At 40.1% G+C, this 116,917-nt stretch overlaps 9 protein-coding genes across 15 annotated transcripts; 4 read left to right on the top strand and 5 right to left on the bottom strand.

Annotated features, from left to right (window-relative positions):
* Positions 1-5,162: 5,162 nt before the first annotated feature.
* On the bottom strand, positions 5,163-5,462 carry RB195_013726 (uncharacterized protein; the record flags this gene model as incomplete). The annotated part of the gene is made up of 1 exon (XM_064203684.1): positions 5,163-5,462. The coding sequence occupies one exon, from the start codon at positions 5,460-5,462 to the stop codon at positions 5,163-5,165; it is 300 nt and encodes a 99-aa protein (XP_064059565.1).
* A 20,438-nt stretch (positions 5,463-25,900) lies between these two features.
* Positions 25,901-32,508, top strand: RB195_013725 (uncharacterized protein; the record flags this gene model as incomplete). Of its 2 annotated transcripts, XM_064203683.1 has the most annotated exons (13): positions 25,901-25,918; positions 25,990-26,029; positions 26,646-26,791; positions 27,850-27,947; positions 28,057-28,189; positions 28,276-28,361; positions 28,887-29,167; positions 29,990-30,074; positions 30,178-30,256; positions 30,415-30,564; positions 30,643-30,738; positions 31,169-31,254; positions 32,406-32,508. In XM_064203683.1, 13 exons carry the CDS (start codon positions 25,901-25,903, stop codon positions 32,506-32,508), a joined length of 1,401 nt encoding a protein of 466 aa, XP_064059563.1. The 2 variants fall into 2 exon arrangements, with proteins under 2 accessions (XP_064059563.1, XP_064059564.1); XM_064203682.1 differs by lacking the exons at positions 25,901-25,918; positions 26,646-26,791 and having other exon boundaries at positions 25,970-26,029.
* Positions 32,509-33,989: 1,481 nt separating this feature from the next.
* On the bottom strand, positions 33,990-34,718 carry RB195_013724 (uncharacterized protein; the record flags this gene model as incomplete). The annotated part of the gene is made up of 3 exons (XM_013438527.1): positions 33,990-34,071; positions 34,259-34,334; positions 34,634-34,718. 3 exons carry the CDS (start codon positions 34,716-34,718, stop codon positions 33,990-33,992), a joined length of 243 nt encoding a protein of 80 aa, XP_013293981.1.
* Positions 34,719-41,208: 6,490 nt separating this feature from the next.
* RB195_013723 (uncharacterized protein) lies at positions 41,209-41,598 on the bottom strand (the record flags this gene model as incomplete). Its single annotated transcript, XM_064203681.1, has 1 exon — positions 41,209-41,598. The coding sequence occupies one exon, from the start codon at positions 41,596-41,598 to the stop codon at positions 41,209-41,211; it is 390 nt and encodes a 129-aa protein (XP_064059562.1).
* A 13,165-nt stretch (positions 41,599-54,763) lies between these two features.
* On the bottom strand, positions 54,764-72,937 carry RB195_013722 (uncharacterized protein; the record flags this gene model as incomplete). Of its 4 annotated transcripts, XM_064203679.1 has the most annotated exons (57): positions 54,764-54,933; positions 55,033-55,184; positions 55,338-55,507; positions 55,972-56,089; positions 56,590-56,640; positions 57,719-57,721; positions 57,788-57,918; positions 57,985-58,149; positions 58,221-58,336; positions 58,614-58,722; positions 58,816-58,921; positions 58,976-59,133; positions 59,221-59,286; positions 59,379-59,493; positions 59,619-59,753; positions 59,929-60,065; positions 60,185-60,319; positions 60,445-60,522; positions 60,572-60,752; positions 60,807-60,898; positions 61,166-61,249; positions 61,380-61,536; positions 61,598-61,705; positions 61,814-61,959; positions 62,383-62,574; positions 62,659-62,787; positions 62,848-62,943; positions 63,115-63,237; positions 63,303-63,460; positions 63,528-63,682; positions 63,901-64,002; positions 64,074-64,117; positions 64,171-64,287; positions 64,530-64,622; positions 64,734-64,807; positions 64,870-64,939; positions 65,052-65,150; positions 65,285-65,342; positions 65,445-65,552; positions 65,815-65,957; positions 66,163-66,244; positions 66,463-66,585; positions 66,702-66,773; positions 66,828-66,928; positions 67,024-67,102; positions 67,217-67,318; positions 67,443-67,552; positions 67,682-67,745; positions 68,228-68,321; positions 68,427-68,532; positions 68,643-68,753; positions 68,991-69,081; positions 69,246-69,383; positions 69,733-69,806; positions 70,245-70,381; positions 72,778-72,874; positions 72,935-72,937. In XM_064203679.1, the coding sequence occupies 57 exons, from the start codon at positions 72,935-72,937 to the stop codon at positions 54,764-54,766; spliced, it is 6,228 nt and encodes a 2,075-aa protein (XP_064059559.1). The 4 variants fall into 4 exon arrangements, with proteins under 4 accessions (XP_064059559.1, XP_064059561.1, XP_013295781.2 ...); XM_064203680.1 differs by lacking the exons at positions 72,778-72,874; positions 72,935-72,937 and adding an exon at positions 70,630-70,705; XM_064203678.1 differs by lacking the exons at positions 54,764-54,933; positions 55,033-55,184; positions 55,338-55,507; ... (1 more) ...; positions 56,590-56,640; positions 57,719-57,721 and having other exon boundaries at positions 57,784-57,918.
* A 318-nt stretch (positions 72,938-73,255) lies between these two features.
* Positions 73,256-81,517, top strand: RB195_013721 (uncharacterized protein; the record flags this gene model as incomplete). 3 transcript variants are annotated; one of them, XM_064203677.1, is made up of 19 exons in its annotated part: positions 73,482-73,604; positions 74,294-74,390; positions 74,469-74,524; positions 74,742-74,857; positions 75,209-75,361; positions 77,737-77,819; positions 77,967-78,083; positions 78,498-78,614; positions 78,692-78,804; positions 79,319-79,387; positions 79,472-79,537; positions 80,011-80,147; positions 80,218-80,379; positions 80,431-80,542; positions 80,601-80,699; positions 80,899-81,036; positions 81,096-81,161; positions 81,221-81,328; positions 81,413-81,517. In XM_064203677.1, 19 exons carry the CDS (start codon positions 73,482-73,484, stop codon positions 81,515-81,517), a joined length of 2,037 nt encoding a protein of 678 aa, XP_064059556.1. The 3 variants fall into 3 exon arrangements, with proteins under 3 accessions (XP_064059558.1, XP_064059556.1, XP_064059557.1); XM_064203675.1 differs by lacking the exons at positions 73,482-73,604; positions 74,294-74,390; positions 74,469-74,524; positions 74,742-74,857; positions 75,209-75,361 and having other exon boundaries at positions 77,741-77,819; XM_064203676.1 differs by lacking the exons at positions 77,737-77,819; positions 77,967-78,083; positions 78,498-78,614; ... (9 more) ...; positions 81,221-81,328; positions 81,413-81,517 and adding an exon at positions 73,256-73,385 and having other exon boundaries at positions 73,474-73,604; positions 75,209-75,362.
* Positions 81,518-85,019: 3,502 nt separating this feature from the next.
* RB195_013720 (uncharacterized protein) lies at positions 85,020-89,239 on the top strand (the record flags this gene model as incomplete). Its single annotated transcript, XM_064203674.1, has 14 exons — positions 85,020-85,098; positions 85,381-85,497; positions 85,720-85,836; positions 86,321-86,433; positions 86,690-86,758; positions 86,842-86,907; positions 87,456-87,592; positions 87,651-87,812; positions 87,912-88,023; positions 88,090-88,188; positions 88,406-88,543; positions 88,613-88,678; positions 88,940-89,047; positions 89,135-89,239. The coding sequence occupies 14 exons, from the start codon at positions 85,020-85,022 to the stop codon at positions 89,237-89,239; spliced, it is 1,488 nt and encodes a 495-aa protein (XP_064059555.1).
* Positions 89,240-91,508: 2,269 nt separating this feature from the next.
* RB195_013719 (uncharacterized protein) lies at positions 91,509-96,463 on the bottom strand (the record flags this gene model as incomplete). Its single annotated transcript, XM_064203673.1, has 7 exons — positions 91,509-91,598; positions 93,775-93,839; positions 94,632-94,722; positions 94,795-94,883; positions 94,960-95,079; positions 95,185-95,238; positions 96,328-96,463. The coding sequence occupies 7 exons, from the start codon at positions 96,461-96,463 to the stop codon at positions 91,509-91,511; spliced, it is 645 nt and encodes a 214-aa protein (XP_064059554.1).
* A 5,734-nt stretch (positions 96,464-102,197) lies between these two features.
* On the top strand, positions 102,198-102,494 carry RB195_013718 (uncharacterized protein; the record flags this gene model as incomplete). The annotated part of the gene is made up of 1 exon (XM_064203672.1): positions 102,198-102,494. The coding sequence occupies one exon, from the start codon at positions 102,198-102,200 to the stop codon at positions 102,492-102,494; it is 297 nt and encodes a 98-aa protein (XP_064059553.1).
* Between the last annotated feature and the right edge of the window lie 14,423 nt (positions 102,495-116,917).

Genomic DNA, 116,917 nt, shown 5'->3' with positions numbered 1-116,917 from the left:
GTGTACCAAAATCCGTTACAAATTAGTTCGTTGGGACGAAGTTGGGACACGAGTTGAAAGAGATGTTTTATGTTGGCTCAACCTTATTTTAAATTAAATTATAAAAGCTTTGTTATAGGAGAGGAAATTCGGTTGATGTGGGAGCCAATATCGTCTTTGAAAGCATTGGAATAAATTTGATTCTCATAACAAATAAGAAAACCTAACAGTGTTATTGAGGCCTAAGGATTTATTTGCAATTCATAATTCACCTGTTATTACGCAAGAGCCACACCATCCACCTTGTTTTTTTGCCTCAGAACTTGACACCAACGATTATACCAAGCGATAAACGTCATTACAAAAGGGAACAGTCACGGAAAATCTTGTACAGTCAGAAAAAAAAGAAATTAGACGAGTGTTTAAAATCGTACGATGTAACCGCCATATTGCACTATTAATTCGAACTTCCAAACTTTCTCTAGAGCAGCATGATGCCAGACGAACTCCTTCATTAATTTCCAAAAATGTGATTATTCACTAGATGACGTGACGTACTTCTCAAGAAGTAAAAACATGGAACCTTACGAATGTGTAATCTACAACTACCCATACTTATCGTCCTCCTGATCAATTTTAATAATGTGGTCCAAGGTGAAGTCCAACTGATTACCAACGATAAGATTAGAGATTCGTAACTCGGCGAAAAGAATGAAATCACTCAAAGAAAAGCTGAGAAATGGAAGGAGAAAAACTATTAAATCAACAGAGACGGACTTCACCTCGATTTAGCAAAAACGCGTAATCATTCGAGACAGGCGTAAATAGTAGGAATGCAATTACCAGTTGTTCTGTGTAGGAAAAATGTTCATTTTTGCTCACGAAAACGAAGTCGTCATCATCTGAAACAAACTCATTTAATGACCAAAGAGAAGTTCACAAAGAGAACATTTTCTGTGGTGAAAATCATCAAAGGTGAAACACATGGAACGAAATGTCACAAAAAGTAGGCAACGTCCAAAAGAAGAAAAGGAGAGCTTAAGTATGTAGAAATACTAAAAATAAAGTGCAGAAAGCCCAAAGTGCCTGACAAGGGATTACCAAAAAAAAAAAAGAAATTCGAAACTAAACTGGAATATATATTATCGAGTTTGATAAGCTGTACACGAGGTTGTTAAACAAATAAAAATAAAATAAAAATAAACAATGCAAATAAAACAAGGCAATAAACTGGAATAATTACTGAAGATTGAGATTCGCTTCGCTCTATGAACAGAAAACAAAACACCTACAACACATATTCTTAACAATTTCTAATGATCACAAGGCGACAATTCCAAAGAGTAAATAAAAGAAAAAAACTACAAAAGTAAGAGTAACATATAGTTCAATACTTCAATTACAATACTTCTTTCTTCATCATTGAAGTAATCACCAATAAATGAATACAGAAATTTTAGAAGACATGAAATTCGTAGTGGCTTCATACATACATACACTACGAAGCATTAGCACCAAACGCTAAAATAAATGTTCCCACCAATTTTTCTGGAGATTTCACAAATTTTAGCTTCTTTTTTTTTGCTGATTGCATTTTTTTCAAAGAGACAGTGTAGTTGGTAGCAAGAAATATTTCGACGACATTTAAGAAAATATAAGTGACTAAATTATAGTTTTAAAAAATATGAGAACGAGATGCTGATGCAATCGTGTGAATGGGAATCCAAATTTTCTTTAAATTCCTATAATTACACCAGAAACTCACTGTCGATTAAAATTTTTAATTTTAAAAGAAATAAGTTTGTAAGAACTGGTTTCACTTTCCATACGACTTTTTTTAAATCCAGGAAATACATCATAGCGAGCAAACATTACCGACGTTTTTATTCTCGCTTCTTACCTTCTTTCTGGCAAATAACGACCGATCGTAAGAGTGTTCACGTGTCACGCAACCAAGTAAAATGACAAGTGCGAATAACAAATTGCACGTATCCTACCTAGTGATGGATGACATGTTAATAGCCTGAATTCTATGCCTCGCATACGGAGCCAATCCTCCTACAATATATATATATGTATATATATATATATATATATATCAAAAAGAATACACCGAGAAAACACACAATGCCTTTATCGTCCCACTTTTTTCCCCAAGGGCTTTATCTTGATTGCTCAATGATTTCGTGGTATTGCGTTGTTGCTTGGAAAAAACAAGCACTCAATAAAAGATAGAAATAATGGAAAGGCGTCTAGCTCTAGTAAAACTCTCTGAAAACTTATAACACTAGACTCAGAAACTGAGGTAGAAAGAGATTTGATAGATTTGAGGTAGAAATGATTAGACGCAGAGCTGATCATCAAAAAATGTTTAATAGATTCTAGTTCTAATTTGTTATGGTAATATTGATATATTGTGTTATAGAGCGGCTGAACCATGAGAAGATCAGATCCTATCGTCAAATTATAAAAAAGGTAAATTTCAGGTCTTCAGCCACTCACAATTAGCTAACATGCCACCGCCCCCGCATATTTAGCCTTAGCCACATCTGCGAATTTTCGAGCACATAGCAGAGTGACTATTACCTCCACACCTGCAGTAATTCGCGATTGGTGGGGATTTTCTAAAAGGTTTGTGATGAGGTTGAAAACTTAGGTAGTCTCATGCATTCCTAATACGCCCATTAATTTATAATCGTTTCAATCTTACCACCTGGAACTGACCAAAGGTTTTATACTGAAAATTACTAAGCATTCAACTTCGGAACGTAACTAGGAATTTGTATTGGACTCAGCGAAGCCACAGCGAAACAGCCACAGCCATTCGTGAGCCATGAGTAATTATGGATACCCTTTTCTACTACCGACGTATAAAAAAAACGTTGAGAGTGCCAGAGAAACGGTCTCAACAATACTCAGGATTACTTATGGACCAATAGCAAATCTACAGTTAGACTGTGATAAATCACCCAGTTGGATTTTCAGCAATCCGTAATTCTATTCCTTTCAACATTCTACTCATGAGAAAACCGTTTAAAAGGAAAAAGAAGCTATCCGAGCAATTCTCAGGACTACTCAGGAGAATACATGAAGCTTTCCATTAGCAAAACAGTAGAGCAATCAGCGGAATGTAGAAAACTGAAAAAAGAAGCCCATAGAAAAAGTTCACTTCCCGATTAGAAGTAAAACTGTTATTTCCAGAAAAAATGGAATTTCCTGACTAGCTCCTTTTCCTAACAAACAACCACTTCATTTTATTCTTTTCGATTTATTTTTATGTCCTGTATTTCTAAAGACACTTGTTTTAAAAAACCATGAAATCGAGAAATCTACAGAGAGGAGAAAAGAGAAGAGGAAGAATGAAAATTATAATCAGTACAGCAGTTGTGGTGCGAGAAGGAAAACCATAAAAGATAGGGATTTTCAAGGTTTGGTTCAGAAAATCTCTTGTATTCGATTCAGAATAGAAAAGAACAGAAGAAACGACGAATAGTGCAGCGTTCGAGTTGGATAATCTACGTGGATATGCATGTTCTTACGTGTCAAGCATGCATAGAACACAGAAACGCAGTTAGAAACTAAAAAGAGCAAGATGGGACATGTCTAATTTGGTAGATTTCTTGGATTACCAGGTTCACACATGTCATATCACGTGATCGTAGCTTACGTAACCTGAGAACGCCAAAACACCTTTTTGTATAACAATATTCATAGAACCGCGTACATCGTAAATTATGCAGCAAAAATGGAAGAATGGGAAATGTCTTTGTGAAGAGAGATTGTGTTTTTTTTTTTTGCAATCTTTAGTGACTTCAAGAATATTCGACTGTATAAATTCAAACTCATGAAATCATTGAGAGTTCAGATCACTTCAAAAATTTTCGATTTTTTTTGAGTTTAAAATCCAACTCAAAGAGGAATTGATATCTTACTCACACAAACATTCTCTTTGAAAAATGTTAGCCTTTGCCGACATTTTCGCAATCGTTTTTCTTTTTTTAAGATTCCTTCCCTAATGTCGATCTTTTCTATTTCGTAAAGAACGAATTTTCGTACTTATCGAAATTTTTGTTTCTGTCAAGTTTTGACAAACACTTGTGAATTCAGTAATGTAGCACCAGGAACCGGTGAAGTACCCCAGGAAGTGCTGGCGAAGTCGTTGAACCTCACGAGGTAGAGAAGAAAGCTTCGTTAAAGAAATTTAAAATTACAAAATAAATGTCCGAAAATAATGAGAATCACAAAGTTGTCTCTTTTATGTGCCCTTCAGCTCCTTTTTTTACCACGAAGTTTTCGAGTGCAATACTCCAGCATAATTATGGTAATTTGCTTCTTGTCGGAATAAAACTACAGCGTACAGCCCGGATAGCGAACAAGTTTCCAGAATTTCATACAAAACCACAATTGATGTTAACGATAAATATTTTGCTTGAAGTTTATGGAAAAAATTACTGAGACAGGTGCTTTTAACATAAGCAAAACCGCATCACTTCCGTCGCTACAGTACCGTAGCGCGCTCGGAACGAGATAAACAAAGGCGAGAATTTATTTATTGACACCATCGGCTTCCCGTAACGAGAGCAGAAGAGTGAATAAGCAGCTACCGTTAAAGCAGGGTAAAGGAAGGGAAAAATAAGTTTTATTTTTTCTCACATCTTTTGGAGAAACATTTCACTAGTGCATGAACAAATAGACGATTGACTATGTGGTGCCTCTGAAGGGAAGAACAGCACCAACATAGTGGGAGGGAGATTACCGGGAACTAAAACGAAGTAGCAATGATCCTAACACAAAGAATAATCCGTGAGAGTTCAATATTAGAGTGTCATCGAATGCACAACAACAACGCTTCTCACAATCCCCTTGAATTACAGAAATGAGAAATTCGCAAACCTTTTTTTGTGATTTCAGTCTCGCAAAAATTAAGTTCATAATCATCGAAGAGATTTGTATCCTTTTGAAGAAATTGATTAATAATTGAATTCCTTCGGTTTTTCTCTCTTTTTCAAAAGGTTCCTTCTTTGGAACCGTATCTTAAGGCCGAGAAGAACAAGACGGTGATGGGAGTCGAAAGCAACGTCCCAACAGCTCTTGATTTTCGGATATCCGACTGAAGGATGTTTCTCGCCAGGACGAAGTCGAGCTGAAGCTTAAGAGTCCTCAACTTCCGCTTGCCCTGCTCTTCAGGCGTTAAAACGGTCACCGTTGTCCGGCCTGCGCTCCGCTGCATGATACCATTTTCCTAGCACATCGGATTGCTGTTCGAGTCCCATCTTCGCATTTGCGTCGACTCCGACAATGACCACCTGCTGGCTTGGTATTTTAGACATCAACGCATTGCGTTCACCATCGAATTCGTCTTTACTGTTGTCCTCAGCGGTTTTCGTAGGTGCGTGAGCACTTACGATCCAGAAGTTACGTCCTCTGTGAACCCGTAGTCGTACGAAAGCGCATCTAGACGATGCTGAGCCAAATTCCTCCATCAGGTCGTTGTTATCGTCCCTCACAGCTATCGCTCAGCCACCTACTTTCTTCTCATCAGCATCGCCGTAGTATATGGTGGGATTTTGATGACTGGCCGATTTCTCATGCGTGTTTTCTACAGTGCAGCAAACGGCACAGAGATATATCGCAGAAACCTAGACAAGGCGGTTTGGATTTCATTCGATAGTGTTCGGCAGTTCAGCGTGATGAAACGAATGGTTGTTGCCGAAGATTCCATGCTCCCTTCGGGCAGTTGACCTTTCAGCTTGTGGGCTTCGGAAATGTGCTGGACGACAGCATCTTTCTGCAATGCATGGGAATATTTCGCCATATAACAGAGCAGGTACGAAACAAATGTGTCCACATATATACAGATACAATGTGACAAAAGAGATAGCGAAAGACTGTCGCTTTTGCTGGAGGTTAAAACATTTCGAAAAAAACAAAAAGTTGAATTCAGGAGAGACCGGGATTTCAAGATCAAAAATTAACGCCCCGGCAGCAGTCATTCGATTGCTTAATGAAGTGTGGAAGAAGGGCCTAGGATGGCAAAAAGTCACAAAATCCAAACTCAGTTATCCAGGCAAAATATTCGATTTGAGGACAGATAAATTCGTCGCATATGTACGCTAACATTAGAAATCAAAAGTATACTGCACAGCAAAAACCTAATGTGTGCCCAAAATAAAAGCACACATGCAATTGAAGGAAAAAACTCTTTTTCCACAGAAAATATATCGAAAAATATGATATGAATATGAATGTAATATAACATATAGGATAAATAAATGTGACAAAATATGTTAAGATTGCAATGAGACTGGTTTGTATTGTACGAGCAAGGTTGTTATCTATCTTTATTTTTATGGACCTGTCTCTCAAGATTCAGCGTTCGACCACGAATTAGAAAGCCACAAGAAAGAAAGCAATCTCTGCCGACAGCTTAAACTACCTGGAGAAAAGTGTATTCATCACATCACATAACTTAAAGAAACTTTAATATTGACACTTCCAGCGACAGAATTTCTAGGATATTTCAGGAAAAAAAATCAGCGCTCCCGCCGCACTTACCCCTTTTGCCACAGGTGTGCGATCAACACATCTGGCAAGGCTATACCACACGACCACACACATGTGGGCAGAACTTTTCGGCCATAACATATTAACTGCTATGGAATAGTGCGATTCTCATCAAAAGTGAAAACAACGTGATCCCTACAAACGCATCTTTCTGTTCTAGCACAAAATTACGGAGATCAACCAATGAAGTTACCAAAAAAAACTAGTTAACTAAATGAATAAGCAGACAAACGAATGAGCACCCGAATGAATGCATGATTGTGAACCTAACTATCCGAATTGTGTTTTTTTTTAATTTAAAGAAGTAAATTAACGGAAGGATGGTGAAAGAGCAAGTAAATTAATGAACGAATAAACTATTAGGCAATTGAAATAGTATGCACATTAGTCAGTTAGTACACGAATGAATGCATGAACGAATAGATGAATAAATAAATAAGATGGATGGAATGAAAAAATATATTAACGAGTATGTGGCAGCGATAAGTTGTATATCAGATGAACAACCAATGTTTGAAAAAAGTATTTAAAATTTAGAAGAGTAGAACTACTAAATATGGATTAATTTATCTAGTAAAATGGAACAGAGCGGAAAGAAATGGGTGATGTGATGATGAATGGGAAATCAAACGATTTGAAGAGAAGGAAACTTTAGCAAGAATCTTTTCGCTGGCACATCCGTTTTGTTTTTTTTAAATTACGCCAGTCACTTCAAGAAAGAATCGTATCACAAGGAGTGACTTCTTTGTGAACTTGTAGGAAGGACGACGGCCACTAGTCTTCAGAAAACTTAAAACAAAGTCATTCTGCAGATGAAATCAGTTGTTTGAAATTTTCTGCTCCTTTTCTCTCCACATTCGAAAAATATTAAAGTGGTCCATTGTAATGATGGGAAGTAGAGGAGGAACTGAGAAAGAATAGATAGCACCTCTGGACATAGCAAATTAGTTATTTATTTTAAATGAAACAAAAATTAATGCAGTGCACTCGAATTATACTTCTACTTTTGCTTCTTTATCGAATAGAATGATCGTAGTTGGTGCAACTTATAATAAACAGCACAAAACTCTGCGTACTCGACAAAAACATTTGGATATTCTTATCGAATCATATGCAAATTCAGAAAGTCTGGATGAGGGATCGGAGCGACTACATCCCACTTGGTATAAGAAATCACGCCAAAGTATAGCTGCAAAAACCACAACGGAATCTTTACGGGGAGTTCTTCTTTTCTGCGAACATGAATGGCTAAGCAGAAACCGAAGCGGAAATGAGAAGCGATCTCATCGCATAGTCTGAAAGCGCGAATCCGAATAAAATTGCCGTCTCAAGTGCCTCACTCACTCACACATGTACACACGACAACAATAGCATCTACGTATATCGCAGCTAGAATACAAATACGAAGCAAGCACATACAGCTATAATAAGGAAAACCAGATCAATTATGTAAAGAAGGAAGAAGAGAACGTTTTAGGACTCGATCAGCATTGTAAGTCTTACACTAAAAACGATTAGATCTTGCAAAGAACTCGTCAATTTCTCCACAAAATCCCTACCATATGTGAGACTGCTTTCCAGAAATCGAAGTACCATGCGTCAGTGGAGAGTTTTTTGAAATTGGTTTTAAATTCTATTTTAAATTACAGTATTCCAGCAAGATTCTGTCCTAGGTGGATCAGGAGACTAGCAAATGAGATATATATGAGCGACATCTCCATACCACGATATCGCGACGATATCGCGGCGATATCGCGGCGAGAATGCACAGCAGTTGGAAATTTCTTTTTGTTAGCACGAAACAACAAATAAAGAGTAAAGAGGGAGAACCGAAACCAAATTAATTAGCGCTGATTTTTTGTTGATTTCTTCCTTTTTTGTTGTAATTTCCTAATGTTAGCAGATCCACAAGGTGGATATTTCAGGATGGAAATGTAGTTTTGTCTCTACTGGCCCCTTTTTTCATTTTAGAAAACAATATCATTATCTCAATAACTCATTAAAATTTGAGATTTCACTTTTGTTTTCATCACGAGTCGAGAGCTTTCATCGTTATTCTATTTCTGAAGATTGCTGAGTATAATCCTCAGCTGAAAATGACAAAATCTGAAGCAGAGAAGCAGTGATCAGAGCAGCGAACCAGAATTGCCTACAACTTGAGAAAAGTGGCATATTTAAGATGTCCGCCTTCGCCGAAAGATACGTGACTGAGGGCAGTGAACTAGAGCTGCCCTACGCCGGAAGAAAAACAAGGATAAGCCTGTTTGTGATCTCACACCTTCCCTGCTCTAAGCTTTCGCATGAAACCTCTTGGGTACGATTAATGTTTTATCAGGCTATTTGCAGTGGAAACGTAATAGATATGTAACAAGTACATCTAGTTGGCCAGTGCCCCATGATTGGCATGGAGATCTTTTCTTTTTTATTCTTTTCAAAAATACCTAAGGTACAAAAGCTGAATGTTTCTTGTTGCAATGCTAACTGGTTCCACAATATTACTTATTTCAATCAAGTTGTGCAAAAGTTTTTCATATTCGACTTGTTTGACTTTTGCATTGTTTGAAAAATGTTGAAAACTAAGACGTGGAACGAAAATACGCAAGAATAGAATACAGTCGAGTCATGACACGAAAGCAACATTAGATGCTAAAGGATAAAGGATAAAGTCACCGTCGCATCAATCCACTTGAGATGCGCCAACGCCTTTTACTGGAATTCGCGATCGTTGAGGTTTTGCAACGCGTGTTGGCCTATACAAAGACTTGCGGCGGCCAGCTCAGGTCAATGTTTTTATCCCCCCAGACTGGCACCAATTTATCGACCCCGAAGGGATGATGAGCTTGGTTCGCACTAGCGAGGTTTCGAACCCTCCACCGTGTTGCTACAATACACCTCTAACCGACTGCGCCACACCGACAACGAGAAGCTAAGTGTGACGTACAAATCGGATTGAGAACGAGCCGCGATTCATGTTTCTTCGATAAAGTCGATTAAATGTCGAACTGGGTTGCACATTCAGCAGTATGTAGGTGTTGATTGTGAATTTTAATTAGTCAAAAACGTAGAGTTCCTACGGAAAAAAAAATTTTATGTACGCAAATTTCCATTAACTAACACCTATGCCCGATTGTTATTTAGCATATTCGAGTTGTTATCGAAGCAGAATCAGACCGCATGCTAATGAGATTAGAGCCGTGAAAGGAAGGAGATCACATCCTGAGTATATCGGAACAAAGCTGAAAATAACGCCGAAAGGATCAAAGTATCCGAATCTTCTATATGGCAGCAGCAGCTTTGAAATTCGTTCCATTCCCGTCGCGCTGCAAACGCGCACGCACACGCAACCAGAGCTTCTAAGAACTAGACGCTATTTGCCTCACGACGTTGTTTCCGTGGCGAGTGTTCTGGTGAATTAATGCTTTCAAACACTGTTTATTGTTTACCGTCTAGCTGTGCGGAAAGCTTGAACGACTATAAGAAAGCGAGTGTTGGCTATGTGCCTCGGGGACACAACATCTAGCTAATTATGCCGGTTACATGTTTGTTGACTGCTATGTAAGCCAGTCTGAGCCAAAAAAAATAAAGCAGAAAAATACTCGGAAGTAAAATTTTATTGGCGAACTCATCACTGAGATTTTTACATACGAGGCCAGAATCTCCCACTCATTTCCTTTTTATGGATCCCAGGAATTATAAACCGCCATCAACATTATCAGACCGGACGTAATGCGTGAAGCAACAGATTAGTGCCTCACCGTTGCATTTTTATCCTCACTCCTCTTTCATACCACTAAACAGTTCCCTTTTTTCGACGATATGAATCTACGAAATCTCTCCAACTGACATTTCGGATAGTTGTGTTCAAATCATTAGTTTCTGCAATTTCTCGCATTCACCAGGGTTGTCGAGTTAAAAAAAAAGCTAAATCAATTGAGTCATAGGCATAAATCCTACTGATTTGCACCAGTGACACAAATATAATTCCGAAAAAGTCGCAGGATAAAATAAAAAATAAATTTGAATTGCAGCGAATGAATTTTCGGAATGTTAGAAAAAATGAAAACTCAGAGAATGGCTCAAACAGAAATTTTGCCGTTGTTTATATTGCTCGCAGACTTCTTTGAAACAAATGTTGTTTCATCTCTCGGAACTTTCCTCCCGAGGCAACAAATTGCGTGGTTTTGACGTAGCTCTCAGCATTCAGGAACCTGACGACTAGTTAACCGTGAGAACAACGTGGCTTTATGTTAAGTCGATGGGAAAATTCGCTCGACATAAACGTATTCTCACTAAAAACGGAAGGAGACAGCTAGGAGTGGGCAGTCTACGGTACATTTTCACCTGCACACTCGTATTCAGTAGTTCACTCAAATTTGTATCGAAATGCGTAGAAAAACATGTTCATTTTCGGAGCAAAACACGAATGTAAGCTTTCACAATATAAATAAGCACACAATATAAGGCTAAAGGATGAAGGAAACAATACAAAACAAAATTAGGAATGAGAACATGAGATCAGATAAACAAGATGCACTTGAGGCGCACTGAAATTTTATCCGCTATTAATTAGGAGAAACGGACACTGCCGCAATAACAAAGTCTTTGATGCGCAAAGAATTTCGTTGTGAACTCGCGAGGGAGCATAATTTTACACTTATGATCCTTTGCCAAAAATCTTCATGTTTAATTTGTAACCAAGGCGAAAAATAGAAAAATACATTAATAAATTACTCTAGAGTTGATTAACACATTCGTATTTCCTTATCATTTCAGTAACAAACGTAGGAGAAGTCAAAGTAGTTGACGTGGTACAGGATAGGCATAAGATATGAAAACTTTCCGCGTAGTCGAATAATCGAATCAAATTTCGATGACATCATCGGACACATCGACATAATACAACGGAAGTTATCCAAGTAAGCGCTAAATGTTACTATTTCCGACGCGGACAGCTTGATATAGCCCTGAGTATTGCGGGATCCTGATGAAATGGACCAAGCAAAAGGACCCGACTTTAAACGACCGAGTTTTTGGCAGCAGTTGATAGAGCACGTTTGTAGTTTTTTTTCTCAAAAGTTAAATATGTGTTCACGTGAAGGTTAATTTTTGGGAGGGATTAACAAGAAGAGAGACCACAATATCTTAGTTGCTCCAGGTCACCGTTACGCGTCCGCTGTAACTCAGTCAATCTGAACGTCATCTGCTGGTCCTAAACACATCCCCTCACTGTCATCCACTAAACCTGCGTCATTTGAATGCACGGTAATCAGAAGACGACCAAGACAGTTACCTTATACTCCTAGACAACTAAACACCGGATTTTGAGAGGATTTTTCCAAGATCACCCTATTGTTGGGATCAAAAAAAGTGCAACATATAGACAACACAAATGAAGATAGTGAAAGCAAACTTCAGAAAAACAACATTGTTACCACCGAATTAATTCGTAGAACACACTCAGAATAGAATACCTTGGAAGTACTCGTATCAGAATTTATTTGCGCTCATAATAGCATCCGTCGCATAAGAGATCGTCAGTGTGTGAGACAATCCCGAATTCAGTGGATTCTCTTTTGACAAATGACCAACCAGTGAGTGTTGCCAGTTATGTTTGCTCGATCAGCTGCGAAGCGCTTGGTGCAGAGATAGTGCTCGTCACGGAGATAACGTGCGTGAGGCAAGCGGTCCCCACGGCCAAGGATTTTGACGTCAGCTGTATTTTTGCCCTATCACCTCACACAACGTCTCAGCGTTTAAGCACATTGGTGAGGATCCTGTGAGGTGACCGTTGCGCTTCTGAAGCTTCTTCGTTGATCATCAACTATCGTATCTCTATCCCCCAACTGCAGCTGTGTTATAATAATAAGTCAAGTATTCTGTTGCAAGTTGACTTTCCTTCGAACTTCTTTAGATTTTTGCTTCAAAAGAATGGAATTGTACTCCACGTATTTGTATAACTAGTTCCTGCATCCACGTTCTACACTTCTCTACTTCTCCTAATCGTTTGTGATTCGCTGAGAAGATAGAGTTTGTTACAATTCCATGTATAACTAAAAAAACTAACATTCTAACTGAAACACAGCTCAGATGAAGCGTCAGCCGTTTAGTTACGCAAAAAACGGAAACATGCATGAAAAATAGTCATTTTATAAATTACTTCCAATTTTAGACGTTAAGAAACCATAATAAATCAACCTGGGAATCAAATAAGGGGCTTCTACGCAAGGATGAATTTGTTTGTGGAGGCAGAGATGTCCGAATTGGAACAGCACCATGATGGACTTTTTTCAATATTGAAATAAAACCCTTTCCAATGCTAAAAGCACGGACAATTAATGGACAAAAGCCTATGTTCCTCTAATGAACCCTTGAGGAATTAATTCTTTGAGAATGTTTCCTGTCAACGTAGAGAGAATAACGGGAATCACTTTTGAGATCTCTCCTTAGAATCAAAGATAGCAGTCAGGGACCATTTCTCCTGAAGGAGGTGATGTGAGTGAAGAAAATGAACAGCCACTAAGCTGAAGGCAGAGTGAAGAAACTGAGCGCAGGTGGCGAGCGACTTATAGTCCATGACAACATAAATGGAAGCTAGCAGCAAAAAAAAATGCTCTTTGAAGTTTTTTTCACCCAGGAAATGTCCTTTTAGGTAATTAAGCTCCAGGAAATGACTTGAATAAACTAGAACCATGAGAGAGATAACTAAATAAATCTTCGTTGCAATAAAGAAGTATGTCTTTTTCTTCCTTTGCTCCATAGTAGGGATGAAGGATAACGTCCTGGCGCTAATTAATCCGGTTGGGATGCGTAGCCGCGGTGGTTCCCAACTCAGAATCTGTTTAGGCTTTTGGAAGCGTATCTACGTATACAATGAATGACTTCCGAGTGTCGGCCGATATATTTAGCCGAAGTCTTCATCCGTCCAGAAAAGTCTACCAATTTATCGAACAGGGGTGAAGGACTTGGATCTGAACCGGTTTCTAACCATCAACGGTGCAGTCGCAGCATATCCTTACCACTGTGCTACACCCGCCTCCTTCCTATTGCACAAATAATCAAATAAAAAGAATTCTTGACCACCATTTTGATAGAGAGCGACCTGTATTCGGGAAAAGTGAAATGAGGTCAAATTATTTCGGATGTGTTTCGCTAACTGTGAGAAGTGCGTGAAGCAGGGCAAGTATTGGTAGCTCTTCCTATGAAGTACACTGAAGAGAGGAGTGGAAGGTTCTAGCACGAGAAGATTTCAGAAGGCCACCTCCTCTGTTGTCTGCTAATAAGCTCGTTCAACGCGTAGTTAGTTTCATCCAATCACTGGGAGAGCAGAAATTGAGAAACACGAAGAAAACATATAGGAGAATATTCCTGGAATAAATAAAAGAATAAAGAAGTAAGACAGACGATGGACTCTGTTTTTGCTTCGCATACGGCATTCCTCCAATGTGGCGCCACCATGAGGATCACATAATCTTTAACTAAGCTATTTAGGGAACAGGTGTGCAAGAGGATAAAGACCCTAACTTGACACATCGGTTAGCCTCCGCAATTCATCCTATAGGCCATATATTGTAAACCTCAAACGATAGAGAAGGTAAATGCGATGATGTATCTCAAGCTGACTGATTTGCGTCAGGTATTTTATTCCCATAATAAAATATTTAAAGAAAACTATCAATTCTTCCGAAACCTGGTGAAAAATGCGAAATTCTGTCAGTTGATCAAATGTTCTGAAATAGGTCTTCACCATTTCAGAACATTTGATCAACTGACAAGTTCGATTCCGACCCTATACTAACATCCGCTTATATCCTTACTACTTAGATAATTGAGTGGATTTTCCGTCTTCAATGGTCATGATGGCCCAAGCATCCTTTCCAGTCGTTTCATTCCCTCACCATCGACATCCAAGACATTCTCATGTTTTGTGGCTGAAGGTGGCGAGGTTCTTGAGCCGTATGCAACTTAGTTCTCAGCTGATCCATCCGTGTAGCGAACACTTTATTTCGTTGGCGGCTTCCCTCCAGAGCGTTTAGCATCTCTGGCGATCACCATATCTCATTGACGGCCTACCTCGAGATCGTTTAGCAGCGCCCTGGGGATCCACTCTACCGCACTTTCAGCCCATCTATCGTCGGTTCTGCTCTTAATCTAACTAGGGCATCTTTTCTTTGCTATCAGTATATTCCACTAGGTCGCGAAGACATTTCTCTTAAAGGCTTCATCCCACAAATCTGGCGTGATATGGATTTTCGTTGCAGCATACATTATCGGGTCGTAGATTACGAATACAGGAGTGGTTCCGCTCATCTCTTGCTGCATCACTGTAGCAGTGTTCGAGATGCGGTTCCTTACGACGTTCTCTATTGGAATGCGCCACCTTTGCACGCCACCCCTTCCTGGGAATCATCTGAACGGGTTTTGGCTAGGTCCACCAATTGATCCAAAGCTTTCCAAGTAGTGCGAATGCTACCTATGCTGCTCTCAACTGTCTATTCAGCTCTTCCTTTAAGTAGTTCTCCATATTCGTAGAAGATGAAGTTACCAACATTTCGAAGTCTTTAAATTGAATTCTTCCGTCCTCGCAATAGACGTTCTCCAATAGTTGTAGTTTTTCTGTTTATTCATAATCGTCTCTTCCTGCATCACTGTAGCTGGCTTCGGAATAATCCTATTTCCTATAGTGCTCCGTTAGGTTTCTTGAGCATCGTTTTCCAATGGTACTTTTCGAAAAGAGAACGTTGTCGTCGGTAAAAAAAAAGGTTTGAGACGAATACGTATGGGACGTTCTTCCCAATATAGTGTTTTCATTATGCATTGCAGCCATGAACAGCTTTGGCGATATAGTATCGCCTTGTCGTACCCCCTCTCCAATTGGTATGGTGATAGGGCAGTGGAAAAGCTGTATCGTAAGGAGGCATCAATCGTAACAACTGATGTACGAATCCATGCCTGGCCCATAGGATGACTTGCGGAGACTATTCGATGTGTCAAGTCAGTGTTTTTATCCTCTTGCACATCCGTTTCATAAATAGTTTAGTTAGAGATTATGTGGTCCTCTTGGTGGTGCCACACCGGATGAATGCCGTAGGCGAAGCAAAAAATTGTCTATCCTCTGTCTCCGAAGTCCTCACATAAGACGCGTCCACACCTTGAGCGAGCAGCGCTGACCGAATTACAATCGTTTCTTCGCTGTCGAAGCTTTTCTCATAATCGACGTAGCTTAGAGCAAGGGCCAGGCAGTATTTCAGGGAAAAATCTATGACCCTCGACGCAGCCTGGATGTGGTTTATGCAGTTAATACCTCAAGGAAATCCAGTTTTTCTTGAGGTTGGGCTTCATCCAGCGTCCTAGATATGCGCGTAAGGATGATCTTAATAAATACTTCAAACAATATATCGAACTGCAGTTTCGAGGGTCCTCTATGTCTATGGATAAGAATGGTTCGCCAGGTCTTCAACTGGTATGAGATCCTTTCTTTCTGAAGATAGGACGTCACGTGCACCACTAGAATTACATGGAGAGAATATACAAAAGCCCGGAAAAGGTATGCAGATGTGAAATCAGAGTTCGGGAGCTATGCCGAATTCATATTCACAACAGGGAGAAGATGAAAGTACGAGTAATGAAAGCAAAAGAATGTGAATGATGAGAGAATTCACAATAATGGTTGTTGTTCTTGAGGAAGTACCAGTTGTACGTGACAGCTGTTTTGATACAGAATCTTCCAGAAAATATCGGTTGTCATCATAATGGATGACATTAAGGCGTCTAAGGGTGAACCAATGGTGAACTCTGATCACTGAACGTTGCCAAAGGAACAGCCAGGTCAAAACGGCTAGAAGCTAACGGCAGTTATGTTAGCTGCCGCGGCATCGCTTTTACCCGCAAACCGAATGAATTCAGCGATGGTCCCACCTCTATCCTAGCCACTAGCAGCACCGCTACCTTCTGATGCAACCGATCTTCAGGTCGCTTTCATCCGACTGTGGGCATCATATCTGTCACACATTTGAATCACTGGAACAAAGTGTACACAGAGAAAAGCCTAACAGAGAAAGAACCTCCAAAATCTTTAAAACCCTCGGAATAAGCTATTTATTTCAATTCTTTATTTCTACACATCATTTTTTGATAATTTCGACTCGAAAACTCGCTGAGAAAGAATTGTGAAATCTTCAACTGAGAATTAGATATGGGAAATCGGAACCATTGAAAGCTAAAACTCGCGGAAACAGGAGAAAATGCGTTTCAAACGTCACGAAATTACCACAAACAAAAACTGCAGTTACCAATAATGCAGCTTTGCAACTAATCAATAAACTCTATTAAAACTATTGGAATTAAAACTCAAAGAAAATTGTAGGAAGCGCCACACAGTACCTCATGACGGAAAATTTTGTGGATAAAAACTAATTATTGCCTCAGAATTGAACTTGACGATAAGTCAGAATCGTATAAGCAACCGCTACACGATTCGTAACAAAAATTAAACTATTAAACCACTTTTAGGATAAAGATCGGTCAAAAAAATATTTATGATGTATTATTGTGTGTTAGTGTGTGCAGTGTCAGTAATATAAAGCTGTTTTTTTAACTTGTCTTTTCGTAACCGTACATTATTACAAAAGTTTTTTGAACAGTTTCTGAACTAGTATCGTTACTGTATATGAAGGTGCTGGTAGTTGCGATGCAATTCGTGACAGTAAATTATGCAAGAATTTTCAAAATACTTTAAAAATTTGAAAACAATCGATGAGGAATTGGAAAATTAGAACCATACCCCGTGCAACACAAGAAAAAACACTTCGGAGACTCAAAAGAGTAAGTCAAAACAGGAAGCAAGGTTCTTCAACTCGCAAACGCTGCTGTAGGGTAGGGATAAGACACAGTCGAGAAGTGAACTCGATAGTCATTCTGTTTCATCTTAATCATCCCTAGGATTACGTATGTAGCACATCAGAGAAAAAAGAGGATATCTGGATAAGCAAAAATACGGAAGATCGAGGAAAGAGAAGTTGTCGTAAGCCTTGTCCAGCTTTATTTTCGAGGCTGAATATGACACTAGTCGAATGAGCATCACTAGCGCGTGATTACTAATGGGGAAAGCGTAAAACTTTTTGACACTTGCACAGGAACCGTGGATCTAGTCAGAAAAGGAAGTAGAACAGCCATTTCAGCAATTTTCCGCGCACTTCAAATCCGAAACAGAGCGGAGATCTTCAGCTTTTTTTTTCTTTATCTTTTGTGTTGAGAAATAGCGAAATGTGTAGAATTCTGGCGCGGCGAGCTTTAGTGCAGTGTTTGTATGGTTGCCTCAGTTGACTCTCTATGCGGTATAGTGCAGGATGGATAATTGGTTCATTTTAGCGTCCAGCAGTGTCTGCCGACATATGGGAACTTCGTTGGTGCCTAAAAGTTACTACGGTTCAACAAAAAAGGAATAGCCTACGAAAACGTTGACCACCGTCGAAAACGTTGACCACCACTCCCACTTGGTCGGAATTATTAGCTAACTTAAGCTCTTAGTAGCCCCTTAACTCCCGTCAGCTCACTTGCTCTGACAGGAGTTCTTCTACTTACAACGGAATGACACCAAACAGTGGAAATGGAAAGCCTATCCAACTTATCTTTACGATGCAAACGACAATGTCGGCTTTGCTGATGCGAAAATGAAAATGAAAATGACTTGCTAAAATTCGGGAAAAATGTAGTAAATGCAGAGTAAATGCAGTAGTTGTGGGGGATGCACTCAGTGGTGCCCTTGTGGAAGTGAATAACTAAATCAGTCGGAGCCCTAAGGCCCAAGCATCAGTATTAGAAGATCTATGACATGTAAGCTAAAGTTACTAAGAGAAAAAAGTAAGGCAGAGAGTTCAGAGATGAGGGGTCACTGAGTGGCCCTTTCCGCCCCCAAATTTTCCCCTAAAATTCATTGCAATTATGTATCAATTCCTAGATAAGCATGCAGATCCCGGTCCACACAGTGATTACAACCTTTTCCTCGAAGGAATTCCTCACCTCCGCATTCGCTCTTCAAATTATTAGAGAATGTTTGAGAACTCCAAACTGTCCAAAATACTTCACAATTTGTTCTTTAGGGCGTAAATAAAAGTAAATGAAACAAGGAAATACTAACAGCAGTTGAACTTCACCCTATCCAATCCACTACAAATAAGAAATAGAAAAGAAGTTTTGAAATCACTTGATATGGAACTACTACTATACTACTAATGACAATACAAGCCGAACAACATGGCACTTATTTACATTACGAATTGAAAAGGGCAAATGAAAAGTACAACAACAATTTTACGACTAACAAGCAATTTTACGACACAAGAAAGAAAAGAGCAAGAAAGGGTAAAGTGTCGTTGGGAGACCATTCTGCCCTTATTTTCCGAAGCTCTAACTTACTTTTTTCTCTTAGTAAATTAAGTTTACCTGTCATAGATCCTCTAAGATTAATGCTTAGGCCTTAGGGCCCACGCAGTAAGCAAGCTATAAAATCCACAAACTTGTGTTTTGTTTTTCTTAAATGTGATATTGGAACCTACGACACTCGGCACACGGTCTTGCACTACTCAGTGCCTCCCTCCCCTCCCCCAACGACACTTTACCCAACACAAGAAATTCTGATATCAAGAAGTTAGGGAGGATCTAAATAAGCATACGGTGCCCCTATCACACATAATTGCTTGTTTTCGATCAGCATGAGATCAAATTACACATGGCATCGGGCAAAAATGGCTTCCTGACACGACAGTGTCGAGAAATCTGGTATGACTATCAGGGACTTGATTTGAACCGGAAAAGTTAGAGACATGCTGGATCGGTCGATATTCATTACCAGGGGTGTCATGCGCTAGTTCCGTCAGCTAGCTCTGCGATCTAGCTCAACGTACATGTCGGCATAGAAAATTCTTTTCATTCATAACTCTTCGCTCCCTCGTCCGTGGAGTCAGGAGCTAATACACCACGGCACTCGGTCGATGTTCACCAGTTCACAGTGACCGGTCGATATAAAGCTCGAAAAATTCGAACCTATTAACTCCCGATTTATCCGATTGCTTGGGCAAAAGGCTTCCATCATACATGATAAAAAAGTATCCACCCATTAAAAAATTGTGGTGCCTACAAGGTCCAGATATTCAATTTTCGTGCAGTATTTTAGCAACCGCTAGACTTCAAGTACTGATATAATTGAAGAATATGAGAAGATTAGTGGTGTGTGGAACCCAATCCAAATTTCTGTGTGCGGATGAAACAGAGGAAACTACAGACAGAGGATTTGGAATTAAAATGGGAATCTAGGATTTTAGGAACTAGATGTGTTGTACGTGGAGTGAGAGAAAGTGGATTGTTGTTAGAATTCCCGTTAACTTCGTTTAGCGCTTCACAGCGAACGAAATTATTCATTATCTTCCTGAGACTGACTTTGCCAAGAATATGTATAAACTATGTAATAAATATGTATGTCCTCTCTATGTAATAAATAGCTGTATTTGTCTCGAAAAATATTTGTTATTCTGAAGGTTATGAATGCGAGGTACATTTGCAGTGAAGAGTGGAAATAGGTACAATGCTCATTCTCTTCTGTTATCATCAAAATGGAAAATATACGAAAAAAATTTACTGGTCGTCATCTGACGGTTTCTCATTCATTTTCAATTCCGAAATGGTCTACGTTTCTGTTACAGCCCAAGACCGCGGCGAGTTAGGGATAATTTTGAGAAATTCTTTTTTTTTTGAGGCCACAAATTCTCCGCTTGGAGTCAGCATACCACGAATCCGAGGTTGTACGGATTTCAGGTGGTTTGTCCGTATGCGGGGTGGTAGATTATGGAGACAGGGGTGGTTCCGCTCATCACTCTCTGAATCACTGCAAGCAGCCGGCCCTTGAATGCTGCTTTGTACGATGCCTTCTATTGCAGCGCGCCACCCTTGCACGCGTAGCGTCCCTTTCTGCCTATCGGGGCAGTCCGAATTGATTTTCGACGAATCACAGGGCGGAGGCGGCGCACGGGGTGGAGCGTTGCAATAGATGATGTCGTGCAAAACAGCGTTCTGGAGGCAGCTGTCTGCAGTGATGCAGGAAGAGATGAGCAGAACTACCCCGTCTTCATAATTTAGGACCCCATATACGGATACTCCACCTGAAATCCGCACCACCTCAGATTCATGGTGAGGGGATCTGGCGGAATGCTAGAGATGGAGTTGTAGATTGCGGGATCAGGAGTGATTCCGCTCACCCCTCCCTAATCATACTATCTGCGGCGGAATCGCCTTGGCTCCTACGAGGAACGCTAGAACGCTCGTCTATGAATACGTTTTAGTCGCCGCAGCAAACTATTTATCGGTTTCACTTGAATAGGCAGTCGTGGAAACTCATTGGGGTTCGACCGCTGCGCAGCAGGATGCGGCGTGTGTACAAGAGTGGAGCGTTGCAGCTGAAATCGTCGCGAAAAACGGAATCTTTCGTGCCGTTTTTTCTTACAACAATTGAGGAGAGATAAGCGGTACCAACCCTGATCCCGCAACCTACAACCCCATCCCTAGCTTGTCCAGCGATTTCCCTCACTACGTCAGATGGAATGTTGCCTTTAATAAACAGCCTTTCCTCCACTTACATTTATGATCCAAATGCGTATGAAAGACCTTACTCTTATTGCTACTGAGGTCAAGGCAGAATTTACGAGATTCGCGGTCGCGGATTTCAATGCACTCTCTAAAATATACATCTAGTTGCTGAGTGGTCTTATTCACCGATGGCTCTGTTTCTCTCTTTGTCGCCATCGGAAGAATCGCGCCGCACTACAACTTCGTGTGCTACGACTGTCGTTAAAAAAGTATTTTGATAATTCTAAAATGTTATTTGATCATCTATTCTTTTAGAGTGCACTACGGTTTTTTTTAATCTCAAGAAATCTCAAAATGTTTGAGAATTTCCCACGTCAAAAGTTTCAAATTAGGTGTATATGAGAATGGAATTAAAGTTGACGCGCAGATAAAAAATAATTTTTTTTTGAAAAATGTTATCTTGTTATCAATTAAACGGTGCTCCTACATACACATTATGAATTGTTTGTCATGTGCCAAGCGAGACGTTTTCTGATCCTTAGAAATAAACGAAGGATTTACATTCGTGAGTCATCATAAATGATTTCTGAGCGGATTAAGGTGCAAGAATTTCCCCCGTCTAAAACTTAATCCAAGCATCCAACTAAATGAACGGTAAACGACATAAACAGTAGCTGAGAAATGGCAATGAGATTTAATTTCCAGCTGCCCATGCACAGGTGCTCATGGTTTTTCATTAATAGATAAGGTTGACTCATGGGCAGACCTCGCAACCGAGAATGACGAGTCACGAGCCAAACATGCGGCAGTTACGGTGGATTTCTTCGCTTATTGCTTTATATCAAAACGGCTTCCTTATATAGGGTGCCCGTCGTCGCTTTTCAAAAACACGGAAGAAAAATAGCGGCCCTTTCAGGGTTTCCAGCATTCTAGAAATATTACTTGTTCTCACATTGATTGCATTTATTTGATTTGATGTTGATTCCTTCAATTTTCCAATTCGATCGGTTTCAAATATTCGATGGGATTGGCAAGACACCGCATGATCCAAAAACAAGCGTGCTGGTCAGTTATCCACGCAGCATCAAATCGATGTGCACACTTCGTTCAAATTTTGAAAGCCACTCTTTGAGCTTCTTTTCCAATTTGTCATTGATATTCCTGCTTTCCGAACTTAACCTATTGGGAATATGTGGAAATTCGAGTAACCTTATTTCCATGGCTCATGCCTCCAACAGATGACACCACCGTCAGCGTCAATTTAATGGCGTCTATAGATTGACGTCACCGCTCCTACTACTTCGTTGCCTCCGTAAACACCTCAAAACACTTAATCAAAAACAGGAGATTGGTTATTGCACCGTTGAAATTAAAACGAAAGACAGGGATGGCGAAATGCTGTGGACGTTGCTGTGTCTGCGAAGTTGTCGCTGAAAATTTTCGAATTCGCGGCTGTTGACACTTTCGAAACGCGATGGCCGGACGTTGTGAAGAAAAGTCAACAAAAGAGGAAAAGCTGAAAGGAAGCGGAGCGTTCGAACGACGAAAACATAAGCGAGAATTCGTTATCAGCCAGAAAATATCTGCTTTAAAGGGAGTTACATACGTGTGCTATGAGCTGTTTACATGTTTCAAATAAAATGATAATTCTATTATTTTTTTATTTATTACGCTCGCTGGCTTGCCAAAATGATCCGCCAAGGACAAATACAGAATAAATACAACAAATATACGTAAATTTTGATTGATTTTGTTTGAGGTGTAGCTAAAATTGGTATTGACCTTACTCTATTAACTAACACCCAACGTTTCAGCGTTACCGTCCTCGCTAGAACCGGGAAAAATCATCAATCAAAACTACTGATTGTCCTCTACAACACCGCCACTCACTCTTGTCCCAAAATCCGCAAACCGTCGGATTTCGGGACAGAATTAGTAGCGGTGTTGCAGTGTGAAGCGTTATTAAATGCCTCTTAGGTTGTTTTAATCTGCTAGGACAATTAGATCGATTTTAGGGTGAATGCGCTCTTGTGCACCCTTGATGTACGCAAATAACCTTTTTTAATTATATATTTAGTGGCAATATTCTTCTATAGTCTTCATGGCAAGAACAACAAGATCCCATCTCTATATGTTCAGAAAAAAATGCAGCAAGAAATGAAATACTATGCAGATGAGCTTTGCTAAGAATTTTCCCGCTAAGCTATTAGCGAGGAAAATCAGAAGTTCACGATTTGACCAACTGGTGAAAGCTCTGAAAGAAGCGTGCTGGCAATATTATTGTATGCATGACAAAAGAATAATTTTGTTTACAACGGATAATTACACTGATTACATAGGAGAATGATGAATGCGAGGGTTCCGCTTTGGGCTACATTCAAACAGCTCGTTTGAATAATTGTGGTAATCATGATGCACATGTGCAGCACAGCTTTATATCTTCTTGTTGTTTATCGTAAACAAAATGCTCTAGAGTTGCTCATGCGGCTTACGTCCGCATTCAGAAATGGGTATGAGGGCCGAACAGGCTTTCATTCATAGCGTTTCCGCATCGAGGTCGATGAAGTGGAGTTTTCTGGACATGGGGATCTGGCTCATGTCTTTCTCGGTCATTTTGACGTTGAAGAAATTTATCGCTGTCTTTTTTTGAGAAAAGAACTTACTGCAACTCCCGCCTACTTTTTTTTCAAATTCTCAAACACTCGCTTTTTCCAACTGCTCTTATAAAATCGTCTACATGGAGTTACTGGAGTTCTCATACTCATCGAATTATTTTTTCCTGCAAGAAATACAACACTACAAATACAACAAAATACAATACAAATCTCAACACATTTTTAAGGTACTTGAGCACAAACAACGGTTTTTAAAATATTTATTAGAGGTTACGATTATTTGTAAGAACAACTCACCACTCCAGGACAAAACCTGTGCTTAAGGCATCACCTCACGAATCTGAGGTGGTACGGATTTCGGGTGGAGTATTCGTATACGGGGTAGATCATGGAGAGGTAGGTGATTCTGTTCTTTTCTTCCTAATTGCAGTGAAAAATTTCTAAAGGCCCGGAAGATGCGACGTGTGCACACCGCTGGCGCGCTCCAGTCGAACTCCCTGTAGAAAATATTGCGCCAGAACGCCTGAAGCCGTACCTTCCGGGCCGTTTTTTACGGCAATTAGAAAGAAATGGACGGAATCACCCCCCTCTCCATAGTCTCCCATCCCGTATACGAAAACTCCACCTGAAATCCGTACCACCTCAGATTCGTGGAGTGATGCCTTTAACCCACTCAAGCTTTTTTGTTGGTGCTGGTCTGGATTTAAACAAAAATTTGCAAACAATTACAAACAGCAATATCTACGTGACGAATTTATTCATTGATGATGTTTCAAAGCCCACGGATTCTCCTTAAACAATAAACAAGGAGAGTGGCAAGACTACGCTTTCGTCTTTTTTTAAACTGAAAGTAAAAAAAAAAACAAAAGCAACTCGAAGACCTATCGATAGGAGTTCGCAACGGAAGACCCGTAGTAGGACCACTTACTATAAATTTTAAAAATATTGGGATTTACTATTGTCGATATGTGAGAAGGCAGACGGGAAATTGGCCTAACTGTCGTCCCAGTCGCCTATATGTGTGCTTTTTTAATTTTTTTTTCACTTTCATTTCATTTCTTTATTAAAGAAAAAGGCAAAAAACTATATGAAGATTCGAAAATGATTATGGATTTCAGTTGCACCAAAAAAAAAGTGAGTCAATGAAAATTTCTTGGATGTTAATCAGTGCCATGGTCACTTTTTTGTATATTACCAAGCACCACCCAAAAAATGCATTGTGAATGTTGAATGCATGAGTTGAATCAACGAACATGGAGCGAGGTTTAAGAAGATGTAACGTAGAAGTTTCCATCACAACCTTCTCTCATTTTTCCATTTTTCATCATTTTCATAACCCTCAGACAGAATATTACGTGTATCAAAACTGTTTCAAAATCTTTTTGCCCTTTCTCTAATTATAGGAACAAATCCACCAAATTTTATAAGTTGCACGAACAATTCTACTTTTTTTCAGTAGTTTTAAACATCAACATCATTAATCATTTTCATCACTACCAATTTTTACACAGTAATCATACACACACGTAATTTGAGTGTGATAGATAGAAAATTCTCTGAAATTAAAAATAAAATATTCGACAACGTTTCGAAAAAAAGCTTGGATTCTTTCTTAATCTTGAAAACTAAGAGAGAGAGAGAGAGAGAGATGCGGACGTTCAGACAGACAAACCGACGAATGGAAAGGGAGGAGTGAAATTTTATAGTAAAAAAAAACTCTTTAAACCACTGTGCAGCCCTGCATAACCGAAAAATTCCCAAACTTACAGAAATTCACAAAAAGAGATACGCTATTGAAAGTGAGGTGGGTGCTAACCTACTCGAGGATACGATATCCAGAAGAAACTTCTGGAAGGACATATCTAATGAGCCAAATTATTTTAAAAAATGAATTTTTCCCTAGCTCCCTGTACTTAACGATAGAGGTGACGAATATTTTCATGACGCTGAAAATTATTTTTACAGTTGTTACTTGGAATTTACCAACAAAACCATCTGTGAAATGAATCGAGGGTCGAGCTAATCTGTCGCAAATGATGGGTAAAAACCCAGGACGGTGGACGAAAAAACTCTGAAAGACCACGTGGATTGTACAAAACTTGTTCAAAAAGATTTTAGTCGCTTTTAAAATCTCTCACCGGGTCATGTTTTCACCATATCCAGCGATGTTTCCAACACTTTTGGTGGGTACTTTCATTTCGATTCTAAGGAGTGAGATCCAGTTTCCCTTCGTTATGATAAGAAGAGTGTTTAGGTCACCTCATTGCTCCTCGCTGGTGTTATCGATGCCACAGGTTTGTGCCAAGTCAGAAGTTATCTGTCCTTATAAACAAATAAAAAGAAGTGAAACGAATAAAAAACTAATCAAAAGGAGAAGTTTGCTTGCTCGCTGAACTGAAAAAGTAACAAAATAGTAGATGATAACACTCAATCAAAATTCTTTGACAGTTCATGTTATACTTGCAAAAGAAGTGGTTCTTGGATGTAAAAGATAAGTTAAATTCAGAGAAAGAGTTAGTTTAAGAGAAATTAAATATTAGGCATAGCCTAACTTTTTCGCAACGAAAATCAACTGTTTATTGCAAGAACTCTTTTTATAAGGAAGAAAATTAGGTGTTTGAGATCAGCAGTTCCCTAAAAGCTTACAATCAGAAGATTTTTATTCCTCTGCCCTAGATTTCCTCCATAGCTAGGATTGCTACTACTCCAAAGATTGCTAGTACTCCGAAGGAGATTGTACCACAAGGGTTGTTGGAGTAACGACAGCAACTAATTTTTATAATCCTTGGCAATAATTTATTTTCTGAACCGTCGGTGTTTCTTTGTGGAGCGAGAGCGAGTTTTAGTTAATAGATTCAAAAAGAATTGTTATTTTCTTCTTGAAACTGCTGTCACTACAGCGAATTTAAGACTATCAATGTTGGAACTTCAAGTCACAGGACGCGTTACGACAGAAATACATCAGCACTCTGAACACTTATAGATCAGAAATTGCGAAAGGAACATCAAAGAATGCCTCAGGCACATGCCCACAAGGACAGAATGTGTACAGACTGGCAAGTTTGCAATCACTTTAGGTTTTTTTTAAATTTTTAAACCTATCAAGTGGATCACGGTGATAATTTCAATTTTTAATCGTAGAATATGATTTTTGACTGAAGCAGAGAGGTTACTACTTTTTTCCAAGAATGTTCAAAACCTTTGGATCTCTAAAACTTAAAAAGTTGCATTATAATGAATGCCGCTTACCAGATGCCGGAATTAGTGTTACAAAGCGCCAAAAAAGCTTAAAGGTATCACCACAGGAATCAAGGGTGGCATCGGTATCAGGTGGGTTATGCCTATACCAGGTCGCAGATTGTGTGGAAGAGAGTGATTCCTTCCGTTTCTGCTTGTATCAGTGGAAACGGACGACCCCGGTATACTTTTTCTTATGACGGCTTATGTTGCAGTGCGCAACGTTTGCGCTCCGCCCAACCCCGCCCCGCCTGCGATTCGTCGGAAACACTTTTGGACGAATCGCATGCGGAGGAAGGCGCAAGGGTGGCGCTCTGCAATTGAGAACGTCGTAAGAAAAAGCGTTTCGGAGTTGTCCGTTTCCATTGATACAGGGAGAAATGGACAGAATCACCCCCTCTCCATAATCTACGATTCCGTACACAAATACTCCACCTGAAATTCGTACCACCTCAGATTCGTGGAGTGATGCCTTTAAGGTACTTCCAGAAATAATCGTGTATTACTCTTCTTGAGCAAAACAGAGGTTAATGTTGATCTTTATTCTGGCTAGAGTTTCGCCGTCTTCAGCTTTTTCATAGCCTGGAAAGTAAAAGTCGCGTGTAATTTATGTCCTCTAACGCCTCGTCACCTCACAAGAATGAATCAGCAAAAAGATTACTCAAAGAAAACGTCAAAGAAGCAGACTACAACAGCGCTCACCTTGATAACCAAAAAACGATTGAAAGTGAAAAAAACAACCAGTATAGAGATCGGCAACAACCGAATCGATCTGCTCTGAAAAGTAGTATACGATTATTATTAGTATTACTATTACGAGAACTTTATATTCAAGTAGTAGCACTTTAAGAATAGCCACACATAGAATGTGGTTCAGACATGGGATTGTCTTCTCGAAATTCGCGCACAAGAAGCTGTCGATAGATGTGATGGAAAAATAACAGCTCTGCCTGGACAGGCTGCACTCATAAAAACGTAAGACTTCTTCCTAGTTCTCTTATTACGTGTACTTCCTCAATGATTGGAAATGCTATAAAATGCGCGATTTTGAATCTGTAGTGCCATAAAATTGGTTAATTCTTAGAATAGACTTGAACGTTTGCAATGCGATCCCACTTCTCAAGCAAACAGTGGATGGATGGTGGAGTGAAGTCACGACAACTGGTGTTCAGAATCCTCCGCTTTTTACCAGTGATAACTTGAAGAGTTTTGCTACGGTTATTTTGTTTTTTTCCAAGCATCAACAGTTCTCCAGTTATTTCTTCTTCGAATTAGGGCTAACATCGCTACAGTATGCTTTTAGTTGGCCAACGGAAAGCTCACAAGGATTGGTTGTGCACAGAAAAACTGCGAATCAAAATTCTATGTGGCATGTGTGGCCTCCCATGAGTAAGTGTGAAATTGTGCATAATCTTCCCAGCATTAATGCGAAAAAAAGGTAAAAATGAAGCTCTTCTTCCCACCGACAGGCCTACGCCTTGAGGAAACAAATCTGTCCATTGTGAATAATCGTGAAAACAGGATCACTTCTTGAATAATTCAAAGAGAACTCTGAAGAAGTTCCTTTTATCCTAGCTCTTATAACTTCGGCGGGTTTTAGCCACATGGTGAAACCAAATCCGGATCAGTCAAAAATTGCCGTACCCTCCAAAAATTGTCTTAAATTGCACCAAGTCTCCCCAGCGGTTGAAGTTTTTTCTTTCATTTTCACCTCAGTGCTGAAATTATTAGGTAAAAGACTGAAAGACCAACACTGAAAGGAAAGTGCAAGAGAAAGAAAAAGTTCTCCAGTAGAATTTTAGAATGTAGAATGTCCCATTGAAGCTGGGTGGAGAAGGGAATCCACGGTAAGTGGAGAAAATAAATTTTAACGGATGCGGAGGTGTAGAAATAGAAGAAATGACTCATTTTCAGGACTCCAGCAAAAAACACCAATATTTATGAAGTTGGACCTGGTTGTAGTCAAAATTCTGAATGCACGACATACAAAGATTCAACATGTGCGAAAAATGACAAGCTATGTAAACCCGGATACATTGATAATACAACAACAACGACAACAACAACAACAACAACAACAACAACAACAACAACAACAACACCAAATACAACAACAACTACTACTGCTACTACTACTACCACTGCTACTACACCTACTACAACAACAACTACAACCACAACTACGAAACCTCCCGGTGAGTGGAAACCTAAGCTAATTTAGATTTATTTATGAAAAGAATCTTCAACAAGGAATTCTCATTTTGATAAGTGTATGCAATGTTTGAAATTTAGTCAATTCCTTAAATAGCTACACACGCGCAACCTCGCGTTGGCTCTCGAGAGGAACTTGAAATCTGTCACTAACCATAGTTATGCTGGTGAGCAACATCACGATATAGACTTTGCGAACGTTAGAAATGCATCTATTAGAAACAGGGGCTTGAGAAGGACTATATCGTATTTGAAAAAAAAAGTAACAAGAAGCATCACCTTTTTACTTTTCTCCAAGACTAAAGCGCACAGTTCACTTGGCATTCAAATAATTCTATATTTATTGGAAGATTTCAGTATATCCTTGGGGATGGTAAGGATAAGGGATAAAGTGCACGACGCTGATCAACCCCAATGGGGAAGGGCCTACGTTGCGTTTGACTTCAATTCAGAACTGCTTGAGATTTATTAGCGCGTGTGCAGAGTTACCATGGGTTGCGGGAAGCCATGAAAGACACGGTTGGAACCAGTAAGTATTCCATGCATCGATCGATTGTCCAGCCACAACGGAAGCTCCTACCGGGTGCTCTACACCCAGTCATTACACCTCGTACCGCTCCGCAAGCAGCACTGTCACCCACCAAACTTCTAAGTATCGATCATAAAGCGACTGCATCGTAGGACTCCGAGGGAATAAAGTATTATCAAAACACAACAATCAGCTATTGTTACTTACGATTACTAATTCGATTTTACCTCAATTTTTTCGCAGTTTTCAAACCTTATCAGTTCTCCTGTATATTTAGCTCCCAGTACAATATGTCCCAACAACTCTCATATATTGGAAGATTCGATTAGAAAAATATTCGTGGATCTACATAATCTGCATCGGTACGAACATCTATTTTCTTCTTAATTTTGATCAGCAGTAGGATCTATTATTCTATCCACTATCACTGTGCAAATAAAAATTTTAGCGAGTAAAATATTTAAGATCCGAACTGGCTCTAGGGACCACTCCAAACGGAAAAACTGGAAATATGATGCGAAGAGCGTCGAAAATGATGAGAATGGTGAGAAAAAGTTAAAATTAGTAGAAATAAAATCAGATCCGTAGTCATCTTAACAACGAACAGAGTATTTCGGTCCTATAAGCATTTTTCTTTAATTTCAGATTACATTCAAAAGGTGCAGGTTTAGGGGAGTTTTTTTTCTTACAAGCGTTCTTCAGACATACGACTGCAACGCAGAAACAACTGCTTACGCATGGGTGCAGGCATGCTCCAACACAGAATCTCCTGCAAATAATCGCTCCGGTTACGCCGAAAATCGCCACAATTTCCCCAATCTTGTTCTTAATAATACTGTGGTAGCCACAAGAGTACGTTTGCCTGCTTTTTGCGTCCACTTTACAAATGTCTACAACGTTGATTAATCAAACATGAAGTATTTTTTTCAGTCATGTCATAGATGGTGGCGACAAATTGAGTCATTTAGTGTACCGCAAGGCACTAACATCTTCCAGACCAATGAGGGAATATCGAATTTTGCCCAGGTAGGTGCAGCTCTTTTTTTAATCGAATCTCTATGAAATGCATACAAAAAAAGGCTGTCGGACTTAGTTTTCATTGAGATGAGCTCGAAAATAAGTGTTTCTTCAAAAAGAGGGCTTTGGTAGAAAGAAAGAAAAAAGTGGAATTGTTTAAATGTTTAAATGACTAGAAGGTATTGTTTCTTTTCAAATAAAGTCTTACGAATATTACAAACAAACTTCAGGTAATCTTCTAGAAAAGATCTCTTTTAACGAAATCTTTTTTCCAAAAAAGAATCCAGGAAAAGATCCCCTTTAGTGAAACCTTTTTCTCTTTATTCACTCAAAAAGGAACAGCTAAGCAACTAAAACACATCTCATGTAGAGATTTTAAGGATTTAAAGATCTCAAGAAGGAAACATTAAGGATATGAATATTGATTCATCTCATTTAGATGGCTTGGGATACTCACGAGAAGATTGGCTGCGCAATAAAGAAATGTCCTGACTTTATCCTATCAGTATGCCATTATGGACCAGGGTACGTACAACTCTACCGATTTTTCAACAAGAGAAAAATATGCGGTAAATATAACTATTTGAAGGGACTATCCCTGCTAGTTTCCGCTTTTAAAGGCACCACCCACAAATTTGAGGTGGTACGGATTTCAGGTGGAGTATTCGTATACGGGATCGTAGATTTTAGAGAGAAGGGTGATCCCGTCTATTTCTTCCTCATTGCCGTAAAAATGGCCCGGAAGATACGGTGTCGGGCGTTCCGGCGCGCATTTTCTACAAGGAGTTCGATTGGAGCGCGCCAGCCTTGTGCACGCGCAGCATCTTCCCTTCTTTTTTACGTCAATTAGCAAGAAATGGACGAACCACCTACCTCTCCATAATCTACGGTCCCGTATACAAATACTCCACTTGAAATCCGTGCCACCTCAGATTCGTGGAGTGATGCCTTTAAAGACAGCGCATCACAAAATTGGCGTGGTGTGGAAACTTCGTGGAAAATATACGGTTCCGGATGTAGATTACAAATACGAGAGTGACCCCTCCATTTCCGCAAGTTTTCCTCAAAACGAGGTGAGAAAAGGCGTCCGCTCCTATGTAAGTTGGAACGCAGCGTCCTTATATATCCACGAATGACCAGTCGAAGATCAGCGAAGTCTCCTCAGCAGCTTTCTTAGGTGAAACCAAATGAATAAGCTGTTAAAGGAACCAGAGCATGTGCAATGGCAGAACATTTTAACGGACCTTGTAGGGCGATTAGGGGAAATTGAGCGGGGACACGCTCATATTCGTGATTTAGACCCCTAACTTTGTGTTTTTTTTCAAAATATCGTGTCTTCTGTATCATTCGTAATAATTTTAGAGTTTTCATGCCCAACTCCATTTGACTTACGAAAATACTCTTACGAAACGGTGTTCTCCAGTTGAATTGAATCCAAAGAGTAGCTGGTTCATAGCCGCTATAGAGAAATCACTGCCCTTTACAAAACACCACATTCCATCACAAAAGAAAACCGTTCGTAAATACTGTAAACTGGCTTCTCGTTGGTTGGAAATTCTACATTGCATTAGTTGCTGTTTTAGTATGACCACATGTACCGAATGCTTGCCCAAAGGACTACTGCCGTTACAAAAATTTCCACAGATGCCATCTTTAAGATAAAGATTTCCTTCCAGAGCAGGACAACCTGGCAACCAGATTTACAAAATGGGCCCTACTTGCCGTCGATGCCCGGCTGGAACTACCTGTGTTGATGGACTTTGCACTCGCCCTTCATAGTAGTGGACAGTGGTTCAAGCGCTCATCGCAGTGGTGGTAAATCTCTTATCGATCCTCGGCTGTGGAACTGACTTTTTTGTAGGGATTTATCACGTGCAATAAAACATTCGCATTAGAAAAGTCTCAGTCACAAGCTGGCCCTCTCCACTTAAAAAGAGCTCTGATCATTTTCAGAATTTAGGTCGTAAGGATTAATGGCATGCGCATCGCACATTGGAACCACTACTGATCCTAGTAAATTGTTTAGAAGTTTTGAAAGAGCATGAAAAAGTGAAAGAAAGACAGATAAAGGTTTTAGCGAAGGAGAACGGTGTTGGATGAGGATCCGAGGAAAAACGGATAACATTGTATGCGTCTTTACAGGTAGAACCGACAACGAGAAAATTGATTCTAATCTGTAAGAATAGAACCTTATACTAAACACAATGTATACCTCATATTAAATGTTTGGATAAAATAAAACGGGATATTGAAAATATAGTGATTGAAACTATAAATCTGATAAATCCAAAAACACAGCCCACGCTACGACTTTATTGTGTACAAAAATACTTCAAGAAATTTCTGAAATGAATGGAATAGAGTCCACAAAGTATCAATGGTGTATTTCAAAGCCTACAATACTGAGGGATAAGCTCCTCCGTTTCTTTAGCATCTCATGCTCAAGTCATCAATTTCCATTAAAGCTACATAAAAGAAAGAGATTTTTTCTCGCAGTACTTCAAAATTACAAATATCAATAAATAAATATTAATTGTAATATTAAGCGTAAGTGAGTACTGAATTATCCAAGTCACGGCTGACATGTCTCCCTAAACAACAACACTGAAGAGAAAAAAGGAATATCCAAAGGTGAATTGCGCTGTATTTGAATCAGTGAATGCCAAACATTCCTTCTGCAAATAATTTTAATGTAATACGCTTACATAGTAACAACCAGAGAGCTTGAGAGAATTCACTGGTGGACCTCGACACGCCTACAACTGATTTTAACCGTGTAAGGTTGTAGTTCGAGTTGTTTTTGGTGTGATTTTTTTTTTATTTTGTTTTTCTCAAACCTGGATCAGAAGCGCAGTTCTCACCTTCTAATTGCTACCGATAGTAGCTTTCCTTCATCTCTGATACCTAAAACATCTCATCTATTCCATATCCTTGACGTATGTTCACTGAAAACACATTGGATACATCCACGCTTGTGTCCAAGAAACAAAAACATAGAATTCAAAAAAAAAAACAGCGAAAATCGCCCAGAAGTGAAGCTTTGTTTACAACTGAAATCTAACAAGAAACAGAATTCATGAAGTAATTTCAAATTCATACGAATTCAAGTTCATACGAAGATGGTGAGAAAAACGTGTACGTAGGGTACGAGTAATGTTGCCAAGAATAAACCACTGCAAAATGAATTTATTACATTGATGATACATTAAAATAATGCACTGATATTGTAGGGTGTTGGACACAGCCGTCCGAACGGGCAGTCATTTACTTCCCGAACCTTCTGCAGGTATCATTGGTCCTCCAGGATTGATATATGGTCCCACACATGTGGGACAAGGACAACTTAAAAAAACACAAATTTGAACCACAACAATTTTGTCAAAGGAATGGAAGATGCTCGCTTCCGTAATGCATGGATAACTATAGCATTTGTATCAAAATAGCTTCTTCGATCGGGATTACGGCTGCCTCTCATGCCAGATACTTTACCAGACTTCTTATCAAAAGAAATCTGAAAAAAATCTCTCACCAAGGTGGATAGTTGCATTCCGTCTCTTTAAGTACCAGACGTTCACCGAAAGGACAGTATTTTATAGTAGGACAGTCTGAAAACATTGATCTAAGATATACATAGATCCAGGAAAATTGAATGTTATGGAAGTATCCGTGAAAAGCTTGAAAGGCTACAATGAAGAGAAGGGAACAGATTTTCTCTGGATGTGAGGGAAAAAAAGCAGAAGCAACTTTTCTGACCTCATTTCTTAAAAGGTAACCAAAGGACTCGTCTACAGAAGTGACTACTGCTTCTCAATTTTTTTATTGCTTAAGAATCACGTGGATTATAAAAAACAAAGTGGTCGACACTAAATGCTTTCGAAAACTTGACATATTTGAAGCTTCCTACCTTGAGGAATGCATTTTGCTTGACGACATCCTGGGTACCCAATTGGTTCAACGAGAACACATCGGCTCCCGATCACGCAAAGCATGGTGCAAAAATGTAGACCAGCTGCAATGAATCTAAGCATTATTGACTTCCCTTTTTAAAGGAAGCTTCACTTTCAAGCGTAATTCTGATGCAGGACGGAGAAATGGTCACAAAGCATACTGATATGATACATTGAATTCCATTCTTCTTCTACAGCAAAGAGCAAAAAAAAACCAAGACATCTACTCTGTACTTCATAAAAGTGAATGGAGTTTTGCTCAAAAAGGTCTTTAGAACTACTTTACATGAACTCCATACGTTGTATTACATTGTTGTACATTTGGTATTGTATTTTGTTGACTTACGACAATCCATGGCAGGCTCACTCGTACTCGTTGTTGCAAGGACCATGAACATGATCTTTAGTACAGATTTCATCTGAAAACTAAAGTGGCTAATGTTTTTTTTTCGGTTTTCTACCGAATTTTGAAAGGCGTGTAGATCATTTTTGAAGATCTAGGACGGAACGTGAAGGCTGTTTTGCTTTTGTTTTGTTTTGAAGAGGAACATTCAGAACTGAAATACTTCAATAAAACCTAGTGACTATGCAGACGTGTAAAAACGACATGAAGCTCGGTTCAGCTTGTAAGCGACTACGAGACATGAGAATAGTCACCTTTGGACCAATCAATTAGGCATATTTAAGGAGACTCAGAAATTATTCCGAATGCAAAAACATGTGTGTATTTATCGCTTTCCAATGTTTATATCAACCATACGTACACAGTAAACAGCCTAACCATATTTGTTCTTTCCGGATTTCAGTTGTTCTCACGCTCATTTCCTCATAACTCTAACACTAACTTTACTATTTTACCGCAACAATGAACCCACAAATGAATCTAATTCAGCCTATCATGACAAAAAAATTGGCATTTTCTTTCAAATGAAAGGAACCAAGCTCTGTGATGCGGAGATTAAAATTCTAATCCGACTTACTCCCTCAACTCCATTTACAGTCAACAACATGATGTGACACACTCAAAAAGACCAACGACTTTCAGGTCCAAAGTTTTACATTCAAATACCACATCACACTTCCGAAACAAATGTTTTGAATATGAGCAAATGTTCTCATGCCGACGAAAAAAATGTTACAATGACAAAAAAAAAAGTTGGGTACTATATGGCTTGTAACTAAGTGGATAAAAGATAAAGGATAAAGTCTCTTGCGTTAATCAATCCGCTTGGGATGCGTCCCCACGTTCACTTCAATTCAGGATCGTTTGAGGTTTACTAAAGTATAGCTGGTCTATACAATGACTTGCAATGGCTAGCCGATGTGTAAAGTCAGCGTTTTTATCCTCGCAAACAAGTCTGATACCAATCGACCCTGGAGGAAGAAAAGGTTGTTGAGCACTGGAGCGGATTCGAAATTCAGATCGATCGTGCAGACAGCGGAACCTCTAACCGCTACACTACACCCGCCCCAATATAAGTAACTGAAATAAGTACTGAATATTAACTATTATTATTATTATTATTACCAGTCTGAATGTCCGGCTAAAGCAGGACTTCAGACTTTCTGGGATTTTAGCTTTGCTCTATTTCACTGATCAATGAAAGTTTATAATAGTGACATTTTCTGTAAAATCAGAATTCTCTTTTTCCAGCAACGTTTTCTTCTTTCTTTTTTTTACTGTAAATAAAGGCAAAAAATTTCATAGTCTTCTTTCTAACGCATCAGCTCTACACTTTAAGAATATTCGAAATTTAGCTTCAAACACTCCTTCGGTTTCTATATAATATAAATACAATTCTAAAGCATTACTCGAAGTATGGGTGTTCTTCCTGTTTTCCCCAAAGGTTATCAAAGAATGATGTTTTTAAAATAAAATGACGAAAACAGCATAATCGTACTGATAAAGATAAGTTCCACATCGGATGATGTAAGCTGTAGGGTACTATTTAAGCAGCCGTTTGTGTGGGTGTTTCCACTTTTTGAAGAAAGCATGGCACCAAGTTGAGGCAAACGTGCAAAGAAATAGATAGGTGGAGGGTTCATAGAGGTGCAATGCTACATGTGCAGTGGCCATGAATATGGAACGGTTGCCACGTCTAATTTACCTTTCGCGACATCTGCACAAAGTTATTGCGCACAGATCCGACGCCGTGGGACCCACCACACCCCGTTTCAAAGCTATCCGGTGTTGCTGCACCAATCCGACGCCATTGTACCCGTCGCACTCGCTTCTATAGGTATCTGGAGCCGGTGGACCCGTCGCACCCCTTTCCATAGGTATCTGGCGCCGGCGCACCAATCTGATGCCGGTCGAGCCGTCGCACCCCCTTCCATGGGTATCTGGCGCCGGTGGACCCGTCGCACTCGCTTCCATAAGTATCTGGCGCCGGTCTACCCGTCGCACCCCCTTCCATGGGTATCTGGCGCCGGTGGACCCGTCACATCCCCTTCTGTACGTATCTGGCGCCGGTGGACCCGTCGCACTCGCTTCCATAAGTATCTGGCGCCGGTCTACCCGTCACATCCCCTTCTGTACGTATCTGGCGCCGGTGGACCCGTCGCACTCGCTTCCACAAGTATCTGGCGCCGGCGCACCAATCTGGTGCCGGTGGAGCCGTCGCACCCCCTTCCATAGGTATCTGGTGCCGGTAGACCCGTCACATCCCCTTCTGTACGTATCTGGCGCCGGTGGACCCGTCGCACTCGCTTCCATAAGTATCTGGCGCCGGTCTACCCGTCGCACCCCCTTCCATGGGTATCTGGCGCCGGTGGACCCGTCGCACTCGCTTCCATAAGTATCTGGCGCCGGTCTACCCGTCACATCCCCTTCTGTACGTATCTGGCGCCGGTGGACCCGTCGCACTCGCTTCCACAAGTATCTGGCGCCGGCGCACCAATCTGGTGCCGGTGGAGCCGTCGCACCCCCTTCCATAGGTATCTGGTGCCGGTAGACCCGTCACATCCCCTTCTGTACGTATCTGGCGCCGGTGGACCCGTCGCACTCGCTTCCATAAGTATCTGGCGCCGGTCTACCCGTCGCACCCCCTTCCATGGGTATCTGGCGCCGGTGGACCCGTCACACATCCTTCCATAGGTATCTGGCGCCGGCGCACCAATCTGGTGCCGGTGGAGCCGTCGCACCCCCTTCCATAGGTATCTGGTGCCGGTAGACCCGTCACATCCCCTTCTGTACGTATCTGGCGCCGGTGGACCCGTCGCACTCGCTTCCATAAGTATCTGGCGCCGGTCTACCCGTCGCACCCCCTTCCATGGGTATCTGGCGCCGGTGGACCCGTCACACATCCTTCCATAGGTATGTGGCGCCGGCGCACCAATCTGGTGCCGGTGGAGCCGTCGCACCCCCTTCCATGGGTATCTGGCGCCGGTGGACCCGTCACATCCCCTTCTGTACGTATCTGGCGCCGGTGGACCCGTCGCACCCCCTTCCATAGGTATCTGGTGCCGGTAGACCCGTCACATCCCCTTCCATGGGTATCTGGCGCCGGTGGACCCGTCACACATCCTTCCATAGGTATCTGGCGCCGGCGCACCAATCTGGTGCCGGTGGAGCCGTCGCACCCCCTTCCATGGGTATCTGGCGCCGGTGGACCCGTCGCACTCGCTTCCATAAGTATCTGGCGCCGGTCTACCCGTCACATCCCCTTCTGTACGTATCTGGCGCCGGTGGACCCGTCGCACTCGCTTCCACAAGTATCTGGCGCCGGCGCACCAATCTGGTGCCGGTGGAGCCGTCGCACCCCTTCCATAGGTATCTGGTGCCGGTAGACCCGTCACATCCCCTTCTGTACGTATCTGGCGCCGGTGGACCCGTCGCACTCGCTTCCATAAGTATCTGGCGCCGGTCTACCCGTCGCACCCCCTTCCATGGGTATCTGGCGCCGGTGGACCCGTCACACATCCTTCCATAGGTATCTGGCGCCGGCGCACCAATCTGGTGCCGGTGGAGCCGTCGCACCCCCTTCCATAGGTATCTGGTGCCGGTAGACCCGTCACATCCCCTTCTGTACGTATCTGGCGCCGGTGGACCCGTCGCACTCGCTTCCATAAGTATCTGGCGCCGGTCTACCCGTCGCACCCCCTTCCATGGGTATCTGGCGCCGGTGGACCCGTCACACATCCTTCCATAGGTATGTGGCGCCGGCGCACCAATCTGGTGCCGGTGGAGCCGTCGCACCCCCTTCCATGGGTATCTGGCGCCGGTGGACCCGTCACATCCCCTTCTGTACGTATCTGGCGCCGGTGGACCCGTCGCACCCCCTTCCATAGGTATCTGGTGCCGGTAGACCCGTCACATCCCCTTCCATGGGTATCTGGCGCCGGTGGACCCGTCACACATCCTTCCATAGGTATCTGGCGCCGGCGCACCAATCTGGTGCCGGTGGAGCCGTCGCACCCCCTTCCATGGGTATCTGGCGCCGGTGGACCCGTCGCACTCGCTTCCATAAGTATCTGGCGCCGGTCTACCCGTCACATCCCCTTCTGTACGTATCTGGCGCCGGTGGACCCGTCGCACTCGCTTCCATGGGTATCTGGCGCCGGTGGACCCGTCACATCCCCTTCTGTACGTATCTGGTGCCGGTGGAGCCGTCGCACCCCCTTCCATAGGTATCTGGTGCCGGTAGACCCGTCACATCCCCTCCTGTACGTATCCGGCGCCGGTGGACCCGTCGCACTCGCTTCCATAAGTATCTGGCGCCGGTCTACCCGTCGCACCCCCTTCCATAGGTATCTGGCGCCAGTGCACCAATCTGACGCCGTTGGACTCGCCGCACCCCCCTTTTTGAATAATTGCCGTAAAAAACGGCCCAGAAGATACGGCTTCATTCGTTTTGGCGCACCATTTTGTACAAGAGGTTCGATTGGAGCGCGCCAGTCTTGCGCGGCGCCGCATCTTCCAGGCCGTTTTTTACGGCAATTAGCAAGAAATGGACGGAATCATCTCATTCTCCGTAGTCTCCCATCCCGTATACGAATACTCCACCTGAAATCTGCACCACCTCAGATTCGTGGGGTGATGCCTTTAATTAATCATCCATATATTCCCATCAAGATTAGGAATACACTTATAAGCAGAATTATTTCGAGCCGTCTGATTCTCCCGAAATTTAGATGGGAAAAATCCAAAAGTCGAAAAAAATTTAAATTGTGTACCATCTAAAATCCAAAAAAAAACTAGAAGGTCCCAAAAAACAGCGATGTATTTTCCAGGGCATGCCTTCTTCTCTATAAAAAGCTCTCAAGGTATTTGTCTAGGTCTTCTAATCACAAAGTTGTTCGCGATCATCCAGACCTAAGAATGTGCACAGCTTTTTTGGTCATTAAATTCGATAAAATTCACTTTTAAACTGTTCAAAACTATGTATAGATAAATTCTTGATCCATTAAGAGAGGTTTCTAGTTTCTAACTCTTTTTTTTTTGAAAGTTTGACTCAGCGAGGTGTCAAACCCGCGGGGTCTTATTGTCATATTGTCAACACATTGTGCGTTGTCCAAACGAAATGTTGATGCTTCGATGTTACTGTCGTACGCCTGGAACTTGATAAAGTGTCATGTAATGTATGTAATTATTCAATATTATCCAAGGTTGTTTTGTAATGCATGTAATTATTTAGTACTACGTCATGTTTTGCTCTGGTTATCATGCTATCCTCTGCTCACTAGTGCCCGCCGCACATTCACGATTTCATTATCTTGCACCCCTCACCCTTTCTTACGATTCTCAGGGATAGAATCAAGTTACACTCTTGACCCTCGCTGTTACTATACTACACTTGCAAAGGTCCAGCACTTTTTTAGATTTGTCCTCCTTAGTGTTACTTCCAAAATTTTCTTACGCTTTTACTACTCCTGCAAAGCTTTTCTGCAACTAGTGCTTGCAAGTAACCGCTGACCGGTGCATTCGTACAAACGCTCAAATCCTTCTTTCTCACCAATTTGTGGTACTTTTCAGAATTGGATCAAGTTTGTCCTGCATGTCTTCGAGGCACGTTTAGCATAGGTTCCCAATCTTCTAATCAGCAAGTTGCAGTTGGGGTTTGGGTCCTGCTCGGTGTGTCAGTTACCATGTTACAAGGAGTCTTCGAGTGTGCAGTCGATATATACTACTTCTCCACTCCTTCGTCCTTATGTATAGTCTATAGATAGTAGATGTTCTTTCCCATCATGTGAGAGAATCGAATTTTCCCCCGAAGGAGACAGTGAACCGTTACAAAAGGATAATACTACCGAGACGTCAAGTAGACACCACCTCTCAGTGGTGAGTATGTGATCGATCTCCACAGTAGGTGGTGCCACTGGAGGACTCCCATGTCCACCGACTACTGTCCTTCTTCACTAAAGAGAATTCCCATGAAAGAAATGAGCGGCAGGCAACAGCCCTGCGAGATCATCACCGTTTTCAGGTCCTCAAGTCCGAATCTTTAGTTCATGTGTTCCTCCTCTGTGGCGTTTCCTAGTACTGCATTGGGGTCACCGAGAACGAATTCGAAGAAGGAGTTTTCGTTTCAGATCACTTCCTCCAGATTCTCACACTACATGTCCAATTCGACTTCATCAGCTGCTGATGATGGTTAGTAGCAGCTGATGATGATGGGTTTTGCCGCAGAGGTTGTAGACAAAGAATGGCCAAACCACGTGGCAGGAGCTCGCGAGAATCGGCAAGATAGACGTCAGATGGGTGCGCAACAAACCAACACCACCTACATTTTCGCGACGGAACGCTCTCTCCACGAACGACGAGTGTTTCGTCACCATGTTGTACGTCGCTCCTCTTGCTCTTGGTCTCCTGCAGAGCAGTCATGTGGAATTTAATACGCCATACAGCTCCGAGAAGAGTGGGTAGGTCAGCGTCTGTGGACACTGTTTTCGCGTGATAAGAGAAAAGTGAGACAGTCTCCATGACGAGTCGTTCATGTGTCGCCTTTGTTCAGAATCAAAGACGTCCTGAGCAACCTAAGATTTGACTGCACTTCCCCGGTCGCTATACCGCTCAACGTCTGACGCCAGTGTGTGAGGCAATATGTATGCTACAGCTGTATGCTGGAACGGCAAGTGGACTTTCCTCATACTAAGCAGGCCTGCCTTAGCGAGCTTAGCCTTCACTGCAGGTCGTTGCCAACCTATATGGAACAAGGAGCTTGCAACATTTATCTATGACAGTGGTTTTAGCAGTGGTTTACTATTAACTAGGTTTCCTGTTTTGAGAAGTCAAATCTATTTCATTTCTTTAGCATCTCATATTCAACTCATCAGTTTCCACTAAAGCTACTTAAGGAGAAGAGATTTCTTCTCGAATTTTTTCAAAATTACAAATATCAATGAATAAATATTAATTGTAAAGCATGAGTGCTGAATTATCCACCATCACAGCTAACATGTCTTCCTAAGCAACAACACTGAAGAGAAAAAAAAAAGAATGAGTTATATTGTATTCTCCAAAGGTGAGTTGTATTGCATTCAATCCAATGATTGCCAAACATTCCACGTGCAAATAATTTTAATGTAATGTAATACACTTATGCAGTAACAACCAGAGATAGTGGCTTTCCCACATTTCTGAGTACCTAAAACATTTAAGTCATTTTTTCCATATCCTTGATCTACACTTACTGAAAACACACCGGATACATCCAAGCTTGTGTCCAAGATACCAAAGACATAGAATTCAAGCAAACGAGCGAAAATCGCTCAAAAGTGAACTCATGAAGCTTTGTTTACAACTTTACGAGAAGAAACAGGTTTCTTGAAATCATTCCAAAGTTCATACGGAGATGGTGAGAAAAACGTGTACGTGGAGTACAAGTAATGTTGCCAAGAATAAACCATTGCAAAATGACTTTATTACATTGATGATACATTGAAATAATGTACTGATATTGTATGGTGCTGGATACAGCCGTCCGAACAGGCAGTCATTTACTTCCCGAACCTTCTGCAGGTATCATTGGTCCTCCAGGATTGATATACAGTCCAACGCATGTGGGGCGAGGACAACTGGAACAAAGGATAAAAAAAGGAGAAAGTCACTAGCGTATCAATCCACTTCGGATGCGTCAGCGCCCTACTGGAATTAGTAATCGTTGAGGTTTTTGAAACGCGTATTGGCCTATACAATGACTTGCGGGGGCCAGCCGATGATCAAGTCAGTGTTTTCATCCTCCCAGACAAGTCTGGTACCAATCGATCCCGGAGGGAAGAAAGCCTTGGTGAGCACTAGGGCGGATTCGAACCTTCGAAAGTGTGGCTACAACGGAGCTCTAACCGGCTGCGCCACACCTGCCCGTACTGGAGCAAAACATGTTTATATTATATGCATCAACAACACCACAACCTTCCAAGACGATGGGAGGAAGTTTTCTTTCCTTAGGTGTGGATAAACTAAACTGCCGACTAAACTGTCGCCAGACGTCTTCAGGTTCTACTGTTATTCGCATGGATCTTGCCCTGCATCTCTATCCCAGATACAAAAGTAAATCTCCTTGGCGCTAGAGGCGAAAACGCTTCTTTTGCCGAATCTTGAATACAACTTGTGAAGGAGTCTGCATCGTAAAGCTTCTTCCTGATCCGTACTCCAACATCACAATGGGCACCCTTTTTAATGGATTTTAGTGCTGTATCCTTTTTCCTTCAGAACAGCCACGCCAATTCTCGGTTGAAAAGGAGCTCGTCGGTCTCTCTTGCGGAAGCGTACCTTCAAGCTGAAAGGCACTCGACGCTGAGCCAGTCGAAAGCGACATTCCAAACATTCTAGATTTCCTCATATCTGATTGAAGAATCATCCTCCTCAGAACGTCGCAGTGGTGTAGTTTCAGAGTTCTCGTCTTTCGCTTGCCCTGCTATTCAGGAGTGAGTTGACTGTTGCTACGTAAGCTGATTATTCCTCTTGAACGTGGAAGCGATGACGAAGCCCGTCTCTTCGCATATCACTCAGACGATGACCGAGGTGTGTATTTGCGGGATAGTACCCAGTTGTCTAGCACATGGGATAGTTTCTCAAGCCTCATTCGTATCGCACTCGTGCCCATTCAGAAAATGATCACCTGTTGGCTGGGTATCTTGGTCTCAACCTCGGTAGAACCTCCAGGGGGTCCTTAAGGCTCTCTTCAGCAGTCTGAGTAGGTACGCGACAATCACGACCTAGAGTTTGTGTCCTCTGCAGACGCACAGTCGTACGAAGACGCTTCTTGACCACGTCGACCCAAATTGCTCCACATGTTCTTGTAGCTGTTTTTCAAAAATATAGCGCAGTCTGCTTTCTTTTCATCAGCATCGCCACAGTAGCTCGTGTAATCTCCCACACTTGTGACGGGACGGTCACTGATGGTATTCTTCCTACGGTTCATACAGCAAACGACACGCAGAGATAAATCAAAAGTTTAGAGGGGCTGATGAAGTTAGCTGTGGAGTTAATAGTAATAAGGGCTGCTTCACATGCACGACAATTCACTAGAATTTTGATGAAAAAAAATCGGAAAGAAACCTCTCACTAAGGCGGGCAGTCGCATTTCGTCTCTTTAAGTACCAAATGTTCACCGAAAGGACAGAATTTCGTGGTAGGACAGTCTAAAATAATTGATCTAAAATCAAGATCGTTGAGTATGGACTTACGTTGCGGAAGAATGGGCGCAGATCCTAGAAAATAGGAGATTGTAGAAAATAGGGAATGTGTCAAACGTTCCAATGAAGAGCAGGTGAACAGATTTTTTCTCTGGATGTGAGGGGGAAACTCAGCAGCAGCAAGCTTTCCTGATCTTTTTTTTTTTGGAAAGTAAACAAAAAAGTAGTCGTCATTACTGACTACTGCTTTTCAATTTTTTTTACGCTCAATGCTCACATAGGTGGATTATGAAAAGGACGGTGGTTGACATAAAATGACTTCACGCTTCCAAAGCTTCTTACCTTGAGGGATGCATTGTGCTTGAAGACAACCTGGATACCCAATCGGCTCGACGAGCACACATCGTTTCCCCATCACGCAAAACAAGGTGCAAACATGTAAACCAGCTGCAATGAATCTAAGCATTATCTGGTTCCCGTTTTAATGACAAATTCACCTAAAAGGTAAAGGTTCCTAAAGCAAGCAGAAAAAACGGCCGTAAAACATTCTAATATGGCATTTTTAAAGCCAGCATGTCACGAAACCTACGGTGCTTGAGTCTCTGTGCACAAATATAGGGTTCTGAATGTAGATTGCGAAAATGAGCATGGTCGCGCTCAATTCCTCCAAGCCGTTCTCCCTTCGACACGTCCGTTTTTCTCAGCAGCCTATTCCTTGATTTTACTTGGATAGGATGATGAGAAGACCTTACTGACTTTCCTCCACTCGCTCGTGGATGCGGCGCGGACACAAGGATAGCGCTTCTAACACACATCGTAGGAACAAACGTCGTTTCCCACTTTGCTTTTCAAAACGAACGGGGACATTGAGCACGCTCGAGCTCTTAATTCACACCCTAGTTTCTAAACTTGGTCACAGAAATCCCAGGATCAGTTTCGTAGATCGCTATCTTTGATCTCATTCTTCATCTACAGCAAGGAATGAAAGATGACCCAAAATATCCAGTCCGTAATTTGTGAAAATGGATGGAATTCTACACAAGAAAAGTCTTTAGAACTGCTCTACATGAACTCTATACGATGTGCAACGCGTATAGTTTGTTGACTTACGACAATCCATGGGAGGCTCACGCGTAGCCGACACCGCAAGAGCCACGAACATCACGATTAGTACAGATTTCATCTGAAAACTGAAGTGGCTAAGGTTCCCCGCAGGCTAGTCGATCATGTCTGCGCGGGCGACCGCGATACGACCGCAAATGTTCATGCACGTTCTTATCATGCGTCTATTTTCTGGCCTGTCCTCATTTTGAAAAGTGTGTAGGTCATTTCCGAAGATCAAAAGGGAAATTCAAAGACTGTCTTGCTGAAGAGGAATATTCGAAACTAAAATATTTCAGCAAAAAAAGGGAACTATACCACCAGCTGGCTGCCTTTTGATGGTAAACATAAATAACGGCGTTGTAATTACTGAAAAAACTGCATAATTTCACAAGGGATATCACTAATTTTGTCTTTCATAAAAAGCACAGATACGACCACCCAAACGTCAAACCACCACCCACCTATAGTGAGGTGAAAACGACAAGAAGCACGATGCAGTCGCGCAACCGGCTGTGCTCGAAGCGGTGCAGTTGCTGCTAGAATCGGGGTGAAACCCTTCCTTACACTACCCATCGCTGCATTTCGCGGTGATCCCTTTTCGATTCTGACCGCTGCCCTCACTGCACCGCTTCGAGCGCAACAGCTTACACAACTGCACCGTCCTTCATTCCCTTTTGACCCTACAATGCTTCCCAGTGTTACTGTAGGAAAACGATGAAGAAGTATCTAATGAAAAAATGTACTAGTTTGTTTATGAGACTACTCTAAAGATAGCAAACATGCTCTATTAGATTTCTACCCCTGATAAACAAGGATCACAAACTCGTTTGAAAGCTTATTTCTAGGCAGCAGAGGAGCGTTTCCAATGCTTCATTGTAGAAAATGGAACGTTTCACTGAAACTGAAGTTACTTGCGAACTATGTGGTACGTCCTCTACAATGAGGTACTGAACATTGAATCTCTTCCTGAACTCTGATTCTGAACCACGAGAGGGGGGAGATTACGATACGGCAAGAAAAAGGGTTGATCTGAGAATAGCCACATCTGGAGCAATAAACTAGGTATATTTAAACTGGCTCAGAATTTATTTCGAATGCAAATTCATGTATATCTACTTTCCCATGTTTATATCAACCATACATATATGCTAAACAGCCTAACCATACTTGTTCCTTCCAGATTTCAGTTGTCTTCAAAGTCGTTTTCTCACAACTCTAGCTTTACGATTACGGCGCAACAACGAACACACAAATGAATCAAATTCAGCCTTTTATGGCAAAAAAAAATTGACTTTTTTAATGGAACAAACCATGCTCTGTGATGCGGAGATTAAAATTCTAATCCGAATTACTCCCTCAACTCCAGTCTACAGTCAACAATATGATGTGACACACTCAAAAAGACCAAAGACTTTCGGGTCCAAAATTTTACATTCAAACATCACATCACACAACCGAAATGCATGTTTTGAATGACAGCAGGAAGTGTGATGTGGGAAAAACTTGATGATCATCGATAACTCTGAATGGAGAACAGAACATATAATTCAGTTGTTACAGTAGGCGGCATCTTTCATCTCTCACCATACAGGTACTTCCTGGGTTCTGGGCAACTTCCTGGGTTTTGGTTCGACTTCAACTGCCTCAACGGATGCGTACGTAGAGACTTCATGACATTGAAAACGTTGAAAGTACATTAATTAGATTGGTGTCAGTGTAATTTCATTTGCTCTCCTTTACAAATTTGTAGTCGGGTCAAAACGACATGAAGCACGGTGTAGTTGCACGAGCGGTTTGCAGGACAATTTGCCAAATTCTGCCAAGTGACATCACCCGGACGGTTACTCACTGCATTTTTTTTTTGTGTTTTCATTCCTTTTGGTTTTTTTTTCTGATTTTTTCGTCTTTTGTGTTTCTTTTTTTTCGTATTTTTCCTAAGTTTTCTATATTTGCTTTTGTTATATAGATCTATATTGTATCTGTGTTGTTCTTGAGTTATTGTACAGTTTTGTACATGTATTTATTTTCATGTTAATGTCCTTTTTTTGTTTGTAAGGAAGGGACAGTAGGCGAAGAAACAAAAAAAAAACAACAAAAAAGTAAATACAGTTACTCGTAAAATTACACAGTTCTTCATGTCGTTTTGACCGACTATACATATACTTAGTTGGTTTATAGGTCCTGATCTTTTTTTCAAGTTTTGCGTAAAAAATCAAATGTTTTATTCTATTCGTTAAAAAAGGCATGTTCTCCACAAAATAATGTGTCTAATTTAATATGCTTATTTACATTCTGTTCTTTTTAGGTCATTAAAATGGAGTGTCAAATCGACAAAAAAGAGCGTTTTTACGGCCTTCTGCTTTTTGCACTTAATCGAGGTGTCAAAGCCAAAAAAGGTGCTAAAGACATTTGTAAAATGTATGGCGAAGAAGTGATGCCTCTTAAGACGGCAAAAGATTGGTTCAGGCGATTCGAAGACGGGAACCTCAAGAGCATGCTCATTCACGAAGATCCACGTCAAACGACGAAAAAGTTGGCAAAAATAATGGAATGCTCCCACATGCCATAGAGCGTCACCTCCACTCGATGGAAATGGGAAAGGAAAAACTCCCAGAACATGGGCGAACCCACTAAAATTTTTTCTTGATATTGTTCTTTCACATTTGCACCTTTCCTTATCTACTTTCTTCTCACGTTGTGGTATCTTGTTTATTTTCCTTCAAAAGGAATCACTAAAACATCACTCCACAAGTGATTTGGACAAGGGATCTATTCGATCATAAGTTGAAGTACGGGGACCGATGGATCAAACGATTTTTTCGGCCAAGTTTTTTGCTGTGTTCAAAAGCTGAAAATGAGAATCATTTCTGCGACTTTATTTTATAAGAAACGCCTGCACATGTACAAACTACTTTCCCAAATGATCTCCTCCTCTCGTTATACTTTTTTCCCAATGTTTTGGTGAATTCTTCATTCGTTCTAGAAGAATGAATCCTGATCGTTGGTCTCAAATCGCTGCTTCCAGGTGCTTCTGTGAGTGGTGCAAACATGTGAAAATCGCATGACAATAAGTAATGACTCTAAGGCAGATGATCAAGAGTTTTCCAGCGCTGTGTGGGGTAGTCGCGGAGGATCAACTCCGCGCGAATGGAACAGTCTGCGTTGGTACTGATGCGACTTAATCTAAGAGAAGAGCTTTCCAAAAGTATTTGTACATGTACTCATTTCTGCATTCACACAATACTTCCACTTGTAAGGCGAAATGAGACATAGCAGTCTCGTGGGCAATTCAGAGTACAGCACAGTGCTATTTAGACCTGGATATATGTGCTAGAAATATAACACTGATTCCGAATCATAACAAGTAACTAATTTGTGTTTTCCTGTTATGCCACGAGGTTTAGGTGGTTTATTGCAGCTCCTGCTCTCTCCTTGCCAAGTCTCGATATTGTTCTGAGTACATCGCGCAAGACCACCGAAGGGAAAACAGACTGACCACTCTCACCGACCAGCTGGGCTGCTGGACCACCGCGTACTTATAGATTGTCACCAAGGCGAATGAGATCTACGCACAGTGCAGTATCCTTAAGTACTGATGTCTGAATGACGTTTAGGAACTGCATGTGAAAGAATCTTATAGCTCAGAGAATGTGTGTGCATTCCTGATGGAAATCGAGAATGCTTCCAATAGCTTCCCAGCAGATATTTCTTTTTCGTGCCCTAATATCGTACATTTTAATTCAAACTCATTTCCATCATGCATATCATTTTTGTGGCGCCTTAACGGTGTTTCCAAACTTCCACGTGTTTTACCAGCTAAATATTCCTTGGTGCGAAAGTTCAACATCCCTCCAGTTTCTCCAATATATGTAAATGGCGTTGCAAGTTAGACATTCTATTTGGTAGATAACTCCGATTTTCGAATGCAATTGCAATCTCCAGCCTTACAGAATGGACAAACAACGCAACACTCTGACGCCTAAACCCCATCGTAGAATCTATTGCGAACTAACTGTCGCTTCATGCTGTCGTTCGGGACTAGTTCATCATCTTACAACTGTGCTCGCAAAAGAATCCAATGTATAGCAGCAGTTAAGGAGTCAGATACGAAAGGGATGCACAAAGGAATTCTGTTTTCACATGGGATCCTCACCACCGTCTTGTTCGTAGTTCGAGATTAGGTGTTAGATTTCAATCTCGTGTAACCGTTCGAATTAGCTATGCTTATGGCTAGTTCCAGTGATTCCTCTCGTTCTCTATTCCCTGTACACATTGCTGTTGCTGTTTTGACCATATTTCGGATAATTGCCTTTTTCATGCCAATATAATGAGGTGAGGTTGCGTTTATCTGTATGTTTTTCAAGCTTTCCTTGCGATACCATTTCACACTTGCAATGCCATTTTGTAGCTGTATTTGAGTTTAATTGTATAGTTTTATTTGAGCTTCATTTAAATAAGGCAGCCAACCACCTTTTGGTTGTTCTCGAATGAATTTTATGTGCTGCATCCGTTCGTTCAATTCTAGAGCGTTCGTCTATTTAGGATTATGTTAGTGTTATGATAAACTAATCATCGATATAATAGCAGTACAGCTGTGGAAGATGTTCTATCACTGGTTGTTCTATTCCGCTCATAAAGCAAACGGCAAGAGCTGGAGCAAGCCTTTGACCTATAGCAAGTCCTCTTATTTGAGAGAAGATTTCCCTGACCTTTTGAAAATGTTGCATTGGAGGCATTCGTTGATCAGGATCATTATGTGTAGTTTGCTTAGACCAAAAACTTCTTTAATACGGCCGTATCTATGTAGCATTTCAGATAACGCTTGTAACGACTTTTCATTTTGAATTTGTGTAGAAAGACGTCACGTCAAATGACTTAATGACAAAATTTTATTCGAATCTGGTATTGTTAAGACGTTCAAGAAAAAGTGAACTGCTTGATGGATGAGAGGACACTTTTGGTAGTAGTTGATTCACAATTCTACTTAGAAGGCAACAGATATGAGCTGAGGGTCCTCATGCACTTATTATTGTCCTTATTTTATAAGTCTCTTTTTGAAACTCTGACATTGATCGCAGATCGTTCCTTCAAAGCTTATGCGTTTTAATCAGGCTATAAAAAACAGGGCAGTTCGGTGTTTTTTTTAACCTGTTAAGGAATCTTTCGTCAGTCCCAGGAACCTTACTGACGCTCATAAAAACATGGTTCAGACGTTTATGTTGTGCAGTAAACTTCTTTTTCTGTAACTCGGCGATAAATACTATTATCCATTAAATACCGATCTGTTATTTCTCGATCTAATGTTTGCGGCATAACTACAAACTCTCCTCCCTTTTCGTTCACCGAGTTTCCATTAGATATTAGCTCTCAGACTTCTCGAAACCCTTGCCATCAATGCCTACTTAAGTTTCTGTGCCGCTGATTTCGATGTTGGTTGAAGGCAGCTAACACTCTCACTGACACAATTCTAAACTTTACATCGGCTCCACAAACATGTACAGTTTTTTTGTAACAAGTACGGGGGAAGGGGACAGGTGGAAGAAACTTTCTGCCTTAAAGTCGTGGATCGTGGTGTGTTTTCGTATTTGGTCTTGATCCTAAGTTGGTCTCCAAGTATTTAAAAACCTCCTACAACTTTACGATAGAAAACCCCATTGACGTTCCGAGCTATCGAAAATGAGGTTCCTAGGCTTAAGAAATTCATAGAAATAATCGGAAACATGAGATCACCAATTACTGTGACTCCATCCGTTCGATCAATGCTTGTATTTTTATTGGAGTTTACTGGTAGTCGGGGTCTGTGGATGTATTGATTTCACAAACAGGGTCACGATTCATACTCAAAAGTGAAAAGAACGGCAAGACGTCTTTGGTAATTGATAAGACCTCGAACCATTTTCAGGTCTTTGATAAAGATGAGTTTGTCAAAACGTCAGGCCAATAATGAAGATCCACCTAAACTGTGTTGGCAAAACAAGAAAACATGAACACACGTCCCAATGCCCAGATTTCAAGAACAGGGGACTTAGAGATCACTACATATAACTAACTTAGCTTTTCTTTCTTCTCTTCTCTACTTGATGATTTTGTGTTGCTCGTAAAAAAAAATGATACTGAAGGCAGTGAATTACAACTTTGGAGCTCCCTGTGCCGGTACCCTGAACCTCCCACGAGACTGCTATGCCTCATCTCAGCTTGCAGGTGGAGGTGTTGTGCACAACAGTGACTAAATATACGAATATTTTTGGTGATCACTTCTCTGAAAATTATTATTACCTTCTCACATCTTTTTGAAATAAATTTGATCCGTGATGTTGAATTGCGAAAGAAGTGTCGTGCCACCAATCTCACATCAAAATAATGCCGTCATCACTGCTATTAAAATCAACATTGAATTAATACTGGATCTAGCCTATCTATCTTTTAAAACAATTCGTTTTCCAATTCGTGCGTCCATATTCACCGCTCCAAACCTTAGAATGGAACGTATAAACCACCAATGACGTTTGTTTCTTCCTCAGCAAGATTTACCGCTCAATCACCTCATTTGCCACGAGGTACCTCAGTCGACTCGTGCATCAAGCAAGCTCTAGCTAGATTTCTAGAGTTTCTTGGCTCGCTTTGCGTTGCACTTTCTATTAATATTTGAACAAAAACAGATCAGGATTTCTCAGCATTGCATACGTTAAACTCCCGGAACATTCTTGTGCTGCAAGTGTTCTTATCCTCCTCTGATAGAGATATGCACGACCCCAGTGCATATAACTCTCATCAAAAATCCCCCTGATGGATGCGCTCTGAGGACTCGTTGTCAGAAGAGCAGTCATATTCTCATCAGAAAGAAGTTAGTTTTCAGTTCTTTCATCATAGGTCAGAATACCTGACCCTTAGAGATTGAGCTATTTACGTCTGCAAAGTGATTAAAAGGAAGTAACTAAGCATTTAACTCTATCCTCGAGTCCTACGAATCACAGACAGACTCTCTATGGCGTTTTTTTTTCGTACAATTGTAACTTTTTGCTATTGAAGTCATCTTACTGTCACATCAAAAGCACTTTTGATTACTTTCCAAATCATTCTCCAGCTGTTATTCAAGGTCTGCTTGAGCAAAACATTTCTATCAACAAAGTATTTTGCCACGAACAAAATAATGTGGCGATACTCCACCCGAATCCTCCTACCAAAATTACTTCAATGTTTAGTGGTGTTGTACATTAGTCACTAGCAGAAAGAATTAAATTGGTTTTTGGTGACCGTATTTCTCTTACAGTTCCTTCAAAAGTCTTCAATTTTCACAAGAGTCGATAATGGAAGCGAGTTCTAAATCAGTGTACAAAACCAACACGCACGCGTTGAAATTTTCAGAGTTTTTTTTCTTTTGAAATGATTGGTTCATAAAGATGTTTGCGCCACCTCGAAGGTAAAAAAAATCTATTAAGAGCAAAATTTTTTGAGTGGTGAAGTGAACGTTCGCCAGCAAACGGTAGTGCTGTTCCGCAGCAATGGAAATTGGCTGATGCATAACATCGATCGGGAAATCCAAAAATTGGAAGAAGACGAAATTATATAACGTGATGAGTCCAATCACTGAAAATATCGTCCTTCACCAATAACTAAGGCCAGTTTTTTTTAAGTCTGTTGCATAGTTAAAAAATTTAAGCGGAATATTTCTGCAGATTTCCATGAGAACTTAACATGTTGTGTTAGTAATGTGCGAGTTTATAGCCTCATATAAACCTTGCCTGACTACTCTCCGATACTGCGCTGAAATCTTGTTCAAAAACCTGAAAAGTAAGGTCGAGTATGTGTTCGAGTACACAGGCGAATGACATAAATGACTATGAAGAGCATTGCAACACGGCTTTCAATCGAATCTTAGCGATTACGTAAATTTTGCAGACGTATACAACGTGATAAACTCCAAAGAAGATAACGCTCATATTCCCAGTCCAGACACAGTGATCTGCTGCAGCCATGCAGCTTCTCATCAGGGCGCAAAGAAATGGACAGAGGCGCCGATCACATTTATGGTTCGTGATAATAGTTCGTAAAATTCCGCTGATTTTGCAGTCTCCGCTCATATCCTAGTCAGGTGGCGATAGTGCCTACCAAACTCATGGGCAGATAAAGGTTGGTACAAACTGTCGTTCTTATGGTGGAGCTTTGTTACAGCCCCGTCCAGTTCACGCAATATCATTTGATTTTACCCTGAGAACAAATGTCACGTATCTCGCACAAACCCTTGCGTTTCTTCGGTGTTAGATTTTTAAAAGGGTGATTGTGTGAGCATAGGAAGAGAATTGAAAAAACCCACAAGGGGACATCGTTATTAATAACTATTGGCGGCGCAACTCAAACAATCGCTGGTCCGCTAACATGACGGCTTTATCAGCGCTGCAGTGGCCTCCTTCTCTGACGTTGTCTTTGAATGTGTTTGCTGAGTCATATCCTATCTTATCTTATCGAAACGCTAGCCAGAATAAAGATCAATAACAATCTTGGTTCTGTTCAAGAAAAGTAATACACGATTCACTATGCACTAATATGAAGTGTCAGTGTTCATTGCTCTAAACATTCTTTGACAGGCATCCGTTATTTTTTGAGCAATAGGAAAGAAATCGCAGTGGCAGAGACACCCGGGTTCAGCTTTGGGTGCAGGCACGCACGAGTGCTGCGAGTGGGGCATCTATCTATTCTTAGAAGAGTCGTTTCCTTCTCATCGCACGTTCTCCATAACAGGAACAAGTGACGAGTACAACAACTATGTGCTCTAGAAACGAACAAGCGGACATCTACCATCTTCATCATCATCTTCTCTCAAAGACACACCCACAACTAACTCAAAATGACGCAATAGAACAGTGCAACCAAATATGGTTCTTTAGAACCAATATTCAGGAAATGAATTACTTAAATAACAAATAAATTATCACTAAACCCTTGCGGAATATAACCGTCGATAATTAACAGACAAAGTTCTCTGTAGCGTACGAAGATCAACTTGCTAAAGTTAAAGACACTTGGAAGTTTAAAATACATCAGCTACACTCCTAAAGTCCCTCGTGTAATAAAACAAGTGAACCTGAGTGTGATGCAATCAAAACGATTATGAGCAATATTTTAGATCGAGTTTTTTTTAAAGCTTTCACTTGAACGAAAACAGCGTTTAGACCAGTAAACTGTAAACTAGTAAACTCAAACAAACTTTCAAAAATACGTTAACTATGAACTTCGACTAATGCAGAAATCATGACTATATCTATTTGAAGAGATTTGAAGAGCAATCTTGTCTCCGAACTATAAAAATAACTGTACAGGAGCATTAGAAGCACGGGAAAATAAGAGCAAAACCGCAGCACCATCTTAATGTAGTATCACGCGTTAAAATCCGTTCTTCGACCAGCTTATAGCTGCTTCTTTCTTAATTCTCTAACATCGTCAGATTCGGGAGGATTGAGCAGGTCGCCTTCCATATAGTGCTTAGCAAAAAGTCTTCCTTTCCTCCGTACTGGTTCTATTTTCGGTGGTGTGCACAACCAACGCTGAGCTATCGTAAATGCGACGGCTGTGGCGACTGAAACATGTGGCTTAGTTTAGAGCAAAACATAATGAAAATCTTTTTCTTTAAAAAAATCGTTCCAACATGGGATACGCTATGAGCGAGCTAAATTACCCTGCACGACCATTCTAGTAATGTTTGGAGTGGTAATATTGATATCTTTGTAGTAGAACATGTCGGCGAGCATACTCAACGAATAGAACGCAGTGATCGCGATGTGACAAGCATGTAGCGGTGCAGACTCGAAGAATACCAGCAGAAAAAGCCTGAATAATACTGTCTGCTGCTTAGATCGAATATGCCAGTGTAACAGCGAAGTCTACGCTAATCTTACACTTAATCAAGCAAAATTAAGTGCTTCATTTGCTACGATTTTTATTGAGCTACAACTTCACAGGCTCCTCTTGTTCGTGACCTACCTCACTATACAAATAATTGTCACCGCTAGGGAGTACTGCCTTGCTGCTAACCGTGTGACAATTTTGAAAAACACTGCTGCTTGTTCCCTGTAGCACAGCCATATGACACCAAGATCTTGCAACAGTATGAAGGACAGCCATGCTCTGCTACATCGGTTGATCGAAATCATCTAGAAGACACCACTGATCTCGGCAGGCAGTTGCAAATAACGTCAATGTTCTACAATCTTCCAAAAACGAACAGAAATATCTCTAGTGATTTCATCAGATAAAGGTTATTAATCGCTATTGTGAAACCATCCATTTTTTTTACAACAATCTTTGTTTGTATATCTTATTCATCTATTACGTTGGGAAACCTTAAGAGTAGTTTAAAAGAAAAAATGAGAATGATCTTGAGCTTTTGTGAGTCATTTTAAACAAAAAAAAAAATTATTTCTTCAGCATTAGAACCATTTTTCGATATCACCAGGATGAAATCCATTCAGCACAATGTTTATGCCATAACGACTTTTAGCATATTTATTATTACACTTAAATCTCTAATATTACAGCTGTTTCTTAATATACATCTCACAGTAACACATAGATGAAAAATTTTTCCGGAAGTTGAGTTTGAATACTCGAAAGTCACCTCAGTGAAGGCGCGGCTATCATTAATGAATAGCCGCGATTCCGAAAAGGCATCAGTAAACGAGACGAGGAATAAAAAGGAAAGCGACGGCAAATTGTCACACATTGATATTTGGTTCCTTTCCAAAACATGAATTGCGAACCAACGTTAAACACGAATTAAGAAGAGATGAGACGCACAAACTATAAAATATCTTGATTAAAGAAGAATAGCGAGCAAACAAATTTTACTGAAGAATCAAGTAAATTTGACACTGAAAGTATGACAAATGTAACTTCACACATTTGGAGGAACTCAAAACAAACAACTGAACTAAACGACGGAAATGAAAAGCTATCACTCCAAGATGAAAGCACAGAACGCTTGGATTGCTTCCCACTCACATTTTCATACACAACGAACTTGTTTGCTTCCAAGTTCCAATACGAATACTACGTCTACACAATGTCTGTTTATAAGGTATACGCTTCAAGTAATATGATAATAAATTTGCTTCCAAGAAAGCAGACGAAAACTAGCGAGGCTAACGAATCGATTTCGACTTTAAAAAGGAAATAAATCAAATGGACCAAAGCAAGAAAGCGTCAATATTCTCTTATGTGAATGCGTACGGCGAACCCGATGTAAATGCGAGTCGTCCCGATAACACCGTGAGCGAATATAAACACCCTAAAACACCAAATTATAAGCATAAAAAAGATGATAGAACTATTGCCTGTACATTTGATATTTTCACACATAAAAAGCCGAGGAAAGGGTAGAAAGTCCTATGATTGATCTCTGGGGTAACTTCGAAGTCAGCCTTCAGTGTCATCAGAGTTACACTTATTGATAAACATCCAGGGTCAAACGTGTGAAGGGGTTTTCCCATCTTAGGGTCGAAGAGGAAAGGGGTTGCTAGAGACATTATACATTATAAAATACATTACATACATTATAAAATAAACAATATAACAAACAGTAAACAACAATACAAAACAATAAGTAATATCAAATGATTATATAAAACAAAAAACTATGTTTATTTTCAGGAGTAGAAGAGTATGGAAGCCCCAACATTTTGTTTTGCATAACGAATTGACAATGTAACAATGGGACGGCCCAGGTTCGACTCCCCGCCTAGTCAAATTTTTGCCAAAAGATAGAAACTTGAAACTACTTCTAAAAGATGAACAATTTAATTATACGTAGTTTTCAGCAGTTTAAAAGCGGATTTGAATTTGAATTTGAAGCTCAGATTCTGTGCTTATTGTAAGGTCAGAAGAAGAAGAAGAATCGAGAGAGTCGTGTCTCATCACCACGCTTCACCCTGTAAACATCTCTTTTTGAGGTAAAGAACCATGTTTGAGAGTGGTACTGGAACAACTACACAAATGGGAACTATTCCAAGATCGAAAGTTGTTCCAACAGTGGAAATCAGAACTATATTTCCAAACCATGGAAATGGACCCACTAATGATCCTGATTGTTTTTTTTTTATAACTTTTCGATGTCATTTCCAAGTTAAGATGCGAAAAAACCTTCCATTTCATTTCTCTACGTCTCTGACCCACGTTCCAAAAAAAGGTGACCAAGCCGAGAGCAGTGAGAGTTAGCCTTATAAACTAACAAAAGAACAAAAAAAAAACACTGTGAAATTTGGCCAACTTTCTATTTGCCAACAATTTGGCCAGTTAATTATTCAAATGGAAATAAAGTAATGATCATCAATCGCATTTCACCTTTCTAGGATGGCAAAGTTACGAACCTTCTAATAGGCGTAGCAATGAAATACGAGTGTAAAAGTTCTGGCGGCGACTATCACATATGAATTCACACGTAGTAATTTGGCGAGACAAAGAGGTCTCGTAGCACACAGAGCTGATCTTCGTTGAACTGGGACTCATGTTCACGCCACGAGTCTTGATGGGTGCGTTTGAATTCGGACAACGTTCTTTTCACGGTATCCTAAAACATATCAGATCAAAACCAAGCAGTTTGAGCCGCCTTTAAATTGAGTAATCCTCCGCTCACCCTTATAGGCTGCTTCTCCGATGCAAAACGACATAACCTCATCAGAACATCCGGAAGATACGAAGGGACCGAGTATGGTGCGGCAAGCACTATCGCCGACAAACTCAAAACACCTCCGTGTCGGATGATGGGATCCGTTGAGTTTGCTCTATCATTGAAAGCATCCTGAAGATTGCAAGTGACAACATGGACATCGATATCTAAGATATCTACTGGTTGTTCACTTAATCTCTTACCAGTAGCTCAGGTGTAACCTTAAAGAACGAGCTCTGTATCAAACCGGAAAGTGTATCTGCAGCAGTTTGTCGGATTTCCAGCTGGCATTCGCTCAAACTTCCCATAAGAAGTTGTCCTTAAATAAGGTTGAATATAGGAATATATAGTACATATATAGTGCCGAGATAAATTTTCAAAAAAAAGAAAGACAGAAAAGAATTCTCTCTTGATTTTTTCCCCATAAATTTTTCCTTATGTTATCAGTCGATACCTTTATGGGATCTGGATTGGAAGGTTAATCGTCTGTACAACTGCGTGCATGTTTATGATATAGCTACGTATATAGCTATATAGCAAATGAAGAAATGAGCTCCGAAACGAGATCTTACGGAAAGCAACACCGAAAAACCTACCTATTTCCTCACGAACGGTCGCGAACACGTAGAGATTTGAGAATACAAGAACTTTCATCAGCCAAAGTAAAGTCACTTTCGACTTCCACCAGCAAGATGATTGGAGGATCTATGAGGGAACTCTTTTCAAACTATCCCATTGCAAACAATCCATTAATTCAAAGTATTGGCGAGATAACTTCACAAAAAAAAAAAAGATTACCTGTCGAAACACTTGCATAATACACGGTAGATTCGCCTCTGGAATGTAAGTTGCTTGAAGCAGTCGTGAAAGTAAGGAGAAACATTGCTTGTAGAGTTCTTCATCTCTGAAGAATTAAACAAATTTCTACGTGAATTTTCTCAGCGAGCAGATCACTAACCCAACGTCATTACTGTAATGGCAGAAGACGGGTAAAAGACGAAGAATTGGCGGAGGAATCGATGTAAGCGATTGTCCTGCTACGTGTAGAGTGAACGACAGCGCTCCTTTCAAAGCTAGCCTTGCATTTCTCTTGACTTCGGTTTCACCAGTCCCATTCTGAAAAATCAAATATTTGCAATATGAATGAAAAATCTATATTATGTTTGTCACAGTAAGGCAATCCATCTAAAAAAAAAAACCAACCAGATCGTTCGATTCAGAACAAATGTTTCCTTCTTTTACCCGCGTTTCCTCCCAACAAGCTCCCATCTAGAACAGAGAAATGCAAATGAATGAACTAGTTAAAGATTTCTTTGAAAATGATCGGAAGAAAGAAAATCAAGAAAATAGAAGAAACACACATGTTGATCGTACAACCCAATACAGTGTGCTATTGTTGGAGCATGGAGCGTTTCTGGGATATCTGGGCCATAGTAAATTGTCGGTAAATCGAACCATGATGCCGTCACGAGAGAGCTGTATTGAAAGAATTCAAAATGGACCCAATTCCATATTCAATTAACTAGCTTAACTAGCAAGCGAATCAGTAGATGAGCGGGTGAACACCGTCGAGCTATCTAACAATGGAACAATAAACACACATCGCCATTCGATCCCGAAGGTTTGCATACTGCTGCACAACAGCAGCTTTCGAGAGAAGATTGACCACCTTATTCCATAACTCTATTGTGCGCCATTCAAACTGACAAAGGCCACCTTGTAAAAGGAACAGACGTCTGTAAATGAATATGTGTTGAAAAAAAAAACAACGACAGCACTATAACATAGGAAGTTCTAGGAAGAGTACTACAGAAAATTCTAGGTATTCTATAAAGAGAAAGAGAAGATACTAAGTTAAACCTATAATTGTGATAGAAAGTACAAGAATCGAAAAAAAAAGATAAAACTCACGACTGTGCGGCGAATGCGCTTTCAGTTGGTCTGCTAATTAACGAAAAGAGTATGTCGAGGAGTGGCTTCAGCATCCTGGATTCTGAGCAGCCGCATATAGTAGCCACACAAACTCCCCAATTCCTCATAGCTTCTTCCTAAAAACGACGCCAAAATTGAAGCGTAGCAGAGGTTCTAAAGGCAAAGAGGCAACATTTGGTTCCTAATTACAAGCTAAATATGCTAGTTGAATTAGCGAACATACAGTAGCAATTACCTTCATATTTTCAAATGCTCTTGTCAGCAATGGAGACAACCATGTCCACATTCTCTTCTGTCTGCCCCATTTCCACAGCTTCGAGCCGTTTATAAGTCCGGCGACTATTTCAGAAGCCAGCTTCTGGTCAGCTCCCTGGAAACGAAATCTGTAAGACAACCTCACAACTGAAAATGGGATGATTTTAACTTAAAAATGGTCGAGCAGAAGGAAAGAAGTTTGTCTTAACAGAAGTTCGACAAAAATCATGTAGAAATCACCTTCGGACTAAGTATCAACACCTCTAAATGCTCTTTGAATACACTGCACAGTATATCGTTGAAGCACCGGAACAGTCCCTAAAAATACACAGTTGATCCGGAGTTCTGACAAGGAGGAAATAATTACCTGAAAAAGCGAGAAATTGACGGCATTGAAAGCTTCATCTTTTGACTCCTCTACAGCAAACAGAGTTCGCATCTTAGCCGAGAATTCGGGGTCCCGGAAAGTCTCAACAATAAAGCTCTCGGTCTCCGACAAATCCTTATCAGTCCTATCTATTGCATTTTGTTCACCCAAAGGAGCATAACTGTAAAAGATTGATTTGAAGATGTTCCTCTGACTATAAATAATGAAAACACACGTTATAAGCTTCTCTGGCCACGTGTAAAAGCCCCAGTGTTGTTTTCCACAAAACTGGAACTTGTTCCACTCTTCTTCAGTCTGTGGGAGTAACTAAAAACGAAACACTTCTAAAAACGAAAATTCAATCCACTCCAATAGTGCGCATAAGCAATTGTAACAGCGTATAACCCGAGTTATATCAATACCAAGAAAGAAAAACCAAAAATTAAAATCAAGGCCAAGATCCTGAAACTCCAAAAGGCTACCATCAGCGGGCTACAACTCTTTTAATACTACTGCGGCGATGAAAATTTCATCTATGATTTCGTGCATAACTATCAAACAACTAAAAAAGATATCTAATTCATTTAATCTAACCTTCTCTTCATACATCATACACCGATTGTCATTGCGAATACCATAATGTATCGGCCATCGTGCACCAACAGACGTATTCGGTTCCTAGATTAGCAAAAAAAAAGTTGAAAGTGGTCAAAGTCACGCTTAGCAACAAATAAAAAGCTTGCAAGTCTATAGTTATCTGACTCAGGAGATCCAGATGGTTAAGTCGATAAACAATTGAAATCCTCACCTTATTAGGGATAACCCATTCTCTTTTGACAGCTTTCGGCTTGTTTAGTTTCAGCCAGCTAGCTACCACAGCTGTGGCCATCCTTCTAGCTTTTACAGTGTCGTGTATTAGAAGGCGCACCCACATTCTCAGCACTGGTTCCGGATAGGGTATATCCCTTAAGTGAAGAACCTGGATACACTTAATTCGCAGATTAAAATGCTTTAAATGTCACCTACCTTCGAACTAACAGTGACAGAAACGCTTGCGCCATATCAACATGTCGCCAGTGAAGATTTGGATCCTGCGCCAGAGACAGTAACTTTTCGGCAAGTTCGTAGTACTGTCTAAAAGCATGATTCTTGTACATACATTGATCAATTAAAGCATTTATTGGCCAATTCACCAGTCCCGAAGTTATAAAACAGCGTTATAAAATTACAAAATTGCCCTACCCAGTAAGCTTCTCTTTCAGTTTCACAAGATTATTCGCATTAGCTTTAATAAGCTCTTTTGATGGCATTCCTTTGCTCGCGTTGAGTGGACAAGCCTCTTTCTCATCAAGCAAAGAAGCTGCTATGGTTCGCATTTCATCAGATATCTAAAAGTGATAATCAATTAATTGATTTGCGCCTAACAAGAAATACATCAAATTTGACACAAATTTCTAAAATTTATGGCACTTCCATGTAAATGCATGGACAGGACCCTAAAACTTCTGAACTTTTATCGCGGAAGAAGTGACAGGATCATTACTAATATTATAGGATTCTCTTTCTACGCGTTACATTATTTATTTATTACTAATCCATTCTATGAGATATGAGAGAGTGCAGAAGCCTGTACGTTATTGTCCGGTAACGTAGTACAAAATCTCCGCTTATCAAGCTGAAATAGAAAGGAAAAAAGGAATAGAACGCAAGATTTTGTTCCGCTAACTCAAGTTCAACTCTGATCTGCCGCAGAAATACAGTAAATTAGAATTTATAAAACATAAACATGTAAGCTTTTTAGTAAAACCCACATCGTACTCGATCCGATAGCTTTCGTACAGTTCTACAATAGAATTCTGTGCCTGTTCTAGAAGGTCAATTATCGAAGGTTTTTCGCTGTGCCGTGTACCAACAATAGCAGGCATCGCTTGAAGTTGAGCTTCAAATCCAGCTCTCAACATTAAAGCGTCACGCTTGTGGTCTGTCAGCATATGAAGAGCTCCCTGAATGGATCAAAATACAAAAATTCTCTTAGGAACGTGTCTTTTTATATTATCTTTTGTTTTGAAAGCATTCAATAAATGAACCTTGATTTGCTCATGCGATGAGTCATTGGTAGGGTCGAGAAGTCTGACCAGATCGCCAATAATACTTTTATGGGCAAAAGGATAATCCTTGAGGAGATTAACTAGTACTAATTGTGCTTTGATCCGATTCTGTAATAGAAATTGAATACAGAAAAATAAAAGCGAGCAAAAATGATATACGAATGGTACCTGACTGTATGTACTCGTTCCAATCTTGACCAGCATGCGAAGAATTTCTAGATGTTGCGACTTGAATTGATATCCACTTTGGGTAACATTACGTTTCTAGAAAAACATCAATAAGTGTGAAACTATCTTAGCTCTGGAGAAGTTTTGGTAACGCAATTACGCAAACGTATCAAGCGCTAAAAACTTTGCAGCAACACACTCATCTTTAAAGAGAAGAAGGAAGGATAGGAGGAAAAAATGAGTGAAGCAATGCTATTAAAGCAGTACCTTATGCATAAGTAGAGTATACTCCTCCGACAACATTTCGATATTACCACGATTTCCAGCTATTTGATCACTTAGGATTGCTTTGGTTGTTCGGTAGCTCAGAACCGATGTCACGAACAGTTCCTTAACACAAACATCTAAGATTAATTCAACACAAGGAAAAGAATAAAATGCAACAGGAAACTAACTGAATTCAGACCCCGACATGATGCAAGAGTGTTTAACAATACGACAACTTGCTGAATTGATTTCACGTCATCTTCACAATGCTCAAACAGATAATCTAGCAACGATTTCATGCTTTCGAGCACGATGTCGCGTACATTCCGACCATTTAGAGTGAGTACTGCAAAATTGCGGTAACAGGCAATTCAAGACCAATAATCACATCAAAGAGCGTACGTTTAACTCACTAGGAGCATTAGTAGGTCTAGCCACAGGATGTTCTATTGCCTCCAAGGAAGGCGACTCTTCCAAGCCATAGTTGGGCCCGTCGAAGAATGGTAACGATGCTGACGCACCAAGAACTGCATTCCGAATAAGAAGAATGTGATGCATCATTTCCTTCCTGCAAAATGACTGAGGTGAAATTCTATATGATGAATTGAACCGTTAAAACCATATATTGGCTTAGATACTAACTACCCAGAAGGATATTCTAAAGAGTTTGCTGTCACGGTAGGTGATGAAAAGGGATTATTCGGTTGAAACACTCTTTTTCAAACTAAATTAGTACTCCAACTTTGAAAGCCCAACAATATTACTCATATTTGAGGATAGACTCACTTATCCATGTCCTGTGGTGTAGATAGCGCCTGTAGCTGAGGAAGAACAAAGTCGCGGAAAAGCTCTGCGGCTTTGTCGATGTCTTCTTGCGATGGCACGTGCCTGAAAACCAGTTTTTCTAGAAAAGTGAAAGTTTACATGAGTTCATCAAACTCTGATGAAACTTAACATACCACTGCGGCTGCCAAGTCTTCTTGTCCACTGTAGCCGACCAGTGCTAAAAATTACGAATTCACCCGATATTTGTTAAATACTGCCGTTGAAACATACTCTTATGGCAAGGGCATCCTCCAAGTTCTTATCAGCATTGGCCCGACGTGTAGGCGATTCGAGGAGGTATATGCTACAGAGACCCTCAAGGATGCTTTCCAGAATTGCAGTAGCTTTCTGGAAAGAAAGTCTGATAGCTCAAAATATCCAACATTCTTAACACACTTAAGTTTGAAGCTTCCTGAGGAGTTCGGAACTCTTAACCATAACTTTCCGAAAAACAACAAAATTTTATCACCAATAAAACAGTAGAATGAAAATAAATTAAAAAAAAAAGAAGACGCAACGACGAACAGTAAATAGAAGATGCAATGAACAAATCTGTACAAACAACTGGCTAGTGAACCAAAAGACATTACCTCAGTTGCTAAAGTGCACTTCTTCAGCGGTAACACCAAATCTAGCAATCCTCGTACTTCCACCCAATTCTCAAGTAGAAAGCTGGCAGGAACCTATGCACAACTCGATGATTATGAGGATAGAACAACATTATATGGGGATTTTTGAAGCAATAAAAGGCAAAACAAGCAAAGTTTTTAAGGACAATGGAGGAACATTTCTACCTTTAGCACTCGATCAGCCATTGAGAGCCACCATATCACTTGGAAATCAACTTTTTCTTCCGAGTATGTTTCAACTGAATAATGGTGGAACTAATCGAGCACAATTAGACATTTATTTTCACTTTTCCAAACTTACTACTGATAGTCTGCTGTAGTTTTCTCTTGATTAAGGAGAAAAAGCGAACAAATGACAACGATGGATACATCTAAAACGAACAGCATGAAAACAATAAGCGTGTAATAATGGATGTGATAGAGACTAAAATGAAGTACGTAAAAGAAAATAGGAACAGTCGATAAAAATCAAGGAGAACTTACTTTGACTGCCACGAACACCATATCCGCAATTGCTGTTGATACTGTTTTGCTGTCAAAGACGTGTTCTCCGAGAAAAGTATAAAGTCGATCAACGGCCACCTAAGCGTTTTTTGGGTTAAGAAACTCCAGGCTTTTCATAAGTGCTAGTGGAAGTCAAGAGAAAAGTGACTGGAAGCTGTCAACAAATCCTTTTCAAAACAGTTCCGTGTGAAGAAAAAGAAGGACGATAATACCTTGTATAATGCTGTGCTTGAGTTTCGACATATTCCCTTGAACACAGATATCGTGCCCCTGAATGGAAGTAATGTGTTACTTTAACAAGAATTGGACGTTTGTAAACTCGAACAATGACCGAATCGAATCGAATAATATTCCAGCCAAAAGCTGCATTACCTGTGCAAAATATGATCGTCCATGTTTGCTTTCGTTTTAGCGTTGATATTGGTGTGTGCACCGGTGAACACCGCTGCTTCGCCGTACTCAGTCATCATAGACAACAACCTAAAATTTATAGGAGAGGTGTTTACAAAATATGCACCTTGTCAGTACTAAGCTAATCAATATGGAAGACTGCAAGATTTTAAAGACTAAAATGCTAAAACCAAAATACTAATAAAACGATATTTGAGTGAGTTTAATGAGTTAGAGAGGAAAAATCTAAAAAAAAGTATGAAAATGCATGACTCATAACGAGGAAAAATACTTCATTCAACAAAAAAAATATGAAAAACGTTCCAAGAAAAACAAACTGAAAAAAACTCACTTGTCCATAAACATAGCTATGATGCTGTCAAAGTTAGCAGTTGCTGAACACAACTCCTTTTCGTCCTCCGTCAAATCCGAACGAAGATGGATGGCATCAGAGCAGTCCACCAATGGAATCAAGTTAACCAAAACGCCCACAATCTGTAATGAGCATTACACTCCCAGAAAAATAGGTTTCAAAAACAACGAAAATTTAATGAGCAAAAAAGTGTTTTTCCTCGTTATGAGTCATGCATTTTCATAAACTTTTTTTTTAAATTTTTCCTCTCTAACTCATTAAGCTCACTCAAATATCGTTTTATTAGTATTTTGGTTCTTCGGTTTTCCTCAAAATGATAAAGCTCACTTGGAATGTTGTTAGGCACTTCCCCATGTCGTTTTGATCCAGCCCGGGTAGAAGAGAGTTCATGAGATTGACGGCATGGATGCTGTAATGCAGAGTGGGAAATCACTTATACTCGACTCGAATTCAACAAGAGATTTAACAATCAAGGAACATAGAAGAAGAACACTTGAGCAAGTTACAAATTAGAGGACTAAAGCAAACTTAGATCGAACTCAAGCTTAGACGAGGTGGAGAGGAAAAACGTCAAAAATCTAATGGTACTGGGACAAGCATAAGCTGTTTATAGTCCACTAGACCCACCGGAATGTTCTACCGTCTTTGCCTGGTTGATCCTTTGCGAGTACTGGTGCAACTGCAACAAGAACTTGAAGAGCTTGCAGCAAACGATGCGGTTCGGTGAGGGTCTCCAGTGCAGGGTACACACTGTAACATTAATATTTCCTTGATGTAGGTTTCATAACGTTTTTCCATAACAAATTGGAACGTAAAATAAAATAATGCATGTAACTGAAAAGATTAGGAAGAAATTTGGGGCTTACATGTCCAGTACTGCCGGTAATACGATTTTCGGGCTAATGCTGCAACAGCACTTCACAATCGGTGCAACGAACCTAGGATTCATCGAACTTCCTTTCATCAATAACAAAAGGCAAATAATCACTTACTCATTTCTAGCCTTTGAGAACATTGCTAGTTTCAAACACGGTAGCATTAGGGTGACAAATTGATCAAGATGAACCTGCGACAATCTCATGGAAGCCGGAATCTTAAATAGACCATGATTCTCAAACTGCTGGCTACGTTGAGAAGATGCAGTTAAAGTCTGCAAAGCCTTAGAGAATGGAAAAAAAAACTGAAGACCTTGACAAAAGTTCGCGGTTTGTTTGACGTCTTCTCCATGCGCTCTCGTTTGGCACGCGACAACACACAGAGTGAGAGTCTTAAAAGCGACTATCAAACCTCCTTACTCACTGAGAAGAACGCCACATTGTAACATATGACACTCAGAAGTTAATAAAACGTGACCAAAAAAATGAGAAAGAAGAAAAGTCACTTGTTCATGAACATAAGTAGATTCTGCGTATGCATGCCGTGGTTCGATGGATGCAAGTAGGATTCAACGAGTCGAAATACAGACTCTAACTTATTCATCAACCTAGAAAAATGCACTTTACAAATAACTTTAAAAAAAATGAGTCCAACTTTTGAATGAGTTTAGTGAAAGGTGAACCAACGATGATTTGCTTCTTATAATATCTACAGATAACAAGAAAACTGACTTTTCGTGGCATTGGGTGCCCATCGCATAAGTGATGAAGCCTGAGGCACCTTCCAGATTGAACTGTTGGCAAAGTCCAACCACATTACCAAGGCGGAATGAACGAATAAGCTAAGAGGTTATTGTTACTCACTTAAGAAGAAAATAACTCCAACGACAAGAAAAAATTGTCGGTATCAGCCGTAAAGTGCAAGAAAAAAAAACGAAAGAATACCAAGAAAAAAGTTGAATAGGATGTACCTTTGTGAATATCACATCAAGTTTATCCGACCAGTTGATGAAACCCGGACATTCAACGGAAAGCCTGAAAGACAAGTGGTTCAAGTGCGATCGGTCATCCAGAAAGTACAGAGTCGTGAAATCGTAACCGTTGAGGTTGTGGAACACGTGTTGGTCTATACAATAACTTGCGGGGACCAGCCAATGATCAAGTCAGTGTTTTTTTTTCCTCCTAAACAAGTTTGGCACCAACTTATCAACCCCGGAAGGATGAAGGGCTTGGTTGGCGCTAGGGCGGTTTCGAACTATCGACGGTGTGACCACAGCGTACCTCTAACCAACAGCGCCATACACGCGCCATGATGAGTATTCTCGAAGAAAGAAAAGTGTTTAAGAGAAGGTCATATGCCTAAGAAATGATTGCAAGAGGTAATTTGACCAGCTAAGTACAGTAAAAGTAGGTCAAAAACCTATGCGAATTAGCATAACGTTGAATTAGTCAACAGGAGAGAGAAGTGTTACAACAGTTGCACCGATCATACATGGTCTGTTGCCAAATTTACTCACCTCACAAACATCTTCAATATCGATGCTTCCACCAGATTGTTGTTTTCTACAGTTACAAACCAGTGCCAGGCTTCTGCAAGCCATAGTGCACTTCCTGAAAGAAAACTTTTAAGCGCGGAGATTCACGGAGATTTGAAAACGACAAACGTAGGAAAAAACACCAGAGTAAATTGAAAGCAAAACAGAAAAAGCGAATAACCATTCGTAAGCTGTCTTTCAGGGGGGAGATTCATAGGCATGAACAGCTCAAGCAATCTCCAAGCTCTCACAATAGACTCATCCCAAACGCACATCAACGGGCGCAACTGGAACCTTCATTTGTGCATATGATGTAAATAAATAAACAAATAAATAAATAAATAGAAGATCCAGTTGCTGTTCAAATGTCTTTTAACTTATAATAGTGTAAGCGAACCTCGTCAAGCAGCTGTTGTGGAGCATTATCCGAGAAATATCTGCGGGCGTGTGAAATATATGCTTGTAATTCGGCTCTAAAACCATCCGGCATCAGGAAGATCCCATCTTCCTAAAGAAGAAGAAACCTTTTTAGTTGGCGTCATCAGAGAATATGGAACAATTCGGCCACCACACATGCCTTGTAATTTCATAGAGTTTGCAAACAAATATGAAATATGCGTATAGAAATAAAGAAATAGGCGGAGCTTGTAACCAACATTGTTCACCTCTTCCTTATTAGTTGTTGCAGGAAAAATAACTTGCACAATAACAAGAAAACACTCATTACTGAAATTTATAGGCTAACCTCCAGATTTTTGTATGAAACCTCCACGTATAGCTCAAGCAGAGGTCGCCAATCAATTTCCACATCACCGCGTAATAGAAAATCGCGCTTTCTGAAAGCTAGAACCTTCTCAAACGGGAGTAGAAATATCAAACAAAGTTTTCTAAAGCATGTGACCAAAGACAAATTACTACTTCGATTAGATGAGTATGTGGTTGTGAGGAAAAAAGGCATACAAATAAAAATAAGGCAGAAATTAATCTTTTCGAAACGTACCCAATCAGTTTGTTGAGGCAATGTAAAGCGATTTTGACATCTCGGAAAGTGTTTCCCTTTCTGACGAGACAATTCAATAGACGAACAAATAGTATGTGATCCTCTTTACTTATTCTTCGACCATGATAGTCGATGTATCTAAAAATAAATTGGTTCAACAATAAACAAGAGTTAGCACGTCGAACTCTTAGAAAATCTAATTTCACTAATACTACCTAATGAATTCACAAATACTACTTTGAAGCACATTATTCCGCGTAGAGCAAAAATTCAACGCCGCCAGAATCAAAAAATGACACCGTGAAAAGTTTATTTTGATGATTGGTTACCAGAACCGTACTGGATATCTTATCTCGAGAATCAAAACTATGTTTTGTGTTGTTGCTGTTAGAGCAAAGTTGCATAGCCTTATCAACCGTCACAAGTTCAACTTTATTTGTGAATCACATTTTACTCATGTAGATACACAGAGAAAAAAAACACAAACTTTTCTAGTTCAGGTACCCAGTGCATAAGACCAGTAATCGGATCATTGAGGATTATGGCATGTGCTAAACCAGCCTGAAATATATGGCAACATAACTATGACCAGAAATGAAACAGACACACCTAAAGTCCTACAAGGCTACAACAACCTTTATTTTTATGTTCAATCTTTCTGAGAGGTGTTATACGGAATCAAATTGTTCCCCCATAAAAAATGCGAATAAAAACGGTCATCACAATTCTGCTAAAGCATCATTATGAATGCACGTGATAACGTTCAAAAAATAACGGTAAACTGGCGAAGCTTTACGGAACCAAACTTCTCAACGCTACGTTTAGAGAAAGATATGACAATGCTAAACAAGTGAATTGGTCCATGAGTAATCAAGTACGAAATGTGAGAGCCCCTGGATGTGTCACAGAAGGGAAGCGTTCGTAAGCAGACGCACGCAGCAAAACTATTGTGGAATAATTCCATGCTTTCTTTCCTGAAAGATATGCGTTTGTAAATACCTTTATGTCAGCAAGTGTTTTATTCGCTTGTCGTTCCAGATCCTCATAGTATGGAAGTTTACTGAGTTGCCATATTTCTTTCTGGTACCACTTTACACACGAAGAATTTGAGCCTGCGTCCATGTCATTGTCGTCGCCTACAATCAATAAAATAGATAGATCGAACGAGCCTAGGAAAACACTTTCAAACCTCAGGAGAGAAAAGAACTTGCTGTCTTTCTACTTCATCAGAGTTCAACAACACCAAACTGGCACCCTCACTGCTAATTGGGATCTTATTTGAAAGAAATGTCAATGTTAAATGTTATGAATATGACGCCAACGCAGAGGCAACACATGTGTACCGATGAATCCCTATGAAATGGGAAAATCACGAAAGTTTTACCATCGTCTTCATCCGAGTCTTCATCTTCAGCGGGAAACTTGAACAAATTCTTGGCGTTAGAGTGAGTTTCTAGCATATCGCGTAAGACCTGTGCCCTTTCATAACAATTAAAATCCATGCAAAGCCGGGCCCCACTATCCAAGGCGGGATTGTTTATGACTGTCATCGGAACCTGTATTGAGAAATCATATAGAAAGGAAAAGCGAAACGCGATGAGCGGCATTTGCAGAAGTGATCCAACACCAAATTCTGTTAGGGGTGCTAAAAAGGTAGAAATGTTGTTGCGAAAGAGGTTGGAGACACCAACTTTTGAGAAAAAAGTTGTAAGAAATCATAGCTGATGGTAGTATTACATCTGAAATGCGTTTATTCAAGCACTCTAACGTTAAACCCAAGAAGCAGTGAAAATCTCCGATTCTGCCAATAGAATCCGAAGCGTAACCTGAGAAGTGAAACCTAAGAATTGTTTGAAAAATTTCTAAAAGTTACACTTCCCCTTTTTTTAATACCAGCTCTGATAATAAGATAAAAACAGAGCCCAATGAGGAAAAAAATGCCATTAAAATTTAGTATTTAAATCAGTAAACAATTATGTTCTCGTTCAAATTTCTTCTGAATCACATGATGAAGTTTTCAACTACAACTGCAACTTAGCAAAGGAAAAAGCTCGAGGAAAGAAGGGAACAACAAAAGATAGCAAACTACAGCACATTCGCAGACAAATCGTATGTTATGATATGGCGACATTACAATGAAAATGTGTTTTCCAGGAATAGTGGAAAAGTTAGTCCTTTGAAAAAAAAATTGATTCGATAATCCCCGCAGGATTAGCGAAGACGAAGCTCGAACTAAATTTTTCCACATTTCGGAAGTAACGTTGCCACGACTAAGAACGCATGCAAACAGGTCCGTACAAAATTTAACAGGAGAAATTTTGCAAAGGGTAAGAACAACGTGAAAGTATAAAATGCTTTCGGGAATAACTTTGAAATGATGACCATAAAGTTTGTAAAGACACAGTCACTTCATATTCTAGATGAACTATAAAGTAATATAAATATTCATATTATTATTTATTTATATTTCACTGGCACAAAAATACGATGACATTACTCATTGCGTAACTTGCAAATGATGAAATCAGATTGCAAGTACAAATAAAAGCTGGAAGCTTTTACCTTACTCAGATGCCATCTTTTCAGAATTCTAGATAATTCTAGTAGGTCAGGGGGCATTAACGTGATAGCGATCAGAATCATCTTTAGTGAGAAATTTTGACATCAAGAATGTTATGTATGTTGACGTTAGGTGTTGTATGTTGACGTTAGGTGTTGTATGTTGACGTTAGGCGTTATGTAAAAGAATCACAGCTCAATCCTTTCTCTTACTTTGGTTGAACAAACATAGAATAGAAAATCAGTTTCAAAATTAAATTAGACGATCAAATGAGATTTAGAATAGAACTGCAAGAATAGTTACAAAACTAATTAAATCACAGCCATTTTCATGGAGTTTTTGCTAAGAGATTGCTTCTGTTTAGAAGTACAGAATTATGGTCAAGAAAAGTAAGAACTCTTCTGAAACAACAAAAATTTCCAGAAATTTCTCCCAATAATAGGATTTTATTGTTTACGCACTCTTTTCATACTGTCTCATGTGCAATGCAGACAGTGGTGATTAAAATAGGAAATTTTCTGCTCAGCTTGCTAGAGGCGAAATCATCTCAGGATGTTCACATGACTTACAAGAATCAACCACTCCCACATTCTTCCCTTTTTGGAAGCGGCTACTAAAAGCTAGGAATTAGGACATTCGTAGTTCTTCGCGCGAATTTTCATCTCTTTTCTGGCATGATGGCCGTTTTCTCCAGAGGAAACTTCATTCTCTGCATGTGCAGGAGTCAGCAAGCAAACGATGATGCTACGGATAAAAATCTGACAGTTCGCTACGACACCGTTGGTTTTTGCCACTGCGTTGGAAACACAGCTTATTTTCGGAATGCAACGAAATTTTGATATACTGTGGAATTGAGATGAACTAAGAGGATCATAAATCTGAAAGGACAAAGCCCGGCTGATAGATCAATGATGATCATCAGTTCGGAAACGAATAATGGAAATCAAAGGAACAGAATCAGAAATTTCTCACAGTCACTGGCTGGTGCATCATCATCAGCCATTTCCACATCAAGATCATCCTCTTCGACTTCTGATCCAGAGACAGACACTTCATCTTCGCTATCACTCTGAGATCACGAAAAGTCATGAGCATTAATCGATAGTTGGTGGTGCTTTGACAAATTCACCATTCTACAACGCTGTTTTTATTCCTGGTAAATCTGCCTAGTAATGGATAAATTGTGTTCCAGTTCCCAGTTGAAGAAGGCGAACTGATCTCTGAGGCTACGGTTTTCTACAGAGCCTGAAACAGAAGACCCTGGAAAGTTGTTAGCAGAAGGCAATCTGAATGGAGCACTAAAAACAACTAGTCATACTCGTTGCTAAATCGGGAGTGCACGAACCGATTTACCGAAGAGAAATGTGTGGAAAAAGTGACGAAGGATTTGCAAAGATAAAACCACATAAGTTCACCAAGATGCTAATAACACAAGATATGAAGACAACATATGATCGTCAGAGATCAGACCAACGACTGGATTGGTGACTTTAGAAGGGAAATTCTAGAGCTTGTAATCCTTGCGGAAGAAGCAGATGACGCTCGGCATTGTCATCAGTATACGGTAGTTGACAAGTTACGTAGTGCCCACTACCCTGCACAACGAGTGACGTGATATTGCACAGAACATTTTGAATTGTTCTTCTGTCTATGCACATTCCATTTTAGTGTCGGGAATGGCCTTGAATCTGATCTCTTCATATGACAGCGATTCGGACAGTGTTTCTAGCGGCGATGAGAAGCCACCAGATGCAGAACATGTTTTGGAAGATGAGGCAAGTCAGTCGGCGGGGAAACAAGTGGGTTTGCGTCCTGACTCCAATTTCTTTTAGTATTCCGTCTGTGAAGTTGGTTTGAACCTCATATGACATCTTAGGAGCATATTGCCTTTGATCGAATAATTAGGTAGTCAGTAGAGCCAGTATTCTGTGTGGCGCTGCACACTTAGTGGAGAGAATGAGAGATCGATACATAGCTCATAACTTTAATGTTAGCTGTCCTCAAACCAGTTCATGTTTAGACTTGCGAAGTTGTTGAGATTGCTTGTCTTCCATCTAACAAGAAGTTATTGCTTTCTGCTTAAGTTTATTTTAACCTAGATACGGAGCATTTGTATCTGTTTTTGCATTTTATCGCTTAATAATCAGATTTTTGTTCATATAGTGTTTATCTGCCTTTGTGCGACAGTACATAATGGATACTGTGCTGAGCTTTTCGATGAAAACTTGGTATCCGAGTGTGTTATAGTTAACCATTCTCAGTTTAGTGTTGCTTGTTGTTGCTTTCGTAGTTTCATATTCGTTCAGCACTCGCGTTCATGAGCCGAAATATTTGTCTTTGAGTCTCAGCTGTGGGTGATAAAATCCAGTCGACAGCGATTGAGAATCCCACTCAAATCATTTCTCTTTATTCGAAATCGATTGTGGAAATCTATTTCATTCTGACTGCATTTGTCTTTTTTGGAAAGTGTGAAGGTCTGAAATTATAGAAGTGTTCATTTTTCTTCGGTGGTGAGGAAGGAAGTAGCACTGATGAAGAAAAGGATCAGTTAGCGGAAACGCAACCTCTCGAGAGAAATGAGTGTGGTGAGGATTTAATCCTTGTTTCTTTCTCATATTATCGGTAAGATTGGATCTACTACATTCAATGAAAATGCTATTCAGGCTCATCATCTCGTCTTCTTCCAAGCGCAGGTTCAGTTCTGAAAGGCAAATATGTGGTGAGGATTCGAAGTAGTTTTTCCGACCTGTTAATAATTTATTTTGGGGAGTGGGGATCCTCGTACTTGCTTCAGTCATGTTAATCAGGTGTAATCCCTCCCGTTACTGCTACAACATATAGTTTTAACTTGAAAAAGGCTTCACGACCATTTAGTTTCACGACCCCTGTAATGCGATTTCGTCCACCAACATTTTTGTGTTTCTCGACTATTCCAGGGTTCCAGTGTATTTTCGAGTGAACGTGAACAAGAGGATCTTGTACAACAATTTACACTCAGCCAACATGTACCGTTGACCGAGAAGGTGGAAACGAAAAAGAAACCATTATGTCGGTGCGTTGTGTAAGACTGGCTTTGGCTTGTTACGGTTGTTACGTGTCTCTTTTATGTTTACGCGAAAGACAAAACGGAACCTTCTGTTCGCTATACTTGCACTATTTTTACTTGTATGTGCACTTGGTATTAAAATATTTGTCGGGCTTCTCATAGAAATCCTGCACACCTATCGATCTTCGCATGTTTTCGTCTCTCACATGTTTTAATGTGATAGTCCTCAAATATTATTGTATTTCTCTGCTTCAATAGCTCTGGGCAAGTGAACTTGATGATTTCCTAAAGTTCGTCTTTCTAAATATGCAGATGTACAGCTTGAGTTATCATCATTCTCTGATCTTTTATTTTCAGTGCGTTTCAACGTGGTGAATGCAGACGAGGTAACAAGTGTCGATTTGCGCACCCAACTGCTCCACAAACACCAAAAGATGCTGCAACATTGGCTGGAGCCCCGAAAATGTACAACGCTGATGATATTTTTGCGAAGAAGGCAAAAATTTCTTAGTTCGTCTTCTGGAAATAAATATAGTCATATGTTTTTATGTGGAAGTGTGGATTCATGCTGAGGTCTCAGCACAAAGACGATTTGGTCGGAAAAGGCGACTGATGAACAAACAGATATCGTTGTTCGGGTGTGAATACAAAACGTCTGGAGATATGGGGAATTGAACCCCAGACCTCTCCCATGCTAAGGGAGCGCTCTACCACTGAGCTATATCCCCGTCGGTTTTCAGTTCATCGATGTTTCATTCGTGTAAGGGGAGGGGGGGAAAGAGCAGGAACGCCTTGTTGTTTGGATATCCAAAACATTCTATGATTTTTGTTTGTATTAATTTGGTTACAGAAACATTAATAATTTGAAATGAACATTACTTGAGCTTAAAACAAAAGCAACATATTTCTCTTGATTTCTATTCGTATGTGACTGAAGATTTTGTGCTCCCTGAAATTTTACCTAGAAAAAATCGATGCAATAATTCATGACAGCAAGTAGGTTTCGTGTGGAAGATCGTTTATGAATTTGAAGTGAATCCTCATGTTATTCGTGTGCGGCTAACTCGTATAGGGTACGGCGCACTTTTTTCAGCGAGTGCCTCCTGCTAAGGGTGGTGGTGAGCTATGAAGAGTTTTCCACAATGCCGTTTACCCGTCAGAGTGAACAGTGGTGAGAATTTTGTTGGAGACTGAGCTGTACACAAAAGAACATGGCTGGTTGCCGTTGTTTGGCGAATTGTTGTGGTTTGTGACCAGCTGTGGTTCTGCGATAAGACATGGTCGAAGAGGATCTTTGGAAGTTCACTGTGGTTTTCTTCCACTATCGGTCCCCTAACAAGGTACACCGGCACTAGCGACGTGTGGAAACTCAACATCAAGAGAATTTGGAAATTCTCTATGGGATGTCTATTTCGTTAGCTGGAAAATCGCACATTCGCAGCATTCGTTGCAGGCGCGGGAAAAAAATGGAACAACTAGAGAAGAAAGAAAAACTCCAGGATTGAGTAGTAGGGATATGGACTTCTAGATCGGAAATTTTAAGTTCGCTTTTCATTTAATTGTGGATATATTGCAATATCGCCAAATGTAAAGAACGGAAATTCCGGTTCTATGCGTGAAGTGTCTAAAAGGAACTTGTTTTTAGACCACTCATCACAAACGCAAATTTTAAAGCGCAAATTTTAACGCGGATGCATGATGGATGGAGCACTAGTGTTTTAAGTTGTCTTAGCTTTTTTTCTTCTACTTTTCTTTTGTGGTTTTCACGTGTTTCCGTCGATTGTGATTTGTGATTGAAATTTGTGTGTAGTCCTCTGGCACATAGGTCAAAGAGCATGTCTCACACCACGACCTTCGCAAAAGCGCTGAGGTTCACTGACTATTGATTTTGTCCATGACTGTTTTCGTCTACTGTTTTGTTCCTGCTTTCCTTTGAACTAAAACGATTTCTCACTAATTATACAGCCATTCTGTCTTTCATCAATATTTAAATCTTGGTTATATAATAATATTGGGGAGGGTGTGGCGCAGTCGGTTAGAGGTCCGTTATAGCCGCACGGTCGATGGTGAGAAACTGCCGTAGTGCCAACGGAGCTTTTCATCCCTCCAAAGTCGATAAATTGGTGCCAGACTTGTCTGGAAGGATAGAAACACTGACTTGATTATTGGCTGGCTCCCACAAGTCACTGTATAGGCCGACATCCGTTCCAAAACCCCAACGAATTGCAGTAAAGTACGTTGGCACAGCCCAAGTGGTTTGATACACCAGTGACTTTATACTTTATCCTTTCGTATAAAACCTGAGGATTTTCCTGATTATGTCCACAATTTCAAATCCCACAGATGTAAGATTAGAATTTCTTGCGATTTTTCTGCTCAGATTTTGTCTAGAAAATATTTTTGAAGTATGGAACATCTGTAATATTAACCTTGTGCTGGAACTCATTTTATCCGATGACAATGAAAGTACGACAAGAAGCAGTTAATTTTTGGAAAAAAAGAAACGCCTAAACCGTTTTCCTGTCGGGAATTCAAACAGGCTGTCATAAACAATGTTGAATCAATCTCGGGAGAAGAATGTGCTTTTTCGGGTTGTTTTTGACAGCAGCCGTTAGGATTTCAAATAATCATTACCAGAGCGGATACGAGGCAAGTTATTTCTGTTAACTATTCTCTGGCATTCTTCTGACAATAAATCAAACCTTCCTTATCGATTTTCTAAAATCTTCAGTCACAGTAATGGTGATGACGACGAAACCCACGTATTCTTGATTTTAATGGTAAATGCGCTGGTTGTGTGTATGTCCACAATAAGTCTTCTAACGCCCTGTTTTCGCCTCTCCTCTGGATTTTTTTTTCAATTTCTTGACAACTTACTTTGACAGCCCGATGATACAACTCATCATTCCACTGCTGTTGTTTTATTTCATCTATCATTTTTACTGGAAACGACGGAACTTACCACCAGGTGGGATTTTTCGTTTCAAAATGTGATAAATAGTAAGAGAAGCGTGGTTGCGGGGGCAGTTGACCTACTACCTCAAATTTTCCCCACCTGGGAAAAATTAAGATTAATTAGGTGCCCTGTACTGATCAGTTTTTTTTTTCCATTCAGGTCCTACTCCTCTACCTTTTATTGGAAATCTTCTCACGATTAGACTTAACGATCCCGGCTATGGTGCATACGAGATTTGGCGTAAACAGTACGGTCCGATTTATACTGTTTGGATAGGTTTGTTATCTTTTTTGAGACTCGTTTACTGAATATCAGCTAGCTTAGCACTTTCCAGTACTTCTCTGATTTCACATCGCGTTCATCTCAAATTGATCATAATTCTTGGAAAATCAAATTCCTTAGTTTTTCGATTGAAGCTCTTCTCAGCTCAGCTCTAGATGCAAAATTACTGCAATTACTGATTGATCAGCTTCAGTTTCCAATACATGCGATAGGATGCTGAAAATGAAACGTGAACTGTCACACAATGGTTCTTTATGATAGAATTTTTGACTCATTGTTCACTTTCTTTCCTAAGACGTCCATTTTTTCAAAAGACATTCTCAGAACACTTAAAGCTACCTTATTAATATCCTTCCACACCTTTAAAGGACCTTTTCGTGTCTGTTTGAAATTTATGGGAAAATTCAGCGTCCCTCCCATTAGTGATCATCAGCGACTACGGTACTCTGAAAGAAACGTTTGTCAAAGATGGTGATGCGTTTGCTGGGAAATTTCAGGTGCAAGAATTTTCAAATGTTTTCAGAGGTACGCGATTGCATTTCTATAATTATTGGTTTCTTATTCTCATTACCTGGATAGATAGTGTGGTGATTTTTTTGCAGGTGGCATTTACGGTATTGTGGATACGGTTGGTGAAATGTGGCGCGATCATAGACGATTTGCTTTACATATTCTTAGAGATTTTGGACTCGGCAAGGATGGGATGGAACAGAGGGTGATTTTTGATTTATTGATTTGTTTTTGTGTAAGTCCGAAGTTCAAGCTGAGATCACTGCTTTTCCGATTACTGTTCAACTCTCCCGCCTTTTAGTGGTAATTGTCACAGACATTATCTTAAAGACATTACCCCACGAATCTCGGGTGGGACGGGTTTCGGATGGGTTATGCCCATACAGGGTCGTAGATTATGGGAAGGAGGGTGATTCTGTTCATTTCTTCCTAATTGCCTTAAAAAGATGAGGAAGATGCGGCACGTGCACAGGGCTAGCGGGCTCCAATCGAACTCGTCGCAGAAAATAGTGCGCCGGAACGCTCGAAGCCGCATATTCCGGGCCGTTTTTACGGCAATTAGGAAGAAATGAACGGAATCACCCTCCTCCCCAAAATCTACGACCCCGTATAGACATAATCCACCTGAAACCCGGACTACCTCAGATTCGTGGAATGATGGTTTTAAAAATAACATAAGACATTGATTATTGAATACCTAATGAGGATTATTTCCCCAGATTCTTCTGGAAATGGAAGCGATGACGGAAACATTGAACGACCATCTTGGAATTGAATTGAATTTACAGGTATTTTATTTGTGTCGAACACAAATAATAGCAGTAATCTGAAAATGTTCTGCTGGAGATCAACACTTATCGCAGTACATTTAGGATGTATTTGATGTGGCGGTAGGATCAGTGATCAATCAACTTTTGTTTGGTTATCGGTTCGATGAGGTACATTGGGAACCAAATCTTCGCATACGTGATTTTTTCTTCCTTTAAAAAGATTCATGCTTTATTGTACAGCTTTTTTTTTGAAAAAGTTATCGTCGATACGTCTTGGTGCTTGTGCGTTGCGTCTCCGACGGAGGCAAGCCCATATAACGCCGATTGATGAGACACCGATCGAAGGTGTATGGTGCGAGTGGTGATGAAAAAACTGCGGCTATGAATTGGTTCCAACTATGCACAATCACCCAAAAAGAAGGAAACCATCTAAAAACAAGGAAAAAGAGTCCACGTCTCACCGTCCCATCGATCATTGTGACATCGATTGGTGGATACAGAGAGCCAGAGAGTCAGTGGCTGTTTCCGCCGAGGACGTAATGCATCAGCCCGACAATTTTGGGTTATGCTTTGTCTTCAAGCAATCTCGACGCTGAGGATGAACAAAACATTGCACCACAGATCTATTTGGAAATGTTCAGGAACACATTGACGAATTCCGCCAAATGAAAACTCTGATCTCCCGACAAATGCGCATTTTCGCAGGACCGGGGGCTACGATGCTGTTCGTTAATCCATGGTTGAAGCATTTCCCATACTTCAACACGTTGTTCAAAACGTATTTTTTTTTTATTTTTATTAAATTTCCACTTAGAGACGGTATTTGTGTGGATTTGTTCTCGTTCTAGTTTGATCGACCATCGTGATGCCTTTTATTCGTTTTTCGACAAACAAATTGAAGCGCATAGTAAACATGTGGATTACGATTCCGAAGGTGCTAAAGACTATGTGGAAGCTTATCTGAAGGAGAAGAGGCGAAGAGAAGAAGCCGGTGATAAAGAGTCTTTCAGGTGAGAGGAAGAATACAAGTGTAACTAAAATTGCTGAGAACATTTGTTTAGTCACGTCCAGTTGCAAAACGTCTGTCTGGATCTTTGGATTGCTGGGATGGAAACCACTTCGAACACATTGTCGTGGGGTATTGTCTACGTCCTGAACCATTTAGATGTGCAGGTAAGTGGTATGCAGTGATTGTTGTATATGATTGTTATTTTGATTTCTTCGGGTTCAGACCAAAATCCATGAAGAACTGGACCGTGAGATTGGTTCAGCTCGACCGGTTACGATGTCCGACAGGAATTCCCTACCGTATCTGAACGCAGTTATTAACGTAAGTACACACACGTACATAGTGGGAATCGAAATCATGGTCTTCATTCTTCATGGTCTTCCACCATCATATTTTCTGAGGAAATGAATCATACATATTGCAAATTTGTAGCTTTTCCGTAGAACTTAATTTTCTCTCTATTCCTCTGTTTGGTTTTTGTTTTATTTTATTTTTCGTTGCTGCAGTGTTTTTTTTTCAGGAAATTCAACGGATGGCCAATTTGGTGCCGTTGAATTTGATACACGAAACAACACGAGACGCATCGGCAGGAAAATGGTGTCTTCCTGCGAAAACTGCTGTTGTCGCTCAAATTAGCACTGTTCTCTATGAAGAAAAGGTTAGTCGTCGTTCCGGGAATTTCTTGGAAACCTAAGGAATACTAGGGAACATTTCCAGATTTTTCCTGAACCTCTCACTTTCAATCCGTCAAGGTTTATCGACGATTCCGGCAAATTGAAAAAGGTTCAGAACTTTAATCCACATTTGTTTGTTCTTAATACTGACTGTATCGACTGATTAAGATTGACGAACTGATCCCTTTTTCCATTGGAAAACGACAATGCTTGGGTGAAGGTCTAGCGAAGATGGAGCTATTTTTATTTATTGCAAATTTATTCAATCGATTTGAGGTAGTATACATTCTTATCACTGTTTTTGGAACGCTCTGAGCTTTTCTCATTTTCTTTTCACCACCTGAGATGTGCTAATTTCAGTTGTCATCGATTGATCCGAAAAACCCACCGACAATGAGGAAAACGTTCGGTACAACAGTAAAGCCTTTTGATTACCAATGCATCGTAAAGGCTAGAGCTTTGTGATCACAAATTGTGATCCGAATTTTTCCAGGTGTTATAACCTCGTGATCTACCCTCGTATTAGATTCTGTTTTCAGTGTAGAATCCTTGAATAGTAATAAGAAAAGTTGAATAATTTCTTCAACGCTAGAACTTCTTCTTGAAATGTCCTACGAAGAGAAGTGTCCAGTTTATTCACAAGATTAACACAGTTGTTGCCTTATCGTAGAGACATGCGTAAGGCTACTGATATTTGCGTTGGTTCACTCTGCCTACCTCAGGATCACGGTCTAGCTTTGTGATTTATGAGTCTTATCACTGTTTGCCGTTTCCCTTCTGCATTTGGTTTTGTATGTCATTATTTTTAGTCAGTTCGGTCTATTGCATGTAAAATGAAAATGAGAAAAATTAATCAAAAATTTAAAAATACACTAGATGTCTTAGTATCTCTAAAACAATGAGGTTTTATAGTCTTCACAACCGTTCTATCTTGTTGATATATTTTAAAAAGCCTTATAAATAAACTTTTAATATACACAGTTGTAAATTATAGAAATGGCATGGCTTGGTTGGAGAAATAAGTTCAGAAACCAGTGTTAGGTGATATTGTTGAAGTTGTTTGAAGGACAGTATCTGAATGGGCCCGATGCATAATTATTTCTTTCGCGACTTTTTTTTGTTTAAAAGATGGTGTTTTGTTCAACTTTTTGCGTGAAAATGGTCTTCTCCTTTCAATTAATGGAAATGCTATCGAAAATCATATCTACGTTCGCCATATTATGCTCTGCTACTTCGATAAGGGATAGAACACAGCACAATCATTTCGGGTTCTCAGCGAACTGAGAATCACTTAAGAATTTTCTGTCCTGTCCACAGTGCCTTCTTACACTGCACGTCTTCTGGAGCTGCTCTTGTGGAATACATGTCGAAACGCAAACCCTCTTTCTTTTAACGTTTTTGAAGAAAATCATCTCAGCGGCAAGACCTTTCAGGAAACGGGTTTGCTGCATCAAATAGGGAAAAATTTGTGGTGTCTTCTGTTTTGTTGTTGTCGTAGAGTTCACCTTGGCAATTTCCATACTTTTCCGAGCTTTTGAACCATGTATGATCGAATGGTCCAGATTGAAGTCTTCGCCAAGTAGTGCCTGTTGGACGAAATTTGACGGTCGACCTCTTCTTTCTTCATCCTCGAAGTTTGTGTTGCCCGAATCGAACCCCTTGAAATATCTTTCAATTTTTCTTCCTCCAAATGTTTCTTCGGCTAAAAGTTCGCTGAGATCGCGAAATGATTGTGCTGCATTCTTTCACCATTCTCAAAATAGTAGAGTATGCTGTGGCTAATCCACATTTTCCAGATGATTTTCGACAACGTTTTCAATAAATGAAAAGAAAAGACTATTTTTACACAAAAAACTTGAATAAAACGCCAGTTTTTAAAACAAAAACCGCACCAATTATGTTCCTACAATAGTCGCGCATGAAATACTCAGTAGCAACATTGCAACATGCGGGGAAAATTCCGGTCCTACAATTCTGGCCTCTAATTGGAACGTGTTTGCAGATCACTCACTGGCAATTGCAGGTTACGGGCTGCCATACTCGCACTGTGTTTTTTTTTTGAGTTCTTAGTTACAGCAGTTCTGCGTAAGTAAGGTGAAAACACTATGCAGAACTTCGACTCCATTGAATTTCACTTTGGGATTTCCGCGCCCAGTCGTTCAACTCAGAGATCACATTTTTCTTTCCGAGTCGATCTCCAGCATTCCCCACAACGCTTATCAGCAAACAGAGCGCCAGGAGGTCGTCGTCTGTCGTTCTCTCACTCTCACACAAACAGATACTGCGTAGGGTGCTATCTCTAGCATAACCTTGAGTGTGTTGCGTTCGACTAGTGTTCTGTGTCAGCTGGACAGCTCCTTTATTTCATTATGTAATTTCCTTTCCAGGATATCATTAGGACTTAAGCTTTGATTACTAAATTACGAATCTCTAAAAGAATCCAGAGAAAAAATATCCACTTATTTTACAACATCTAATTTTACTACGACTGTATTTGAAGGTTTATTTACTATTTGGGCTCAATAGAGTCACAGAGCAATAATAGCAATGGTGTAGAATGTATTCACCGTAGTTAAGATGAACATTCGGTGATTTCACGTCAGATATAAGGTGAACGCTGAGGTCACCATGTTCCAGAACGCTCCTTTTCTTGAATGACATCGAATGCTGATTATATGAAGCAGAAAGAGGTGATCTTCCGTTCATTGTCGGGGAAAAAAAGGTCTGGAGACGTTTAAACGTATCACCCCACGAATCTGAGGTGGCACGGATTTGGCGTGGTGCGATGATAAGATGCAGCGCGTGCACAAGGCTCAAATCGAACTCGTTCTAGAAAATAGCGCTCCGGAACGCTCGAAGTCGTATCTGCCGAGCCGTTTTTTACGCCAATTAAGAAGAAATGGATGGAATCACCCTTCTATCCATAATATACTATCTCCTATACGAATGCTCCACCTGAAATCCGTACCACTTCAGATTCGCGGGGTGATGTCTTTAATCTTCCCATTTGGGACCAACTAACTTTCAATTTTCGAGTCTCGAGTCCGTTTCGAGTGATCTCCATACCCAGATGATGAAGCGTAGATCCATCATTTCAAGAAACGATCATGAAAGTGCAGAGATATCGTGCTGAGACTCAGATGACATTTAAATTCACTCCTGTCCTCTCTTCAAAGAAGAGGCCCCTTCGTCACAGTGGTAGACACATTGCACTTCTGCCATTTCAACCGAGTTCGTTACGATCCAGCGTTCAGTGCAAAGTATCATCAACACAATTATGTATGAGCAGTTTTGATTTCTGATTTGTCCTCAGCGTAGTTTTTTTTTACTATTCTTGATGTACACTTATGGTTACTTCTGCTCCTCGTTTGAATGTATTTCACATATTTATGTATTCACATACCGTTTTTAACGTTGCCTTGACAAGTCCTCCCAGTTCTCCATTAAAAAGTCTGTTTTCATTTTGGTGCTTACTGTTTAACAGTTTGAGTTTTAAGAAAAGTTTGTAGTTCTGTGAAAGTTCAGGAAAAATTGGAACAGGCTTTGAATCTTTCTTTAGCAGTATATGGAATAAACCACACTGCGGTTCCTGATTGGAGATTAGAACTTTGTGCACGCATCATCAAAAGTGACTGATATGATGCACGTAAAAACCTTCGGAAAACTTCTACAGAACATAACGATAAGAAAACACACTCTGGAAAACCTAATTTCTCCTGAATTTCTTTTCTATTTGTATGGTATAATATTCTTGTTGTCTTGTTGTCTGAAGTATCTTGCCAGGTTTTGCTCGTTTTCTTAAGCGTGACATCTTTTTGAGTTTGTTTTTTGCATTCCAAAATCGTGTATTGAATCCCTGCAAATTATTACTTATTAAAACAAGAGAAATTACGTTCTCCGGCCCGTCTTTTTTTCTTAAAAACGGGATGTTGTGTTCGAATTATGATTACTGCTTGTCACAGAAAAAATGATACCACTCGTCATCACATTGGTTCTGCTTTACTTCTTCTATCAGTTTTACTGGAAACGGAGGAGTTTCCCACCAGGTGAGATTTTTTGCATAGAAAAACACGATAAATGATTCCAGAAAGGAGTCTTTCACACAAAGTTTCACATATTACTTTATTTTTTTTTTGCATATTACAATTAAATGCATTTCAAAGCAACCATAAACAATGAGGAAAATTGAATTTTTCCTATGTTTTAGAAATTTTTCCCTCTATTTTAAGGGAAAAAATTTAAATTTCCATAAAATACCTTTTTTTCTTTGAAAATTAGGGAAATCGATCTTCTTGCATACTGAGTACTTTCTCAATTTTTTGTTTTAGGTCCAACTCCACTGCCATTGATTGGGAATCTTCTTACCATCTTGCAAAACGAACCCGGTTACGGTGCCTTCGAAATGTGGCGGAAGCAATACGGACCAGTTTACACCATTTGGTTAGGTCCGTTGCTTTTAAAATTGTTTCTGACTGTATTTGCGTATTTGTGTTAACTTATTTTTTGTCCTATTTTGTGAAAAAAAGATTTCAACAGAAATGTGAACGTCTCAAGGATGAAATAAAAAAAAATTTTGTTAGTTAAATGTGCACTACAGTTGCAGATGTGCACAGGAACATTCAATTTCTTCGATCGATGTTAACGCCCCTAATGAGACCATAATTCAGGAAGTTTTCCGTTTGTACTCATCAGCGATTATCGGACACTGAAGGAGACATTTGTCAAGGATGGTGATGCTTTTGCTGGAAAATTTAATCTAAAAGAAGCTACTGAAATTTATAGAGGTACAGATTTGCTTGGTCCACACATACACATACGTGCCGAGCGTCATGTTGACACAAAGTTTTCGGATGTTCTCAAAAAATTCATATTCTTATTGGATATACTCCAGTCGGATTTAGCTTGAGTGGAGTTTCTTCATACTAATGCGGATTCGCTTGCTATGGATTGATGTAGGCTTCGATCCGTTTCGCAGCACTATTGGTGCTATTAAGGGTTCCATCGCGAGTGCAACCACCTGCGGTTGGACCGCTAACTAAAATTAGCTAAAATTTCGCAGAGAATTTCACAGGGAGAAATGAATTGAGATTTGACTTGAGAATTGGACCCCATTTGGGGCGCAAATAGCAGGTCAAGGTTTTTGACTTGAATGTAAGTTTTTCAAAAATAAAGGAACCTCACGAATTCTACGTTCATCTAAAATCTGTTCAGAACTGTGTGTATAAATAATCGAGGTCTCTTCTTTATTGGATGATTGTAATTTTTCAGGTGGTGTTTATGGAATCGTGGATACGGTAGACGAAATGTGGCGTGATCATAGGAGATTTGCACTGCATATTCTCCGGGATTTCGGGCTCGGCAAGGATGGCATGGAACAGAGGGTGATTATAGGTTTATCGACTTCTTTTTTTTCTATGTGTCTGATGTTAGCTCAATCAAAAAGTGCGACAAATCCTTTCGAACTTTCCTTCAAACTACCGCTTTTTATATGGCCATTGTTACGGTAGTGTTACTGTTAATGTTACAACTACTCAACTCCGTACTCAATAGTCCTATAATAGACGTTTATCTTCAGGAATAGCGTTATGTCTAACACTGATAATCGATTACAGCTAAAAACAAAAGACTACATTCTAGGTTCTTATCGAAATCGAAGCTATGACGGAAAGTATAAACGCTCAGCAAGGAGCTGAAATTAATCCGCAAGTATGGAAATTTTGATCTTTTAGAATGTTGAGAAGTACTAATATTTGAACTGTGCCCTTAAGATCCATAGTCATTTCATTTAGGATGTCTTTGATGTAGCTGTTGGATCGGTAATCAATCAGCTACTCTTTGGGTATCGATTCGATGAGGTGCGTGGACCTAATGCCAGACTTTTCGCTAGTTGAGTTACGGTACTACAACAGTAGTACAGTAACTCCTTTTTTCTTTCTTATTCTGGATTCTTCAGAGTTATTTCCAAAATAATTGAGCTCACAATTAAATTTAAACACAGTTTTTTTCCAAATAATTGGGAAGACGTTTGTTACGACCTATAGCATTTCAAAACTACAAATCTACCACCAAACCATTCAGCTGCAGTAATGTTGCGAAATTTAAAAAATATTCTACTTTTAAATACTATTTTTTCAAAACTAGTCTCAGTTCTCTTCTACCTAGTTCTTAACATTTCGTTGACTTTTTTCGTTCAAAAGCGCTGACAAAAATAGTTCGTTTCAGTTTACAAAAAGCGTTTCCCACTTTTGTTGTAGTTATTTCCCATATTTTTACAGTTATTACTTATGCATAGTGATTTAATACTACATATATGGTCCGATGAAAAAAAGGAAGAAAATAGTTTGCAAGGAAAAAACCTGCGATGCCGATACGAGCTTCTGGAATCTTGACCATGTTTATTTAGGATCATGTCGACGAATTCCGCTATTTGAAAGGTTTGATTTCTCGTCAAATGCGCGAATTCGCCGGACCAGCGGCAAGTATGTTGTTCAGCTATCCGTGGATAAAATATCTACCATACTTTCGAACTATGTTCAAAAAGTAGGTTTGCAGACAGTTCCAAATGTTGTCATTTTTCTGACTATAGACAATTTTTCAGTCTGATCCGCTATCGCGATGCGTTTTATTCATTCTTTGATAGACAAATAGAAGCTCATAGTAAACATGTGAACTACGACTCAGAGGAGTACAGCGACTACGTGGAAGCATACCTGAAGGAGAAGAAGCGAAGAGAAGAACTCGGCGATAAGGAGTCTTTCAGGTGTGCTGAAAAAATACTCGAATATAAATAAATATAGCACATATATAATAAAAAGACACATGTATATAATGACCGTGGTCATCGAAAATATTCGTTTAGTCACATCCAGTTGCAAAATGTTTGTTTGGATCTATGGTTCGCTGGAATGGAGACCACCTCAAACACACTGTCGTGGAGTGTTGTCTACATTCTAAACCATTTAGATGTGCAGGTACCGTAGGTGTTGTTACGCATCACCAATTAATGGAGATCTCCACTGTGCCGTACATAATTTCAGGTTAAAATGCAAGAGGAATTGGACCGAGAGATTGGATCAACTCGTCCGATAACGATGTCCGACAAAAATCGCCTACCCTACATCAGTGCGGTTATTAATGTCAGTGTAGTCAGTATGCTGTAGATCTCGACAGAGTTTATTCAACTTCATTTGGATGAAGACGATCGTTTTGATTTCAGTCTTTGTTTGAGATTGTAGATCCTAAGATTTTCAGAAAGAAAGAAGAGAAAATCCGTGTTACTCTAATGGGCTGCTTCCACTCCCACTCCCTCTCCCCCTCCCTTAATTTGTATCTTTACTCTACCACTTTTTCCAGGAAGTCCAACGTATGGCTAATTTATTGCCAATGAACTTACCACATGAGACAACAAGAGATGTTCGTGTTGATAAATGGGACCTTCCAGCCAAAACGACGGTCGTTCCTCAAATCAGCAGCGTTCTCTATGACGAAGAGGTTGGCCATCCTTTTTGGAGTTGTCTGGAAAACCATCAGTTCACTGAGATTTCAATGAGATTTTTGCAGATTTTCCCGGACCCGCTCACCTTTAATCCGTCGAGGTTCATCGATAGCTCCGGTAAATTGAAAAAGGTGCTGAAATCTATTGTATTTTTGTTTGATCATGGAAGGTAATTACGGTCCCGTAGTTGCAAAGTGACCGAGAATAGTCACGGCAAACAGGACTTCAAAACTGGTTAGAGCTAGATAAAGAACAGAATAGGGACAAAAACAGAGCATGGTTTGAAAGAAATTCAAATGACTCACTGACAGGATGATCACTGAACAAATTTCTGGAATGAAAAACAGGCAACCCTATGCTTGACGGTGTACTTACTTTAGCATCTGATTTAGGTGGACGAGCTGATCCCGTTTTCCATCGGAAAGAGACAATGTTTGGGTGAAGGTCTAGCAAAGATGGAGCTGTTCTTATTTATTTCAAATTTATTCAATCGATTTGAGGTAATAACCATTCGTAGAGCAGTTTTTGTAATGCTTTCAGAAAAATCTCAATGTATATTCTGATTCTTTCCAATCCCATCATTCCAGATTTCACCCATTGATCCAAAAAATCCACCGACAATGAAGAAAACATTCGGCACAACGGTTCAACCTTGTGAATATCGATGTTTAGTGAAGCCTAGAGTCTTGTGATCTCGTGATCTCGTCGAGGAATCAATACATGTTCACTACCTCTAGCACTCTTTTTCATTCGCAGTGAACTATTCGCCCTCTTTGGGCTGTACCATTATTTTCCACTTCAACTTCCAGCAGTCTAGTGGCGGCCATTGTCCTTGAGTTTTCGCATGTTGGATACGTGGTTTTTATTGAAATGATTGAGCTTTTATTGAATACAGCCATGTTTGCCGAGACTAGTAGAGGTGGATTCTATTGAATTGTTCAAGCTATAGCAGAAACTGTTACGGATGTTGAGTAACAGTTAACGTCTCGGCGTTATCGCTTCCGAGGGAGCCTGAAAGATCATACTCATGAGTGATTTATTGTCCCAAATACTTTTCTTCTTACGAAAATCATGCAAACTGTTCGCATCCTTAAAGAACGACATATTGTCCAGTGTTTACTTCATGCACTGAAACTGGTAAAGAAGCTGACTACTTCGTACCATAATTATTAGTCACAAAGGCTTATACGAAAAAAAAAACCTTGGCTCCGTACCCGTCAAAAGGCGAGAAAGTCTGGATGTGGCGATATACCCCGTCTATATAAAGTACACGTTTCATTTCCAGCGATGTCATGTTAAAGGCTCGTTTTACCCCCATTGCTGCACTAATCTCAGTCCCAGTGCATGTACGTAGTTGTAAAGCGCTGCGAGACAATATTTCACAGATTTAATGAGCTGTTTCTTAAACTTCAAGCAATTGTGACCCTCTTCTCGACAGAAAGCTCCGAGAATTCGGATCTTTCCCTTGAAGGTAGACTATTTCTCATTTTTCAGGGGAACTAGGGGGAAATGAGCGTGATCGCGCTCATTCCCATCATCTACTCCTCTAATTCTATCTTTTCGTGGACAGATCCGACATCCTCGGACATCGTGCTACGCTGCGTTTGAAGGGAATTGCAGTTCATAAGGTGGATCGACAAAGCCAGAATGATTTTGAACTTGCTATATCATTCTGATATGAGGAAACCTCGGCTGCAGCTACCTCTCTTGTTAAAGCTTTTCTGTTTTCAACGAGGTGTTTGCTTTGGGTCCTACAACGCAAGAGTCCGTACGAGTTCAGCTGCTCCTTGCGACAAGCTGGCTCTTGCATTTCAATTAATTATTATATTACTAATTTTCCATAAAGGACGGGTGTAGAGTAGTCGGGAAGAGGCCCACTTTGGCCGCACGGTCGATGGATCGAAACCACTCTAGTGCCAAACACGCAAGTTTCATCCATCCAGAGTCAGTAGATCGGTACCAGACTTATCTGGGAAGATAAATACACTGACCTGACCATCGGATGGCCTCCGCAAGTCATTGAATAGATGAGTACGGGTTGTAGAACTTCATCGATTACGAATTCCGGTAAAAGAGCGCTGTGGCTTCTAGGATGGATTGAATAACGGGAGAGACTTAGTTCTAACTTTCCATCATGTCTATAATATGTGTACCATATGTGTGTACGCATTTTAGCTGTTCAAATTGCAATAAAAAAAGATTAGCCACCATTTTGTGTTGTTTGCACTATTTGTATGTTTTACTGAAAAAGTGCAAACATATCTGCTGGGAGTGATTTGGCGATTTTTTTGTTGATGCCCTGCCCTAACCACGGCCACGTTAAGCCGATGAGAATAAGGCCATCGTTTCGATTTATTACCGTCTTGCTTTGGTTCCTTCAAGAGATTGGTTCTCGAACATACCAAATGAATATGACCCAACCGAAATCATAAATGAGTTAAAATGAATGAACTCGATTAGGTTTGGGTTCGTTGGATGCTTAGATCAATCTCCGTGACATAAAGTACCGTTTCTACCAACTCGTATATCGCCTTCAACATAAATAAATTTATCAAAAACAGCATAAAAGAAAGACAACATAAAATTCAAAAGATAATCGGAAAAGAAGTGAAACTATGTATATACTGATCGGAATGGAAAACTCAACGACTACTCAACAGCGACAGTGCGAATTTACCTCACCGATCGATCGTACCCGAGTGCTGTGCAGGAAGAAATAAAAAGGAACGAAACACTCCGAAAAAAAAGAATCCGTTTCAACCTTATTTATAAGAAATTACTATGAGAGCTATGAGTATCACAGTTACGTGTGTTAGTTCAAATCCGATTATGCCGCTAAGCTCTTTGTATGAATCTAGGACGAGCAAGTCTGGTTAGCTTGAATGACTAGTTCATCTGTACGTATCCACATCTAGTGCAACATGAGGAGAAAAAATGTGGCAGGATTTAAATAGGGAGAGGTTAGATGTAAGCGAATAGACGGGCCCATGACGTAGCCAAGGTCATCGACATCAGTACCAGCGCCGGCGGATGAGCTGATGCAGCGGTCTTCTGAAAATCCAATGACTTTGGTATGATTTACATGAAAAGCTGATTCAGTCCAGTCGATCAATAGCCACTTATGGCTGAGGCTAAATTAAATGAAAAAAAATGAAAAGAAATGAAAGTATGAGAAAAATATCCAGAGAAGAGAAATCAATAAAGTCTTTTCAATCAAATGGATTTGGTCGAAAAGGTTTATTTCAAAAGTTCAGTTTTTATTATTTATTATATTTATCGTTTATTACTTCATCACATTCAATATTATCTATTTTATTTAATGAGGAAAAGCACTGTTAATTTTCTTTATTTTCTGTTCCGTATCTTTTTAGCACTTCTGCCTTTGTCCCACAGTCAATGGGTTCCGTCTGCTAATAGTGTTACGATTATAAAACAACAAGGGCCGAATTTACCTGCTATGGCGGCGTTTGCTTTCCTCGCCTAAGAGGGAATTTTTCGCCTAAGCATGACTGGCTTAGAGCTACGAACACCGGCATGCTACGAATGTCATCCAGGGATAGATTAATGAAATGGATTGTACAGCGTGACAGACGCGTGCGCACCACATCCATTGCTCCCAGTTTTTCTCCAAATGACTCCAGCCATTTTTCATATGCAACGTTTGGCAGAGGTCCTTAATCTTTCTCCGTTCAAATAGTTTTATTGTTCCTGACATATTTATTTAAAGGTAGCATATTACGAAACTGACGATGTTGAGGTTTCTGCAAGCAAATAAAGAGTTAGGATGGTGGATTACGAGTATGGGCGTGATCCCCGCTCAATTCCACCTAACCGTCTTAGGAAACGACCTTAGTTCCTGTGAGGTACGCTAGAGCCCTTGCACAAGCGTCAGAACCACGAGCTAGCGATCGGAGATCAATGAGGTTCTCCCACCAGCCTATCCAAGTAAAACCAATGAATAGGCTGCTGAGGAATCAAAATTCAGCATGTCAGGGAACCGACATCGTCTGTTCAGTGATATAATGAATTACTTTAAAAAAAAGAATTCATTGAAGAAAGATGTTTGTTTTCAAATTTTTCAACGCATGTAAAATGCTGGAACATTGGATGCACAGAAACAGTTAGTAAGACAAAATATATGATAGTAATTATGAGCGAGCTCAATTCTTCACAATTTCAGGCAAAAGTTCCGGTGCAAGTCCCTTCACGTGAAATGAAGCATGCTAAAATGGTCGACGAAAAGAGAATTCAATACGATAATGAGAATGATTATGGTGAATTAGTTAATATTAATGATTAATATCGTATACACATATGTATTGAATTTATGCATATGTGCATTGTGTTTATGCATGAATATATGTTCTATATATCGTGATTGTGCTTTGCTGTGTAGAATAATTTACTGCTCGCTTGGATCTACATAGGTTTCTGTATTGTGCTTGACACCTGGAATGTGTTGTGTTGTTCTGTGAAAATATTCTGTGAGGTGTGCAAAGTCACTCGTCTCAGATATCCAAAACTTTTGGAGAAACTAACATTGGGAAGTTGGTTAACCTAATACTAGCAAGTAATAATCTACAAGTATGCTTCAATATCCCGCATCACATAACTTACAATTTGAGTTCGGCTTATTTTGTCACCAACAACTCAAATATTACATATCGCCGTGAACTCTGAATGTAGCAACGGGCAGAATTCTCGATTTTCGAGGTCTGATGCACAAGTACATGAGCGTGACAATGAGGATGAGGTACAGAGACACATAATAGTAAATAGACGGATGGAACTGTATCTCTTTGCTCTTCGAGCCTATATCGAGGTCCCAATCCAACTGTTAGTGCGAAGGGATTTTTGCTGTCACTACACTGGAAGTTCACCAGCAAGCACAACGGTGCTAATGCCTGTGATTACTCATGTCAGGTGAATTGGCTTCAGTCGGAGCCGACGTGATTGACCGTTCTACGATCAGGATCAAAAAGAGGGCAATAATTCACAGAAATTCAATATATGAACCTAATATATGGTCTAAATATTCCTATTATTCTTCTCCCTGGACTAACTGCGTCAGCTGACAATGGCTGCTTGATTTACCCGCAGACATATCAGCCGTGCTGTTCATCACGATTCAAACAAACTGATTTTAGAAATCAAGATGATTTCTGCTCAGCAGTTGTTGTGTCCTCCATCACAGCAATCACCAAACAGCCGAAATCAACGCACTCACCCCTGACTTGGAATCATTCTCTGACAGTTCTCGATCATACTCAGCAAAGTCTACTGGTACCAAATCTGAAAAAAAACCTCGATGATTCATTTGTACTGATGTTTCGTCGTAGACAAAAAACAAAACGAAACAAATGTGGAAAAGTGCAGCAAAATTTCATATTTAGTTTCGTCAAAGCTTTTCTATCGATTTGAAGCACTGACCAATAATAAGCAGCTATGCTACGTATTTTTAAAGCTAGTCAGGTATTTTTAAAAAGGCAATTTTTGGCCCATCCAGTGTATTTAAAGGCATCACCCCCGAATCTGAGGTGGTGCAGATTTCAGGTGGAGTATTCGTATACGGGATGGGAGACTACGGAGAGGGAGGTGATTCCGTCCATTTTTTGCTAATTGCCGTAAAAAACGGCCTGGAAGATGCGGCGCCGCACAAGACTGGCGCGCTCCAGTCAAACCTCTTGTACAAAATGGTGCGCCAATACGAATCAAGCCGTATCTTCCGGGGCGTATTTTACGGCAATTACGAAGAAATGGACGGAATCACCCCCTCTTCGTAGTCTCCCATCCTGTATACGAATACTCCACCTGAAATCTGCACCACCTCAGATTCGTGGGGTGATGCCTTTAAATCAGTGATTGAAATCAAGAAAATCCTTTTGAAACAAATAAAAACTCAAAAATTAAGTTTGGAAAAAACTAACAAGATCCGTTAATTAAAATTACGCCTTGAAATACAGATAAGAATTCAAAACTCTATGCCACCATAATTTCTAATCCATCAAGATAAGACATCAAGAAGAAAGGAGAGGAAAAAATGGAAGAAAGTAGTTCCGGCCGACATAAAACAAGAAAAATCACCGTCATCATCCGATCCTCCTGCTGTCTTTGGATCTGTTACGGCCGCCGCCGGAAACAGGATATTTTCCGGAGCTGGGGCGGCACCGTTGTGCTGAAATGAACCAATTCCCATCGAAGATCGCTCCAACTGAATTAACATCCTAAAGGTACATCAAGAACCAACCTCACTAGATTCCTCAAGATGATCTTGATAGTCTAGAAGTGGATTGTGCTTGAGAAATTGGGCATCTGGTAGGAGTGGGAACATGGGATCTTAGAAAATAAATCCATAAACTGACGTTCTTAGTGAAAACCAAGGCACAAGAGGAGAAGATCGGAAGCTGCTCACTTTGAGATTGCTCAGATTGGGGAATGAGCCGATTGCAGAAATCGTCATGGCACATGCAGTGCCTGCCACGACCGTCCGGCTCCAACCAACAACCTGTCTTTTGATGGATGTTCTCATCACCTATAAATGTATGAAAAAAATGAAAATATGATAAATAAGTGCGGTCATGCTCCACGGTTCACCAAATGCACCATAGAACAAAACGAAAAAAAAAAACTTACTCACCTCTCATCGCTAGTAAGCAAAACGCTGTCGATGTGGCATTGTTTCCGGCGTCAACTGAACAGAAAAATCAATGCCCGATCAATAAATCGATTGTGGGCGAGTGTGCCCTTTGAAGTTTGAGCCGTATGTGTCTCACAACAACTCAAAAAACCTGGATTTTTCAATACGATGTGACGTCTTAGCAATAACGTCAGCCCTTTAAAGCGCATTTGAGGGGAAATTGCCCTTTAGGAGCAGTCAAGCCGCATATATGTGAAGATGTAGTAACAGGCCAACTCTAACAGTCACCAGAGCCCTTAGCTGCTGTTCTTGACAGAGGTAAAGAAGGAAAACTTTGATGTTGATTAAAAAAAACTCCCGGAAAATCATTTATTAATCCATAAAAAAATATTCTCCGCGAGAGAAACTAATGTGAACAATAGAGACAACCTGTACGCGATAGTAGTTCTAGTGTCTCTCTCGATAAAAAAAATAAAAAACTGAAGGATGGTTTTTTAAAAGAAGTTCTTAGGTTGAAAAGTGACCTACTATTCTCAATTTATCAAAAATCTAGGAAGAAAACCTTTAAAAAATCCAAAAATAGTACATTGGTACTAAATCGTACATAATTCAAGCTTAAGAAAAACCAGTAATTTACGATTCCGCGCTAACTTGAAGGTAAAAATCCCACTAAGTGTTGTAATTATTATAGAAATGAATGATTGACTTTCCTAATTTCCAGGGCTTCTGTAGGCATTTATTTTGGGTTTTGGTAGATCGTTATGGAAACGATTCCTCTGTGATGATTCTTATACGGTAGCTGTAGTTTTATGGCGCGAAGGTCTACATGACAAAAAGTGCTAATTTTGAAAAGACGTGTCATCTGGACAACATTCACAAATATTACAGTTACGGTAGGCTTACAGTACTCTCGATGGCATAATCTCAGCCACGCAGAAATGAGAGCAACTTGTTCAAATAATAAGCTAAATGAAAATTAAAATAAGCTAAGTGTTTCTTTCTTTCTTTCTTTTTTTTTTTTTGATTGTTTCTTTAGATCGCATATCCACAGGCTTCAGTCCAGTAGAACAAGAGGGAGGGAGGCTTCGTTGCAAAGATCATTGGGTCGATAACAACTGATATCGACAAACAGATCAAACTTACAGATCATGCACGCTAATCCAGTACAGTTCCGTTCTTTTGTACAAGCCGTATGATTTGGACCAGTGTCATAACAATCATAGCAAATTACGGCTAACGTGTAGGAGACGCAGACAACAAGCAGCAAACTGCGCAGCATCTGCAAAAAAACATGAATAGGGTGGATTTAGTGCGTGAGAAAGGCAAAGACGTAAGAACGCTGCGAAAACGGCGAATAAAATATGTCAACAGTAGAACATTAGTGCACTGGAGAGGAAAAGGTCGGAAAATACGTGAAATGAACGAGGTGAAATGCGGAGCAGAACACCGAGCAAAGAATGGGAGAGCGAGAATATAAAAATCGTAGAGAAAATGGAAAATGCAGTCCTGTCTATTTTTTTTTTGCATGAACACGTGACGCTTGGATTCAAAATTTCACAGGCGGTTACCGCTTGTAGCCGACTTTGAAAAGTGGCCGGGTTAGTGTGAGTTCAAAGCGATTTGCGTACATCTATAGAAATATTTCAATTCTAGGCTAAACCATTCAATAAAATTTGCAAATAATGCAATTTTCCAGTGAGAGGATAGTGAAAAGAGGTGAAATATGACCGACCACAGACATCACCGCTACTGGCCAACGTGCACGCCCAGAAAATGTTGTCCAGCCGCAAGAAGCCGAACAAAAAGATGTCCCCATTATGAACTCATAGAAGGAAATCATCACCACAACAGCAAATGCAATTAGGAAAGCGAAGCACCGTGCAAAAACCTTACAGTCCGAACATTTGCAAGAGTGTGACGCTTTTAGCGATGGAGCGAAACAGAATGAAAAAAACGTTCGCAGTAACCAACGAACAGTTCCTTTTTTTGCAGGGATGCAAAGTTCTGAAAAGCTGCTGATCCAACAAATCCCCGAATCGCAATAAATCCGAGCAAATCGACGTCGAATTGAGCGAACTAAACATTTTCATGCACTAGTCAATCAGTCACCAGTCATGCAGCGACTGATTAACACATAGAAACACGCATGGCTGTGTTACTTTTCGTCTGCGCCGAAAACTTTCAAAAAAGGAATCGATTTCAGCGCACTAGTCACTGAAAGTGGAACGAATGACAAGTTAATGGAATCAAAAAGCGGCCGACTAAGACTTTTCACAGTAACTTACAGCGGGAAGCGGAATCAACGTGCTCGGTTCTCCAAAATTAGGTGAGAACAACGTCTCCGCCCACTTCGGCAGAACGTTCCTGTGGCAACGTCTTCCCGTCTGCTTTCAGCCAACTTCCGGTAATTTTAAGGAGGCGGGCGGGCACCTCCTATGTCCAAGGTGCCGAAAAAGAAGCACTTCAATAAGATCCCTTCTACTTAGTGGGCGGCACGGAAATGAGTAAGATGTTTATTGCATAAAAGAAAAATGTAAGGAAGATTCTAACGCTCTTTTGCGGAAAAAACTTCAAGTGGAGACTACAGAGCCGAGTAGATAAAAGTTGGAAAACAGAAAATGAAAATGAGATTGATTCCTTACAACTAGCGAGGAGTAAGACGTCGAAAAACACGGTTCAACAAACCTTTAAAATTTGTCAAAACGTTGCAAGAAAATAAAAATTGAACTGAAAATAAAAGCAAAACGTGCTAATCGTAAACTTTCGGTTAAAATTCAAGTTGGTTGTGGAGTTAGACTAACGGTTGCAATTTGGTCTACGCCTCGGTGAGGTATAGATGCAAAATTTTATTTACACCGCGGTTGAGTTATAGATGCAAACATGAACCGGATGAAATTACGGTTTTTACCTTAACTTATTCTTAGTGTTTTTGTAACGATGATAGTTAGGGGAACTCAAGAAGGTGAAAGATTACTTTTGAAACATAATGAATGCATGAGAAGAAAACGAATTGAATCATACATTACAATCGAGTCGTACATTTCCTCTCTTTGAAATTTAATGAAGTGAAGAACGTATCAAAAGTAACTGTTAACGGTTCAGCAGTACGCATAAAATCTCCGAAGTTCCATAAGACCGGAACGTTAGTGTAAAGTTAAAAATACTGTTAGTGTAACAAGTACACAATTTCACGTAGTGAATGGAAAAAAGGCTACAGATTCAGAACGTGATCATGCAAACCATAGAAGAAAATTCAAAAAAAAAATCGATCTACATCATTTTAACCAACACAAGTCGCTAGTGCCGAGTTGTAGGAGTGGAAATGCTAAGTTTTCTAGAACTCGCAACTCTCATGTTGATGTAGAACTCGTATGAATGTTATTGATTGCGTATGAATAGGAGCTGCACTTGATGTAAAATGAAATAACGGCGTCTAGTTGCTACAATGAATACTATGACTGCCGCATACATCTGTCCTTTAACTGTGCAGGACCTTCACTGTGGGGGGAGCCATTAAAGTCAGGGACAGTTTTGTGCAAAAAAGAAAATCAGGAAGTAGCGATTCAAAAAATGAAACAAGCAAGACAATACACAAGGAGAGTGAGGAAAGAGAGAAGAAGGAGAAATGGCTGGGGAAGGAGTAATGGGATAACCAAGAAGCGAAGAGCTCGAATGAGCAGACAAAGAGGAAAGCTGAAGTGAGGAGGAAATGAACGAACAGATAAGGACCGATGGGTAAAACCACGAATTCTGAACGGCAAAAATAAGGGAAATATAAACACGAAAAAACAAAGCAGTCACCAAAAGACTGAAATGCAAATGAAATCATTAGAAGTAAAGAGAAAAGGAAGGATAGAAACGAATAGGAAATGTGAATTTCGAAGGAAACGTAGAAATGGGTTTTAAAAATGGTGAATGAATGAAGAAAAACTTGTATGGGAAGGGCTGGGTTACGGGTAATCCACGAGAGTGATCGGGGATCTGTTCAGTGGTTAACCCAGACAATCGCGAACAATTCGTGTGTTGTAATGGTTTAAAAAATGCATGACTTTCCAACAAATCGCACCACTTATGACTTCTGCGATTTTTCCAGTCTTTTCCTGAATTGTGGTTTTATTCACTATTTTTTATGCGTTAGCTTCCTTGTTCTTTTATTTCTTTTAACAACAGCTGCCTTTTCTCAACCCTTCAAATGTTACCTTGGAATTTTCAGCAATTTGTGTTTTTCTACAAATCTGTTAAATGTGCTTATGTTCACATAGTACATAAGTAAAAAAAAGTAGTAGAAAAATGTAAAAAGATGAATGAGGTGAAGAAATAAGAACATCAACAAAAGCACATAAATAAACAAGTACTGAGAAAGAAAGAGAAAGACACGAAGTCAAAGGAGTACAGAGATCGGAGTGAACGGACGTCCAGAAAAAATGACGATGAAAAGAAGCGGAGTTATGGAAGAGATGGATGGAGTGACAGCTTGGTTGACTGAGAGATAGGAAAAAAGATCATGAGAAAAATTGTGGCGGAGACAGAAATGAAATATTGTAGGAGGAAAATGTCACATGGTTAATGCAATAATAAGGAATGAACACCGATGTGAAACTACTTTTCGAAAGAAGAAAGAAGATGGAAGCAGGCTCCACTGAGCAAGTATGAGTGTAGCAAGGCGATTAAAAGGATAACTCAATAAACGGTGAGGTAACAACGTGATACGGCAATTATATTAGAAGCAAGTCGTAGGAGTTTCTCGAAAAATCTCGAAAAACCACTCGTCGACCTTTGATTTTGGTTTTTTGAGATTGCGTTCAGTTTCAGACTAACTGCGGTCATTTGCATAAGCCAAAGGTTTGGAAAAACATGAATATAATCAAAGAGGCAGTAGAGAAGTAGAGAGGAACGCAATTCGTTCCCGCAATTTGTACATGCCATGTGTATCTGACCGGTGATGTTGAACATGAGGAAAAATTGTCGGAGCAGAAAAAAACCGAACAGTTGCATAGTCATGCGGTTCTGAACGTCAAAAAAGTGATGTGCAAAGATTTATTTAATCCTCTCATGCTAAAATCATCTTATACATGACTCACATCCGTTGTTTAACGTGAGTTCAGTGCTATTCAGGTGATAGACGCTGCTCTGAATTTTTTCTTCTGAATTCTTTAAAAAAAGATTGAAAAGAGTGGAATTCTAGAAGATTAATTAGATCAGATTAGTTAAAAGAGTTCTAAAAAAACAGAAGCAAAAATTAAATAAATTAATAAGAAAAGAATGAAGGAAAAATGTTTTGGATTCTGAATTATCAAAGGAAAAAGAGGTTGAAGTCGAAGTGAGGAATAATGGGAAGCAATTGTAGTCTAAGAGATGAATATAACTGCTCCAGCTTCTGAAAACAAATGTACGAAAAACGCAGAACTGCAAAAAACTCCACAAACAGAACGAAACCTAGCATTTTTTTATTCCAGCAAAGCGGCGCATCTGTGACCTCCGCATTTCAAGTGCGCCCTAACCATTATTAAATCAACCCCTATCATAGTTCGTGAAAGGACCCGATTTCACGCATGATTCCCGCCGAAAAATCTATGATGATCTAAAGCAGTGGGTGGATGGCGCGAGAAAAAAACGTGTTGACAATCACAGCTCAATTGCGGAACATGATATATGAAAAAGAATTACGCCGCTCGTAGATAACAATAAACACCAAGAGAATAACGGCGGAAAATGGATGGTGGCTTAGTTACGTAAGCTGGATGAGAACGACTATCTCAGAAAATCTCGAATCACTGAGAAAAAAGTTTAAAAAAACATACAAAACTCCGATAAACTACTCCAAAACAAAAATCTGGTCTGGGGATTTCAGTTCGAAAATTACTGCGCTATTTGGCTTTATAACTAACTTCGATTAGTTAGCAACATGGTACCTCATACATAAAGACAGCATGTAGAAGAATTTGGAAAAAAGGAAAAACTTTGAGAACCAGTGGATTTTAAAAGGTTATGCGGTGCACAAGAACATAGGTGCCATAGGGAGAAGCCGGATCCTCCTTAGGTGAAGGGTGTTCTTTCGCCTACCGTCCAAAAGTGAAGGGGTAATTTCGCCAACCGTTAAAAAGTAAAGAATATCCCTTCCCCAACCGTTTAAATGTGAAAGAGGTCCCTTCCCTAACCGTAAAAAAATATAAAAGTAAAAGTAATAAGTAAAAAGTAAAGTAAAGTAAAGTGTAATAAAAACAAAGTAAAAAATAGCTTTTTTTTTCTCAACAAGAAGTTCCACGTTTTAGAAGCAAGAAGAAGGAGAAACTGGAAAAGTCTAATAGTACAGTTACTATACAGCCGCACAAACATAAATATCAGATATATACGTGATTATATAATGTTTGGTAATTATGAGACCATAAATTCAAGAAAAAAGCGAAAAACGAACTATACATATCGTGTTGCAAGTAGCACATAATTTGACAATTTTTATAGGACGCATAGGTTTTTCAGCTCGTTACACTTGTGCAACATCGCACCATCGGAACAAAAACCAGCGTTATTCTTCCAGAGGGTAAAGGTATAGGTTTGCAGGACAAAATCTGCGCTTAATGAAAACCTACGTGCACTACATATCCACCGCTACTGCCGCTATACTCCAGCCATATTGAGGACAGCGAATACGTTTTTGATAGCTATTGATCGCAGACGGTAGTGGAGATCGTTCTTGGTAAACGGCTAACAGGGGCAGTGCCGCTTCTAAATTTGAATATTTAAATATTTGGTATTTGATCACAAGGAAATTACTATGTTGCGATCTTGATGGGAGAGATTTCTATGGTATCTATTGACATATTGGGTTGGTGCAAAATTAATTTCGGTCTCGAGGTATGTGTAATTAAAACAATTTTTTTTACCCTAAATTTTTCGTCTCAAGGGAAACAACGCAAAACGTTTTGTAGGCTTTTTTTTTCTGCTCTTTCAAACACATATATAGCTGTCGTTCTATTTTTTTCAGCCGGCCTTTTCGTGTGCTCTGAAAAATCATGAACCAACGCGACCATCGAGTCATCGCGCTTTACGAATTTAAATCGGGACACTTCGCGGCAGAAGCATCTCGTAATCTTAGCAGGTCTTTTGGTTCAGAATGTCTTCGCGAACGGACAGTGGAACTCTGGTTAAAAAAATTCGCTTCTAGCGATTTTGATCTCGGAGAAAAACCGGGTCGTGGTCGCAGGTCTTCGCTTGATGACGAAGATCTGGAGAGAGCCATGGAAGCAAATCCCAAGACTAACACGGACGTTAACAGAAGACCTGGACGTACATCATACTACATTAGCTAGACATTTGGCGGAAATTGGCAAGGTGAAGAAAATGTCAAAGTGGGTGCCTCGTGAGCTGACCGAAGAGCAGCGTCTGGCACATTACGGCACGTGTTCTAATCTGTTGAAATTAAAAGTGAGTCCTTTCCTAGTCGTATTATAACTGTAAACAAAAATTGGGTTCTTTACGATAATAGGAAACGTGGATATTTGTGGGTAGATAAGGGTGTCCCTCCAAACACTTTTCCTAAACCCGATCTTCACCCAAAAAAGGTCATAGTTACAGCTTGGTGGTACTGTTGGGGTTTAATCCACTACAGCTTCATACAATCAGGCAAGAGAATTACAGCAGAGTCTTGCTACTGTGGTTTAGAGCGTTTTTATGGAAAGTTGCAAAAATTGAGGCCGGCAGTCCGAATGGAGGAGGGCCGATTCTGCTGCAAGACGACGCAAGGCCACATACCGCACAAATCACCCGGCAAAAATTAACCAATTTGGGTATAGAAGTTTTCCCTCACCCACCGTACTCCCCAGGCTTAAATTTGTTGCCAGTTCGTTGGAAAACATGTGTAGATTTTGATGGTTTTTATTTCGATTAATAAAGTTGTGTTTAAGCTGCGTTACAGCAATTTGAAGTATGCGGTTCGTTTCCGAAATTAATTACGCACCAATCTAATAATCGCCGTAATTTCAACAGCATACCGACACTATCCAGTAAATCATTTTCATCAGCCTACTATAGAATGATACAATTTCTACATCAAAGAAATCAAAGAACGCTCAGAATGTCGCCGAATCGGCCGCCTTTATTGCAGTGGTTTTAGCGTTCACACGTACCTAAGAGTAAATAAATGAGAAAAAATTGCGCGCAAAGTGCGTGCAAAGGACAGAAAAAATGTCATCAATAGTGAAAATCCGAGCGATGACGGATAATAAAGGCGACAAGTTTTCGGAAGTTGCTCTAGATGTTATGACCGAATTTTTCGTGAAGGTTGGCAGGTTTTTCACGGCAATAAAACTAATGGGTTACAGTAGTTCTCGCGAATTCTGCAGTGTTTACATATTTTTCGACCGAAAGACGTTGAGAAGGAACAAAAATAAAGAAAAAAGTCCTCCTGACGACAAATTCCCGAGAACTTTCCGGCAACATAGAATCTAGGTAAAACAAATGTCGATAAACGCTTTCGAACCGCTACGGAATGCATGCACTTAAGTTGTCTTAAAAGTAGAATCGAACGCGGGGAAAACCGCTTATGACATCACGCGAACATGGTCATGTGAGATACGAAAAACCCCGAGCGGTTGGATCCATGACAATCTCCTAGAGGCAACGTATCACGAAAGTGGCGATGTTGGGGTGTCTGTGAGAAAATATAGAGTTCGGGGTGTATGCGACGCGTATGAGCGTGCCCAGCTCAATTCCACCAGTTGTCCTGGAAGATCCCGAGTGGAAAACGGTGTTTGCTCTTACGAGGTAAGTTAGAACGCTGCACCATTATGCAGGCACCGCAATAGCCGTGACAGTCGGAGTCGGTGCTCCGACCTCTTCACTCTTGGACGGTTGGCAAAAGGATCCCCCATCGCTTGAGCTGCACCTCATGAGCTACACTCCGTTCACATGAGGAGCGTCTAGGTCCTCCCTAGAGCAACTAAGCGCGCCGCATCCACTAGCAAGCGGTCAGGAATCAATGAAACCTCCTCAGAAGCCTTTTCAACTAAAACGAATGAATGGGCTACCGAGGGAACCGGGGTATGTGAAAAGGCGCTTCCTCACGTACTTCGCAGGAACGAACGCCATTTCCTACGCCGTTTTTCAGGACGACCAGGAAGAACTGAGCGGGGCACTCTCATACTCGTAATCTACGCTCTGAACTCTACATTTGCCCACAGATATCCCAACATCCTCAATTTCGTGATGCACTGCCTTTAATTGAATCTCGAAGAGGCGCGCTCAAGAGCATGAAATCAAATAGTGTTTTAGCCTCTAAAATCCAAGGAAAGATAAGATACGGATAGTTCAATGTTGGTAAGTACGGTACTAGGCAGCGGGAGTCTTTCTAAAGTACAGAGAAGTTATCTCAAGCCTGATAAAATTTTCACGCGGAACAAATGCTCTAAAGGAGGTAAGACGAGAAGAAGCAGAAGGCTGAAAAAAGTAGAAGAAAAAAGAAAAAGATTAGGTTTCTTTGTAATGTGAGCCGCTCTTCAGAAGAAACCGATGCTTTTCTTTCTTTAAAACAAAGTCATTCAAAATGACAACTCCCTCACCAGTCATAGTAACAAATGTTTTGGGAAAAGTCTCTTGTTTCACGCATAATTCCTTCCTTTTTTCCCGAGAAAGACCTGATAGGAAAAAAAAAGTGAATTCGTCGAATAAAAGACGGAAGAATGAGGTATGTGAGTGAAAAAAGGATAAAAAAAGAATAAAGACTTTGTTCGCAGAGAGATGATAGCGGGAAAAATCCTCAGTGCGTGTGCTTCAGCAATTACCAAAAGTGATACATCGTGTTCGAAAACACCTCGAAAAAATAAACACTCTATAAAAATAACTTTAAAAGAATATCAGATTCCTAAGAATGTGGCACGTTGAAGACATCGATGAAAATCTGACGGTTGCTGATGAGCAAATGAGTGAAGACAGAAGTACATCACAGCACATATTCCGAAGATCTAGAGTTTCGAATGCTACGAGATTTTCAGGGACAATTCATTTAGAAATATGTAAAATAAACAGAAATATCACATCCACCAAAAATACAGCGTGGCCTTATAGTCTCCAAATCTAATGCTTCAAAAATTCGTAATTTCCTAAGGAGGAATTTTGGAAACATATAGTGTTTTCGGGGAAAAACTCTCTCAAAATTATGTAAAACCTATTTATTTCTTGAAAATGCTATACTAAAAACACATATATGGCCACATGAATGAATTCCACAAATTTTATGGGTGGAGTCACATTTTTGTTACTTTGCAGTTGCATATTATGCAATCTGTTTTATTCGTCTATGGATATCGTGAAATAACTCCCGAAAACAAAGAAGGAAAGATAAGGGAATAGAAATGAAAGTGAACAGAGGTGACTGGTGCATTGGAATTGCAAATGCAAGTCGCATTCATCTACAGCAAAAGGAATGAATTTGAGCAATTTGAAAAATTGCCGTGTGAAATTGTTGCGGAATTTCGACAGAAAAATGCTTGTGGCTGTAGAATTGAGAGATTTTCTGTGTAAAACGACTTTGTCAGATCGCAATATTGTTTTTTCTCCCGCTAGACAAACGACTAATGAGTAAAAAACGAGAGAGATTTCAACGCCAAACGATACAGGTGTCCGTTGATCCCGTGAGGTGCTATTAACAGCCGTATCATGCTGATTGATGATCCCTCTTTCGAGTGGAGATTCCGCAAATGAGAAACTATGCGGAAGAGAAAAAGAGAGTGCAACGATAGTGAATCCCTCTGTTTTTTTTTTAGAAAACAAATGTTACTGGTGGTCCTGTGAAGATCAGGAAGAACTGGACAGGCACTACTTCATAAAGATGCCGCAGCACTCAGCTCTGCGAGCAAATCAAAGCCGTTTTCGTTAACTGAGGACATTTATTTCGGACGAAACGCCAATTACGTTTTTTTCTAGAGGACTATCTAGAAATTTCCAAATTGACCTCGGTAAATAACCAGAAAATAATGGGATAAAGAGGACCAAAGAGGAGGAAAGGAACGAAAAGGATTGTGTACAAAATCTATACAAAAGAGGAAGAATGGCTGTAGTTGCATTTTGCTTATTCAAAAAAAAAAAAACAGATAAAGCAGTTACCACAGCGGGTGGGGGTTTTAACCACCACTTTTTCCAGTTAATGCACAAATGAACAACACCATAAGAGTCATTGCTAGGGGTGCGAAAAAAATCTTCTTTCCGGAAAATAAGAAAAAGTTCAAAGAGAAGGGCCCAATTTCGTGCCGAAGTACTTCAACGTTAAAAAACTGTAAACTCAACGAGGAAATGGAACGTCTGTCATTGAAAACTCACTACGAAGGCGGCTATCTTCGCTAATCGCATCACTGGCAGCCGAGAAACATCTGCACAAAGCGTGAGTGACTCCGTAGGCGACTCTTGGATTGTGCAGCAAGGATTGTGCAGCAAGGATTTAAGGTCAAAGTACACACTGAGATCCAGAGAAAGCCGCGAAGAGGGATTGTAGTAGAAAAAAGAAATGAAACCTGGAACACGTTAAAGGAGCAAAAGTTAATGGGCAATTTACAATACGGAGGGCGACTTCAATCAACTAAGTTGTAGTTGAAGAACGGGAATTATTGAGCAATAAAGAGATGTAAACGAATAAAAGACTGAACCACACTACGACGTCCCGAGTTATTCCTAGGCACTACACCGTACTCTTTGATTCCGAAGTCATAAAGTACCTAAACTGATCTACCCAAAACTTTCTCACCAAAAAATATCCTATAAGAGGTTTTATTGCCCAAAAAAATAGAGAAGGCTGAAATATTTGTGGGGGAAGTAAAACCTCAACCACTAGACTTTGGCTGGGAGAAAAAAGTTAGGATACGGCGCCGTTCCAGTTACACCTCGGTGCCGTTTTTAAAAGAATCTAATGAGTAAGCGCGGGTAAGCGCGAAACAAACGCGCTTCCGCAGTAAGCTGAAAAAACGGACTTATTTCATAGTGTTCCTCCACACTGACCCTGGGAAGTGACCGTGTGACTCTTCTCTTTTAATATATATATATATATATATATATATTCGAAGTGAAAAACAGACATTTTTCAAAAAAAAAAAGTTGAGGAAAAAAGAAGAAAAACCCAAGAACTTTTACATTTTTCTATAAAAGAAGTCAAATAAGGAAATTTCCAGGATTTGGTGAGTCCCCTTCTTTCGTCCATGCAGCCAACAGTACTATTGAGAAGTAGCTTTAAAAATAAAAGAAAATCCTTTCCTGACAATTGTGATGAAAGATTTAAAATGGGAACAAAATAAGGCGAAAGCTCAAGTTACCCACGCCATTGCATGAGCGTGAGAGATGAACGGTTGGAAAAAGCGAATCATTGACGTCAAGCTTCTCTTTTTCTTTTTTTCTCATCGAAATAAAAGACATTGAGTTACGCTAACCACTGACTATGGCAGCGAAACTCCTCCTGTTCAGTTCGGTTTTTCTGTCAATTATCTGGAAAAGGTCGTAGTTTACACCGCTATCGTGCTGGCCGCGACCAATTTAACGGGAGTACGATGTCAACTCCAAGTGCACTCCTTTTCTGTTCACGAATCACGAGAAAAAATGGAGGAGATTGAAAATAGAGCAAGAATGAAAGGAGTAACGGAACACTAAATTAAAACCCTTTACCGTAAGTTTTTTTTTCTCCGGAAATTACAGAACTATGCATGATGTATTCCAGGCAAAAAAGAAAGTCTCTCTCTAGTTCACTCTTAAAATCGCTAAATCGCTGTCCTCATAAAAAAAAACATTCTGAGAATATTCTGGAATAGAGCTCGAATGAAGATAATTGCGGTTGGAAACCGAACAGTGGTGTACCAAGTATAAACAGAGACCTCTTTCAAGTGTCTGTTGTCATACAGATATTTTTTCAGAGGTACGACGCTATTGTACGTCTACAATGAATTTCAGAAGCACCTTGGAGTTTTCTCTCGAGAGCAATACATAGGAAAATTATGATTTCACATGATTCACAATCTTTTCACATTTCCTTTCACACACATATTAACAAATCTCACCTTTTCTCTGTTCAGATGTATTTTCTCTTATTTGATACACAATTAATTTTTATCAGAGCCGTATTGTCGTACAATAGCTAGAAATGGTCATCTACATTTCGAGAAATTTTAGATTTTAAGTCTTAAGATGTGCTTTAGGTTGATGTAGATAGTACGGTAAGATTAAGAGGTATTCGAAACTGGCGCTCAGCCAATGTACCAACTGAGTCAACCATCAAATTGATCACGTGGAAACAAAGCAGTTTCTGAAGTGCTTAAGTTCTGAAGAAACAAAGCAACTGCTGAAGTAAAGCCTGATACAGCAAAAATAAATGGAAAAGCAAATGGATCCTTGATGTATACTCATGGATTATTAAAATCCCTTGCATAAGAGGATTTAGTTTCGAGAAAGCAATTACACTAATTCCATACCATCATTCTTACATTCAGCCAAAAAAAAAAGATTCCAAACTATGTAAACAAACTCGCAGTGCTGCTGCAGACGATAAGGTGTGGCCAGATTCTTCAGAGGATAAATGTTAAAACTGCTTTAACGCCCGTAATTAAGTTAGCGGAGGGAAAAGAATGCAGCAAGAGGGAAGAGAGAAGAGTATACCTTTGAATGGCTAATAGCCGAACAAAAAGTTGCTTCAGGATGACGTCAGCACATGCTGATGACGACGTATGGTGCTGAAAAAAGCTATGCGGCAGCTCTACGTATATTATATAATGTCAGGGATACATCGAAATCGAGGGAATCGCTCGCTTATTCCCATTGTAATATAATTTTTTTTGTAATAAAATGGAAAAAGATGAGAGTTCCTATTTATCAAATGCTTGGCGAGAGGTCGATGAGGCAAAAGTCGCTGAAGACCAGATTAACCGCCTAGAATTCCCGCCTATGATTTTAACTGTTAAATTGTCCGTGACGTATCGCGTGCTGAATTTTACCTTCTATAAAGGTTCAGGAATCAATGATTCACATCATATACATATCTTTATGCTTGAAAAGAAAGACTTTATGGGAAAATTTGACTTTCGATGGAACAAAAGATGAAAGACCAACGCCGGACTTTTGTTTGAACCGGAACCAGTCACGTATTACGGCATTGTTAGCGGCCGGCAGTTTCATGAATCGCCTTCGAAGTTATTCGAATCGAAAGGTGCGAACCTACCGCTATACAATTATTCACGACATCAGCAAAACAATGGCAAGGACGAAATCCTGCAGAGATTTCAATGAGCGCTACAGTCGTTGGACGACGATCTAGATAGTTTCTTCAATGTCATGACCCACTTAAACGGCTAATTGATCAAATTACCTCGGAAATCATTATGAAGTATGAAATAAAAGTAGTATATAGAGGAGTCCGCAAAATGTCGTCCTCATCGATGATGACGTCACCAATCCGAGAAGCTGAAACCTAATACTAATAGGTTGTGTGTGAGCAATTCGAGCATCCTAGATGTGAAAGCAGCTGCACAGTGCAGAAATGGAGAAATAAATAGATGTGCATCGAGACTGCATTATTTTTGTTTGAGAAAGAAAAATAGAAAACTTTTATGTTAATGGCAGCGAACATCCGGAAATGAAAGAGTTAAGTTCTTCGAAAAATTGCTCAGAAAGTGCGACAAATGTCGATTAAGCCGTTTGGGAAGCTGTTAAGTGGTCGTATCGCTGCAAATTTTATGTCGGCGTTATTTTCTTCACTGCATTCTATTGTGGACTTGCAGGTAACACTGATCTGGAAAGAATTTTGTGTTATCGTGTCGTCCTGGAGAGAGTCTTGCAGGTGCGTGCAGATCTAAGGGAAATTCCAAAGGGATACGATATCGAAATGACCAGCAAAAAAAAACTCGTAAATAAAGAGAAAGAAAGAAGGAAAGAAAGAAAAGAAAGAAATAAACGAGAAATAGTATGGGAGTACGGTGAACACTGGGAAAGAAAATGAATAATCTTTGACCCATAGGATAAGTATCAGTTCGTAACGACCATCTACGTATGTAGGAACGAGGCAAATCAAACTAATTGCAATTTTAATTGATTTTTACGTTCATATGTGGGAAATGAATTGCTGTCGGAGCTAATCCAGTTTTTTGGTTTTGCACAATAAGCAAGTTGTTGCTACATCTGCACCGCACAAGGCAAGAATTCGGAAGTAAAATTTTTACAAGCAAAGCTAGCATCCAAAGAAGCTGGTGCTACTTACAAATTAGCATTACAAACAAAATTCGACCTAATAACATTACATTCCCATTTCATCAAATTCTTAGGATGTCAATTAGGAATGAAAATGAGAATAAGAGGATATCGTACAACTGTTGATGTAAGCTGTACTGTTTTTACTGGAACGATCTTAAAGAAGTTTTTTTTTTAGGTGAAACTAAAGAAAATGAAGTAACGAACGAAACAAAGAGCAGTGTTCTTGATAAAAGAAACTTTGTAGATCTAGAGTGCCCTCTTTTCTAGAAGTATTTGAAGAAAACGGAACATGTCGTGTTCAATGAAGCCGCCTAAGTGAAAAAGGAAATGAGAAATCTCGATACATTGCAAAAAGAAAAGTGGTTAGGATTACATTAAAATGTTTTATTAGAGGTAGAAAGAAAAGTTTGTAACAATAATATATGTGAATATAGCAGATATCATGATTTACAGTATTTCTTTCCACCTATCATTATTATTTTCCTCTTACTAGAGGATTATTCCTTTGATTGGTTTGGAATGGTAAGAATATTAATTATGGGAATGGGACACTTGTTTACATATTTAGAAAAATCTAACCAAAACAATAACTCTGTCATTACTTTTTGAGAGAAGTCCTAAAGGGAAAATAGTAGTTTCAGCTTTATACGACTGCATCCAGTTTTTAATAGCAATTTTGGTACAAAATTTCTTTAAAAAAACTCAAGAACTGCATGGCCTGTTGTTAGTAATTCATAAGTAAGTCATATTTGAATAACAGAATGGTTAGAACCACATACGTTTGAATAGTTTTTTCAGGTTGTAGATTATATGGAACAAATCGTGAAAGATATTTGACAAAAATAACAGAAATTCAATGGATTGTGAGATCTTAGCGCTAATAAATTTGTAAAGGATGGGAAATGGCAATCGAATAAACGTTACAACAAAACATATGCGAAAATGCATAGTGCAAGCGGACGAAAGTACGTCCCGATATTCAGCAGCCGTAAAAATAGGGACAAATAGCGAAGAATCAAAGAATACTTAAGAGCTCTCTCCACTAACGATGTTTCCGCATCGTCAGCAGAGAGTATGGAAAAGCATTTCGTGTCTAATTGCAGTTGAAAAGGTCGCTTTTTATAACGTAATGTTCTTAAGGATGATTTGAAGAATCAGTATAATTAATGGTGTCCGCAAGCGCAGCACAGAAAAGCACGACGAAACCCTTCCTTCTCTTCTTCGCTTTTTCTTGCTTTGCTTTGATCCGTCGTTGCCTTCATTCGGACTCGCAACTGCGGACGAATGGACATGCAATAAATAGGTAATTCGCAGGAACTCACGTGCACTTGGTCTGTGCTCCCAAAGAATTTCTGGACTATTTATTCGGATGGCTCAGATTCGCAGACAGAATACCGCAAAAAAGTAAAACAATTAAGATAAAAACATGGAGAGAAAATAAAGGGGTTTGTGCATACCTTCTTCTAACAAAGTTTTTCACAAGAGAAAGTGTGCGGATTTTGTTCCATTTTTTTGTGCAGAGACTGTTTCTGTATACGTTCTCTATGAAATTGAAAGTAGTTATAAAATAAGGGAAACAAAGCAGATTTTAAGTGCTTACTTATGATTGCAAGAATAGTTAGCACTAAGTCGCCACGAATGACCGGTCATAATCGTTAAAGGCATCACCCCACGAATCTGGAGTGGTACGGATTTCCGGTGGAGTATTCGTATACAGGTTGGGAGACAACAGAAAGGGGGGTGATTCCGTCCATTTCTTCCTAATTGCCGTAAAAAACGGCCCGGACGATACGGCACCGAGGAATCCGGCGCGGTATTTTCTAATGAGTTTGGTTGTAGAGCGCCAGCCTTGAGCACGCGTCGCATCTTTCCGTATACGAATACTCCACCTGAAATCTGCACCACCTCAGATTCGTGGGGTGATGCCGTTAAGGTGAAGCTGAATGGCATAGGACATAGGCACTTATGGACACCTGTAAAGTCCTACGGTAGATTCGTCCAAAACAGAAAAGCGACGATTTTTGGCTGAACTGTACCCACTCGTTAAGTGATGAGTCACAGAAGCAGAGAACCGTAGCCATTCCCTGGACTAGTTCCTACTTTCCTAGACTTAATTATGATTTTCTTTGGTGTCCTTCCCATATTAATGCCAACATTATTATTAACGTTAGAACTGTCCCTATTATTATAATTACTGCTTTAGTTTAGGCAATTACGAGTACACGATTGAAAACCGTATAGGTCCTGAAAGGAGCCAACTCCCTTTTGTGGTGCACGTAAAAACGAACAACACAGAAACAAAGGAAATCCTCGTGCGCGCTCTAAATCCATCGTTTACGGTTCATTTACCCACCGGCGTAGGTAAACGCTGCAAAGTCGAAACAAATCCAGTAGTTATTCAATGAAAAATCAAAAATATATCCACCGACGCAACTTTTCGTGGACGCTACGAAACAGCTTTCGAACAGTCTGTGATGGACAACTGAATAAGACGTTTGTCACCGACCAGGGGCGTGGTCTAACACGGAGGCGGACGAGAAATCACGAAGATGTCATCGTCAACGACCATAATATTGTAGTCGCGATGTTTATGACGGGTTTCGAGCAAGTTTCTTGGAAAATTCGATTACGGTACTCGAACGAGAATGGTTGAAAACGTTTAAGAACTTTGATGCGTGGTTGTGCTGGATGGTGAAAAGGGAAGAGGGATACATAAAGAAAGAGAGAGCGAGATGAGTAGAGTCAGGTCAAAACGACATGAACCACAGTGCGGCACCGTAAGCGATTGGGTAGAAGGAGTCCTCACTCGACCAGAAACGCTACGCTCCACCGCACCGCTTCGTGCGCAACCGCTCACACAACGGCACCGTGCTTCATGTCGTTTTGACTCTACTGTGGGCCCGAATGGTTTATTGTAATTCTTATTGTGAGACTGTTTCGCATCCAAATGAGTAGCAGTCATGTCTTCACTCTCGCAAAATCAGGCTGACATCTGCAATAAACGAGCGGCTCGCATCCCATTGAGGACCTTGGTCTGGAACTGCTGCATCACTACGGTAAAAAAAAGAAATCACATGATATATGATTTGAATTATGATAATGGGAGTTGCCTTAGGAATTTTGTTTATAAATAAATTTTTCGCTATCAGATCTCTAAACTGCTCCACGAAGTTATATTGGAAAATGTTGTGAAAAGGAAGCATCACTCGCTCTAATTCCTGGTTTCTTTGTCAGAGGAAGGAAGAACGTTGTGTAGTTCAGGTAAGAGTTCAGAACAGTTCTTTAAAAAATATTTAAACAGATTGAAGGAAGTTGTTTAATCACAAACGAAATGAAAGACTCTGTTGCTTTCTAGACTTACTGCTTCATTAAAAACACAAAGGAAAGAAAAAGAGCGAAAAAAAGTCATTCTGCGTCTTAACGACCTTTCGTTGTATCTTTTTGCCATTTTTTTTCGAAATTCTTTGGAAATGTTTCACAGTTAACATTACTTCTAGAACTTACAGGGACACGGCATAACTTTTGCTTAATTTTCTGAAACATATAATAGGGTCAAAACGACATGATTCACGCGTGTAGTTGCGGTGCATTTGCGTACGCGCTCGAAACGGCGCGCGGAGGCAGCAGTTGGACCAAGTTAGGACTGTCGCAAACTGCAGCTATGGATGGTGCCAGCAAGTGTTTCACCACGTTCGTAGCCGCCACGCTTCACCGAAGCGCCTCAAGAGAAGCCGCGCACGGATTTGCGTACGTGTTTCATCTCGTTTTGACCTTCCTATAAGCATTAGGAATATTTGGATTTTCTTAAAATAATTGTTTTAATAAATACTCTTTTTAACTCCCGTTCGGCGAGGCTAGCTTCACATAAATTAGTTATTGGTTGTAAAATGTTATTTAACGAATCTCTTGAAATGTAAAAACCCAACTAAGGAGGTTTGGAGAGTTACTGGAAGAATCACGCCCTGCGCTTAGTAGTCAAGACCATAAAGAGGATTAGCTAGATACACATTTGAGTGACTTTCTTAGCGTACCGTTGTCAAGAGGCCACCAATTGTATTCTCTCGAACACCCATTCGGACGACTTGCAGGCGGGGCTGAGCGCAAGGGTTGCGCACAGCAGCAGAAGCCGTCGTAAGAAACAACGTTCCGGGGTCGTTCGCTTACACTGGTACAGGGAGAACGGAGTGGAATCACCCTTTTGTCCACATCTACGACCCCGTAAGCATTACCTGGCTGATACCCGTACCATCCCAGATTCGTTGAGTGATGCCTTTAAACAGCGAAATGAAATGATGCTATTGAGAAAAAAACTCAACAATTCCCTTTAAGAAACTATACATACCAATATAGAATTGACCAGTTCCTATTATTTCGGGTAATTGATACCCTGATTATAAAAAGTCCGAGTATCCTCGAATTAAAGGCATCACCCCACGAATCTGAGGTGGTACGGATTTCTGGTGGAGTACTGGTATACGGCATCGTAGATTATGGAGAGGAGGGTGATTCCGTCCATTTCTTCCTAATTGCTGTAGAAAACGGTCCGGAAGATACTGCTTCGAGCGTTCCAGCGCACTATTTTCCGCAACGAGTTCGATTGGAGCGCGCCAGCCTTGTGCGGCGCCGCATCCACCGGGCCGCTTTTACGGCAATTAGGAGGAAATGGACGGAATCACACCCTCTCTATAATGTACTACCCCGTGTACAAATACTCCACCTGAAATCCACACCACCTCAGATTCGTGATATGCTGCCTTTAACAAAATATCTTTCTGGATAAAATATGAATGTTTGCGATTGCTACGACAATGATCTCACAAGTCTAGCTCGACACGATATTCAAAGAAAAGTATCATAACGTTCGGAAAGAATTCTAAAAATATTCGTAACCTGAAAAGATAACTCGTTACATTTCATTATCATATTCTCTCGGTCAAGGAGCACAACCGTGGACTACAGCTTCGTGATTCTTTTACGTACCTCTGTAATAAATAATAATACGAATGTTATATGGAACACATAAGAACGTGAATAAGTGTAATAACATGATGGAATGCAGTAGATACAATAATAATCCAATATAACAATTCTTTCCTCAGTAGTGAGAATCACTTGAGTAGTATTACTAAACGCATTTATAATTGTACCAGTCTGAACGTCCGGCTAAAGCCGAACTTCAGACTTTTTGTAGTGTTCGCTTCGCTCGCCTACACCGACCAATAAGAAATAACAGTAGTGACGTTTTTGTAAAATTATAATTGTCCTTTTTATTAACACTTTCTTCAATTTTTTCCCTCAAAAATTGAATCTTAGAAATTTCATGATTATCTTACTAAACGCGTCGGTACTATATTTGGAGAACAATCCAACTTGATTTTACATCTATTTTTCTCCAAAAACTCCACAATTTGGAGAAATTCTTCGAAGTATGAGTTTCCTCTGCTCTCAACTATTAGCACGGAATGATGTGCTAACATGAAATGAGGTGAACATCATCATCGTAATGATGAAGATAAAGCTCCATGTCAGACTACGCGAACGTGTGTTGGCTAGTATTGTATCTAAGCAGCCGTTTGTATGTGTGTTTCCACTTTGGGAAGAAAGGATGTTAGCAGCATCAGGGAAATATGCTTGGAAATAGATATGCGAATGAGTCATAGAAATCCATTCTACCGTTGGGGTTCTCCGAGGCATCAACCCGAGGCAGTGGGACCCATCTCACCCCACCCTATGGTTTTCTGGGTCACGGGCAAGAATTCGACGTCGTAGGACCCGTCCCACCCAATTTTACCTCGCTGGGGCTCCAGCGCACCAAACCGACGCCATGGTATCCGCCTCCTTCTCTTTTTGAATTTCGTGACTGAGACACACACAGACGCGCACACATGACAGAATAAGCCCATTATTGTATAGCATGATAGTTTGTAAACTTGGAAGAGTACATTCACATAGAAGTTTATTTACGATCACTAACATATGATAGAAACTATCTTGACCTATCAAAGCAAAAATACATAGGAATACATCCCTGGACAATGCTGGAAAGGTCGAGTGCTCCTCTATCAGGTGCATGGCGATGGTTCGGCACCCCACCGGTGCAGAGTTTGGCATCATTATGGAGTATTTTCGTGACACACAGACCAACACAAAAACGAAGGCAAACACACATACAAACACACACACACACACACACAAACGCGCACATACACACGGACTAAGCGCGTTATTATATAGCATGATAGTAGGCGAAAAATATATTGCAGTGGAAATAGGCAGAAAAACAAATAACCCTAGGTTATAATCATGCGTAATGGGCATATTTATTACCCGAATTAGAGCCTACACTTTCTTGTGTCATGCAAATTCTTACAAAAGGCGATGTGATGTGATGGTTCTGATACGATTTCGAGGAAGCCAAGAGCTAATTAGGTACAGAGCTATTGTAAAACAGATGGGAAAGTGTAAATCTGTAATGATACAACAAGAAAAAGGTGACAGCCGAGAGTGAAACAACAAAAGG

Source organism: Necator americanus, chromosome V (assembly GCF_031761385.1).
Source record: "Necator americanus strain Aroian chromosome V, whole genome shotgun sequence".
Taxonomy (NCBI): Eukaryota; Metazoa; Nematoda; class Chromadorea; order Rhabditida; family Ancylostomatidae; genus Necator; species Necator americanus.
This window is presented reverse-complemented; position numbering and strand designations above follow the sequence as displayed.